This window comes from Clavelina lepadiformis, chromosome 3 (genome assembly GCF_947623445.1).
Source record: "Clavelina lepadiformis chromosome 3, kaClaLepa1.1, whole genome shotgun sequence".
NCBI classification, from domain to species: Eukaryota; Metazoa; Chordata; class Ascidiacea; order Aplousobranchia; family Clavelinidae; genus Clavelina; species Clavelina lepadiformis.
Window position 1 is genome coordinate 18008621 of NC_135242.1, and position 139698 is coordinate 18148318.

At 36.3% G+C, this 139698-nt stretch overlaps 17 protein-coding genes across 30 annotated transcripts; 10 read left to right on the top strand and 7 right to left on the bottom strand.

Annotated features, from left to right (window-relative positions):
• Positions 1 to 358: 358 nt before the first annotated feature.
• LOC143449714 (sodium- and chloride-dependent neutral and basic amino acid transporter B(0+)-like) lies at positions 359 to 4244 on the top strand. Its single transcript, XM_076950024.1, has 13 exons — positions 359 to 521; positions 672 to 804; positions 1021 to 1152; positions 1272 to 1436; positions 1545 to 1655; positions 1766 to 1880; positions 1972 to 2110; positions 2190 to 2330; positions 2413 to 2641; positions 2709 to 2953; positions 3024 to 3233; positions 3367 to 3537; positions 3667 to 4244. The coding sequence occupies exons 1-13, from the start codon at positions 507 to 509 to the stop codon at positions 3850 to 3852; spliced, it is 1992 nt and encodes a 663-aa protein (XP_076806139.1). The 5' UTR covers positions 359 to 506; the 3' UTR covers positions 3853 to 4244.
• A 609-nt stretch (positions 4245 to 4853) lies between these two features.
• Positions 4854 to 11998, top strand: LOC143449242 (claudin-1-like). 4 transcript variants are annotated; one of them, XM_076949359.1, is made up of 4 exons: positions 4854 to 5183; positions 9469 to 9633; positions 9922 to 10176; positions 10845 to 11997. In XM_076949359.1, exons 1-4 carry the CDS (start codon positions 4922 to 4924, stop codon positions 11096 to 11098), a joined length of 936 nt encoding a protein of 311 aa, XP_076805474.1. In that variant the 5' UTR covers positions 4854 to 4921; the 3' UTR covers positions 11099 to 11997. The 4 variants fall into 4 exon arrangements, with proteins under 4 accessions (XP_076805474.1, XP_076805473.1, XP_076805472.1 ...); XM_076949358.1 differs by lacking the exon at positions 4854 to 5183 and adding an exon at positions 5708 to 6169 and having other exon boundaries at positions 10845 to 11998; XM_076949357.1 differs by lacking the exon at positions 4854 to 5183 and adding an exon at positions 6278 to 7225 and having other exon boundaries at positions 10845 to 11998.
• Positions 11999 to 12288: 290 nt separating this feature from the next.
• LOC143449241 (uncharacterized) lies at positions 12289 to 16808 on the bottom strand. 2 transcript variants are annotated; one of them, XM_076949356.1, is made up of 2 exons: positions 15002 to 16808; positions 14755 to 14919 (listed from the first exon to the last, which is right to left on the bottom strand). In XM_076949356.1, exons 1-2 carry the CDS (start codon positions 16338 to 16340, stop codon positions 14900 to 14902), a joined length of 1359 nt encoding a protein of 452 aa, XP_076805471.1. In that variant the 5' UTR covers positions 16341 to 16808; the 3' UTR covers positions 14755 to 14899. The 2 variants fall into 2 exon arrangements, with proteins under 2 accessions (XP_076805470.1, XP_076805471.1); XM_076949355.1 differs by having other exon boundaries at positions 12289 to 16804.
• A 4150-nt stretch (positions 16809 to 20958) lies between these two features.
• On the bottom strand, positions 20959 to 26463 carry LOC143450225 (lys-63-specific deubiquitinase BRCC36-like). Its single transcript, XM_076950678.1, has 8 exons — positions 26284 to 26463; positions 23203 to 23319; positions 23010 to 23097; positions 22751 to 22839; positions 22567 to 22625; positions 22025 to 22156; positions 21664 to 21896; positions 20959 to 21396 (listed from the first exon to the last, which is right to left on the bottom strand). The coding sequence occupies exons 1-7, from the start codon at positions 26401 to 26403 to the stop codon at positions 21674 to 21676; spliced, it is 828 nt and encodes a 275-aa protein (XP_076806793.1). The 5' UTR covers positions 26404 to 26463; the 3' UTR covers positions 20959 to 21396; positions 21664 to 21673.
• A 1019-nt stretch (positions 26464 to 27482) lies between these two features.
• Positions 27483 to 28981, top strand: LOC143449582 (uncharacterized). Of its 2 annotated transcripts, XM_076949844.1 has the most exons (4): positions 27483 to 27612; positions 27763 to 27842; positions 27955 to 28206; positions 28343 to 28981. In XM_076949844.1, the coding sequence occupies exons 1-4, from the start codon at positions 27497 to 27499 to the stop codon at positions 28468 to 28470; spliced, it is 576 nt and encodes a 191-aa protein (XP_076805959.1). In that variant the 5' UTR covers positions 27483 to 27496; the 3' UTR covers positions 28471 to 28981. The 2 variants fall into 2 exon arrangements, 1 of the variants encoding a protein (XP_076805959.1); XR_013114591.1 differs by lacking the exon at positions 27483 to 27612 and having other exon boundaries at positions 27625 to 27862.
• Positions 28982 to 31932: 2951 nt separating this feature from the next.
• LOC143448859 (uncharacterized) lies at positions 31933 to 41870 on the top strand. The gene is made up of 13 exons (XM_076948775.1): positions 31933 to 32056; positions 32166 to 32297; positions 35537 to 35656; positions 37898 to 37960; positions 38167 to 38248; positions 39477 to 39651; positions 39922 to 39996; positions 40112 to 40314; positions 40518 to 40599; positions 40716 to 40891; positions 41022 to 41102; positions 41235 to 41278; positions 41418 to 41870. Exons 1-13 carry the CDS (start codon positions 31976 to 31978, stop codon positions 41457 to 41459), a joined length of 1356 nt encoding a protein of 451 aa, XP_076804890.1. The 5' UTR covers positions 31933 to 31975; the 3' UTR covers positions 41460 to 41870.
• Positions 41871 to 42414: 544 nt separating this feature from the next.
• On the bottom strand, positions 42415 to 47864 carry LOC143448857 (alkaline phosphatase-like). Its single transcript, XM_076948774.1, has 12 exons — positions 47596 to 47864; positions 47345 to 47521; positions 47108 to 47221; positions 46538 to 46659; positions 45534 to 45708; positions 45206 to 45393; positions 44737 to 44944; positions 43825 to 43977; positions 43541 to 43720; positions 43171 to 43326; positions 42765 to 42909; positions 42415 to 42693 (listed from the first exon to the last, which is right to left on the bottom strand). Exons 2-12 carry the CDS (start codon positions 47412 to 47414, stop codon positions 42432 to 42434), a joined length of 1773 nt encoding a protein of 590 aa, XP_076804889.1. The 5' UTR covers positions 47415 to 47521; positions 47596 to 47864; the 3' UTR covers positions 42415 to 42431.
• Positions 47865 to 51173: 3309 nt separating this feature from the next.
• On the bottom strand, positions 51174 to 57389 carry LOC143450192 (alkaline phosphatase-like). The gene is made up of 11 exons (XM_076950639.1): positions 57244 to 57389; positions 54661 to 54774; positions 54403 to 54524; positions 53958 to 54132; positions 53512 to 53687; positions 52990 to 53194; positions 52752 to 52904; positions 52399 to 52578; positions 52071 to 52220; positions 51738 to 51882; positions 51174 to 51663 (listed from the first exon to the last, which is right to left on the bottom strand). The coding sequence occupies exons 1-11, from the start codon at positions 57314 to 57316 to the stop codon at positions 51396 to 51398; spliced, it is 1761 nt and encodes a 586-aa protein (XP_076806754.1). The 5' UTR covers positions 57317 to 57389; the 3' UTR covers positions 51174 to 51395.
• Positions 57390 to 59515: 2126 nt separating this feature from the next.
• On the bottom strand, positions 59516 to 64571 carry LOC143450191 (alkaline phosphatase-like). The gene is made up of 11 exons (XM_076950638.1): positions 63377 to 64571; positions 63088 to 63201; positions 62873 to 62994; positions 62610 to 62784; positions 62348 to 62523; positions 61589 to 61793; positions 61332 to 61484; positions 61010 to 61189; positions 60773 to 60922; positions 60446 to 60590; positions 59516 to 60026 (listed from the first exon to the last, which is right to left on the bottom strand). Exons 1-11 carry the CDS (start codon positions 63447 to 63449, stop codon positions 59750 to 59752), a joined length of 1770 nt encoding a protein of 589 aa, XP_076806753.1. The 5' UTR covers positions 63450 to 64571; the 3' UTR covers positions 59516 to 59749.
• A 2869-nt stretch (positions 64572 to 67440) lies between these two features.
• LOC143450529 (4-galactosyl-N-acetylglucosaminide 3-alpha-L-fucosyltransferase FUT6-like) lies at positions 67441 to 74394 on the top strand. Of its 2 annotated transcripts, none has more exons than XM_076951115.1 (5): positions 67441 to 72254; positions 72427 to 72531; positions 72615 to 72688; positions 72819 to 72935; positions 73148 to 74394. In XM_076951115.1, the coding sequence occupies exons 1-5, from the start codon at positions 71940 to 71942 to the stop codon at positions 73911 to 73913; spliced, it is 1377 nt and encodes a 458-aa protein (XP_076807230.1). In that variant the 5' UTR covers positions 67441 to 71939; the 3' UTR covers positions 73914 to 74394. The 2 variants fall into 2 exon arrangements, with proteins under 2 accessions (XP_076807230.1, XP_076807231.1); XM_076951116.1 differs by having other exon boundaries at positions 67444 to 72254; positions 72430 to 72531; positions 73148 to 74392.
• A 3489-nt stretch (positions 74395 to 77883) lies between these two features.
• Positions 77884 to 80717, top strand: LOC143449569 (4-galactosyl-N-acetylglucosaminide 3-alpha-L-fucosyltransferase FUT6-like). Its single transcript, XM_076949821.1, has 5 exons — positions 77884 to 78618; positions 78745 to 78849; positions 78926 to 78999; positions 79130 to 79246; positions 79459 to 80717. Exons 1-5 carry the CDS (start codon positions 78304 to 78306, stop codon positions 80222 to 80224), a joined length of 1377 nt encoding a protein of 458 aa, XP_076805936.1. The 5' UTR covers positions 77884 to 78303; the 3' UTR covers positions 80225 to 80717.
• A 1414-nt stretch (positions 80718 to 82131) lies between these two features.
• On the bottom strand, positions 82132 to 86289 carry LOC143449348 (4-galactosyl-N-acetylglucosaminide 3-alpha-L-fucosyltransferase FUT6-like). 2 transcript variants are annotated; one of them, XM_076949504.1, is made up of 5 exons: positions 85894 to 86289; positions 85541 to 85642; positions 85392 to 85465; positions 85163 to 85279; positions 82132 to 83797 (listed from the first exon to the last, which is right to left on the bottom strand). In XM_076949504.1, the coding sequence occupies exons 1-5, from the start codon at positions 86197 to 86199 to the stop codon at positions 83032 to 83034; spliced, it is 1365 nt and encodes a 454-aa protein (XP_076805619.1). In that variant the 5' UTR covers positions 86200 to 86289; the 3' UTR covers positions 82132 to 83031. The 2 variants fall into 2 exon arrangements, with proteins under 2 accessions (XP_076805619.1, XP_076805618.1); XM_076949503.1 differs by having other exon boundaries at positions 82132 to 83809.
• A 9274-nt stretch (positions 86290 to 95563) lies between these two features.
• Positions 95564 to 101592, top strand: LOC143448999 (4-galactosyl-N-acetylglucosaminide 3-alpha-L-fucosyltransferase FUT6-like). 2 transcript variants are annotated; one of them, XM_076949007.1, is made up of 5 exons: positions 95564 to 96385; positions 97601 to 97702; positions 97779 to 97843; positions 97974 to 98090; positions 99903 to 101592. In XM_076949007.1, the coding sequence occupies exons 1-5, from the start codon at positions 96071 to 96073 to the stop codon at positions 100678 to 100680; spliced, it is 1377 nt and encodes a 458-aa protein (XP_076805122.1). In that variant the 5' UTR covers positions 95564 to 96070; the 3' UTR covers positions 100681 to 101592. The 2 variants fall into 2 exon arrangements, with proteins under 2 accessions (XP_076805122.1, XP_076805123.1); XM_076949008.1 differs by having other exon boundaries at positions 95574 to 96385; positions 99915 to 101418.
• A 1054-nt stretch (positions 101593 to 102646) lies between these two features.
• LOC143449001 (tubulin alpha chain) lies at positions 102647 to 105540 on the top strand. The gene is made up of 7 exons (XM_076949009.1): positions 102647 to 102803; positions 103519 to 103741; positions 103816 to 103920; positions 104178 to 104374; positions 104442 to 104939; positions 105008 to 105201; positions 105269 to 105540. Exons 1-7 carry the CDS (start codon positions 102801 to 102803, stop codon positions 105402 to 105404), a joined length of 1356 nt encoding a protein of 451 aa, XP_076805124.1. The 5' UTR covers positions 102647 to 102800; the 3' UTR covers positions 105405 to 105540.
• Positions 105541 to 111824: 6284 nt separating this feature from the next.
• LOC143449592 (tubulin alpha chain-like) lies at positions 111825 to 114737 on the top strand. The gene is made up of 7 exons (XM_076949856.1): positions 111825 to 111983; positions 112700 to 112922; positions 112994 to 113098; positions 113375 to 113571; positions 113639 to 114136; positions 114205 to 114398; positions 114466 to 114737. Exons 1-7 carry the CDS (start codon positions 111981 to 111983, stop codon positions 114599 to 114601), a joined length of 1356 nt encoding a protein of 451 aa, XP_076805971.1. The 5' UTR covers positions 111825 to 111980; the 3' UTR covers positions 114602 to 114737.
• A 3518-nt stretch (positions 114738 to 118255) lies between these two features.
• LOC143449840 (uncharacterized) lies at positions 118256 to 118981 on the bottom strand. The gene has a single exon (XM_076950168.1). It carries the CDS (start codon positions 118979 to 118981, stop codon positions 118256 to 118258), a length of 726 nt encoding a protein of 241 aa, XP_076806283.1.
• Positions 118982 to 123902: 4921 nt separating this feature from the next.
• On the top strand, positions 123903 to 133504 carry LOC143450260 (fibroblast growth factor 13-like). Of its 6 annotated transcripts, XM_076950725.1 has the most exons (5): positions 123903 to 124292; positions 124354 to 124520; positions 131388 to 131629; positions 131836 to 132034; positions 132933 to 133504. In XM_076950725.1, the coding sequence occupies exons 2-5, from the start codon at positions 124421 to 124423 to the stop codon at positions 133019 to 133021; spliced, it is 630 nt and encodes a 209-aa protein (XP_076806840.1). In that variant the 5' UTR covers positions 123903 to 124292; positions 124354 to 124420; the 3' UTR covers positions 133022 to 133504. The 6 variants fall into 6 exon arrangements, with proteins under 6 accessions (XP_076806840.1, XP_076806841.1, XP_076806843.1 ...); XM_076950726.1 differs by having other exon boundaries at positions 124003 to 124520; positions 131415 to 131629; XM_076950728.1 differs by lacking the exons at positions 123903 to 124292; positions 124354 to 124520 and adding an exon at positions 125052 to 128423.
• Positions 133505 to 139698: the final 6194 nt, after the last annotated feature.

A 139698-nucleotide genomic window follows, 5' to 3' on the forward strand; every position in this document is an offset into this window, starting at 1 on the left:
ACACTTTTTAGTTCAAGAAAATATCAGAAAGGTTAGCTGCGCAGGTAAATGTTTTTGCCAAAGCCCTGTATAAACTTGGTGTGATAGCGCGTATTTTGTGCATTGAATAGAAGGGAAAAGGTCCCATTTTAACTAATCTTTTTGTACAAAGCGGTAAATTTTGGTGTAAGAACTCATAAAGACTCTCAAGAAGTTGAACACGTGTACAGTATTTTTGTTTAAGTGTTTTGTTACTGTTACGCGCACTTTGGCCTGACATAAAGCATAGAACGTTTGGCAGGTAGTTTTTTAATTAGACCTTTTTGGAAAAGACTTTTTGCTTAACAATGGGTTCGCAGTGGAATTTGTACATCGCACACACAGTAGTCGCAGAAAGTCTAAAAAGTCTGTTGTCAGACGATATGTAGAATAGTTGCCTATGTGCAGTTCTTCGTATTGCTTTAAACAGTGAAATTTTACTACATGTTTCAGTAATTGTTAGGGAAGTTTTGCATTCTTTCGGCAAAATGACAAGTGACGTTGTAAGTATTACGAGTCCTAATGCTGTTAAAACTTAAACTAAAGCATCAGCAAAACTTACCTAATTGTAAAATAGCCTACTTAGCTCAGTTTGTAGACATCATGTTGTACGTTTTCTTGTTCTTCAAAGTAGCTTTGTAATTCTAAACCAGGCTGAAAAGGACGAGAATCAAGATCGCGGCAACTGGGACAACAAAGCTGATTACCTTCTCTCGTGCATTGGCTATGCTGTCGGCTTAGGAAACGTTTGGAGGTTTCCATACCTCGCTTATAAAAATGGTGGAGGTATTAATAATGATTCAATAACCGAACTAAAGACAGATTTTTTATTTTTTGCCATTCTGCTAAATTCTGAAAACTGAGGTTTGTAGCTGAAAATCATTTGATCAAATAGATCACCTACTTTCGATGAAATAGTCACGTTCGGTAGTATTATCTGTGGTATAGTGCACGAAATCAAATGTGTTTCTCATGCGACTGCACCTAACTTTCTCTTTATAGGGGCCTTTCTCATTCCTTACATTATTATGTTAGTCTTTGCCGGGCTTCCTATTTTTTTTATGGAAGTATCCCTTGGCCAGTTTTCAAGCTTGGGGCCAACTGCTGTTTGGAAATTCAATCCAATACTTAAAGGTGGGATTTACCGGAAATAAAACTTAGTTAATTTGATCATTTTACAACTTTAATATGCATTGTTTAATTAGTATATAATACACAGCGTAATATTTCATGCGGATTGCTATTTGCTGCAGGTGTCGGAATCTGTATGGTAGCACTGAGTGCAATGGTGGGCATCTATTACAATGTTATCATAGCTTATACGGTGTTCTACTTTTTCTCTTCTCTCACTGCTAATTTGCCTTGGGAGAAATGTGACAATTACTGGAATAACCCGTTAAGTTGTAGTACCAGCTTCAGTAAGTACGCCTAACTCAATTTTGAGCATATTTTTACCATTCTAAAGCAAAGCAACTTGGCTTTAAATTTTTCGGGCTTCTTTATATTCTTCATTCCCTTTTTGTCAGAAAACTCTTGCGCGGTTATTAACTTGACCGATGTGGTTCTTACCCCAAGTGAGGTGGATTTTGTGAATCTCGTCAACAACACTTTCTCTATTGATGACGTGTCGAAAAATGGTATTGTGCTTCTGATAACTAGACTGACATTACTCACAAATTTGTATCAGCGCACTGTACCGTAAAGTTGTTTTTTTCACAATTTTTTGACCAACTTTGTGGTATTTTAGTCGAACGGGAACAAGTGGAAGCGTTAACAGTCATAGCAGGTAGAGACAAAAGCTACTTTGGTTGTCCCGAATACGTCCCTTTCCGTGGTAGCAGCGCCAGTGAAGAATACTGGAAGTGAGTTAACAATGCTTTATAGCAGATTAAATTCAATTTCTTTGGGTCCCTATCCTTTCCGTCACATGTTTAACCTTCAAACGTTTGTTAGGGATTACGCCCTTAACTTGTCCGATGGAATAGATCCGGAATATACCGGTATCCCCAACACACATCTCGTGTTATCTTTGATCGTCGCTTGGATTGTTGTATTCTACAGTTTGATTCGTGGTATTAAGTCATCTGGAAAGGTAAGTATGGTTCGGCTTAAGACTCTCTGTGACATTTAATGGGTAGATTGCTCCCACTTCAGATGTTATTCTTCACCAGGTTGTGTATTTTACCGCCATTTTTCCCTACGTTGTACTTCTGATTCTGTTGATACGTGGTGCTACCTTGGAGGGTGCTTACGATGGTGTACAATATTACATTGGTTATAAATCCAACTTTAACAAGCTTGCTGATGCCGAAGTATGTAGTGTTGCAGACAACAGTGCCTACAAAGACATTACTCCACTGAAGTTAAATGTTAATTTAAACTTCGCCTTTTTAGGTTTGGAAAGACGCTGCAACGCAGATTTTCTTTTCTCTCAGCGCTGCGTGGGGTGGACTGATCGCTTTATCTTCGTACAACAAATTTGAAAACAACTGTTTCTACGACGCCCTTATAGTATGCTTTGTCAACTGCGCTACCTCTTTGTTTGCCGGATTTGCTATCTTTACTGTATTGGGACATATGGCTTTGAAGTTGGGTCGAAGCGTAGACGAAGTCGTACAATCAAGTAAAATTTGAAATCAAGGTGTTCTTGTCTGCGGTTTTAAGTACTCACTCTTTGTTTTAAAACGCAGGTTTTGGTCTTGCTTTTATCGTTTACCCGGAAGCCATTACTCAACTTCCGGTTTCTCCGCTGTGGGCAATCCTGTTTTTCCTCATGCTGTTTACTCTTGGTTTGGACAGTCAATTTACTATTTTGGAAACTGTAAGCACAGCGATTATCGACAGCTTTCCACGACAGTTGAGAAGCCGCCGATGGCAACTAATGTTGTTCTTGTCTGTGATTCTCTTTTTGCTCGGGCTGACTTGTGTAACCGACGTAAGTGAAAATGAAACGAAAGCAAATTGAATATTTAAACTATTTAAATTAAAACTAAAACTTCTTCCAGTCTGGACTTTACTGGGTGGATTTGATTGACCACTACGCGGCAGGCTGGGGTCTGCTCTTTGTGGCAGTAATGGAGCTCTTTGGTGTTTGCTACATCTATGGCGGTAACCGCTTCATAGAAGACGTGGAAATGATGATAGGGAAGAAACACTGGGCATTCTGGATTTACTGGAGGGCATGCTGGTTTTTCATTTCCCCGCTTTTACTCACGGTAGATATTTTGAACAAAATAGAACTTGGCATGTGATTTGAACCTCGTTAACCGCAAGTTCTAACCAGCATTAGGTTCAGCGAATAATATTTGTATTTATTTTCTAATTTTAAATTTTATTTTCTAACTTTAGGCAATTCTTATTTGGTCACTGGTCACTTTTACCGGAAAGACGTACGACGATGATACAACCTACCCAGTATTCGCCAATGTTCTTGGATGGTTAATGATTGCGTTTGCCATAGCTTTTATTCCTTTGTTTGGTGTGATCACGATCATTAAGAAGGGTGGAAATATTTTCAAGGTATTTTGTGACTTTCGCTCTCGAAAAACTCGGTTGCTTTCTGTTATTTCACTGGTTAAAATATGCTGATTGCAGTTGCATTATTGGAAAAATGTAAGCAGCGGGTGTAATTGCAGAATATTATATTAGGCATCATCACCGGACGGAGACTGGGGCCCTTACCTGAAAAAATTCCGCGGGTACCGCTACGCCGACATGGATGAGCCCCGAGAAGCCCTGGAGATTGCAAAAGAAAAGGAAGACCGAGGCTATGACAAGGCTGCAGCAAATCCAGTTTACGAACATGATGACGACGTTGCGCAGACAAAATTCTAGAAATCTCTTTCTTTCCCACTAACCCGGAAATACGTCAAAATCATAACGTTACCATTTCAATGTACTGACGATTTCAGGGTACACAGTATTTTGAAAATCAATTCAGCTATATCGTTAACTATTACTTTTTCGTAAGTTTTCGTGTTGCCCGCTGCCACTACCGAAATAACATTTATGATTTATGATGGGCCGTGTGGGAGTACAACAAAAAGCTTTTAACAAATGGTGCTATGTTGAGAGACATTATAATCATGCTCTGTTTCCTTTTGTATTTTTCTATTTAGCATCACTTAACGTGTAAAATTAGCAACTTTTGTACATATGATGGTAGGTTATAATGTTAACGTGCGTCATAATAGTCTGAAATACCTGCAATAAACTCTGTTAACAAATTTCTTGAAATACTGTAGTAAGTATATCAGGTAGCAATGAAAGCAACCAGTGCAAAATAGATTTTTATTTTATTACAAGTTATTTGACATGGTTCGAACGTAAACAGTTCTCCTTCTTCAGGGAAAGTACAAGCAAATAAATAGTCGAATTATTTACAATGGATAAGTAAGTAAAATTATCGGTAACTTATACGAAATTATTTAGCTGCACAAAAAAGAACACAAAACTAGACTAAGTATATAGAGGAGGACATATGGAGCGATGTCAAAATTACTGCTAAATGTTGCGAGGTTATTGTTACAAAAAAGTAAAGTCTACTGGCTATGAATACAACGTACGATGGATTGTGCTGATTAACTGTGGCATCAACAACGTTGGATAAAGGCTGTGACTCAATCAGTAAAAACGGATAACTTAAACTTAAGAATTTTAAACTTAAAACTTGACCATAGTTGTGTTACTGAGTGATTATGGTCATTAGTTACAGCCTTCCGCTTTCAGAAACGCACTGAAATAGACTTTTTTCTGTTCCTGACGTACTCCACTCCGCATTTTTACGCACGCGATACGTTGGAAACCGATAACAAACGACATAGCGACTAGTCGAATAGCACAGCTGCACAGTACTCTACAGTCTACACTCATATAGACCAAGATCGCTGCTGGAAGTTTCAGAATGACAGGCAAAGTACTTAGTGTTCGATGGCGTTATATTTATGGAGCTGCTGGAAGTGTTGTGATGTTAATAACTGGTTTTGTTATGGGGGCACCATTCTGGAGACATACCTCACCAGAAGATTCGCTTCAATTGTACGCAACAGTATATGCGTTTGATGGGTTGTGGATGTCGTGCATGTTTCAAGCTAGAAATATAGATTGTGTGCAGATGGGTTTCGGTTCAACTTACTACGGTTCAACTCCAGATTATCAACTTTACAGTGAGTATTTCAAAATGAATGTCGTGAATTACATTACTTACAAATTTGAAGAGATTTTTTGTTTACCAACTTTCATTCTAAAAAGAGGAATATGGGTATGGAAGTAGTATTAACATTGTGTTTCATAATTTCGGGAATGTGATACACAAGTCTATTAACTTTTCCTGGTTGCAGTTTTACAGTATGTGAAATTTCTTATAAGTCTGCACTACCATTATGAATCAACAAGTAAAAATCATGAGTTTACTACATACGTAACGTTTTCGCCATTTCGAATTTCAATTCGATTCTCTTTGAATTGAAAAGTAAATAAAAAGCGTTGCCCAGCAGAAGAAATTCTTTGCAGAGTTAGGTTTTTGGATAACGAATACGCACATCAGTAATGATTTGAGAAAAACCATCATCGTCATTCAAAGTGACGGCCACAAGCTAGAAATGGTGTTCGAACAGACATTACTTTCTATTTAGTTTACACATATAAAAGTATTCAGTGAATTGAATTCAAAATTAGCTGAGAGTACAGATTTTAAGCATCTTTCTTTCACTAATTTAGTATTTTAATAGAACAAATTAAAAACTGCAATTTTAGGAAAAGATGGCAGTGGATCAACTCTTAATCTAAAGTCGATTTGTATAAAGTGCGTGTTGTAGTGTTTTTAGAAATATTTCAAGAAAAATGGCGTATAATACAACGTCATATGGCAAGCCTTCCAAGAGGATACTTTCAACTAAATTGCGAAATACAATATTTGGTCTGAGTTTTTTCTACTTGCTTCTATTGCTGTTTGTGTTGGCCGCACCTTATTGGAAAGTGTCTTCCTCCTGGGCCAGTGCCTCTGTAATGAGGAACATCTGGGGTTTTCAAGGCTTATTTTTGTCCTGCGTTAATACTCTGGGCGCAAGAGGAAATAATCAGTGCTATCAAATGGGTTTCAACAGCGGTTATTACACCAATTCAGCGGTTTACGCCACTAACGGAGTCAACGGTAAGTCCACGGCTTCAATAGAATAAACTTCAGAATGTTAAGCAAAATCAGACGGAAACACATCGATATAGGTACACCGGAAAACTCTCACGATAAACCTGTCGATACTTTTTAGGTTTTCGCATAGTTTTGAAAGTTTGAGTTATAATTTGGACAATAATTTTGCATAACATTGAAAGTTTTATCTGAAAGGTTGGTTAGGATTCTTATTATGGGTGGTTATAGATTATTCTGAAATTGGAGTTATTGTGAAGGGCCCAACCAGGCCATGGATTTAAACCCTAAGAAATTGAAAAGTAGGAATCTTATTATGCAATTTCGATTGCTTGTTTCAATATTTTCGCACGTTTTAATCCCATGTTGTGAATACGTGTAAGCAAACGTGCTCATCATGTCTTCGTTGCTGGGATATGCCAGTTCAGATCCGTTACTGTCTTGAGTGTCGTCGAACAATCGCAGAGAACATATAGTGGAGTTATGTATAGTCAGAGAACATATAGTCAGTTAATATGAGTGGATAGAAACGCCAACAACTTTAAGCTTTGAGATGGTGATTTAAGAACTTTAAGATTTACTTTACAACTTAAGTAATTTAAAATTAGTCAGTAAACATAAAGTTAGAGCTGCATCGAGAAACGGTAAAAAATGATTTAATGTAAAGCTTTTTTGCAGATTTACAAACGAAAAAGATACTCTTGAGATTTAATCATATAGTGGGTGGAATAGATATGAGTAGAGCCAAGTATGGTTATCACGATGAAGCTAGCGAACGTACAAAAGCAGAAGGTCCGGCTTCTGTCAACCTCCGCAGGGCTGCGCTGTTGCTCGGCACTCCCACTATATTTTTGATCGCCTTTGTAGTTGGCGCCCCCTACTGGAAGTCGAGCGCAATATGGGGGAGTATAACTACAATTACAAATATATGGGAATTCCAAGGGATCTTTCTGCAATGTGTGAAAACTGGTGCAGGACAAGGGACTATCCAATGCTATCAAATATATACGACGATTGGAAATAGTGGTGGTCAACAGTCCGGTTATGATGCACTCATATATCGTAAGTGTACACATCCTACCTTATAAGATTTAAAAAAGAAAGAATTGGCTTACCGACACTTCCTTGGTAAGAGTATATGATCAGGACAAACTGCTATCTTGCATGTTTGACCTGAACGCACGCAAAACAAAGAGTATATAGCCTAGCCTACTTCCAAACGAAGTGTAAATTTTGGAACTCACTTTAGGCCTACTCATAAATGACAAAAGACAAAAAACTATCGAATCAAAAGTCAAAAAGGCATGAAGGCTATATGCCTAAAAAGAGAGAGTTATTTTACGATTAAAGAGTGTATATTTACATAAGGTATGTATCATTTATGTTACATTTTTATTGTTCTCTTTCAATAGCCACAATGTTCTCTTTTATTGTTTCGGTTGCAACAAAAAGTCGTCAAATGTTTAAACTGGACACATCATTGAAATAATTGCGATTGTCTTGTTGAAAACATGTTACAAATATTTCCAAAAATAGGAAAATTTCATCCTATGACATTTTCTTTTACAAGATAAGACAAGATTTATAAGTCTTTACAGTCGGTAATGTACGAAGTTGGCATTCCTCAGCTAAGGTACTAAACTCAACGCTAAGTGTAATCTTGATTTTTTGGCAGTATTAGACTATAATAATTTGTGTAATTAATTTATTCAAATACACCTTATTTGAGTGATATTATTATTGAAGAGGATATAATTTGAGCTTTATGTTGATTTCGTTACTATTGTTATTGTACGATTTCAACGCCTATTTAACACTGCGTGGTACTGGAGTATTTTACTGGAGGTTCCTGCAATTTTCTAATGTAAAGAAGGTAACCATAAATATTTGTAAACACGAAAATAAGATTGTTGTGTAGAAAACAGACAAAAATATACAGTTCCAAAGTTAGAAGCGACAGATATGACGACAGCACTAAACAACAATAACATGGTGCTGTGCATAGTCATAGTCAATATACTTTGCCGATAAACGATATAGGAGTATAGTCGTGACCTCTCTACAGTTTGGGCAACCAAGGCACAGAAACACCTTAACTGCTTTACGATTCTTCAGTAAAAGTGAGCAATGATTTAATAAGATGGTAAAGTACTCATACAGTATGCGCAAGGTTTTATACTTTACATAAGTCGCATATAGACAAATTATTGTTTTAGAGCTGAGATAGGCATTTACGTTCGAATAACCACTCCTCTGTAAAGCATTCGCCTTGTTGCAATTTTGAACCAAACGGGTAAATATGTGCTTAAGCCTACGCGTTTAATGGTGAGTTCATACCTACCCACATCATATAGCCTACACAGCTAGAAGAAGTTAAGTTTAACATTAAGAGTTAATGAGTAACCTAAAGTAGAGGATAAATATTGCTTTTATCTTCTATGTATCCTTAGTTTCATCCTGAGCGCAACAGGTAGATATTGCAGTAAACGTAAGCCTACTAGTTGAAGAAATGTATAACAAGTAGATGAAGTTTGGTATGTATTAAAAAAGCAAAGGTATTACCGATTTCATGAACATCAGATGTACCGGTTGTACGCTATTTTATATATATAGCTATACATTATGACAACAAAGCAAAGGATGAAATAACAAATGAGATTAGCAAAAGCTGAAAAGAAGATGGAAAGTATCAACATATTTTGAGATCAACTGATCACATGATTATATTAGTTCAAATATCTAACTTCTTTTTCGTCATACCACCAGAACAGAAACTAAAAAATATTTGAAAGTTAGTGTCGCCTTTGCTTTTTACAATGGCAAGTCAAGGTTTAATCCATGCATCTGTGCTGCTTGGATTTGTTTCTATGATTTTAATCGTCGTTGTGGTTATCATGCCCGAATGGAGAGTAAATTCTGTAGTTGCGTCAGATGCATATATGAGAGGGGTTCGAGCCAAAGAGGGCTTGTGGGTTAGGTGCACAAATTACCAGAACAATTACTTCACGTGTGACATGTACGACACACCTATATTCGGGCTCGCGGGTAAGACAACATTTAACGATGTGTCTGACTTGCATAAGAATTTAACATGATCCGTTTGACTAAAATTATGTAACAAATTATTATTTAACAAATAGAATGTCTTATAAAGCAGAGCAAGGCAGCATCATAAATAAAATAAAGTCTACTTAGACGTAAAGAATTATTAATCAAAGCTCTGCGAAATACTAGCAAATTAAGGCATGGTAGGTGACTTACAGTTTTTTTGTGCCCTGCGTTGTTAAACTTGCAATTTTTTACAGCCTACCTGAACGCTTTTCGTGCGTTGATGATAATCGCGTTACTCGCGTCAGTGGCAGGTGTGATATGTTCCGCACTTGGCATGAGATGCGCGACCATCATTGAGGAAGACTCAAAATCAAAAAGATGGACAATAATGATTGGAGGAGTATGCCACATTGTAGCAGGTTATTAGATACCCATCTTGTTTTGTCTCTTGGTTTCCTGTCAAAATCATCATACTTATGTAAATAGTTAGGAACCACGTTGATCAGTGTATAACTGTTGCGCCATATAGCTATACGTTAATCATTGATATGTTACCTAGTTTCATCTTCTCAAAAGCTTTATTAAGTAATTTATATATCTGTAGAAAAAATGATGTTTAAAATACCAAAGTGTTTTCTTGTTGTGATAATATCTAATCTGTGAAAATAAACTCCATGACAGCTTAAAGTCTGATTTCTGTTACACAGGTTCACTGACGGGAATATGTGTATCTTGGTACGCTGCCGAAGTCGTCCGCGAATTTAACTACCCGTACAACCAACAGCAACTCAGTTATACTTTTGGTGCTTGCCTGTATCTTGGCTGGGTTGTCATGGTGCTTTCTTTGATATGTGGTATTCTGATGACATGCTGTACCTGCTTTAACAAACCAGTGGGGAAAACAACGGCATATGAATATTCGTACAAGCCACCAGTAGCCCAAGAAAAGTATTCTTATCCCCGTAAGTATCACTAATAGTTACGTAATGTCATACAAAAGTTATCCGCTTCGTGTTTGTTACAAGTATGTATTGTTTACAAGTAAAAACTTTCACGACTGAAGGTTCCAAAACCAAAATTGACTTATACAAGCACCTGACTCCAATGCACATCACTACGGTCATAGCCTGTCTTATAGAAGACAAATGAAAGAAAACATGTTTTCGATGACTATCTAACAAAAAGATATAATCGAAGCAACTTTACAACGACCAGAAATTCACGAGGTCAATTCCTGGAGTAGCCTACAGGTTGCGTCACCGATAATAATTAACTAAATACCGGTTGAAGACAACACATTCCAAAACCGACTCAGAGATAAGAAAGTTAAACCATAGGAAAACATCAATACCATAAAACTTGTTTACGTATACAATAAATACGTTATACCAGAAGCTATAAAAGCAGAAAGCTCTAGTTTAAATCACAACCCTACAGGAGATATTATACGAGTCATGAAACAAACCGCTAACAACTCTCCGCACAAAAAAAACCACACTTTAAAAAATTGAAAAAAGTTAAGATCCTAAGCATCCATTAACGATTTGGGAATTAAGACAAATTTTCTGTGTATTTAAACCGATCGCAAAGATATATTTCGATATTCTGTTTATGAACTTCTTTTTTTCAGCTCCCGCCGTTGAAACTTACAAACAAGACCCGATTTACAAGGATCGTAGTGGTTATCGGAAATCCGACTATCGCCAATCCAAGCATAGCAACCATCACTCGCATCATTCTTCCCACTACTCCGGACACAGAGATCATCGAGCTTCATCTTTCACTTCTAGCCACAGTCACCGCAGCAGCCTCCACCGCGACAGTCCCAAATCCAGTCACACTCGACATGACAGTGACATCGCGCGGGCAAGTGGTTTCGTTTGAACGAACAGGTCTTGATAAGACATGCCACGAGTAAAGAAATTCTTTTGCAATGTCCTGAGCACTAGTTTTGATCACAAAATACGAAGTATGTATTGAACGTTACTTTTAACAACATGCTGTACATAAGAACATAAAACTGCTGCCTATCTTTTACAACTGTTTGTTGATCGAACGAGGTGGCCAGTACAAAAGCTATCAGTTCACGTGGTGTTTTCACATAGACATTTTATGGCCGCTTGGTTGTAGAAAATACAGCCATTAAAAGCTTCTAACAAGCAAATATAAGAGTTTATGTTTAAATTGAGAACTGAGTTGTAATCCTTTATTTTATCACGGTTAACACGTTCATATTTTTTGATGTTCTAACATTTGTGGAAGCATATAATAGGGTAATATTTGGAAACGTTGCAATTTGTTAAACGGATATATTGAAAATTATTTTTCCATCACTCTTTCTTATGATTTTTTTTCGATTTACGGTAAATACATGGCCAGAAAATGAAAGAAATTAATGTATAGTATTATCACTTGCAATTTTGTCTTTGCATTCTCTACAATAGAACCTGATCGCATTTGTATACAGACTTACACGTTTGCAACGAATTAACTTTTTATTTTCATTAATGTGAGTAATACTCGCAAATGTTGAAAGAACCTCAAGGTTATTTGATGTCGTATAACCTACATTTGTCTTTCACGAATATTTTATGTCAAACTGTGTGTAAAATGTATATGGAAGCATTAGCATTGTCAGCTTTTCAAACGTTTTGTCATATGTTTCCTATTGCTAAGAAGATTTGTTATGTTAGTTTATTAATCATAGCCAGCAGTAATTTAAAAACCACTTGACAAGTATACAACCGTTTTAATTTGTGCACACCCCCTGTAATAAAATGTTCCTTATTATGTAAGCAAACAAATCGTTTCTATCTCATTCAAGGATCAAGAGCATATCAACGTCAACTGAGAATGGCTACTGTTAGAACAGTTTATCAATCGCTTTCTGGACTTTGCCACTTATGTTAATATCCTACCCTACAGATATTTTTTGTTTACCCAGGTCTTTCAAACGTATTGAATGTGGTCAAGAATAAAGCAAAGAAATACTTTTAAATTTAAGCTTATCCAGTATTTTTTCAATTTCAAATGTATATATATATCTATATATATATATATTCCAGACTGTATTGCAAATAAAAATCAGTCTATTTACATTGGATTATTACAGTATGTCTAAGTTACCTTATGTTGTTTATAATGCAACAATGTTGACGTAATGTATTCTTGGTTTTAACTATATTTCATCTTCGTACAAGAAATAGCATACTGTACAGTATGACATCGATATTGGTGGTGCCTCGTGTCATGAAAATCTTCAAAAAACAACTTAACCCAGGGTAGATGAAGCAACATTTCGTTCACTGTAATAGTTGACCAGGCTTGTAACATGCAACTTACAAGTGACAAAAACTGATAGTTAGGTGTACTATATTAGTAAATGCTTCAAGATACAATTTATCTAAGGTAGATCTTTACAAGTTAGATAGATAGATATAAGTATATGGAAAAAATAAATATCTGGGCAAATATCCTAGCAATACATACCTTGCTACCAACATACGTCATTAAACCAATAAAACATGTTGTCTAGGAATTTGCTAAAGCGTACTAGAAAAATGCCAACAGAACCTGGTAAACCTGTATGTTAAGTTGTCATGAAAAGACCACACACGTAATATGTCTTATACGAACTGTGACCCGCTTCTCCCAACACACACACACACAAACACAAAACACACGGAAATAGCAAACATTGTGTACAGTGAACGTTATTAGTTATTACTTATTAGTAACACGATATGGTATTGCTATTTTCCAAAACGTCGTACGTAATGCCAACAGATTCTTGTTTACTTGTATGTTTGGATGGTCATGCAAAGACTATTCACGTAATTGGTCCTATATACTGCTAATACCCGTGATCGTCTTCTGCCAATACACAAACAAGGGAGAAGCAAAAATTTTGTACAATAAACATTATTACGCAATATGTTATTCTATTTACTAAAAGGTCGTATAAGATGACTTTCCATGCTTAGAAAAACATAAAAACAAAGTCTTGCTTTGTTGTTGTTTTTGCTTAGTATTTCAAGAAGAAATGTCATTTACCTACACCAAAACATAAACGTCAAAAATTAGACCTGAGCAGCTATGCCAGATCTTGTGACTTCAAAACGCGCAAAGAGTAGATATGCTCGACAAAATAGTAAGGATGTATGGTACCAATACTTCCCATAAGAAGATCTTTGAAATGCTCTTTCACATCGAAACCAACTCATAAATTTTAAATGAAATCATAACTCAGTGCTTTTAGAAGATCTAAGTTGATAAAAATTGCATGTTCCATAATACTTCATACCACGAGGTATAGCAATGCCTACGACAACTACAATTAAAACATATGTTGTATGCATTGTTGGTTACATAGCTTCAGACATTCATGAAATATCTTATCAAAGTGTTAAAGTTAAACAAAGTAAATGAGAATAATTAAATGGTTAATACGTCGGAATATAAACTATAGTTAAGTATTTAGACAATAAAACATATCAATCTACCCCTAAACAATCATTCCTTTGAGAAAGGCGTATCCTTTGAGTAATAAAATAAACGTAAAATGGTACAGTTTTAGCGCTGTTCTCATCGCAACTTGGTTAAAGATTGTAAGTTTTGCTGGCTCGTTGCATAACATAATAGTATATCTAATAACAAAATTACAAGGAAACTATGCGTTGGGAATTTTTAAGAGAGTTAAGGGCAGCGGCTGCGCTGTGGATTTCTCCTGACTTATGTTGATCGTAATTGTCTGAAACGAGAACGACCCAGTTTGACCCCCACAAAAACTCAACTCAGTAAATCAGTGACATTGCCCTGTAGATTCAACAATAATTAATAGGGGAGACCGGGGTTAGTTGGAAAAAATTTTAGGAAAATTTAAACCACCAAAATTCAGAATGATCTTCGAAACCTTTATCTAGTCTGGCATAATGACTACGATGATCTACAACTTCTTACAAAAGACTGACCAGAAATTGTTACAGGTTTACGCACAAACTTTAATTATTCAGACATCAGTCACGTCTTCCAACTAACCCCGAAGCCGGGGCTTGTTGGAAAACCACATGGGGTTAGTTGGAAAATACATCGATTTGTTATATACAGTATTCAAAAGTGTCTGTTCTTTGAATGTTAGTTAATCAATCTATTGTGGATTGTAGCCCGACAAGTCAACAGGGAAGACAAATTTCTGTTGACAGCGTTTCGTTCCTTTTCTGTTTAAAGGAACAGGCAATTTGAACACAATGTCTTTTAAATTTTGAGTGAATTCCGATTCGTCAGTGTCCATAGGAAAAATAAACAAGGGGTGTTCACTCACTAATTTAGAGTGACTGGAGCGCTTCAAAAATTTGAAGGTTACGTCCCCATCTTCAAAAACATCACTTACTTGTCCAACGTAGTACTGCACACTTTTTCTTGCAGAAAATTTGACAAGTGCAAATTCACCTACTTTAATGTCACTTGGTTGATTAACCTCTGTCATTTCTTCATCGTCTGTTGTACTCCCGTCTGAGCAGTCCTCCTCATCCGATAAGAGTGGTGGCGGTGCTTTGGCAGAGTCAGACTTTGAAGCATTTATCAAGCGTTTACAAATTTTCTTACTTGTCTTTTTCTTTTTTTCATCCTGTGCCATAAGTTCCTGTTTTTCAGGGGTGTCAGTTAAAATCCTGGTTCTTCCACGATTTATGTTGGATTTCCTCTTTCTGGGAGCAGCTTTTGTAAATGGCCTTATGCTTTCAGGTGTGACATTCACAGGACAATCAATTGTTGATGATAAAGACCTACCTGATATTTGGTGTTGTTGGCTGGTTGCTTGCTGGTCTGTTGGTTGTGTGCTGGCACTGTCAGCAACATTTATCGGGATAGGCCTGTCAGTCACATCAGAAGGCAGAAATTCTACATCCGTGAAAATGTCACTGTCGAATGGATAGATCCCAGCAACCTTGAACCCTGATTGTATGTTTACCGGTGTGAATGCTCTGGGGAAACTTCTCCCTACCATATCAGGGATGTCATAAATAGTCATTGTTGTTCCTCGATTTTCTTTCATCCAGCAGTCACAAGCACTGTTGTAATAACGTTTGAAAGGCCCATAAACAGCCCTATCTAGCGGCTGCAGCTTATGAGAGCAGTGGGGTGGAAATGAGAGTAAGACAATGCCACGGTCTTTGGCATAATCAATGACTTCCAGGCTGATGTGGCTCTGATGATTGTATAGAAGCAATAGCACTTTGTCTTCATGGGTTGGTCTAACATGAGACACAAAGTGTTTCATCCAGACAAGAAAATTCTCTGCGGTCATACAGCCACTTGGATGTGCTCTCCCAATGGAGCCAGTTGGAGCACCATTTTTAATAAAGTGATCCTTGTAGTGTACCCTTGGAAATATGAACATGGGTGGGATTGCATTTCCAGTTGCACTGACAGCACAACAAAGTGTGACAAGTTGCCCTCTCTCTCCAGAAACAATAGCACCAACTTGCTTAGCACCTGTTGCTGCGACAATCTTTCTTGGTTTCTGCACAGTGGTACAGCCAGTTTCATCTACATTCCAGATCTTGTCTGGTGTAAATCCATCCCTTTCCAACACTGAGGCAAATCTATCATAGAAAGTTTTAACATTATGCCTGTTAAAACTGGTAGCACGACTCAGTGATGTGCTTTCTGGTGTTCTCAAGGACAAGCTGGGATGTCGTTTCATGAAAGCGGAAAGCCAGTCGCTCCCAGCCTGCTTTGCTACAGCCCAAGAGCTTGGTATTTTTAGATTAACTTTGGTAGCATATTCATATGCCAATGATTTTACTTCACTAGTGGACAGTCCATAATATAAAGTTGATGATTTAAGTAAATATTCCACCAAAAGAAGCTCTTGGTTACTATCAAATACTGATCTATTATTGAAATATCCATATCTCTTCAAAGATATTTCTTCTATATCATCATTCTGGTTAGAGTGTTCCTTGCGATATTTCAAACAGTACCTTCGCAAAGTCACATGAGGAATGCCATATTCCTTACCAACTTTGTGGCAAGGTCTTTTCTGCATTAACACCTGTTTCACTGCCTTTTCCATTACAAACTTTGGAGTAGATCCACGTTGAGTTTTGCGTTTATACTCGCGCATACTTTTAATTAAAAAGTGTAGCTATTTATCGACCTGTATAAAATAACAAGTTCCAACTTAACTGTACGAGGCTGTAAAAGTAAAAGGTATGAATTCCATCAAGCATTAATGAAAGAAATTTTTACTCATATGATTTTACTCATATAATACTGTTTAAACTTTAAAGCAAGTGTTTAGCAAAAGTTATTCATAATTGGGGTTAGTTGAAACATTTTCCAACTAACCCCATTCAAATTTTTCCAACTAACCCCGTATGCACATGGGAGTGAAAACTTACTTTTTATGTAGCCACCAAAGCAGGTAATTTAATTGCCTCTGCCTTTTCTGGTACCATGGCACCTACGGTCAATATAGACTAATGAACTTTCACTAATCTCTCTAGAGCACTATGTTACACGATATTTACCAACAAGCTCGAATTTTAGTTCAAAGTGTAAAAAACAGAAAAACGTGTACCACTCTTATGTTTTTGCTCTGAGACCAATAAAATTACCATGGCGAATAGATAACATCGTTGTCAATCACTAAGGGACAGTAAAGATTTAAAAAAATGTTCAGGGAGTACTAAAACAGCGATTTTTCAACTAACCCCGTTTTCCAACTAGCCCCGGTCTCCCCTACGTGTTATGCAAGGTCATGATCACCATATGCCACGTTAAACGGAATTTTAATTTTTGGTAATTTATTCCAGATGAATGGGAACAGATATTTAGTGCGTATCGGCTGTTTCTAAAATTTTTAGATAAGTTATAACACGATACGAATAATAAGGATATGTTTACAAAACTTCAGATTAATTACCATTTGCTTAGTTGAATTACCGCCTGAGATTAAAGCTATAGCAAGTAGATACGGCTACACCTACATAATTACGAGAAACAACATCGAAGGACGATTTGAAAAAAACGTTTCCTGGCTATAGCCTACTCTCTTTCCTAAAATGAATCTGGAAAAACCGTTTGTTATCTAGCCTATAACTATATATTTTAAACTTATCAAAACCATTTTGTCAAGTAGGCTGTCGCAAAGCTTAAGTAGCCTACAATTTGTTGTAGGCTATAGTGCCGTTGCAGCAAAAAATAAGTTAGTAACAGTCAAACACGAGAAAGACTCTTCTTTGTTCTTGATAAAATAAATTGGAAGAAAATTGTCCTGACGTGTAAGATGGTAGTTTTGACTTACAGTTATTTGATTAATGACATCGGAGGAATGAGGTAGCTTAAGTCTCTTTTCGTGTCGTTAACTTTTGCTTCGTAATACTCGTCAAAGCAAGCACCGTAAAAATATTTATCGCCTCGATCAGCCCTCAAGATTAACGTGGTGGAAGTAACGAACATTGTTGGAAGCAGTGGCGTAGCAGCCACCTGGCGGTTCTGGCTCTGCGCCAGGGGCGGCAGGCTGCAAGGGGGCGGCAAAATGAGGCTGCACATTGCACACAGCACGAGAATTTAAAAAAAAATGGAGCGGTAAACAAGCTATTTTGTTACAATTTGGTCCCGCTGACCAAGAAAACTGTGGAAGGTGAACCAGTCCTGGGCATTTAAACGTTTAATTGTAACCTTTTAAGTTGTTATTGATTGTAAACGTTTAAATGACAAGTGTTAATTTAGACTCGAAAATGAAACATGTCAAAGAGAGTGGAGCTTTTTTTAAAAAGAAGAGAAAGCAAGAGAAGCAGAATTTAAAAAGCACAAGGGAGCTATGCTAAAATTTGTAATCTCTTCTGGTTCAAATGTTTCTTTAACATTACCAGAGAAAGATTCAAATGAAAACCCAGACAATAACGCTGAGCTCCAGAGAGATACTGAAAATATCAGCTTATCAGCAGAAACGCAAGAAACAGGGTCTATCAAAAGTAATGCCAATGAAATCAATTATGCATTGCCAGTTATAGATGGAGACGAATGTGAAAATAACGACGAAGCAGTTGCAGTAGTCAACAATTTGCCCAATGATGTGGCCTCTTGGCCTGAAGCTATAGATCACCATTTGTATGGATGAAGAGCGAAAAAAGTGGAAAGCAATTTTAGAAAGCGTTGTTGATGTCATATTATTTCTAAGTAAGCAAAACCTTCCTTTTCGAGGACATCGTGAAGCTTTTGAATCCAACAACCAAGGGAATTTTTTACAGACCGTGAAGCTTCTGGAAAAATATAGTCCCGTAATCATCAAATACCTTTCTGATATTCGTATTTCTACGAAGATGACCACTACTTATCTTTCTCCCACTATTCAAAATGAGCTTATTTTGCTTCTCAGTAAAAAAGTCAAAAACATCGTTCTTGAAGAGGTGCGCGAAGCTAAATATTTTGCGATTATGTGCGACAGTACTCCGGACGTATCACATACTGATCAAATGACTCTTATAGTCAGATATGCAATAATCAAAAACAGTATTGCCCAACTGAAGGAATTGTTTTTGAATTTCTTTCCGTTGAGCGGAAAAACGACAGCTGAAATTTCTCAATCTATTCTAGATGAACTTGAACCAAACAACCATGATGTGATGATGTGTAGGGGACAAGGCTACGACAACGCATCTACTATGTCGGGAATTCATACTGGAGTTCAGCAAAAAATCAAAAACATAAATCCAAAATTCATAAATCCAAGACATTACACGTTCAAAAACTTGATTTTGAAGATATTATCGCTGATTTTGCTTCGGCGAAAGCTCGAAAAGTTCAATTTTGAGGCGGCTATTGATCTTTTATTTGCCTAATACATTTGTTCTCCATTTTTTGTCTTTTATTTTAGGTCTTAACGTTGAGACAGTGAGGCTTCTTTCTCAAGCAATATAGAACTTCTGAGACGCGGCACATTATCTATAATTATTTTTATTGAATAGATTGCGTGAACATGAAACTATACTTCAAAATTTGCTGCAGTCTACATAGGGCGGCATTTTCAACGAAAGCCAGGGGCGGCAGCATATGCTCCTACGCCACTGGTTGGAAGGCTGCATATACATGATCAGGGTGCCAAGTAATTTACACCGTTTTTTCTGACTGAAATCAGTTTACGTTTGAACCAAGTCAACTGAACGCCTAACTTTGATTTCACACTACTTGTTGCCAGTTGCGTAGTTACGCGTGGGGCATTGGGCCGTGATCCCAAAGTCATTCTACCCGGCGTTTCGAAAGTGTACACCAAAAATTGGCAGCTATTGTATGTAGGTCTACAAATATGAGTATACAGTGGGACCTCGTTAATCCGGACCCCGAACAACCGGAATCCCCGCTATCCGACACAAAACTGCCGGGAACGGATTTCTTCCTATGCATTTTACCCCTTTAATCCGGAAACCCCGCTGTCCGACTCCGACACAAAAGTTTTGGAACAAATGTGCTAAATCAATAGCAATAAAATCCGATAAACCGGATTATTAACAGTTAAGCGAAAATGATTCACGATTGTCCTAATACACTATGTAGTTAGTTGACGAAACAATAGCCGATTATCTACGCATAATAACGTTGCGGTCTTTATTGATTCAAAAGTACAGTATTGCGCTTTGTAAAAAATTTTAGCCGCACAGCTTTTTAGTCATACTATGAAATACTGTACAGTATTTTAGAAACGAAAAAATAAATTGTTCATCAACAGTAACAAACAACACTTCCGCGGTCGCAAAAAAATACGTACAGTACATCGGTTGAGTGCGGCAATCTATTGAAGACATACTGCTGCAACTCAATCGTGCTATCAGCTTAATATATCGCATTGCGCAAAGATTGGAAACAGGTCAAAGAAAGTTCAAGACTGCTGGTCCCGCCGGAATGCTTCGCCATGCAAGAGCGGTTGTCAAACCGATTTGCGGCCGAATGTTCGTCACTTGGAGAGCATTCGTCTTTAATACAGTGGTTCTGGGGTTCGACACTGGGTCGGATCATACAAAAAATATAATTTTATTTTAGTTGCTGTCCAGCCAGAAAGTCGGTACTTAGAATTGGAGTAAGGTGCATACTGCGTTTTGAACACGGTGCTGCATTTGCAAGATTGATTGATTTTTTACTTTCCGATAATCCGGATACCCCGCTAAACCGACATTTTTTGACGAAACGAAGTGGTCCGGATTAACGAGGTCTCACTGTACTCGTACATTTCTTTCCGAGGCGTTTTAAAGCGGTCTTTCAATCGGAAAGGCCCATAATTTTTGTATTCCGCGCATTTTGGGCGGGTTGCGAAAACAAGGTAATTTTAGACCCAGCTTTGATCCACGATCAACGCAACCCAAAATGCGCCACTGCGTTGAGTTGGTTATCGTAAGGTCATGACGTCTCCAAATTAGTCTGGTTGAAATTTTTTTTTAGAAAATTACCTGTTTTTGTTACTTAAGCTCTATATTTTGCCGTAACAGCTGTCACAATATAACTCGAGTCATTTTGGACTTCACTTTAGTCAAGTCAAGGAAAAATGAGGCACGACTGATTACTGTACTGCATATGACACAACAGCATAAAACTTGGAGCAAGCTAATAAAACTGCCTGATATCATGTTTATACCTGGTGGATTCGAGTATACGCTGCTTGGTGAATATCTGGTTACCAATAGAGATTTTTGAACGAATATCTAACCTTGTGTGCGGAAATTCATTTAAATAAGCAAACTACAGGGTAGAGTAGAATATTATTTACTTGCACATCTGGGGAGATTAATTCACTTGCGTAACATACGGATCACATTTAGTGCACTCAGCACAAAAGTAACAGTAAGGTCGAAACCAAAGAAAACATGTTTGCGGGCTTTTATGCAACAGTACATTTCGTGTAGAAAAGTGTTCTAAATTAGCCAATAAACGCACAAAATGCACTTGCTTTACATAAATATTTTATGTAAAAGCATATTTACTTTCATTAAAGTATTATGAAGGGTGTAAGTAGAACATGTAATTTTACATGAGATAAACGTTTTCGTTGACAAGATGTCATTAAAGGAAAGGGGGAATAACTTCACTTCATCTTTAAGACATTTTCTGGTGTGATTTCTCCTCACTTCATCCTTGACGTTTACTTTCAACGTCTCTTGCTTGCTGCAGTTGGTCACCATCAACATCTGCAACAAGCAATGTTGGCTTTAAACAACAAAGATTTATTAGATTTTTTTTATTTAACGTTTTTGTGATCGGCGACCAACACAGTGAGGTCACTTACACCATGTGTAGATTTCATAACTTTTCAGGTGACCAGGTGAAGTTTTTATTTTTAATGCCAGAAAGGCGTATATGATAAAATTCTATGGAGATTCTGTGAAACCAGTTACCTTTACTGCACAATTGCAGAAGAATGGCAAAAAAAGAGAATTTAAATTGAAATATCATACCAATATGACTTCAATCTGTACATTCAGCTTCTTTTTCTTTTTCCAATAAGAAAATCTCTTTCTTCAACTTCTCATTTTCTTCTCTCACTTGTTCCACCTTTCTTTGATGGGATGAAATGGCAGCCTCAAAGACGTGCAGCAATGGAGATGTTACAGTTTCAGTGATATTGCAAATGGTCTGTGCATGAACTGCTGCGTTGTGGATATTTGTCAAAATATGATCACCACATGAACTACAAAAACATTGAGGTCTGTTAACATCCTAAGGAACATATGCATAAAAGAAGTAAATTTTTAAAAATAAACTTTGGTAGACTTCCGCTTTTAACTAGTAATACCTTTAGTATACTTTCATGCTTACCCTGCCACAGTTTCATATGCTTGGGCCTCCTCTTGTACAAGAATGTTTGGTAAATCAATGAGAGTTTGAAGGTTGACCTCGCTTAAGGTTTTTGTTTTTTCAACATACATTGGAACTTCTATCCTTTCATACCTAAAAAGGTCGGGTCATAAAACAAGTCCAACTGGGAAGTGTTAACTTAGATCAGGCATGTGCAACCTTTTTCACTGGAGGGCCAAATACAAAATTTTGAATGACAACGCGGGCCACATGATTTTTTCAGAAAAAATTAGTATCATAAAACGACTTTCCTATGCAGTTTATATAGTTAAGAAATAGATTTAATGTAGTCCACGACACAAAAATGCGAAAATTTCCATTGCTTTGATGTAAACTGCATCAAATAGTGATGGCTAGTATGAACTTCTAACATTTTGCTGAGCACCACGCGGGCCGCTTGGAACAACCTGGCGGGCCGCACTGCGGCCCGCGGGCTGCTGGTTGCACATGTCTGACTTAGATGGATCTACATATGTTATATTATTGCTTAAATGTTTACATACTGTGGAGGATCCCATTCCTGGTTAGTCCTTGACTGAAAGCATGTCATTTCAACAGAATGCTAATAGGACATAAATAAACAATGACTAACCAGTTGCATACAAATGGATAAACCATTGATGTTAAAAAAAGTCTGCTCTGAAATGTTACGAAAGCACCTTTAACAAATTAACAACAAGTGTTTACCGCATTGGACTTGGTTTGATTAAAACAGGAAAATATCAACCCAACAAATGTTTGATCCATCATTTGATACATGGCTTGTGTCTGCACATCTAAAATAATTTAATGACATACAGAAAACATTAATTATGTTTTTCAAATACTAACTGTGTTCAAAGTTCCTCATATTGAGACAAACTTGCTACAAATTGGCAATGATGTATATTGTATTTATATCTAACAAAACTTTCACAGCTCATTTTATTTTAATGTGACGCCTTACCGACATGTGATGGCCAAACTGTTATATGAGGATGCGAATGATACCAACCAACAATTCTTAGGGGCCTTCCTGTTTTTTTTGCTAGTTCGTGTTGACCAAGTTAATTTAAATAACATTTTTAATGTTTAGTAATGTACATAATTATAAATATCCTATAAAAAAATAAGCGTGCCCATAAAAAAGTTAAGGATATCTCAGCAACAGTGGATGCATTAGACAACTGTTCCACAGAAATTTCCACTCTATCTTTCCTTTTGTCCATGCGCCGAAGCAACATCACAGCACAGATGTTTATTTCACAGCCAAAACGCTGTAAAAATAGAATATAACAAATTTTGTTACAAAATACAGTGGAAGACAATTATTTTGTTTCTGGTCAATTTGAAGTGAGAAAAATTGTGCTTTTTAAGTATAGGTGGTTAGCCTGCCATGAGGAAGCATGACAAGTGTATCTTACCATTATTCCAAGTACAAAGTTGATGTTATCTGAACCGTGTTAACCAAATTTTAAAGCATACTAAATAAAACAGGAAATAGTTTGGCACTCTGAAGGTTAACTTTATATTTTTCTACACGGGCTTTCGCAAGCATAAGCTTGCTTCGTCAGGTGTACTAGGAAATGCAAATACTTTATTCCATGATAACAGGTAGCACATTTTCAGCTTCAAGCAAAAAAATTCTTACATTTTTTGAACTACACCTAACCTATTCAGTGATGAATGATAAATAATATACCTCTCACAAATAGAACAAATAAATAAATTTCACACCAGTGTGACGTCACAATGTATTTTCTTTGCAAATTCATTAAGCACTATAGTATTCCTGGCATTACTACTATATTTCTAGGAAAAACTACTATATTCTTGTCTTTGTGGACAAAATCGATCACAAAAATAACTCTGCAGTGTCTTTACTCTTTAGCACAAACTTTGTGGAAACAAAACGTTTTTGTTTCCCACTTCTGAAACTGTTTATAGTTGTTTAAATCAATGAGTTGAAAAATAAACTAAAACAAGTAATAAAAAGCTTCAAATGCGAAACTGGTAAACAGATAAATAGTTTGCGTTAATAAAGAAACACTTGTGAATCAAACAAGAAACTTTATTAAAATTTAAAGCAAAATAAATTAAACTAAAATAAAATGAATTCATATTATTTCCTCAAATATATACAAAACAGCCTGTAGAATTTAGCAATTACGTTTGAAGATAATGGTCATTTCCAGGAGTTTCTTGATACTTCCATCAAAAAGCTGTTAACAACACCACAGATAATTAAATAATAGCTATTGCATTCTTCCAGGGTAATTAATTCCATCATATTTACTACCTACGCAAAAGATTCCAAAATGTATCATGTACGAAGAAGCCTTTTGATTGATATCAGACTGAGTTGAAAAGTAATGAAAAACTGGTTGAATACTTTGTATGAAAATTTGTCGAATAGATTTACTTCCAGGGTGTTTGGGTGAATTGAGAAAAATTCCTCCAGATTTAGACCTTCGTGTAGTAGGTCATCAATCCGAGATGGTGTTGCCATGATTGAGATCGGGGACTTTGGTTAAGGAACTGGCAGGGCTAAATCTTGGGCGAAAACTTTTCTTTCACTGACTGCTGACCCAGACTACACGTTTCCTTTTATTGAACTGTCAATTCCGTCCGCCAAACCTTTACCATGTGATGTGGAAAAATAATTCCATGTAACGGAAAATTATTGGACCACATCCAGCTGCGGCAATGCCATTGCAACCAACCTGTTCTTAAATTGCAATGGTAGCTATCTGAATGAAACATGTTTCATCAGTATAGGAAATGAATGGAATAACAGTGCCATTTGAATGATCAGGACTATCAGTCACAATTGCTTTTGAGAAATGAGCACCGCTATGTTACAGACTAACGGTAAAAAGCACAACTCGATTTCGGTTCAATATCTGGATTGGATTTCATCCTGGTAGCTACAGATGCAGTTTTTAGCAAAATCCACCGGCAGCACTGCAACATCAGAGTTACTGCTTTGAACCATTTCTCCATTGTAACAAAGTTGGTGTCCCTGGGACATCTTGACGTAGAAAAAACTGTGGAAGCTTTATTGCAATAAAAATGCACAAACCTTAAATATTTCCAGTGTCCACAGTTTTGAAAAACTTCTGTTATAGGGTCTTCCATGCATACCAGGTTGTTTCCTAAAGCTTCAATCTGGAATCGGCCAGGGGGTAGAGAAGCAAAAAACAATTTCACAGGTATTTGACACACTTATTGTTCCAGCAGGTGTGGGTAAGTTGATTGCAAACCACTTTAGATAGGAATTTGCCGAAATACAGCTGTGTGCAAAGTGCGTCAAGATGCCAGTCTAATAATTTCATGATATGTACAAAGGGACACATTACGAGGTGCCAGCTTGTTGCTGAAGAGTACATGGCCAGGTCTCAGAAAGGAAAATTTGCTTTGGTTAACATTCATTGCAATTGGCCATGAAAAGCTGACAAGCTTCCCAAAAGGAAGATAGGAGTTGTTTGGCCTGTGCATGTTACTTAGATCCGACAACATCTTTGACGGTAACAGCATCTTTTTTTCCGGGGGTTTGTCGAGAAACTGTCAGACATGATTTTTTGTTTCCTAATTAATTCCCCCGTGATGAAATGGCCTGTTAAGTCAGCTAAACTAAGTAAGAAAGGCTTGTACAGCTGATTAACAAACAAATGTCAGTGTTTAACTTGAAAACAAATCACTTGTTTAGAAAATTTATACCTTCAGTGGCCAATCACGGAGTTATCAAGTTAAAATTCTTATTGGAGAATATTTTACTGACTATATACACTAAACAATATTATCATTTAAGTAATCACTTTTGAAAAATGTCTGGCTGAACTCTTTGACGTCAAGCTTGTTTTAGACTCACAAGTGACAAAATGAACATCTTAACATCACTCAACTAGCATGACATGCATTTAGAGATCTTTTCCAATTTTAATACAGTAACCACAAACTACTTCACAGTAATTCCATAACATACCGTATGTGACTGCGTGATTCGACATAGCACAACATGCTTTAGACACTACACCATGCTAAATGCCTTACTATTTTGACAAGGGCTCTAGTATACAAAGGCATCCTGTGATTGTGCACTTGTATACTAGACCCTTATTAAGTTGATGACAATGCATTAAGTGTTGTCATCAAACACTGTCGATTAGCTACAAAACGTTAGTATTTAAGCTTAGTTTAGAACTATCAAATGCTACATATAAAGGCTATATATACATTACCAATTCATTCGCTTGACCGATGCAAAGACCCATTACTTCTTCAGTTTCATTGGAAAGAGCATGTGTCAAACATGCTAAATAAGCATCAGCATTAAGTTTGACACGAGCAACAGAACCCATTTTATTACTGATATAACAACCTGAGCAGATGAAAGTTTAACTCTGTAACATAGAAACAGTTGTGGTCATACACAGTGCCAATGGTTCCATGTCAACACGACTCCGGTCAATTTAACCTCGATCGACTCAACTCCGGTCAAATCATTCCCGGTCTGTTCAACCATGAAACACTATAAATAAAACTATGTACTAACTACTAACATAACCGAACTTGCACCAGCTACCACGAAATATAACTATACACGCTGGACATAGGCTATAGCAAGAACGAAGTGACTGTTTCACCGGCGTCCGTTTGCGGAAGTTGTGCACTTAAGATATTCATTGTCATTTTAATCAAACCATATTTATTTCGGCTATTGATATCCGTGTTTTTAATGTTAGGAAACATGTCCTCTACATCAGGGCTTCCCAAACTGGGGGTCGCGACCCCGCAAGGGGTCGCGTAACGAACTTCAGGGGTCGCAGAGCGTATACCAATTTTACACGAAGTACAAAATACAATCAAAACAAAATATACTTCCAGCCTAATAAACATAGAAACCGCCTTGAGACCAGCATTAACAGATATTGAGCCACGGCTGGACTTGCTTTGTAGCAGAAAGCAGTCGGACCAATCACACTGAATAAATGTGTGTGCTTTTTTGTTTGCAGTAGCCTACATATGTGTAAAGTAGTAAGTAGACTTTGAGTACTGGTGGCTTGAATTCAGTCTTTGCATCTCAATAAATGTCACTAATGACTAATGTATATTTCGCACTGCTTATCAATTTAAACGTGAAGGGTCGCGGAAAACTTCAGAAGTTTGAAAGGGGTCGCGAGCAAAAAAGTTTGGGAAGCCCTGCTCTACATCAACGATATAAAGAACATGATGGGAAACTACCTCCTCCTCGTCTGTTTCTTTTTTATGAGAAGAGAAGGTTTTGTTTCGCCCGCGTCACGCATGGTTGCGGACACTTACTCACTCACACTACGCCAGTCGTGGCGAAAAGTTATACGCATTTGCATGGTTCGTTTATCGATTACTGAGAAGTGAGGTTGTTGGTTACGTTGTTTTGACGATTCAAACGTGTGTAGCCTATCAGTTGCCAACATGTCGTCCGCACCAGCACTAACTGCTGAATATTTAATTGAAATCGTTGTCGACGATGAAGAGTGTATAAGCAAGCCTGTGTCATCTTCTGCTTTGCAAGCTAATGATCTCTTTCAGTAAGTTAAGAATTAAGATAGGCTGAGGCTAAGAGACCTTTTAAGTATATGGTGCTTATAGCTTTATATGATTTAGAAACTATCTCTCACACCAGGAAAATAGAAGGTTGGATGCATTTAATGAGTTTACTTTTGCATGTTACTGGTTAGGTGTAAATACTGTGATGAAAAATTTAAAAGTCAGCGAGGTTTTGAAGTTCATCAAAAGGTCAAGCATCGTGGTTATTTAGGTAAGTCCTGCTGCCTTAAGGTTTTGTATATTTTTATAAGTTTACATGTTTAGCAAGATAAATTTGTGTGTATGCCAAATACAGGATTTTTCACAAGCTAACATTTTTTAAGGCTTTTCCTCTGAGACGTGTTCTGGCAAAACAATTAAAAGTATGTGGGTTGAGGTATGTGAATCACCAGATGATTTGACGACAGAAGCCATTGATTCCTTTATGAACATTTTCGCCACTAAACCAAATGGATCTGAGTTGTTGACAACGTTTAGTTTAGATGGCATATCTAGAATTCTTCATATTTTTGGCCCGAATGCAGATCGATGCAAATCACTTGAAGCCACAAGAAAATTTTTGATCTTTTTCTCAGGTATTTAATTTTTATGATTCAGCTTAACATTTAATGTGATAAGATATTAATGTTGTATTATACTTATATTGAATGGTGTGGTAATATGTTCTAACTTTCTGAAATCAATTGCAATAAGTTGGATTGTTTACTCTAGGAAAATACACGCAGAAAATACAACAGAATTGCCATCAAGTAACCTCACTCCAGATGAAATTAGTATTGCGTAAACCGAAACGCAATTTTAATTTGTATGTTACACATTTGTACACGTTTTGTCTTTAATAAAGGTGGTGAGTCCACCCTAGGTGTGAATTCAAATGCAACAAAATGTTTATGATGTAACAAAGGCTTTGTTTGACTTGAATGCTGGATGATGTAATAATGCTTGCTATCTAGTTTTGATGGCAGGAGCTAGACTTGTAAACATTCAATTTATTTTCTTATCGCTGTAGTTAAAAGAAAAGCGATTACACTGTTCGAAAGATGAATGTCCTGCCGTGTCAGAAATGTTATAGTTGTCAAAATTGACTCATAGTTTGTCGAGCAATTGTACAAATTTCAGGCTAATTTTAGAACTGGTTTTGCAAGCGTGCATGTGCATGAACTTGTCCTCTCGGTATGACAAAATTTTTCTTTTTAATACTTCTGCCCATGCTTCTTTTATTTGATACAAAATTAGAATGTAACATGGACAAGTAGATACGTGTCATTGTATGGCTAGTTTGGCACTCGCCCATTGGCCAAAATATGGGAGTATAAAACCTAATGTTTGGTCTAAATCTCTCTCTTGTCTTTTGCCATCTTCCAACAGCGTATTTCATTATTCTTCCATTTTTACATCTTCCAACAGCGTATTTGTTTGTGTTAATTTGGCCTTAAATTCGTTAAACTCACGAATTATTTTGTGGGTTTAGTGGCCATGCTAACCTACCATCTTACAGTACAATTCTATTATATTGCTATCTTGCATGTTTTAAGCTTTTGGGCTTCGCCACTTTTTCCTGCTCGTGAATTGTTCGTGAGCATGTGTTATAATATTGTGCTACAACTACAACGGTTAGCATCCTAACTTTCGCTCTGCACAGTTAATAAAAATAAACAATAAGAGACAAAAAGTTGCTGAATCTTATACAGTGACCGGCAGATTGTTGCTGATGTGTTTATAACTCTCGTTTTAGATGATGATAAGAAAGCAATGTTGCGGCGTAGTGATCAACGATGGGGTTCATGTGGTGAAGGTCCGGGTACCAATCTTGTTATTGTTAACTCCTTTTTTTGTCCAAACTTATTTTTGCTATAATTTAGTCATGAGAGGTGAGAGTTTGGGTCGGAGGGGATAAGTTTTAAATTATTTTAGGCTTTGGAAAAAGATGTGATCTTAAGTTGAAAAATAGCGTTTATTTCAATTCGCAGCCTAGCTTAGTAATTTAATAGTGAGAGGTCACCCACTCACCCCATTCGACAAGGATTAGCCCATAGAAAAGGGAAAAAGGAACGCACAGATTAGCCATTCGTATAAGCTAACGGTAATAATTCCATCTTTTATTAAAAAATCGTTGTAAGGTTAATCATATGTCGAATGAATAATCCCCTTTGTCACGTGATATATTGGCAGGACCTATGTAGAAAACATACGGTAAGGCATACGTGAATTTGTTACCTCGTCATTTTAGGTTGAAAATTAGCATACATTTCAGTTCACTGACTGGCGTAATTGCCGTACTCATATTTTCCTATTTTGGTAAACGGCAGCCGGTAAGATAAGTGTCAACTTCACCGGTCACCGTTTACAGAAGTAAGAAAATACCAATTGTGTAACCGGGTGCCGTTTACCGAAGAAGCTTTTTCCAAATTCGGTAACCGGCAGCCAGTGAAATAGACGCTGCCTAGCAAGAAAGACGACTCAACCCAGGACCATCCAACGCGTTAATCACATCTGAACTGTCCTATTGATCATAATCTTAATCATAAACAATATTCTAGCAATATTCTGTATCTTAGAAAATTCTAAACAACAGAACATAGCATGTATAATATACAATACAAAATAGGACTGTTTTGCAATAAAGTAAAAATCAAATTGTCGTGAGAAGTTTTACTTAAGTCATGTAAGCGAAAGATGGGTATATTTATTCGTTCACCAACAAAATAAACAAGAGAAGTTTAAGCTAGCAAAAAAACATGAGAAGTATTTCTGTCAAATCCGAATCGCTGACTTTTATATTTATTAACAATCGCTTAAGGTTGAACAAATCGAGGCTGAATTGACCGGGGTACAGTTGACTGAGGTTGAGTTAATCGACCGTCTACCACCGTAATTTTGGATTGATGGCTGCACACGCTGCAACAAGTATAAAATGAAGGGATCCATAATTTTGTGCGCTAACGTAACTGCGGTTCTTTTACTATTTCAGGCAGAGTCTGCATCGCAGTGTATTGAACACGTGATGTACTTTTGCACTCACTTTCTGGATCGTCTATTGAAAAATTATCAAACGACGTAACGTCTTTATTATCTCATACTTCTTTTTCATTCAGGCTTTTATGTTGGAAGCAAAAGTAGGCGTAGGCCCTAAGTCAGCAGGCTCACCGGCCGCTGTTTGTGCACTTTCAGGTTGCATTCCGTGCGATGTGTTGGGCTGTAGGTTACGCGCCGAAGGTTTTTTTGGAGTGCATACAAGTATAGGCGTACCGTACGCCAAAGACATGCCAGACCTAGTCTATGCTACATAAAATGTTTATAAGTGCAATCTCCCAAAAGGCACTGTAGGCCTACTCTTTATCGTCTAAACAATAGAAAAACGGAAGAGTAAAGTGAATTTACACTTGCAAATTGCTATGTTTTTTTGCGTCAAGACATAGCCTATATGCACATATATCTCCCTGTCATCATGCCGAGGTAAAACCGAATTTCAGCCGCTTGACTTTCTAACTGTATATACTGATATAGGCCTAGGCCATACAGTCATATATTCGGTGTAACTCACCTGCAAAGAACTCTAGGCGTACTTCCAGACTTTAGGTATGTAATTTTTGCACTTAATGAGTAAGCCTTATGAATATGATACATTGACTTGGACACATAGACCTACAGACCATAGTGAATAGTATGGCAACTGCACCCTCAAAATCTTTCAAGGCTGCTGGGTGCACCTGAATGTCTCCTTTTTTATGGTTTGCACATTTCCTGCCAAAAAAGAGAGCCCACAGGCTTTGTGTTTAGGCTACTATTGGCTTCTGAAGTGTGACAGAACACATGTTTACTTGTTAAAACTACATTGAACTAGATTACGATTAAAAACACAAGGGAAAAAGAGCAGCATAAAATGTTTATTCCATTAATGACTTGCGTCAATTTAGTTTCCCTAGACTCGAGTCAAGTCAATTCAAGCATTGACTCTAGTCAAGTCAACTCATCTAGAAAATTGATTCGAGTCATTTCAACATTGATCATTAGTATTGAGTTTTAGTCATGCAGAAACTCTACAGCCCTCGGATTCTGATATAAAATGTACCACAAAAGAGAATGAAAATGTTTTTTCTTTATTTACACTTTCTCAATATGTTCCGATATCTGAAGAGTTTTATCTAAAAACTTATGTAATAGATTGTACTGGTTTAAGACCCAAGGAGTATTGTATTTTCCATACATACCCCACAGACTATTGATCGTAATTGGAACGAATTTTACGGAACTAGTGGCTTTCATTACGTGTTTAATTTTTATCTTTCAACTTTTCTTTTTAGATTTGTGTGGTAGGTATTGTATATTTTAACAGTTTCAAACATGACTCAGTTTCTACCACCCAACTTGCTTGCACTGTTTGCTCCAAGAGATCATATCCCATTTAAACCACCCATTGGAATGGTATGATATTTGAATAAATTATATCGTTTTTGAATTCCTTGTAAACAATAAACGATATAATTAATGGAATTTTATATATTGTACAATTATATGCATGTTTGATTTTTAGTTAACATGGGAAAAAGACAGAGAAAAATCACCTTATGTTGGAATTGCACCTTATGTGAATTTGTTTGAAGATCCAAAAGATACACCACCTCCTACTCGAGGAGAGATAAAAGTTGAGAAAAAAATGAGGCGGGTTAGTTTTTTAATGCATTATCTTTTTAAATATAATTGCAATTCATAGACTTACAGATAAAAACAAGTACAGTAATTATCAGTATATGTAAACCAGTATTTCAGATAGTTTGGTTTGTTTGTAGACTACCAGTACTTCTGAATTTGTAAAATTTCATTAGATTTTTGTCTTTCAATATCACCAAATTTTTTTTTAAAGATTTCAAAGAATCATGTGTGCAAAGATCGTTGTATTTCTTTGGATGTATTGTAATGTTTTGTTATATGAAATAGGTTTTGATGAGAAATGTGCAAAATCAAATAATTCGCTATTCTGCAATAATTTTTCGAAACCAGATTTTAGTAACCACTAGTAATTACATATTTTCATAAAATTTTTGCTATGAAAAACTGTAACAGATTCCTTCAGGAAATTCTGGTAAATATTATAACTATCTATTTACTTGACTGGAATTGGTTAATCTGGCCAGTTGTAGTGAGATATTATATACAATGATAATTTAATAGTTAATATAATGCAAAATAAAGACTTAAGTTGGGATCCTGCGAACATTTGTCACAAATGGATTTTCGTTTATTTTTAACTTACTAAACTTAGCCAGCTCACTTCCTCATCTGCTTAGTTAAGTTAAACAAATGTGAAAAGCATTTAAGCGAAATCTGTGCTCATTTTTTATCTACCTTTTATGCTCACAATATTTCTTGCTACCCTGTAGAGATTGACTATAATTACTTGGCAACAATCGATGTCAATATTTGATCTCATTTTTCAGTTTTCACTGGTTCTTTTAGAAATAAATGCTATCTTTTACAGCTATATTATAATAGTGATATATACAAGCAAGAAATCGTAAACACAAATACTATAGATATAATCTTCATTTGCTACACTCGGTCAATGTAGTGTCTGTACAATGTTTGTATTAGCGCCACCATATGTTTATTAATGTATTATGTTGAAAACACTGCGAATATGTTGCGAGTTGACATTGGCAAATAAAGTCATTCTTTTTGGAGCGTGTAAACGAGGGAATGTTACAGTCAACACTCAACATCATACGTAAAATCCAAACTTGTTTCCATCTGTCATGTGACATGATTTCATCATCGTCGATCAATTGTAAAATTATCTTAACCTTTGGAGAAACAGGAATCGGCTGTTGTCATTATTCTCTCTGACTCTCAATTTTCTGCTGAAACACAAGTTGACTTTTTAATTGATAAATTGCACATAACAATAGATACTGCCAGCTTTTTTCACAGGTTGCAAGCTTGGATGGGAAACAGTATGGACATTTTTACTGTCAGTCACAGATCCTTCTGATATTTCAAGCTAAACAAAATATGGTTTTCTATTACCAAACGTGTAAAAGTTGCTAGTATGGCAACGTTGCTACATTACCTAACGATTACAACACTTTATCAGAAAGATGCGATTTTGCTGACATAAGACTCAGGTATTGATTGCTGCAAAGGCATTTGTGTCTGAGAATACTTGTACAATAGAACTCACCTAAGTCGCCGTCTATCGCTTGGTCCTAGTGGAAAGCTTATTGTTTTCTGTAGTATAGAAGTTCAGCTAAGTTGTCTTCGCCTAACTCGCCACTGTTCTTGCTACTATGACCAAAATAATTCGCTTAGTAGTCAGGCCTTTAAAACACTTTCGGCGTGATTATATGGCAAACTTAATCTGCTAAAACTACGCTACAGCCGTATCGCCCAACTGTCTGCGATCCTTGTTAACATAATGCAACCTTATTGTACGTCACAATGTACATTTATGGAGAACTCCGAAATCTTATTGTTTTAGACTATTTTTTATCAGTTTTGATTTTCTTTCAGGCAACAATGCTACAGTCAGGTGAAACGGCCTAACCAGAGATTACAGAATGACGATGAGAATGAGACTAGCTATAGTGAATAGAGAATGTTGTTTTTATAGCACAGTTTTGCTTTTGCTATCAAGTGGAGAGTCTTTTTCTGTCCTCATAAAACCAAGCAGATTATGATTGTAGCAGCATTATGATATGGTTGATTCGATTTTATGTTGTTTGCCTAAGTCACCAGTTCGCGTAAGTCACCACTTTTTCTGTTCTTGTTGAGATGGCAACTTAAGCAAATTCTAGGGTAGGTAATAACATATCACAACAATATTCTCCGAGTAAGGTAATATTTTCAACACAATATGCCTTATATTATCGCACTCAGTTTGAACTTGAATTGATTGGTGCATCAGAATAGAGATTGAACAAGATCCGAAGAGTAATTACAAAATTTTTTTAGCTTTGTTATCTAAATTCATTCCGTGATGATGGTTGGCAAATAATCTCACTATAGTAACACAGTACATTGCGCTACAGCTCCAACGACAATACTGCTTTAATGAATTAAGAACTGCATTGAGTATGGGCGTATGGCACGATTGGCCACTTGATGTTGCAGAAGTGCAATCAAGATAGCATTCTACGCTCAATGAATCAGTGCTCGCCAGACTACTTCCTGATTTGCATTGTTTTGTCACTTATAATTTTGCAGTTGATCGTTGTTTAGTTCTACTACCCCAGTAATAATACCCAATTCTACTACCCTAGTAACTCCAAACTTTGCAGTACAATATGTCTAATCATCTTCCGGGTGTTAAGTTTGTGTCTGCTATAGCATTTTAGTTACTCAAAGTCATAAGCGTTTTGCTTTGTTGATAAAAAAATTATAAACAAAAAAGAAGATGGCCAACACTCAGTTAATGGTTTCAGCCATTGTTGGTTTCGAATGCTAATTGAATAGATTAGAACATTATATATTAAAAATACATTAGAATGTATTTGAGCAGAAGTTGACGCTATTTTATAGCAACCGCGCTGTCCATTAATTATTTCAATAGTATTTAATATTATTCCCTCATTTAATGGATTAAAGGTTGGACACAAACAAATTAGGATATCTGCCTGTCACTCCTATTATTGTAATTGTTGTTTTAATGGATATGTTATCTGTGACTCTACTCCATGCAGCACTTAAACCGGTTTTGTCTAGTACGCCTTAAAAAATCAATAAACGTTTGCACAATAAATGCAATAAACATCTTTTAATTTTATCCAATAATTTTTCCTTGTCTGATTGAACCTTCAACTTTATTGACAAGTTTTTATGAAGTGTTCACTGGTCTGAGTGTAAACTGAATTGATATTTTGTTTTAGTGAATCATTACTTGATGTTTGTAAAGTGCAGTGTTTGTTTTAGATAAGAGAAAAAGCTGAGAAGCGTGCTCTGGAGATAAATGATGAGCTCAAGGCATGGGATCCTCACAGCGATCCAAATGCTGTGGGTGATGCATTCAAGACATTGTTCATATCCAGAATAGTGAGTACAATAAAATATTTTAATATCTTATAGACTAGTCCAGTGGTTCTCAACCTTTTTTAGCTTACGGCACCCTGCAAACAACAAAAAGATTTGGCGGCACCCACAGTCAAACCAAATAGTTTCTGCATTAAATAAAAATAATTTTCGCAACCGTTTTCCTGGACTAGTGATTAGTGCGCAATGACTTGTGGCACCCTTGCGAAACGTAAATGGCACCCCGGTTGAGAACCACTGGACTAGTCTATTAAATCTGATTATTGTACATTATGGTGCATACACACACACATACATTTATCATGAAATGAGGCTGGAATTTTTTTTAACACAATGCTAAATGCGTTATCAATGATAAGTGATTGGGACAGTTTAGAATTTATTAGCTACACTAACCTTTAAATATAAGGTCCTGTTTTATATACATACTTTATATTTATTTCCTTTAATTAATATAATTACCTTGTCTTAGTACAATAGACGCAGCTTACTAAACTTATCTTGGTGCTTGCCAATTTTGCATTTAACAAGCGGCAGTTTTATTAACCGGTGCACATAGACCAGCAGTTGAACAACGAACCTTAATGGTAAAAATGCAATCAATAAATTATTGAACACAAAAAAATGTAGCAACATGATGTGTTTGCGTGGATTTGTGTCTCTAAAACTAAACTGTATTTGGGTTTTCACAGCATTAGTCATACCCTTGTTTTTACTATATCATCATTATTATAGCAAGGGTGATATGTGCAAAAACAGTAAGTTAGGTGTGAATAAGTGTAGCTGTTCATTTATAAATACATAGCACTTAAATTTCAAAATGGAATTATGAAGCTCAGTTAGTATTTTTATAGGGGATTTTGTAATGCATTTCAAATGGTAAAATTATGTCCCACACAAATTTTATCTATGGAACAGACCACGAGTAGATCTATTAATTATTCATGGATTTATTAAGCGGCTTCTACTGTTTATACTATTAAACGAAGTCAAAGTTTTTGATTAATTTATTTCATTTACATAGTTCCACAACATCTGTGTTTAAGTAACACAGAGGTCAGTGTTTAATTGCTCACAAAAATTTTGCCGAAGTATCAAACAAGTTCACTACTTCCAAGCCAGCTAAAAAATTTTCTGAACAAATTCAAACAACGACGTCATGCTAACCTTGATTACTCCTTCTCTTTTGATTAGACTATTTCTTATACTTTTCCATAATAACACTAATTTGCCTGCCAACCTTTCAGTGCTACTAGCAGTTTATATCTTTTTTATTTCAAGTTTAATTATGTAACTTTTGATTCGTAATTCCCTAGTGAGATTTTATTGCCCACCTCAATTTGTATAATTTGTTCAAATTCCTATTAACTTTCAATTTTTCGATGTTGATTGCTTACTTAAAATGCATGCTGTATCATATTTTAAATGGCATATTAGTCATTTTGCTAGATTTTCCCGTTTTTTGCACATGTATATATGTAATATATATATTTATGTCTCTGCATTTTAACCTGTTTTTAGGGTTTTGTAAAATAGCAGTAGAAATTTCACATTCATAAAATGTATATATTTTACTAAGCAAATTTGTGAAATTATGTGCATTCCTACACGATCCGCCTATGTCAGGCCTGGCCAACCCACGGTTCGCGTGCCACATGCAGCTCTTTCGTTCATATTGAACCTCCGAAAAAGAGCACATTTTACCCATTTTAGGCAGAGAAATAATACAGAAAAGTAATCTCTACTAATGTTCAATTGATATTTGCTAAATAATGACTGATTACATCAGATTTCGACCCAGAATAAACATGATGAAACAATATCTGATGCAGTATTATGAGTGACGTAATAAGAAAAAGCGTCATAAATCATAATGTGTATGATGTGGCTCTTTGCGGTTAACACAGTAAGAAGTGAGTCTCTTAGTCTCTGACTGGTTGGCCATCCCTGGCCTATGTGTTACAAGATTACTCCACTATCATTGCCAACACAAACAAAATTTATACTGTATTTAATTGCTTGATTTCTGCTGCAAATATAATTTAATCTTTGCCTTTTTGGAATTTTTAGAGAGCTAATAAATTAGGGAGTATATGTAGATAATACTGTTTTTCCATATAACTCTAAATAAGCTCGGATACTTTAATTCTTTCAAGAATATTAATCCTATCCATTCCATAACCTCATTCATATGAGAATTACCCAGTATACATACACTACCATAATTTTCTTTATTTTCCACAGAATTATGACACTTCAGAGTCAAAATTGCGAAGGGAGTTTGAAAGCTATGGAAAAGTAAAAAAGGTGAGCAAAAGCCCTGCTTAGCATTTAGGTTGGTAAATTTTGAACGTGAGTGCAAAAAAGATTGGACAATGAGTGTATAAGATTGCATTATGATAAGTTTAAGAATTTGTTAGTTTTGGTTTTTCAGTTTTACCTTTGCCAAGTCTGATGCATATTTTACCATTAGATTGTTTCTTTGCTTAACTAGAATTAATGTTCCTTTCCAGATTAACATGGTTAAAAATGTTGCCACTGGACGGTCTCGTGGATATGCATTTATTGAGTATGAACGTGAACGCGACATGCATGGTAAGAATATTGTTGCTGCATTTCATAAGGAACTGTGAGCATTCAACAAATTGCTGTTTGTTTCTGGCAAAACATAATGATTAAATTTTCCAAAATTTAAACTCTTCTTGAGTATTGTGGATTATATTCCAAAGTCCTGTTAAATGGTCACAATTTCATGGTATTTAAGGTAAATTGGCAGTTTTTATAAATTTGAGTTGGTTATAAGTAATTCTTAATTAACTGTACTGGTATTTAGATCCTTTCTTCGATTGTTCTTACATTTTTGTTGCTGTTTTATATAGCTCGTTAGTACAAGTGGCTATGACCACAGACGTATTTCCTCAGTACGGCGTGCTAGAAATTTCAATTTACACCAATAAAGCTAGGTTTGTATTGGAAAAAACTTTTGGAATGGGTAAATGGGTTTGTATGACCTGCTCTACCTATTCGTACTTGAGGTTTAGTGAGAAAATAGATAGACTTAAGTATATGTGTCATAATGTCAAACATAAAGGCGTTAGGTAGCATAAAATATTCTTAGATAATATTTATATGCTAAACACGGGTAAGGTACATCTGGTTTTGGCTGCGGTAAGAGCCATTTTGCTACGTCAAAAGCAATGATGTCATTTCAATAAGAACTATGGTAAGATCATTATAGTCAGTCAGTTTGTATGAACTTGAGCGAGGAATGGTCATCCCCATTATGTGGTGCGATGTCATAAGACTTCGTAAGTATAGAAGGGATAAGGCAAGTATACGTGAGAAGTGCAAAACATAGTCTGATAAAATCCCCGTACCACTTTCTAATGTGTGTCTTCTAACGTAAAACGCTGTTTTATAATTAATACATGTTCTGTTACAACCTTACAATCTTGACTTGGTGAGAATCAATTAATAGCAGTCATTTTTTTTAAATGTTTTATGTAAAGAAAAGAACTCACTGTAGGTACTTTTACTTGCTTTTGGCGTTATTCTATGGTAAGCTTATGCTTTTATTTCAGTTGTCATATGTTTTCCGGTTTGATTTGTGTTGTATTTGGTTTGCATCACTCTGGATAGGGAAATGTTAGTTCTGCCAACATATTTTGCAGTGTGTGTGATTCTATTAGCACTTTCAATTGACAACGCACTTAAGAAATTCAAACTTTGCAAACTCAAAGCACAAAATTAAGTTGTCCACCTAAAATCTTCTCTTTAAAAACAGCATCAACTTTATACTTAATTTTTAATTAACTGTTTTTAGCGGCCTACAAGAGTGCCGATGGGAAGAAGATCGATGGTCGCCGAGTGCTGGTTGATGTGGAAAGAGGAAGAACTGTCAAAGGATGGAGACCAAGAAGACTTGGTGGAGGCCTTGGATCTACTCGGGCGTCAGCAGAAGAAGGAGAAAAGCCTCCAGGAAGAGAGAATCGTGATCAGTACGAGTAACTAAACTAATTATTAACTTGTGCCACTTTGACACAAGTTTCTTCTGTTTCTGGTTAAGCAGTGAAAGCTCTTAAAGACAAAGGGTCGCAGTAAATTTCTTTGAGCTATCCGAAGTTAGTATAATTGATATTTCCAAGGGCATTTTCCCAAGGACCAATTATTACTTTTTAGTAATTGGAAAATTTTAAGCCAACAGTTTTAGTGGTTTCAACTAAAAGCGTTTTTACCATGAAATTTATATTCCATCTTTCCAATTACAGGCCCGGTAGGGCGAGAGAAGCTGAAAGAGAAAGACCACAGATACCTCGCGAACGAAGTCGAGATAAAGAGCCAAGGTGAGCCACACGATGTTGTTTTTGTGTAATTTCCTGCATGCTTTTTGTCCAGCAGCCTACAAATTTTCCTTTCGATACGTCTTAACTCTTCACAATGAATGTTATTTCTTTGCAGAGAAAAGCGTGACAAACGTGATAGGGATCGTGATCGTACTCGTGATCGTGATAGAGACAGAGATCGAGATCGTGAAAAGAGAAGACGGGATGATCGTGATGGTAGAGATCGACGCGACCGTGATCGAGATCGCGACCGAAAGCGAGAAAAGGATGAAAAGCCATCCAGAAGCAGAGATGAGAAGAGTGATGCAGCGGATGGAGGTATTTAGCCAGAGTTGTCCTCGTTGTAACAAATTTGTGGAAGCTTTTAACATTAGCAATTTTGTGAACAGTAATTTCCCTCTAACGAATTTTAAATCGGATTTTTTTCTCGTTTAGATGTCCGTGCAGAATGAAAGATTAAGCTATAACCTCGTGATAAAAATAATCCGCGCCATTCTTACTGGTTTTTGTTGATTTTTTAGAATCAAAGAGAGATAAAGATCGTGAGTCGCGACATCGTCACAGCGATAGGTCACGGGACAAAGACAAAGACAGAGAAAGCAGGTGGGTTAATTTTTGTTCTAGATGCAAATGTTGCTGTTGCAGATTTGGAAGTTCATCGTCTCATCTAAACAGCGTAAACAACATTTTAACCAGTAAGTTTTGAAACTTTTATGCAGGCGTGAGCGGCGGCGTGATCGTGATGGCAATCGTGATCGTGAGAAGTCCGGTAAAGACCGTGATACCAAGGAAGCGCCACAAGAAAACAATCGGCAGTCTGGGTATGACAACTCGAACGAAGGCCCTCCACCCATGAAAAACGAAAGCATTACTAGCAGACCTGAGCAAAGTGAAGGTGCGTTAACTCATCAATGAGCATCGCTCATGCATAATTGCTGCTTCGCCACGCTTGTCTTAACTGTAAATACCTTTTCACACTTGTTAAGACGCTGTGAAAATTATTATACGCTGTTATGCCATGTTAGGTGTTCCTGGTGGACCCAGCGGCGATGGCATGTATGATAACCAGGGTTTTGGCAACGGAAATAACAATGGTTATTACAAGGGTAAGTTTCATAGATTCTCTACATACCTTTCGTATAATTTATATTTATGTATCGTTTTCATACAATTTTTCTATCATTATAGTTAAGTTATAATTTTATACATTTACCCTTAATTTTCGTTTTAATTTCAAGAAAATATGGACTATCAACAAGACCAACGTCAATATGATAACAAGGTAAGTTGTGCAAGTACTGTATTGCTAATTTTTTTACATTTGTGTCACTTTCGCTATTACTTTTTTCATAAAGTGTTTTTTTTCAAAAGTAGGATTGCAACAATCGGAATTTGCTAAACTTGTGTCACTGTAATTTAAGGAACACAACGAATTCCAAGCAACAGCTGAAGAAGAATACTAAAGAACGCAACCGCATTTTGGAAACATCTTTCTTAGGCGGCGTGGCTAGATTAACTATTTCAGACAACTCGCACATGCTCAACCAATATTGGTTCAGTCATTGCGACTGCCCAGCACCTGAAAAATCTGCAACTTTTATCACGATACGAAATGTGGCCTTGCAAAATCATGAATACTTTACCGGCGAGCAAGCTAGTTGCTTTTGAAATAAAGGGGCATTTTCTATTCAAAAGGTATTTTATGTTTTGTTTTTACAAAGTCAACAACTCATGATAAGTGATATCTGACAGAGACAACTTACAGCAGCCATCAATTTTTGTAGTTGTAACAAATTCATCTATTTGTTTTTCCCTGCCAATTCTGCTTTCGGTTTTTATCTTTGAAACAGCAAGAATAAAAGTCTGCTCCATTATGTTGTATTGTGTTTTATGCCAATAATTCATTCGTACTAACCGAACAAATTGTACCACAATTTTCTTCTCATCCTCGGACTGACGAAAGTCTTCACACGAAACTCGGTGACGACTCCCCGCCGCTCGAACCCCGGTTACCAAGCTTTCTCCTTGCTGGTTCCGAGTGATACATTTTGTCTTAGTTTTCTGTTGTATTAGTTAAATTTCAAACTGTTCACCTGGATCAATAAACACAAGCAAGCGTCGTTCATATTTTGCTCAATGGCACTAACCGCTCGGCCACAGAGGCGAGTTGTTGCTTCACAACTAACTACTCCTGATTCAGTTTGTCACCTTCCACCCGATAATGCCAAGACTGCTGCTCTATGGTGGCAGGTAGGCCTACACTAACTTGAACTCCACGTTGTTGGCAAATGCCATTAAGCAACTTTATCAGAGTTGTTTCGGGAAATTAACAAACCGTAAGTCAGTGTTGGCAAAAATCGTTGAAGATAGCTATTAAGCAGCAACCTTGGCAATGAGTTACGTTAATCCTCCAGAATATACCATTTAACTATTTATTAGCATTTCGTTCCTTTTTCTCGTGGCTTCGCACCGGGAGCATTACTTTTGCCAAGGACAAACCAAAGCAAGCAGTGTATGACGATAAAAAATAATACGAGCAAAGCGAGTTCAGCGTATAGCGCCGCTTGAATATCATATTCAGTTAGGCTGATTCCAAGGAACTTCAGGTACTGAGTTGTTTCTTGGACGGGGTCGTTTTGTTTGTCCACGTTTATCTCGTCGCAATACCTTCTGTCTGACCCCATACACGCTACATACCTTCATTAAAAACATGAGTGAAAAATGAATTGAGTTCTCAAAGACGTCCGGTGTTTTAAAAACTTTTTTACCTCATGACGTAAGGAATATAGTTTTGTTGATGAACACCGTGGAATAGATGAGACATTGGGCCTCTTGCTAATATGGCAACATCATCACCCCCGTGGGTCTCCGATGGTAGCGGAATTGCACTTTGCTGTAAATAGTTTTCCCTTTCTGAAAAATATTGCAGCGCTCTTATTCGGGAAAAAAATCGTGCTTTAAGCTATGGAAACATGGTTATACGCGCAGTATCGTCGTTAGCCTAAAGCCCTAAACCTTAAACAAATGGAGACCAAATTCTTTAATCTCTACAAAACACAGCAACTAAAGTGGCTGCAGTCTGCATGAAATTCAAGCTTCGGAGAAATATCGATTATAACCTGCAATACAGCCAAATGGATAACAAAGTTAAGCAAAAAATTTCATGCACAGCACCTGTATTTACATCCGATAAATTTCTTCGAGAATGAGGTTCGTTGTTAATATGAATGGTGCCTGGACCTTGATACCCGATACCATTTGCATATGTTAAAGTTGTGAAAGGCTTCTTGTCAAGTCCTTCGTAAGGAACTCCGTTTGCACTTGCTAAACCTGCCAATAATGGTTTAGGTTGAGGTTTTTTACGTTCTTATACTCTCTGCATGTGTAGAAGACGTGTGTTACATGATAAAATGTAGACTACAACAAAGTTTCGCGTCTTATATTATCAGTCAGTATAAAAGAACGCAATTGCCTGTCGTAATAAATCAATTTTCGAATGGAGGTAAATGCTTTATCTACCCGTTAGTTAAAGTAACGCTTTTACCTAATATAGGATTTCCTCTATCAGAATACCCTCCCATACTAAGTGTGTGGCTGTGATCGGCAGTGACGATTATCAGCGTGTCGTGATCTGAAGTCATTGCCACTGCCCTTTCAATTGCGTCATCGAAAGCCACCATCTCGTGCAATGCCCTGAACGCGTTGGTCGCATGATGGGCGTGATCTATAGCAAACGGTAGCAGAAATATGAACAATTAGAATAATTTTCTTTCATATGATAATTGATAATCTTTGAAGTACAGAATTATTTCTTTCAAAATGTCTTGCCAATTCTTCCGCCTTCAACTAAGAGAAAGTAGCCCTTGGAGTTTTTCTGGAGGATACGTATCGCTTTTTCGGTCATTTCAGTAATTGAAGGTTCGCCTGCTCCGTCGGAGTCGCGATTGGATTCATACTTCATATCGGAAGGTTCAAATAAACCTACATAACATTTATGTAATCAGCAAATACAATAATCACATAAAACGAACTTGTCTACAGGACAAGTATATATAGGTTATAGACGTTTAATGCCATTCTGGAATGGCAGATATGTTGGTACATTTTCAAATATGCATTTGGTTGGAGTGCATATGCATTAGTTTATGTTTTTATATATAGTTTAAAACGTGTACAGTAAAAAAATCCAGCAAATTCGTTTTTTGAAAGTTCATTTTTTGGAATTTTCTCGTTGCAGTTAACATTGATATAATAAAACACACACCCTACGATGTTACAGCATGCTATATAATATAATGAAAGGAGGACATTGAACTCCTACTACTAGGCTGCTTGGCTTACTAAAAACGAAACGTGGATGCGCTGAACCAAAGCAACTTGAACAACATCTCCTCTAGGATTTCGTTGGGAAGCAAAGTCCGACTAATAAAGTGCTGGTTACCTCAATTCAGAACTCAACTTTGCTCGTTACGTCATGCATTGACTAAAACCATTTTTACAACTAACCGATGTTTTGCAAAAAATGTGAAAACTTTACTCAACCGCACATGGAAGAGTAGCTGTCATTTATTGCTTAAGGTTTGTATTAGCACATTTACTACATATGCTATATTTCGTTAATATACTGCAATGTCGTTTTCATATTCCGGCAATCTTATTAATTCGACACAAAGCTATTGGACAAAATAATTTAGATTAACAGATTCCACCAAATGTATTTATTTACGATAAATAACCAACCTAACAGCTTGTCAGTCGTTGTTACATCTACATTGTCAAAATCTTCTTTATTCCAAACGTATTGAGCTTCTAATCCCAGATCTACTTGATCATTCAACCACATTTTAATTAAGTCTTGTCCGTCGTTTCTGCTGTTTTTCTGCTGTCGATATTCGGGATCTCGGGTATTATTAGGCATAAAGTATTTCCTTCCACCTCCTAAAGCTACCTGCCCAAGAAAATCACATTTTGTTTTAAAAACTTAGTTACTGTAACAACTTTCTTGTTGTAACTGATATTTTAAATAATAAAAATTCTATATCTATGTAATTAATTATTATATGATTATAATAATTAATATCGTATATTTTTTTACCCAAATTTAATATCATTATATCGATTGCATCGTGTAAGGATATTTATCATTGGAGTAAATATTGTCGAAAGTAAAAACTAAAAAAACTTTTATCAGAACTTCTGTTGGATTTACCGTTATTTTAGCCGAAGAGTCGTAAAACTGCTGAGCAAGGTCCTTGCAACCGTTTTTCACAGCGTCAGCAGACAGGTCATCATCGCCATACCATGTTCGCTCGGCCGAATGGGAATATGTGGCGGCAGGTGTGGCGGCAGGTGTGGCGTGATTTATGCGAGTGGTTGTGACGATACCTGTTGACCTTCCTGTTAGAAAACATTTCGTACCTTATTCATCCAGCAGTATAACCTATACCCGGTTTGACTTCAATTGTATTTTTTATTCAAAGCAACTTGACAACGCACGACAAACCGTACAGTAATTAAGCATAATTAGTTTTAATTACCTTCTTTATCAGCGTCAATTAAAACAGAATCGACGGCGTTTCCTTTTTCTGAAAGGCAATCGCCCCTTCTGGCTTTTGCGGAAACACCCAGTGTGCCATAAGTACTTTTCACGCCACATAAATACGCTGTACCTGTGCTTGCCGAATCTGCCACCTGCTTGTTAACCGCGTAAGTCTGAAATGTAAACATGACTTCTTTGATGACATAAACACGTCGAAAAGCTCTTGTTTTATATTGTAACATATTGTAGTTTAGTTCTTATAGTCTTATGACTAATACGATCGATTATGTTTGTACCAGAGGAACCACAAAAAGGTTCTTTGTCAAAGTAACAAAGAAAAGTTTCAAACAAGTTGGCCAGTTGAAACATAAACTTAAACGACCAGCTCCCCCAAAAATGATTGTTTAGTTTGGCCTATAGGCTTCAAAATCTGTCCTTTGAATGCCTGCAATACACAGATTCACTTTAGCCACTTAAATATGCTCGCAATGAGCGCGAGGTAAACGTTTTAATTTCTTGGAACGCTTAAAGTTTGATTATGAACGCAATTAAACTTGGGGTACTTGGCTTATGCACCTTTCCACGATCCAAACAAACCAAGTGGTAAAGTTAAAACAGTCAGAAGCGAACACGGCGAACTTATTTATTTTCAAAACACCCGTGTCAATGTTTTTTGTATTGTGCAATAATAACGTAATAGGTCTACTGGTCTGTACATGAAGTTTTTTATTAGTCCTAAATGCGGCAGTAAACAAACCAACGGTTTAGTTTGTAAGTTTACCGCTTCAGTTTTCCCTACCCTTAAGCATCATAGCAGTCGTATTCCTGGATGAAGTTTACTTTTCACTGAAATTTGTTTGCCGAAGCATTCGGCCATATTGCCTGCACATGAGCTTATCATACGCCCGGTCATCAACCGCTGCACATATGTAGGCACGCTGCAAGCATGTAATAAAAAAATTAGGTACGATTATCGCAATACAAAGTTAAACAAACGATTACTCTGGATAATCCAGCATGATGGAATCCATCCATCGCCAGCTTGTATTCTTCTCCGCTGTTGTTTCGTAACTGACCTTTCAATATTCTTCCTGCTGTTATGGTGGCCACGCTCATACCATCGCCTGTAGATTATTTATTGCTTACATTAGCCAGTAAAAAGTTGAAGTTTTATTCATTAGAAGCATTAGATTTTGATATAAGGCAACAAATATACTACGATTAAAAAATTACCAACTGCAACAAAATGTGTTTTAAATTCATTAAAGAAATTTAAACCGGTTGTAAAGCCGGAATCCTCATACCGGGTTACTTCTTCAAAACATGAATTTATGTTATGTGTTTTCTTATTCAGTTGCTTTGTCACTGATAAATTTAAAAGCATCGTATGCTACGTTGTTATTTGTTTATTTATAAAAAATGAGCAAGTAACTGAATTCAGTAAATGGACATAGTTCCGATGACCTCCTTAAAGTCGGTTGACAGAGTATTTATTCAAACGTTCAAAGTGTAAACACGATCAAAATAAAAAGGAGAAAAATGTCAAACTATAAATTAATAAGTCATATTTACCTAAAAACAGAATGACGTTTTTGGCGGCGTTCATGTTGTGTGTCTGTTGTTTAAGAGCAACCTGAAGTTCTTCTTTGGCGACATTATACCAATATTCTGGAGTCTCTTCTTCAGCTGCAAAAGATTTACGCAATAATATGACGTAATAGCAATTCATAACAAAACAGTTAACTTTACACCCCGGTGAATTTTCGGTAGGTTGTAACGAGGAAAAATTGATAATGACGTCGACTTTACCTGACCAGGTAGGCTCGTTGCAACTAACTGATGTCAATGCTATTGTTAGAAGTGCAACCAGTATTCTCATTTTATACCAATATACTGTCTCATGCAATGAAGTACAGCAACAAAAGACGTTCACGGATCTGCCAACTTGTGTATGTACTGTAGTAATGTTGCAATAACCAGTAAGAGCTGATAGAAACAATAGTGACTTCTGTTAGAACTATACTATCAGATTAGGGTTTCGTATGCTGCATTAACCACACCTTTTCTGCCAATAATTGCCTTTGGAGTTTCTTTCTACATAGACTTTCAATATGGTTCACGTTTGAGTTAGCCGAAACTATAACCTGAAATTAATTGGGAATATGTAACAGAACGAATACAGCAGCCAAAACAGTCGAAAACATTTTATTAATCAGATGTTCGCTGGATTGGTAGCAATTATTTTCAGAAAATATTTTAAGTTTTATTGATACCCATGAAATTAATAACAAACTTCATCTACTAAAGCTGCTATGAAGACCTTTACAGAATTTCTCTTTAGTTGCTACAAGTTACATGATATCAATTTTTAATATGTTTTGTGCTCGTTGTGATTCGTTAATATTAGCGGTTCGTTTGTTTTCGAGATCAGTTTGATCAAAAAGTAAATATTTGACTCCCACCCAAACCTATGTGCATCAGCGCGAGAGTTCCTCTCTATTGCATACTTTTCTGCTTGATTGTTTGCAAATACCTGTGTCCGCAACCTCTAACGCCATCAAGCAATCATGTTGTAATTCTGCGACTCATTGTTGTTAGAATCTTAAAACGCTTCAATTTTGGAAGAACAGCGAAATTTTATTGAGTGACAGTCAGACGTCTCCGGAGATCACTAATCCGCAACTTTCAACATCCAAAAAAAATTGTTATTAAGAAGCGGATTTTCTTCTATCTATTTAATGCATTTGAATCTATTAATCTGAAAATGCCGCTGCAAGACTCAGATAAATATATTCTTGATGGGAATGGGATTCTCGCAATGGGTTCCCTGAAATTTTGCACGTGTGCTTGGCTTGCCTGAAACTTGCCTCATACTGATGGCAAAATCACATAGCCTATCTCTAGTTCCCGTTACATAGGCCCAAAATTACACCTGCCAAAAACGAAGATTTTTTAGCCTAAAAAAACACATTTCCCACTTTTTCATGCCAAATTCGATCTAAGTTTTATGAGCGACATGGAACTTTGAAAAGCGCCAACTGCTGGGGGAGTTTCTAGGCTAAAAAACAACCCCAACCATGTTACCCTCTGATTGGACTAAACAGGTTTTGTAAAGCCCTATGTGAGCCACCTAACGAAATCACAGAAATGTTGTTTTTCAGGTATACACCTCCTTATAAGTAAGGAGATTTTATTTATTTATTTACTTCAATTATATATACCGCTTAGTTTGTCGAATTGTGTTATGCGTTCGTTGTGTTGTTAACCCATATCGTATCTTCACGGACGCAAATGATTGGGCTACCGGATAATTTATGTTTAAAACAATGGTAATTTATTCAGTTACAAGCTTCAGTTGCTAATTTCTTCACATGACGCTTATTAATTGGACACAGGCTAAACTCCTATGACCTACACTTCTGACTTGAGTTCACTACCGCGCAAGGAAAGCAGCAGAAGCAACATGTTGCCAAGTAACTTGACTAATGTATGACATAAAAAGAGTCTTGATTTACGTCACAATGAAGGCCAAAAACTGAGACTTTTCTGATTTTTTTTGCCGATAACTGCCTAATTAAGAATTATTTTTCAAAAATATAAGGTACCTGTGCCTAATAAGGCCCGGTCCCTAATAAGGCCCATTGCTCATATTTCGCAAAACCGTGCAAATAAATGAAAGATTTTATCCCGATATAAAAACTAATATAAATTCATGATGGTTTACCAGATTTCATCCTCGTCACGTGATCAACCGATTCTCTAGAGCACAACAAAAATTTGATATTTGCAGTTAAGGTGGTTTTGTTAATTTAGAAAAAAAGTAAGTGAGAATTTGGCCGGTTAAATCAACTGTTGTCAGTCGGCTGAAGTTTTCATGTAACAACCAACTTAGTATTGAAAAGGATTATGCACTTTTTTTTGCAAAACTTTTTCTGATAATAAAAATGTGACATTTTTTTCGTGGATGCCACATGCGCCTAATAAGGCCTATGCAAGATGCTTGATGGTTGAAGATGGTTGATCCCCCCAAAAAAAGAAAAAAGGTCTTTGCTACAAACTATGCCAGAAAAAGTACCAAAAATTGCTCAAATAATTTTGAACTGCCCAAAAATTGCCTATTTAATGACGGTTAGGGGGGCCGGTGACCCCCCGCCTGCTGCACCTATGCTGATGGGTCACATTCCTTTAAGTTTTCAACCCACGTTTGTTGGTCGTTGTCTTACACAAATTGGTGGTTGCTGTCTTGTTTTATTTGCTTAATACGATTTTTCAGCTATGTTTTGAATCAAAATACTCACAAAATTGGTGGGCCTTATGAGGAGCCTATGTTCCTAATAAGGCCCATTTTTTGGAATTTTTAATTTCTTTATAAAAATTTTTTGGGGGGTTATTAGGTATTGTGGTTTTGATATGTTGTAGTCATATACCCTCACTAATAGAATACGATTTTTCAGTCTATTCTCATTTGTGGTTCTTGAGTTATTTTCAAAAAAGTGTTAGGTGGGCCTTAATTGGTACAGGTACCTTATTTCCAGAATATTCAGTTTTCTTTCGTATAAAATCAACTTGTTTTTGGACTTGCCCCTCACTTTAAAGGGTAATACTAATAACTAATAAGAAATGTCAATTGTTGCATTTGACGAGCGTTGTGCATAGCTTAGGTTATACACTAAAACATGCAGGCGGTTGTTTTAGCGTGTATACTAGGATTAGGAGAGTTATTGTAGACAACAGCATACAACCTGCCACAGCTGTTAAATGTGGACATGCATTTAACAAAAAGAAAAAATGCAGTTCAACACAAGTTATTTAATATTTAAAACCAAGCCATACGGAAAGCAAAACTGTCGTTTCTTATCTAGAAATGTTAAAGATTTTTACAAATTTGCTTCGTTTTGCAGCTCAAATGCGTTTGTGGACAAGAAAACTCCATTTTAAATTACGTTTTGATTGTTTGGAGGGCAAAACGGAAAATTTGCTTTACCTTAAGACATATGCTGAAGCCTAATCAACAACAAATGACTCGAATGAAGTGAAGTCATAAAATTAATTTCATAGAATGGGACTTCAGTCAAGCCAAGTCTTTGCAAAAAGTGATTAGAGTCCGACTCCGAGCCGCTGATTTCATTCGCTACCACGTTGCCGCTTTGCGCACAAAATTTTGCATTGTTTTACGTAGTTAAAATATCGTATTTAAAGACGGGAATTGTGAAATCACAGGTAAATGTAGCACTAAAAACAAACGTTATTGGTTTGGTGACACTTAATCACGCGACACAAAATCACTTGGACATTTAATCACGCGACACATAATCACTTGGACATTTAATCACGCGACATTTAATCATACATTTACAGTATCGAAAATTGCATGTCTACACACGAAAAACAAATATAAACCTGAAAAGAAATTGTTAAAATGATTAAACATTGTTTGCGCAGATAAGGCTCCCGTACACACTAGCTAACAATGTCATGCATGGGAAATGTGAGCAACTGCACGAAGATAAACTAAAATCTCGCTTGACAGATAACGGTCAACAGCAGAAACCTTTCACGTTGCATTTGAATGTCTTTTTCAATTCCCTGTATGAAAGTCCACAATGTCGGGTGGTGACAAAATATATGAAATGCATTTATTATGTTGTAATCGGCCAGTTTGGATGATTTTTGGCTTTTATTTAAGACCCGTGAATGACAAAATATTTTTTTCGTTTCAACAGTTTATTTATATCAGCAACAAAACTATATTTATAGAGCAAACAATGTAAATCTGGGTTGATCTGGTAAAATCTGGTCGCTTATTTATAGGCCCAAAAAAACAAACTTGAAACCAAAGAGCGAAGTCGACATTTGCTCATCACAGAGAGTAATTTTGGTATGACTTGACTGCATCAACTTCGGCTTTCTTGTTTTGTTTTTTGATCACAATCATAGAAAGGAAAATAATGAAAAACGCGAAGCATATTAGCAAGGCAAATTGTACGTAGAGAGCTACAGCGGTTGCCGTGGTATCAAGATTCATTCCCAAAAAGGCGTTGGAAGTACTAGGTGGTTCTGGTTCCGGAACCTCTGGTTGCGATGTTCCTTCGCAGTGCCCCAAATCTGAACCAACGCATGCAGCATACCTGTAGATATATGAAGACATTTAACAACAGGATCTCTTGGTACATACTGGAACTGTTTCTTGTTCGCTTGTTACCTCATGACGTAAGCGATGTAGTTCTGTTGATGAACTCCGTGGAATAGGTGAGACATTGGGCCTCTTGCTAATATGGCAACATCATCACCACCGTGTGTTTCAGAGCTAAGAGGCACCGCTGTTTGTTGATGATACTCCACAGCATCTGTTGATAAATTCAAAATTTATTGTCTAAATAGACTTCGTTGAAGAAAACCTGTCACTCGACCTGCCCTGTCACTCTAGCGCCTTCGCAAGTGTAGGCATGCAGTAAGCTATTCTGCCGATAGCATATGTTCTAAATACGATCAACCTTTCGTCCATAATTGTTCGTCTTTTGGTATATTAAGTTACCTGTATCGATACCAGTTAAATTTTGGCGTGAATGCGGTTCAATTTCTGTTGAGCTTGGACCTTGATAACCTTGGCCGTTTGCATAATTCAACGTTGTATATGGTTTTGCATCTAAAGCCTTGTAGCTGTTCCCATTGGATGTAGCCAGACCTCCAGAACAAAATAAAACTGGTTAGCAGTTACAGTAGTTAGAGTTATAGTCAGTTAATGGTTAGATAAAAGAGAAAGTTCTCCAGTTCGCCATTACAGGGCTTTAAATGATAAAAAAGGTAATTTGTAAATGTATACAGAGCTTCCTTTCTGAGGGTTTCGAATATAAACTACCTACCAAATATGTCATTTCCACGATCGCTATAACCACCGATGGTAAATGTATGACTGTGATCAGCTGTAACTATGATCAGTGTATCACTGTCTGATGTCATCTCAACAGCTCTTTCAATGGCTTTGTCAAAGGCAACCGTTTCATGCAGAGCTCTATAGGCATTAGTACCATGATGAGCATGATCTGAAAATTTATTTCGTTATGTAACTAAAACTATACTTGACAGACCAGTAACAATTAATCATCGTGTTTCATATCTGATAAAAGAGAAACGCATAGTAACTATGCCATAGTTGGTGGAAATTTAGAAAAGAGCGTTTTTTTAAGAAGTCAGGCCAATTATAACAATTGCACACCTATTCTTCCTCCTTCAACAAGAAGGAAATATCCTTTCGAGTTTTTCTGCAAAATCTGAATTGCCTTTTCCGTCATTTCCATGATCGATGGCTCTTTGCTGCCGTCTGCTACTCTGTCGACCTCGTATTGCATATCGGAAGGTTCAAATAATCCTATATAGTCAAAGTCAGTGCATTGTGTGTACTTATTTTTGTATTGCCCTAATAACATTGTCCTAAAAAAATAACGATCCCAAACCTAACAATTTGTCGGTTGTAACTGGATCAACGCTGTCAAAATCATTTTTGTTCCAAACGTAATGTGCATTCAAGCCTTTGTTTTTTTGATTCATTTCCCACTTGTCGATGAGTTCTTGACCATCATCGCGATCATTGTCAGTGCCATACTCAACGTCTTTAGTAGTTTTTGGTCGAAAATATTGTCTGCCTCCGCCCAAAGTAACCTTTCAAAAATATTGCGTATATTGAACACGTTTATGTATGGTCAATCCATGCATTCGTATATCTTGCACGTTCAGGACTTGGGATTACAGATTTTAGACAACTCAGAATAGGTTTCATTGGAAAGGTTATTATCACTAAAGCTTGTCGATTACTCTGCAGCAGCACGCGACCCCATTACGATAATTATAGCGTCACACAATCGCGTATCACATGCTGCATACGCGACCAGTGATATCATCAATAGAGCATTGTGAAACTTTGCCTGAGACAAAAATTTGAAAGTTTAGTTTCCATAAACTAAACGCTGCTTTCTCACCGTGATCATGTCTGAGCTGTCATAAAACTGTTGAGCAATATCTTTGCAACCATTTTCTTTTGCTTCTTGTGTTAAATCACTGTCAGAGTACCAGCTTCTGTAGGCCGTGTGAGCATAAGCAGCACCAGGAGTGGCATGATTTATCCTGGTTGTCGTGACCACTCCTGTGGATTTTCCTGTTGCATCAAGATTAAGGTAATATAAAAAACAAGATATAGTTTGGCACTGTGAGGGTAAAATTTAAATTGTTCGACACTATATGGCATAGTCATTCGTATACTGTCGATAAATATAAAGTTAACCTTCAGAGTGACAAACTATATCCTTGTTTTTTATTTTGCTTTAAAATTTGGTTTAGACAACAATAAAATTAAGATAATTCTTCTACTGCAAGATGCATATAAAATGATTTTTGTAAAGGCTTTTAATTTTTTGGTGCTGTTTACCGGCTTTAAATGAATCAACTAAAATTGAATCCACGCCATTTCCTTTTTCGCTACTGCAATTTTGTCGACGAGATTTTGCAGATAACCCGAGTGTGTAGTAAGTGCTTTTGACGCCACACAGGTACGCAGTGGCTGTACTTCCTGAATCAGCGACTTGTTTGTTGACTGCATAAGTCTGAAATAGAGCAGCTTGAACTGATTCAATCTCATTACGGAGTAGATCATTAACGCGGACTTCATATTATTCAAACATTCTCAGCATTGCTTAACAAAGGTTAAAGTTGTCAAGTAAATAAACGTCAGGTAAAGAGCGAACAGTTATTGGCGTTAGGACCAGTTAACAAGTTTCTACGCAATCGCAGCACAATGGTTAACGTGTGTTTTCTTACATAGCTTGCTGTTTTGCGTGGGTATTCGTAAAGTTAACAGTTTAATGCAAAAATACCCTTGATAAACCAGCATGATGAAATTGATCTATAGCTAATTTGGTTTCTTCTCCGCTGTTGCCTTGTAGTTGACCTTTCAAGATTCGTCCAGCTGTAATTGTGGCAACACTCATACCATCACCTACAAAATGCAAAAAGTTAACCAAAAGCTTGCGGGCACAATGAAAATTTGCTGAACCTAATTACACGTGTTTGATACAGACGAATTTCAAGTTATGAAATTATGCATTTGTGAAAACATCAGCATGGTAGGCTACCTAGAAAAAGTATAACGTTTTTGGCGACGTTCATATTATGCTTTTGCAAGCCAAGGGCAACTTGTAATTCTTCCTTGGCAACATTATGCCAATATTCCGGCGTTTCCTCCTCATCTGAAACAAAATTTGACGTACAGTGTTAACAAAACAGATAATTATATCGTTGAATTTCCTTCAAATCTTTATCAAGCCGTGTTAGCGTCATCGTAATAACTTTAAAGTAAGGAGCAAGTGGCAAGACAAGTTAATTTTTTATATCAAAAAAGAATTGTTTGTAAAAAAAAAACTGGAGAAAAATAAATTTAACAGTTTTTAAATAGGGTTAATCATTTATTGCAAAACCAGAAATTCCCTGTAACTAAACACCTATCCTATACGAGATCGTGTTCAAATTGAAGCACATTAGCTGTGACCTACACCGGCTATATCTGCAAAAAATGGCAATACCGGTAATAGACGGCGACGTTGAAAATTGCGATGTTGATAAATGACGACGACGGTAAGTGTATCCGCTGGTTTCATTACGAAAACGATGCTTACATAGTTTGTCGTTTTGTTATAACATATTACTGTTAATTTTGGACAAACAAGAATACATAAAGTGCATTGCAAAACAAAAAAATAACAAAAATAATGCAGTTCAATCCATAGAAAAGATAAGTAATCAAAGATTTTCGTTGCTCATTAATTGACTTCAATGATATCGCATAATTTAGTTAGAATTTTAACTAATTTGTGGAATTTGAATTGTTCAGGAATTGGGATCAAGCTTGGAACCCGTGTAGGAAAGAGCAGTTGTTACAACGGAAATGAAAAGATCTGGTTATTGTCCTTGAGTTATCTGCTTGAACAATCGAAATCGCTTAGTTTAATAAAAAGCTGAACTAAAACAGTGGTAAATTTGTTTATTCTATCGTCCAAGCTTTCAAACGTAACCGAAATTTTTTGTTTTTTGTTGCAAATTTTTCACGTTTCCCTGTCAAACCGAAGTAAATAGTAGCCTACTGTGTTACAACAAAACGACAACCTGCAAGCCTTGTTTTTGTAATAGAAACACTGGTTTATGTCATTGTCTGCAACTGTTATGTCTATTACCATCATTGTCCAGTACCTCCATTGTTAGCGTCGCCAGTCTATCCTTACTTGGTTCAAACCCAAACTATCACTGCTGTTGATTTCAAGTTTTGACGTCATAATTAGCTGCAAATTTGCGAAACAATCTTGGCAGTAATTACTTAACTACTAATATAAATACTATTAACACTAGAAAGACCACTGCGGTCGATTTTCACCACGTATCTGTTGGCGGCTATAAACCGACTTTTAAAATGCTTTGCCCGGGTTGCAAATTGATGACTTTTCTTTAATTTAAGGTTAGCATTTTAGCACTTGCCACTCACCTTATGCGATTCCTGTCTATTAAAGCGGACACACTTGTCTGCAACCATTGAAAACTTTAAGTTGGTTAATTATAATTATAACTATTTCATCTATTTAAAAGTATGGATAAAATTTTTAGCTCATAACTTTCGAGAGTTTGTCTTTCATTTAAGCCAGTTTAGATTTTGGTATGAGCCGTAATCAATTGCTTTGTGTCTTGTCTGGCATAAAGTGCTTCCTTTTTTTCTTTTGCTGTGTAAATAACTCTGGTATTCTATTCACATTTTTCGTTTAATATTGTTTTGTAGGCGCTAATTCATCTATAGACCTAAATGTCTAGCTTAGGGGTTCTTAACCTGGGATCCATGAACCCCAAAGGGTTTCGAGGAGATGCTTTAAGGCAGTGGTTCCCAACCTTTTTTGGTGTCGGGGCCGAATTTCAAACTTTAGTACAGTACATATGGAGCCGCATGAAAACACTCAAGTAATTATAAAGAAAATTTTAAAGCATGAAAGCATGTACCAACGAATAGCAACACTAACAAGAAAAATAACACAAATCAAATTAATGTCCAACTTGACTCCAACTCCAACTGACAAGTCGAAAAATAATCGCCCTAATTATTGTAAATAGATTTTTTATATTTTTTGTGGGATTTTCAGGGATCAATGAGAGCTGCAAGAAGGCTAGCTTGAAGCCGCGGTTGGGAATCACTGCTTTAAGGGGTCCGTAAAACGAAATCCAATTATTACGAAAATCCATTTATTTTTATCTGTCCATAACGTGGTTATTCCACTTGATCTGACCACAACTGTTGTCAGACATGCACCTGGACTAGTTTGGACAATTGTAAAACCGCCTTTGTGATGTAATAATACATAATGGCTACACTAGTAAGCGTGAAGTAAACGAGCAGAGAGCATACTGCTTGCTGCTCGCTCCATTACTTCCATTTCTTTTCTGATTCACTTGTGTTTTTATGATGTTGTATAATTTTGTTAGTTGTGCATTGGGTGTATCTTGTCTTGTTTTCATCTTTTCGACTACCACCACGTTGATTAAAACCTAATTTCCACTTTTGCAATGTGTTTCTTGCAAAGTGCTCCATAGCTTTTAAAGAATGTTATATGGGCTCGTGACACAAAAAAGGTTAAGAAACACTGATCTAGTTTAATCTAATTGATATGTCGAAGACGATTTACCTGTCCAGCCTTTTCCTTCACATACAAATGCAACAGCAGCAAAACTGACAAACACTGTCGCTAATCTAATCATAATGATTTTATTGCGATCACAAGTCCTGCAAACCTGCAACGTTTATAAAATGAGAAGAGTATTTCATAATAGGTTAGTTTATTTTGTACTTTATTGAGAATTGAAAATAGTTCTTATTTGTTGAAACTAACTTCGACCTTCACACTAATCATTTGATTCATTAAAATGATTTGAGAAATCTTCAAATATTCTCAATACTTTACATACAGCGTATTACAATTAATGTTTTTAAGTAATTGATGAAGTTAGAAACATCATATTAAAACTAATTTGTGAAAAATGCGCAACAGCTAAAAAACTCCTTTCTCAATCAAGCAGGAAAACACTAAGCGCGGGTTTTAAGCTTCCCTGCAAACAATGGACCTTGAAATACTTTTGGCAAGCACAGTTGGCGATTTCATTATCAGAACAACGTACAAGTAAATCTTGTCATAACGTGCCCCGCGTGGAACACAATGTCTGGTACCTATGTCTGGAACTGCGTGGTTACGCTGTGTTTCCCTGCATGGAGATCTTGCTTGAAGTCAGAGAGTTGAATATTTGTAATGGAGCAATAAATGTGTTCCTGGTACCAGAGCGCACATCAAATATCCTGTTAGCTGACAGAAATCAGTTCAATGCACCGTTTAGTTTTAATGCATAAAGAGATACGTGCTAAAATGTTAACCGTTTGATATCACTTTTGATGATATTGAACTCGTTTTGCGTGGGCTGTCGCCGTAAAAAAGACTGTAGCAAAATATTTTTCTAATTACTGTCGCTAATTTTTTTTTTACTAGCGGATTATTGTGCAAGTTAACCAAATACTGTCTGATAGAAAGCGATATGGGTTAACTTCCTCTATAAAATAAATCCATTCCTGTTTACTGGCTGGTTAGTAGCCGGTTTTAATATGATATGGGCAGACACAAAAACGGAATAATATCTTTTAGTTTTTTCATTTTTAACAAACACCGCTTTTCTTCCAACAATGCTGATTTCGATAACAACTCCATGATCTTACTATTTACAGCAGGTTGGATAAGGCGGTTACCGAATGTTCATTATTGCTGGTGGGCAGAATGCTTCAAAAAGCAAATAGAAAAGCCTGAAAACAATATTCGTCTTCGGACCGATTGCCAGACAAACAATGTTGTAACGTATCTTGCTAATGCTTCTATTGTTATATCTGGCATCCAGGCAGGATAGCGACTGTCAAAACAGCGACTGTCATAATGGCGACTTCATAATAGCGACGTAATCAAGTGAGCGACATTCCAAACAGCGATTGTCTAAATGCCGACCGCATTAAAACAGCGACTGTTATGATAGCGACTTAACTAGGCTTTCCATTTTTCCAAATTTTTTTGTTGTTTATCATTGCTTTTTGAAATAGGCTTCCTTCGAGCCCTTGCTCGCAATTTAGAAATAAACGTGTCTTGATTTTTATTGCATTTTTATTTTATTTTATTGCTTTTTAAATCATGTGACTTCATGTGACTATGGATAGTCCAAATAAAATGTTGTTTTAAAGTCCTTTTTGGTTTCAATCTTTCACTACGCAGTATTTGCCTGTTTCTGCGTGCATACGTGTGTAGAGAGGTGTGGGGGATGGAAGTGCGTGTGCGCGTAAGCCTTGGATTTAATAAAAGAAGTGAGGTCGCTGTTGTGGCAGTCGCTGTTTTAAATGAATCGCTGTCGTGTAGTCGCTCTATTGACAGTCGCTGTTTTAAATGAATCGCTGTTGTGTGGTCGCTCTATTGATAGTCGCTGTTCTGACAGTCGCTATTTGGAACCCGAGCCGTTATATCTACGTTAATCATAAGACACGGTTCATTCGATGCAAAAAAGTTGTCGTTCGAACGATACAAATATTTTTAAGACGTCGAGTTTGTTTTGGCGTAGGATTATTGTTTTTACCTGTTTGTTCTATTAACCTAAACCAGGTAGCACGTAGACCTGTTTTAGTATTTGTGTCAGTTTTTGTTTAATTTGCCAATATAATCGTCTCTGTTTTAAATCCAAGGTTTTAGTTTTCATTTAGACCAGCACATGCAGACGAGAGTCCAGTTTTATGCTATGGCATGGCTGTATTTATCTTTGATATTGACTCACTCCATACCGTAACTTCAATAAAATGATTATGCAACTGCCTCTGTCAACACAAAAAGGAGACGTTTTTGTGTTTAACTACCCCAGTCAGTAAACGAGCTAGCAGTGCCAACCACAGATTGTTTTTCATTTTTTGATTAGGCGAAATCGTATTTCATCGAAACGTGTACGCGAAACATTTAACAGTACTGCAAAACATCATAAAATTAAACCAGTCTAACTAACAGGATTTGCAGCATTTCGTAACAGTACCATATTACATAATAAGAAAAGACATTAAAAGTAGTGTAGTTATGAGAATTACCAAGCAACCGTTTAAGCATGAAAAATTATTAAGCGGTATTATAAGCGCAACGACTGAATGTTATCATATTTTTTTTCCACACTTCCATCAAACCTCTTCATTCCTTTCTTGTACAACATTGTGGAAAGAAGAATTGTGAAAAACGCGAAACATATTAGCAAGGCAAATTGAACGTACAGAGCGACCGCCGTTTCCGTTGTATCAAGATTCATTCCCAAGAAAAGGTTGTATTTCTCGGTTGTTGTAGTCGGTTCCGGTTCAGGCAAAGAACTTCCTTCACAGTGACCCAAGTCTGATCCAACGCACGACACGTATCTGTATTGAAAAGATCATTTTTAATTAAAAAAAATTATCTCCAGTTGCTGCGTATATGCTGGGTTGATTAACCAACTGCGGGGCCTTCGAAAATCTTCATTTTAAATGATTGTTTTAAAGCTTTAGTTTCGAACACCAACTTAGTTATAGTGTTTACATTGTAAAAATTTTCCAAAAAATGTCAAAACTTAATTTATGGCCTGTATAGATAAGGGAACCGCACAAAACGAAAAAGTTCCTCAGCCGAATTAAACATAATATCTACTTGCTCAGGGTCTGTGGCAATTGCCACACTGATACCACCACATCTGGCCCAGTTGATGTACACGACTGGGTGTGTGTAAGTGACTGGACTGTTGGATGATATGTTGAACGCATGTTCTGCTCAGCTAAGATAACCACATAAATCTGTTTCTCACCGCATAACGTATGCGATGTAGTTCTGCTGATGAACACCGTGAAATAGATGAGACATTGGGCCTCTTGCTAATATGGCAACATCATCACCCCCGTGGGTCTCATATGCTAGGGGTATCGCTGTTTGCTGGAGATATTCCTTGTCATCTGCATCCAAAAAAATAAACAAATATCTTAACTGGAAAAACATAGTTCGTAATTCATAAACTTTACAAACAATTAACTAAGTGACCAAAGCTTATTTCGTAATTACTATGTACAAATGATTGCTCCTACGACAACTTATGTTTTGCATCGTTCTTGAAATAAGCATAATGTCAATTATTGACCTGTGTCGACAACCGTAAGATTTTGACGTGAATGAGGTTCGATTTCTCCAGTGTTTGGACCTTGATAACCTTCGCCGTTTGCATAGTTAATTGTTGTAAAAGGCTTTCCATCTAACCCCTTGTATGGCTTGCCATTTTCTGTTGCCAAACCTGATTACAGAAGACGTTGCGTTAATTTTGACATTTTTAATGCAGTAGACTTCTATTTCGCAATGTATGTGGCATCAGTTAAGTTACCAAATATGTCATTTCCACGATCACTATAACCACCGATGGTAAATGTATGACTGTGATCAGCTGTAACTATGATCAGTGTATCACTGTCTGATGTCATCTCGACAGCTCTTTCAATGGCTTTGTCAAAGGCAACCGTTTCATGCAGAGCTCTATGAGCATTAGTGGCGTGGTGAGCATGATCTGAAAAATCTATTACGTTAGCTGTAGAAGAATGATGCTTATGCCTGGTACAAGTTACACCTTGAAGTAAAAGGATTTGGAACAATATCAGCAGTATTATGGCGAGTTATAGTTTTATAGTTGAGTTATATCACAAATCCACCTATTCTTCCTCCTTCAACAAGAAGGAAATATCCTTTCGAGTTTTTCTGCAAAATCTGAATTGCCTTTTCCGTCATTTCCATGATCGAGGGCTCTTTGCTGCCGTCTGCTACTCTGTCGACCTCGTATTGCATATCGGAAGGTTCAAATAATCCTGCAAGATGTAAAGGCTTACGTATCGGTACCGTACATATGAAGATAAATTTTTATAATCGTTTTAGTAAGGTCCTGCTAGATCTGAAAATGCCGATTACAAACCTAACAATTTGTCGGTTGTAACTGGATCAACGCTGTCAAAATCATTTTTGTTCCAAACGTAATGTGCATTCAAGCCTTTGTCTTTTTGATTCATTTCCCACTTTTCGATGAGTTCTTGACCATCATCGCGATCATTGTCAGTGCTATACTCAACGTCTTTCGTAGTTTTTGGTCGAAAATATTGTCTGCCTCCGCCCAAAGTAACCTATTATGATGCGGTAAAGTACATAGTGAATACTTTTCTGACTGTGGATTCTACAGATGAAGTTACATGTGTTTATTCTTTGTAGAAATGCCAATGTTTATATGCATCACTTTGTTATAGCATGATTTGTCTATTCTCTGAAGCAGCTTGTGAAAGCGTATCCTATACCAAAAATCTTTCATTGTCAGTACAGGAAGTACTTCTTTATTCAGAGTATTGCTTTCCCGTTTCTTGGAAACCGTGATTGTTTCCAGATCACAAAAACATCAGCGACAAGTGACCTCCAAATAGTTGAAAGGTTTTGTAAAGTTTACAATTCAATTTTTTGAACAAAAATTGCCACCGTGACTGTTGATTTTATAATGTCTTCAGAGATTTATCTAGTCTATAACCATGGACTTTCATTGGTCTAGATGTGGCTGACACCACGTGAAAAAACAAGTGTTCCCTGATCGAGCCACCCCAAAGACATAACAGTCCCGTCGTACTGCGATTTTTTATTCATAGTCGCTTTTAGTTTTTAGATATTAACAGACTAAATGTTTTTTGCTCACCGTGATCATGTCTGAGCTGTCATAAAACTGTTGAGCAATATCTTTGCAACCATTTTCTTTTGCTTCTTGTGTTAAATCACTGTCAGAGTACCAGCTTCTGTAGGCCGTGTGAGCATAAGAAGCACCAGGAGTGGCATGATTTATCCTGGTTGTCGTGACCACTCCTGTGGATTTTCCTGTTGCATTAAAATTAAGATAATTCTTCTACTGCAAGATGCATATAAAACGATTTTTGAAAAAACTATTATTTTTTTATACTTACCGGCTTTATATGAATCAACTAAAATTGATTCCACGGCATTTCCCTTCTCACTACTGCAAACCTCTGTTCGAGATTTTGCAGATAACCCGAGTGTGTAGTAAGTGCTTTTGACGCCACACAGGTACGCAGTGGCTGTACTTCCTGAATCAGCGACTTGTTTGTTGACTGCGTATGTCTTAAGAACACAAGTAGTTCAGCTTTATTTTCGTTGTACCCAGTTGATGATTAATAGATACGGACAGTGATATTACGCGTGCACATACTCGTGATAAACCAGCATGATGAAATTGGTCCATCGCTAATTTTGTCTCCTCTCCGCTGTTACCTTGTAGTTGACCTTTCAAGATTCTTCCTGCAGTTATGGTACCGATACTCATACCGTCACCTACGCAAAATAACCAGGATATCTCAGTGTTAGCGTATACTTGAAATTTTTTAGTGCGTTTGCGAATAAATATGCATTCTCAACGTCACATACCAAGAAAGAGTATGACATTTTTGGCGACATTCATGTTTTTCTGCTGTAAACCAAGAGCGACTTGCAATTCTTCCCTGGCCACATCATACCAGTATTCTGGGGTTTCTTCTTCATCTAAAACCAACTTTGTTAGTTAATCTCTGGTATATTTATGTCGTTAGACTTTTTGTAATTGTTTGATATGTTTCTGTTCCATTAAGAAACTACTGTCTTGTTACCTTGCTTTTACTGCAAAGCTGAAACGTTAGGTTTATGTTTACAAATATTTGCTGGGTTTAGTTACATTTACCTGTCCAACCTTTTCCTTCACAAAAAATTACAATAGCAGAAAATATTACAAGAAATCTTGTTAAGTTGTTCATGACACTTGTTTCCAAGATAACAGTTGTCCTAAATGTACAGAATTACTGTTGTTTTGCACGCCAATTTGCTTGCAGCCCAACGGGCCTGATGTGACACCTAAAGTGGTCATGTTGCCATTCGGTTCAAACAATACAGGGTTATTAAGCACTGAAAGGAGGACAGTAACCCAAGCAGGACAGGACAGAAGATTATGCAGGTGCGGTGGGCTTATAAGGGTTATATAAAACAATGCCTTATATAACGTACAAATAGTCCGGTGAAAATAACTCGATATCAAGCTTGGTTACGAAACTAATTTTTCTTAAGCAGTTTGCCAACAGACATCGAACAACTTTCAACTATAAAACTACAATGAATGCCGTTTTACGATTTATTAACGTGTTATCTCTGTTCGAGTACCATATAAATACCCTTGTTTCTTATCTGCGTATGGCATTGAAATTGCCGTCACATGTGTTGCAAGGTATGGCCAATATACAGCTTTCTAAAACTGCACTGTATCCAAAAATTACTTTGCATTCTTTAACTGGACATCAGACAACTAGGAATGACATTACATCAAAGCAAATATAAAGAAAGTTTTTACTGCAAACTATAAGTGCCACCAATGGAAAACACAAAGACTTTTTTTGGGCACGCACATACAAGAAATATACTGAAATGTACACTGATGACGCTTATTTAATCTGGTATAATCCTACGCCTTTTGCAGTTACATTTTTGAAAAATTTATTCATGTCTTAGAAACGCGTTTTTCAAAAGTGGCGTATACACACCCTAAACATTGTGTTTCTTGAATCACATTGCGAACTGCTGTCTATTACAGTTTATCTTAGATTGAATCTGCTCATCCTTTCCTCAATACTAACGCCGGAAACATCCAAAAGACGTAATGAGCATCCTAAATACTGCTTTGTGACGATATCCATAACTTTATTCATCAATATTGAACTGATCTAACTTAAGCTCTCAAAAATACCCTAAAATATTAACAGTATTGGCAAATCTTAAATTTTGCGCTGCTACATATTGAGTAGTGGAACTATTTCGGTGTATATACGTATGCAATATAAGCTCTCTGTATAGTTGTTAGTTGCTGATGCTTAGATATAATTAATCTGCAAATCGTTACCCGTCTTACGCTCTCTTCCTATGAGTTGATTGATTGAGCAGATTAAAAATTGCCTTCTTATAGCTCTTATTAACAAGACTTTCGATTTGTTTGCTTTCTGCTCTTCTCCGTATATCAAACTATTAGTATATGCTAATATTTAATTCCTTGCACGGCAAACTTTAAATCATTGTGTTGTCTGCAATGTAATTAGTTCAGACAACAGAGCTAACAGACCTGTAGAATATTTACCTGTATATACTTGGTTTATATCGGTTGGTATGTACCGTATGTCACGTGAAATCACTTTTCAGGGTGTATAAAACGTTTTAATACTGGTTTTTTTGCCCCATGCAGAAATGGTTGGCTCTTCACTTGGGAAAAGATTCTTCTATTTCTTAATTTTTTCATGTTAGTAACATTTTTACGAAAACCCTAAGATTCATCTCTGCAATTTTTTTTAACTATTAGCGAAATTGCCCATTGATGCTTTATATGACTTAAACTACAGTGGAAGTGCTGCTTGAAATTATCTCATATTGAAAATAAATATACAGCTTTTGTTTTTTGCAAGGCAGTAAAAACTGAAAAGAAATGCATTTTCTTACAAAAAGGAACGTATTTTTTGGATAGTTGCAACCTCATAACATTTCAAAAATGGAAAGGTAATGTTTTGGTTATTATAGTATTCAGGTTTGGACAGGGCATTATTTCAAATTACGCTGAATATAATTCCTGGTAATTCAATTAGTTAAGCTAATAAATAATCGCAAGAAGTTCTCCTGTGACTCCCCAAACTCAGAAAAATCGCCAATCATTGTTGACTTAGCATACTTGAACCAATAAATCGCTCTCCATAATTGAACTGTATGGTATGCCATCATAACCTTTATATCCTCAGACTGAGGAAAGACTTTGCCCGACTTAATCGGCGATAATTCCTCACCGCTCCAGCTCCGGATGCACATTTTGTCTTTTGTGCAACTTTTAATGGATACATATTTTTTGCTTTTTTTGACTTTTTGTTTTGTTGCCCAAACTTGAGATTGTTTATCATGATCACACAAGCAAGTGTCGCTTATACCTTGCTCAAGGGTATTTCAACGGTAGCGTAACTGGGAATCGATCCCTGTTTGTATGTTTACAATCCAGGCAGGCTTCTCCACCGAGCTTAATCAGCTGACTAAATGCATCATTATTAAAACGTTTTTATAGCACAATGTAGGTGATTTTATGCTCTTGCGTACTTTGAACATTGTCATGGAAAAGAACAAATCAAATCCATCTAAGTTGAGCTCAACCCGGGGTAGTTTAAATGTTGTCAAATATGTTGTATAACTCTGTCAACTCAACTCGTTTTAAATGACCTCGTCCCGGTTAGTTAAACATCTGCTAACTTGACTTAAATTAGTAAGACGATCGGCAGAAAGGTTTAATTCCACTAGTGATAATATTCCCGATCATTGTCTCCGATGTTATTACGTTGGATCCACTTTTCATTAAAATTTTTGAGAACGAATGGCAGACTGTTCATAGAAATGTTTTTATACATTTTGTCGTAGAAAGTGTGCAGAACATGGAACTTGTCTGACGACTGCCGGTACAGTAACGGTTTAAACTCGTTACAAGTAGTGCAAACATCCGTTCACTGCAACTTATACAGAAGAGCAAATTAGAACTTTAAATGCTAAATAAACTAAAATTTAAACAGAAAGTTTATGTGTGCATTGACTCGTTTATAAAAGTAAGAAATTGTGTTTTTACTTGTTTTTAAAGTATTGCATAAATTATTTATTAACAGAGTTTGTGGTTTTTGTCAGGAAAAAGGCTTGATGCTTTTTACATACGTCATATGTGTGCATCTTAGAAGTTACGTGAAGAACGTAAGCGCTGCAGTTTCCTTTATACTCATACCGCAAAACACCCTATCTCAGGCATAAGGTATGTCCACAAACTTCTCGGTTACCGATTTACCACGGACATCCTTCACAGTAAACTTATTTCTAGAAGGATATTTTCTGATTTTGCATTACTTTTGTTATCTCTAACAGGTCATAAAACAGCTCCGCTTGTGATAGGATAATGCAATGTAGTCGGGCCACTACAACGCTAATTTATATAACAAAGTAACTGAGCTTTTAATGGGAAAAGTTCTGCACTTTAGCTAAGTCTTAGGCCTATGTCAGATCGCCGTCGAATATTTTGAAAAATAGGCAGGCTAACAGTTATTTCCTGTTATGAATTACTCATGTGATGACTAATTTCATGAACCCTTCAAGAACTTCCGCGAAAATATCACTACATTGAATTTGCGAAATGAAAGCAGGGTGCAGGACGAAAGCAGTCGAAAATCATGCGGAATAATTATAATAATTTTTTAATTAACTGTACGCTATATTGTTTAGATTAAAACCCAGAGACTTAAGATAAAGACATCAGATTCTTTCTTTATCAAGTATAGGTACCAATAATTCCTAAAGGTTACCAAATATGGTCAAAGAAATTGTGACTTAAAGACACCATTGCTAATAAATTGAGCTTGATAGTTATGGGGCTATAACAAAGAGTAAATATAGTATAAAATAGTATTTAAATACTGCTCGTATGTATAATGCTCCGCAGCAACTTGCTACGTTGTTTTTTAAGAACTAATTGCTGCAAGTAACAATTAAAAGAAATGCAGAAAGTTCATCACCATTGCTCGAAAATCCGTGGTTATAGTTTCTAGCTAACATTATCATCATGGTAATAGCACAAATGAACGTGAAGCAACAATAAATACAAACGAAACAAAAGGGAAAAAATACGACCTAATCGGATACCATTGGGGAGTAGGCGCGAAATCCTTATAAAGAATTTTGAAAACTTATATAGAAATAGCTTAATGTGCTAGAGACAAAACACATTTTCGAAATTTACTTGTCAAAGAGTTTGTAACATCGAAAAATGTTGAAGCATTTGCCAACACTTGCGGTGCTGGTGCGTGTTGTGTTTACGTATGTATGTGCTATAGTCAAATGTCTTACCTTGACAGGCTTGCTGCGGAAGCAGACAAGTGAGTAACGGTTGTTAACAAGCACGACCCATTTTCAGCCTGATTTCTAGTGAAGCTGTTAACTTTCAGTCAACGGAAGCAAAACCAGGTACACTAAAATAAAAATTGGCTCTATGAAACATGCTATGATTACCTAATTTACAAATATCTCAAAAGATAAGGTAGTTATTGATAGATAATTAATTGGTAGTTGTCGTTATTCTAATATAGATAACAATAAACCATAACCAGATTAACCTGTATAGTTGAGGTAAGGTGTACTGAAAGGCAGGTTGTTAGGGGCGGCGCCCCGGGCTCAAAGCATTTATGGGGGTGACCATAAGCAGAGCGAGACCTTCCTTGGGTATAAGGCAAACAAAATTAAAATTTCATGAAAAATTATTATTATTATTATTATTATTATTAAAATTATTATTGCGATTTCATGAAAGATTAAACAAACTTCAATGTTAGTTATATCTCGTACAAAATTTGCGCCAGGTTTTAGGAATTCTGGCGCATTATTGTCTGTGACTTTCTTGTGTAAAGAAATTATATTCACTCCACGAGTAGGACCACAGTTTATTTTAACAGTTTTCTGAAAATACAACCTCCCTTGGCTCATAAGCTTCGGGGTTTTGCCTGAGTGGGCCTGGCGGCTGTATTTAACATAACATGCTATTACGGTTGGTTAGCGTCGACTTTAATAGTGAACAGTATACATGAGGTGTATAGGTAACAGGCGAGTCGAACCAGTCAGTAGACCGCGAACTAGTCGACCGCGTAAGTTCAGGAATAAGGTAACAGACAAAGATTTTCTGCGTAATTTTTTTGTATTGAGTGCATAGTTGGGGCAGTTACGTTTATCCAGGATTTTTTTGGACTAATGTCACAAAACGGTTGTTTACTTTTCATACACTTCCCAAATTCCAAGGCTTGGCTGATAATGGTTAAATGATAGGTGGCCAAGAGAAAGCAAACGGTTACTCTAAACTCGCCAGCGCCGTTATCTCAGAACTATGATAACGTCTTAACTCTGGTAACTAGGGATCAAATATTCAAATATTCTTTCGGAATATGACCTTTCGGAAAGAATTTTTATCAAAGGGAGAAGATGGGGACCATTTGTTAAAGGTTATTTATCATATAAAGGTTCTAAACGGTGAGTACATTATCAATGAACTTGGGATAAAAGTGTTTTCGTTTGGTGCAGAAATTTTGGAGTTTTGAGCTCAGTTTTATTTGTTTGAGTTTGGCGACTGAGTAAAGTTTGCGACGCAAAAATATAACGAAACCTTAAGAACCACTGGTATAGAAGTTGTGTGACTAAAAAGTGTTGTGATGGTAATTACTCACAGATGATCTAGGACGCAAGTTATGTGGGTTTGCGATATTGGCATCAGATTTGTAGATCTTGGGAGCTTAGTCACAAAGACGATCTTGGGGCAAAAAATATTGATCATCCCTATAGTATAGGGTATATAAACTTCACAATACTGTAGCCTACCCCGCTAAGCTCTGGTTACAACTAAACTATACGATTTTTGTTGTTGAGCGGTTACTGCATCCACGTGTACAGAGCCTGATTAAGACAGTGACGGCTTGGGGCTAAAAGGTACAAGGGGTCTATACGATTTTTTGTCTTCATACCATTTAATATGCATATAGAATATTTACAAACAGTATTACCCCAAATATATTTGTTAAAAATTTTCAATTGTTTAGTATAGGGCACATACTGTACAAGCCATAAAGTAATTATTGCTTTCAGAACTAAAACTGCGACTTCACATTAGAAGAATTTATATCTAACAACGCAATTTTTCATTGGTTCTTTGTTAATTGGAATCAATTAATTACATTATATTATTTGAGAAAATAATATATTTTTAATAAACCAATGTTTATTTGCTAATTTTCTGATATGATGCTCAGCATTCTGCTTTGGGGTGGGCACTTATCTACGAGTTCTTTCTGCGGTTTAATTTTTGTTTTAGCTGTATATGATCAATATATGATGCAATGCAGTCTGACTTCATCGCGCAGCGCGCACTACAGATGAGCTCCACAAGCCAAGTTTGATTTAACAGAAAACAAGTGAATTTAAAGAATTAAGATACAGAGAATGTTTATTTTGCAGGACAAACATGCCGCAAAAAATACATGTCAAATGAAGCCTATAAACATGATGTGTTTTTGATTTTATTAAGTTCATCGCAATATTCATGAAGTTATACGTGATGTATAGGAATGGATCTGCCATACATCGTACATATAGGTCAATATTTGTGTCTATCTTCTGCAGGCTCGACAGCAGTTAGCAATAGGTAGAATAATAACGATTCATGGCTATAATCTTTGTACCATTTTTGATGACAATTTCGAGGAAAACCACAAAATGAAAACGGAAATATCTTATCGATCAGGAAATACAGTTTCTATAGCAAGAACTCGTAAAAGTAAGACAGTTTGCTCTGTATAGCGATCAGTAAATTACCGCCAGGTTTAAGTCGTGTGAAAACTATTTTCAGTCCAAACATGTCAAAGGTAGGCAGGCAGGAATAAATAAATCACAGATATTTCAATACCAGTACAAAATTTACTACTGTAGAGTTTAAATTTTTTTTTTATAAGTACTGGGATCTTCATATTGGTTACAAAATTTATGCCTAAGCTTTAAAGATTGTGGTTTCTTTCATCGTAAGCAAAGTCAAGTCAGAGGTCTACTAAGCTATGTAAGATAAAAAAATTTTGAGCAATCAGTAGATCATTTTTTGCTTGGTACAAGATTTTTGAAAAGTCACTTTAGATATATCAAGACTACGCTTTGAATTTATGTTTGCAATGCTTGTTTAAAAAAAGTTGCTGTTGTTGTAGTAGTTGTTTTCCTTGACTCCCGGAACAGTTTTTGGAAAAGTTCCGAATGAAAAACCTTATATGTCCTATATAATGTAAGTTTTTGTGAAAAATCAAATCACCTCATCTCACACAAGAGTATGATTTAAGTTGTGCAAAAATATGAAACAGCTACATATGTAGTTAGAACTGAAGAAGCAAGATCAAGCTTGCAAAAGTTGATAGAGATAAATTAAAGTTAACCCTTGAGGAGCTACGTTATTTTACTATTGATTTTATACCGTTTTTTCTGCATACTTTAATTTCTTTGTTATCCACTTTCTAGTCCGCTTTTTATGAGCACACTGGATAGTGGATAACCAAGAAATAAGAAACGCGAACCGCAAAATATTTTTGATCCTTAAGCATTTTAACATAACTTACTTAAACTGGAGCAATTAATTGCTATAATGTTTCATCGTCTGTTAGTAACTTATAGTGTATCGGATAAGCCTCTGCCGACAACATTCTGTTATAGGTTCTATTGAGATAATGGCCACCACAATAGACGGATTTGGTTTAATGTAATCAACTGAAATTGACAACTGAGTTTATTAAAGAAATCGAGAAAATCAGAAGTTACGTTCTAAAACACTTCAACGTCCAGCGAATTTGGGATAACTTATTCAAGAAAAGGCTCGATAATTATTAATAAGCTCAAATAGTAAAAACTTTCTTCGCCCAGCTTGCCACGTACAAGCCATAAATATAGGCCTATGTTTAAATTAATGGTAAAATATTTTACCCATCCATTTAGAAGATAAAAAAGAGAAGGTCTGTCAATGGCGTTCGGTCGGAGCCACGGTTTCCAGTCTATGTTGGACTGATCGCGATTCTAACTATGCCGAAGTTGGTGTTCCTTTCGTACATCGGTTTCGCTGAAGCCACCACGACTCTAGCGAAGATAAGGTTCGATCGTAGTTTTCAGGTTGCAATTTCATCCAGCTTTCAGTAATGGCCAAACCACTGGATTTCCGATACAGTTCAGCGGTTGCGACCTCGTGTTTAATTGTGTTCAGTCACATCAGACCAACCAAAAATGTATTCATCATCTAAGGCTGTGAGTTATCTATACAACTGAACAGTCGCTGTTCGATCATCTTCCTCGACCATTTATAAATCGAGATGAAAATCATGCTTAAGATCGGAAAACGAGTAAATTTACATCACAAGTTGACGGTCTCGTAGGCCTGCTTGATATAGAAGCAGGTTCTTCTTTGCTGGAAAAATAATACGGTAATCCTCCAAATGCTTTAAGTCATTTGCAACATTACGGATGAACTCAGTGCTTGACACCACATTCGCGTTGAAGGCATTGAGTCTTTATATACTTGTATAGGCATGTTTCAGCTGTTTCACTAAGAAAGTAGAAAATATTTAAAGTTATTTTACAGATTATGTTAGCTTTTATGTAATCTATTTGTATAAAATTTGCATCATTCCTCAAAAATGTTGGAAAGGGGGATAATGGTCAAGGTATTTGTTCTTCTTATCGTCCTCATGATCTCGTCCATCTATGTTTATTACAATTTTCTTTCCATTGATACCTTCATTGCTTTTACGAAAACACATCAAGTTTTGTTGCCCTGGTTGTCCAAATTGACGTCAAACACAAAGCAACATGATCCGTTCAACAACATTTCCACTTCAACAACAATAAAAACTGCATCGAACCAAGGAACAAGCACTGATGTCAATTTAATAAAGATTCAAGCCAATCTCTCACAGAAACTTGATGAAGTTTTGCAAAATTCTACCCAACAGGTAGTTTATGCAGTTTTAGATTTCTTTTGATTCTAAACGAAACTTCTTTCTTAGCATCAAAATTTAAAAATTTATACACTAATCATTGTCAAAAATAAAGCGAATAACAATATTAGATGTAGGGCATATAAAGGCAGAAAAGGTCTTATCTATTTTTTTTTTTAACATAAAGCAGTATAGCATCATCATTTGGGAACCACCATTCGGAGCTAAATCAACAAATCATCTCGATCAATCCAAATGTGGGGCATGTGACGTTTCATATGATAAAGGAAAAGTAAGTTTATACATTAGTTTGCAGTTTGCACCATAACTGCTTTAAATTTTGTTTCATTTGCTCTTATCTGGCTGTTGTTTTAGGTGAACGATTCAATGACAAAAGCTGTAGTTTTCCACTTCAATGAATTGCGGTTAAATAAAATGCCACAAACAAGGTGTAGATTGAAACCAGCTTTTTATTTTATTTTTTGATCACATATGTGTTGTGGATTTTGCTATTTGCCTAAGACTGCTATTTCATGATGAAAACATGTGGGTGTAGTAATGTATTTGCTTTATTATGAGACGCTTGGACCAGTATTACGTGTGGTGGTCCATGGAAGGTCCCCCGGCACTACGAGAATTGAGAGGAATGAAACTATCAGAATATGACAATGTTTTCAATCTTACTATGACGTACAGGTATGTATGGATGATCAAAACGATTAAATTTAAAGATTTCATAAACTTTATAAATAAATTTTATAAAGCAAACAATTTAGTAGAATTGATGCGTTTAGATAGTTTTTAAATAATTGGCAAACTATGTCTTGTTATTTTTCCGGGGTTTGCTGTTGATTTCGATCAACAAATATTTGTCGAGATTCAGTTTTCGATGTTTTAATCATTTTCAGGCGAGATTCTGATATATACAACCCCTACTCAACTGCAGTTGACGTTTTGCTAAATATACAATCAAGCGGGTCAGGAGATCCGGATAAAGATCTTGATCAACTGATATCAAAAAAGAACGCAATGGTCATTTGGATAGTTTCAAACTGTGGTGCTACCAAAGGGGCCCAAACCAGGATGAAACTGGTTCAGGATTTGATAAATGCTGGGCTGCCAGTTGATCGACGAGGAGGTTGTTTTCCAAAAAACAAACCAGCACCTCGAGGGCAGCAGCTTGAAATTATCAGTGAATTCAAGTTCTACTTGGCCTTTGAAAACAGCTATCACTGTCTTGATTACATCACTGAAAAACTATCTTTTAATGCTTTCGGAGGAGGAGCTGTTCCAGTCGTCTTTGGAGCTAAGAAATCAGATTACCAAGCTGTTGTACCACCAAATTCATGTATTTATGTGGACGATTTTACAAATTTGCAGAATTTAGTAAATTACCTAAAATATTTAGATAAAAATGCGACAGCTTATAAAGAATACATGAAATGGAGAACAATGAAACCCGAAGAAATGCCTAATTATGGTAGAAGCACCAGTTTATGTCAATTATGTCGTGTTTTACACGGAATCAATGTAGACAATTTATTTAATCCGTTCTATTCGGAAAGGTATTCTTCAATACCTTTGTTTGGACATCCATCGACACCACGTGTTGTGACTTCTTTAAGGGAGTGGTTTTACGGACCACTTAGCAAGGATTGTCTTGTGAATTATTAATGAAAGAATTTTATGTATATGCTTTTCACAACAAGGACACTAATTGTTATCATACTAAGGCTGTTGTCTTTTGCCGATTTTAGTTTGAAATATTTTCTCAACAATGTGACTTTTTATTCTTTTATCTAATTTTTCTATTAATTATATTTTTGCATCTTTTGCAGCATTTCCGTAAGTCTTGTCTTCGTTGATAGATATGTTCACATTTTTTGTTTGTGGTACTTGCAAAAATATATTTTCACCGCTTATCTAAAGCTCAACCTTAACCACCTCATGGTATATTTATAGTGTGAACTGATGTTATGAGAAGGGACTCCTGTAACATTTTGTAACATTTTTCTGGAGTAGGTAAGCCTATGTTTCATTTTCATAATATATAAGCTTGTAAGCGTAAAAGGCTGTAAAAATCGGTTGATTACATGTGAACAACGGTATGCAGGAGATACGTAGACTTCACTCAAGATTTTTGATCATATTTCAATAAATGCTCATGTAAAGACGTTTTATCAATACCGTAACGTCTTGTGGCCATATCAAAACAGAGGAGGACTTGCGCAATCTTCTTCTAAGTGAACATAGGTTGTTGATTATATAAAGATAACATGATGTTTTGCGACCAATAGATAAAGTATAGTCTTATATAATCACAAACACAGTGGTTTTTGCGTGCTGCCATCTTCGACTTTTAATGTCCATGAAAAAATGTTCGTGTCCTGTTTTCCAATTAATGGGCGCACAATTTCCAAGTTAAGAATGTTCCAGCGATTTGTTCGTAACGAAAGAGCTGACTCATATCGACTACTACAGCGGAAGAAAATAACACGAACGCTCTTCATAACAGGAGAACTGGCGGGACTTTGTAGGGGAAGTTTGTCGCATCAAGAATTTATAAAGTAAGCGATTTTACGTTTAACGGCTAAGTAAATAAGTGGTAGCCTGATGTTTCTCTATCTCTGCAGATATTCGTCTTTAATTTTTCTTTTAACTCTGATCACAGCGTGTGGTAAGTTAGTTATCTGCGCTCAAGGTAACATCGCAAGGAGTATTGCAATGTTTCACGTTAAAAGTCATCGCGTTCACTTTTAGCAATTCATTGAATTGGTGTGGTAGGATATCGCATCACAATCTTTGTCCTCGACTGAGAAAAGTCTTTGCACGAACGAAATACGGCGATGATTCCAGTCACCGTTCGAGCTTGGGTTACCGAGCTTGTCTTCGTGAAATATCCGATTCACATACACATTTTTTCTTTAGTTTTTTGACTTTGGTATTGCTTGCATTTGGAACTGTTCAACGGGACCACTGAACAGAAACAAGCGTCGTTCATGCCTTGCTCAAGTGGATTACAACGGTAGCACAACTGGGAATCGAACTCGGACCATATTTCTACGAGCCAGGCGCCCCTGAGCCGACAAAAGTTAACTACCATGTTTGCAAATTTTGTTCTGAATATCGGAAGATACATTTTTTATTTCTTAAATATAGGTAGTCTGCAGCTAAGGCAAACATGCGAGGTCATTGTGGGCTATAATACCAAGTTATTGCACATGTCAAAGTCTGAAACTCAATGATGGTTATGGCTTCATATTGTGCTGAGTCCGTCTATTTGCCTGCCGATTATCATGTTTTTTCCCGAGGACGGAGCAAATCTAACAAGCTATCATGTTGCAAGTCGCAAAAGATGTTGCAAAAGATTTTAAATGAAACCCTATAGCGCCAGGAAACGCTAGTTCGGTTGCAGACCACGAAATCACTAAGTATTTAACTGCACAATATTCCACCACAAACCGCAAAATCTGACAATTTTTCTTCAACATTTCCTTTTAAATTCAGATCACAATATCTGACATGACAGCAGATACACACAATTCGATCTATGACACTTTCCACTTCAAAAATAACCCGATCGGATTACTTCGTAAATAGCGGCAGGGCCATTATGCGCGGGTTTTCTTGGAATTCTGTCACAAATCAAGGCTACACAGTCATACAAGCGGCCAACATATCTTTTGTGTTTCTGAGGCGTTTTGCATGTACGGTAGGGCAGCAGAGTGGTTAGTTAGAGCGTTGGACACGCAATATTGTGGCGAGTGTGCGATACTCAGCCTTTGTAATACCTTGGAATAAGGCATTAACGACCTTTCAGGCCGAGTTTAAAAGGTGCAAAAACTTTCCTCAGCCTGAGAATTAAAATTAAGACACCATACTAAACGACCAGGCACATGCACAGCATATGTTCCGCATGCAATGAGTTCACACATACACAAACCTAATCATCAATTACTTTCATATTATTTAAAAACGGAAAACTATCTCTATTAAACAATTTCTAAGATTTTTATAGCTCCAATTGACAGAGGCCTATTTAGGCTATGTGAAGTTTCACGGAAGTAATTACAGCCTCGGCAATGATTACTTGAAACACCTGAAAATGAACGCTTACACGTTAGTTTCGCGCATCATGACCTAACGGTGGTTAGAAGTTATCATTGCAATTACAGTATCTTTTAACCTAAACGAAGTAAATTCCTATTGTGTGAGCATGCATAATTTAAATGAAACTCGCGGGCGATTATCTGCTAAGTGTCGATTATAATTATCTAAAGATAACATGATGTTTCGCGACCAATAGATAAAGTATAGTTTTATATAATCACAAACACGGTGGTTTTTGCCTGCTGTGATCTTTGACTTTTAATGTCCATGAAAAATTCCAAAAGCTGTTACTATGAAAGCCATATATAGACAGTTTTGAATTATTGTTGTAATTTGTCGGAATGCTTAATACAAGGCTTAAAGCTCAAACTGCTCTGCAAATGAATGTAAATTAAGACAATCGTTTGTCACTTTGTTTTATACGTTGTCTTATAAGTTTGTTTTTTGGAATAAGTGACCACCTAAGTATGGAGACGTATCTTAGTTTGCTTTGGAATACGATCAACGGCGTATAAGTGTTATCTCAAATACACGGTTTTGGGAGTTTTTTGTCCACCTCTTTATTGGTATTAAACATAAATGGCTTGTGGTTTGATAAGCGACAATACTCTATCTATGGTATAAAGTAACAAAAAGAACAGCCTGAACATTAACCAGCTTAATATAGATTTTTAAAAGTGGCATCATTTTCAAAGGTGAGCCAGGAAAGTCTGAGGAAACGGAGATTCGTCTCATATATTTATTTATGAGCAGATCTCCTAAGACTTCGTCCTCGTTGTTGTTTGATGTCAGTCACATACAATATGCTCCCAATTCCATCCATCGACATCCATCGACACCACGTGTTGTGAATTCATTAAGGGAGTGGTTTTATGGACCAGTTAACAAGGTTTGTCTTGCGAATTATTAATGTACTGTATATACCCAACTTTTTCCATAGGCTCCCATGTTTCGTGGGCATCTTACCGAAAACGTTAAGGATATTTTCTGTTTACGTAAATTTTATACTTTTGTTGGTTAGCATTGACTTATATACTCAATATGAGAGATATATATGCAGGCCTATAAACAATTTTTTTTATGCATAAAATCTTAAATTATTATAGGTCTACATAACATACTTAGGCTTATTACTGAATAACATGAACATTGGTTGACGATTACTTATATGGAAATGGAAGGCAATAAAGATATTTCTTTGTTATAATAGTCAGCAATTATCTATCCTGCGGAATTCAAAATGTTAACTGTGTATCATATTTCCTTTACACCTTATAAAAAAGAGTGGAGTTACATTTATCACTACACAATTTATTTCGAGCGGAACGGTTATCTTTCTTTGAATTGACCGTTGTGTATAAAGTTGTCCAAATGTTTCTGGTAGATCAACACATGGCATGCTTTGTTTTGTATAGCAGTGGAGTGGTTATATTCTGTAAAATAAAATGGCTGTTTATCAACTCAAATTTAAAAAAGAAATGGCAACTTGTTGCTTAGAATTTTGCTTTTTATAAAAAAAGAAGGTGAAAGAAGCAAGAAACGTCATTTTTATTACCTTCGTGTTATAGCAACCGACACGTATCAAAGTGATCAGCGATTCAACTGTTCTGTTTTTGACTAGACTAGTATCTCACGATGTTATGTTTACTTTGCTCTTTAGCTGCAGATGAATGAGTGCTGAAAACTATAGTTTTGTTAAGCTAAGATCAGTTTGAATCTCAGTTTGGAAAACTGAGCTTGGACTCTGCTATGAAACAAACGTAACAGTAAAAATATACTTTTAGTTCATGAGGCTCATGCTGTATACGATTTTGATGCAGATGCTTTATTTCTTCAGAAGCATCTTTGTGATATTTTATTAAAATTGAAATACTGACAATTAACTGGGTCTCTGCACAGTGTACACCTTCTATGCGAAACCTTCTTGCGTAACTTGAGCACAATTTGCACAAAAATGGTTGACAGAACTGTTCTGAGCAAGATACTGATTGTTCTAATAGTGCTGGTGACGTCATCAACCTATCTTTGTTACAATTTTCTTTCTACCATAACCTTCAATACTTTTTCGAAATCACATCAAGTCTTGCTACGTTGGCCGAAGAGATTAACGTCGTCCACTAACCAATACGAGCCGTTCAATGATATTCAAATTCCAGCAACAACAAAAACTGCATCGAACCAAGGAACAAGCACTGACGTCGATTTAATAAAGATTCGTGCCAATCTCTCACAAAAACTTGATGAAGTTTTGCAAAATTCTACCCAACAGGTAGTTTATGCAGTTTTACATTGCTTTTGATTCTAAACGAAACTTCTTTCTTAGCATCAAAATTTAGAAATTTATACGGCATATAAAGGAAGAAAAGGTCTTATCTATTTTGTTTTTAACATAAAGCGGTTTAGCATCATCATTTGGGAACCACCATTCGGAGCTAAATCAACAATTCATCTTGATCAATCCAAATGTGGGGCATGTGACGTTTCATATGATCAAGGAAAAGTAAGTTTATACATTAGTTTGCACCATAACTGCTTTAAATTTTGTTTCATTTGCTCTTATCTGGCTGTTGTTTTAGGTGCACGATCCAATGACAAAAGCTGTAGTTTTCCACTTCAATGAACTGCGGTTAAATAAAATGCCACATACAAGGTGTAGATTGAAACCAGCCTTTTATTCTATTTTTTGATCACATATGTGTTGTGGATTTTGCTATTTGCCTAAGACTGCTATTTCCTGATGAAAACATGTCGGTGCAGTAATGTATTTGCTTTATGATGAGACGCTTGGACCAGTATTACGTGTGGTGGTCCATGGAAGGTCCCCCGGCACTACGAGAATTGAGAGGAATGAAACTATCAGAATATGACAATGTTTTCAATCTTACTATGACGTACAGGTATGTATGGATGATCAAAACGAGTAAATATAAAGATTTCATAAACTCCATAAATAAATTTTATAAAGCAAACAATTTAGTAGAATTGATGCGTTTAGATAGTTTTTAATTAATTGGCAAACTATGTCTTGTTATTTTTCCGAGGTTTGCTGTTGATTTCGATCAACAAATATTTGTCGAGATTCAGTTTTCGATGTTTTAATCATTTTCAGGCGAGATTCTGACATATACAACCCCTACTCAACTGCAGCTGACGTTTTGCTAAATATACAATCAAGCGGGTCAGGAGATCCGGATAAAGATCTTGATCAACTGATATCAAAAAAGAAGGCAATGGTCATTTGGATGGTTTCAAACTGTGGTGCTACCAAAGGGGCCCAAACCAGGATGAAACTGGTTCAGGATTTGATAAATGCTGGGCTGCCAGTTGATCGACGAGGAGGTTGTTTTCCAAAAAACAAACCAGCACCTCGAGGGCAGCAGCTTGAAATTATCAGCGAATTCAAGTTCTACTTCGCTTTTGAAAACAGCTATCACTGTCTTGATTACATCACTGAAAAACTATCTTTTAATGCTTTCGGAGGAGGAGCTGTTCCAGTCGTCTTTGGAGCTAAGAAATCAGATTACCAAGCTGTTGTACCACCAAATTCATGTATTTATGTGGACGATTTTGCAAATTTGCAGAATTTAGTAAATTACCTAAAATATTTAGATAAAAATGTGACAGCCTATAAAGAATACATGAAATGGAGAACAATGAAACCCGAAGAAATGCCTAATTATGGTAGAAGCACCAGTTTATGTCAATTATGTCGTGTTTTACACGGAATCAATGTAGACAATTTATTTAATCCGTTCTATTCGGAAAGGTATTCTTCCATACCTTTGTTTGGACATCCATCGACACCACGTGTTGTGACTTCTTTAAGGGAGTGGTTTTACGGAACACTTAGCAAGAATTGTCTTGCGAATTATTAATGAAAGAATTTTATGTATATGCTTTTCACAACAAGGACACTAATTGTTATCATACTAAGGCTGTTGTCTTTTGCCGATTTTAGTTTGAAATATTTTCTCAACAATGTGACTTTTTATTCTTTTATCTAATTTTTCTATTAATTATATTTTTGCATCTTTTGCAGCATTTCCGTAAGTCTTGTCTTCGTTGATAGATATGTTCACATTTTTTGTTTGTGGTACTTGCAAAAATATATTTTCACCGCTTATCTAAAGCTCAACCTTAACCACCTCATGGTATATTTATAGTGTGAACTGATGTTATGAGAAGGGACTCCTGTAACATTTTGTAACATTTTTCTGGAGTAGGTAAGCCTATGTTTCATTTTCATAATATATAAGCTTGTAAGCGTAAAAGGCTGTAAAAATCGGTTGATTACATGTGAACAACGGTATGCAGGAGATACGTAGACTTCACTCAAGATTTTTGATCATATTTCAATAAATGCTCATGTAAAGACGTTTTATCAATACCGTAACGTCTTGTGGCCATATCAAAACAGAGGAGGACTTGCGCAATCTTCTTCTAAGTGAACATAGGTTGTTGATTATCTAAAGATAACATGATGTTTCGCGACCAATAGATAAAGTATAGTCTTATATAATCACAAACACAGTGGTTTTTGCCTGCTGTGATCTTTGACTTTTAATGTCCATGAAAAATTCCAAAAGCTGTTACTATGAAAGCCATATATAGACAGCTTTGAATTATTATTGTAATTTGTCGGAATGCTTAATACAAGGCTTAAAGCTCAAACTGCTCTGCAAATGAGTGTAAATTAAGACAATCGTTTGTCACTTTGTTTTATACGTTGTCTTATAAGTTTGTTTTTTGGAATAAGTGACCACCTAAGTATGGAGACGTATCATAGTTTGCTTTGGAATACGATCAACGGCGTATAAGTGTTATCTCAAATACACGGTTTTGGGAGTATTTTGTCCACCTCTTTATTGGTATTAAACATAAATGGCTTGGGGTTTGATAAGCGACAATACTCTATCTATGGTATAAAGTAACAAAAAGAACAGCCTGAACATTAACCAGCTTAATATAGATTTTTAAAAGTGGCATCATTTTCAAAGGTGAGCCAGGAAAGTCTGAGGAAACGGAGGTTCGACTCATATATTTATTTATGAGCAGATCTCCAAAGACTTCGTCCTCGTTGTTGTTTGATGTCAGTCACATACAATATGCTCCCAAATCTATCCATCGACACCACGTGTTGTGAATTCATTAAGGGAGTGGTTTTATGGACCAGTTAGCAAGGTTTGTCTTGCGAATTATTAATGTAGGCTACTGTTTTTAAATACATTTTCAGAAATACTTTTCGGCTTCTATTTTATGAACTTTTTGCATTTGTCCTTTTGTCCATTTGTTTTATTACTTTTCACCTATATGTCATTTTGTTTGTCCAACTATATCGTAGTCGTAATGAATCGAGTCTGTGAAATGACTTAGGTCAGATTCGAGTGACTTTTGCAATGACTTGACTTGATTCCGGTTGGTAAATTTTTGTTGATTAGGCAAATTTTACCATCAAAGTAAAACGAATTTTTCCAAACGCGTTATTATGATGTATAAGTTATTTGTCTATTCTATACGAACGCATACGGCCCAGCAAAATCAAGCAAATTTTAAATTGTACACAAATTGCACCTTGCATAAATAGTTATATATATAAAGAGTGGTTGCCTGTTTTTATTAAACTAACCCGGCGTTCTTCTCTGTCTCACAACTGTTATTGCACTCCATCGTAAAAGAAACCTCAGTATCCACAATTTGGGCAATTGCTTGAAATGTTTTACCATGTTTTTGAGATCTCAAATATATCTTTCTGTAAAGTTTGGATACTTTTTATTATTTTCCGTTAAATTTTATATACGTTGCGAGATTATTTCGAAAGCTCCTTAGATTGAACTTCAAAAAAAACCACCGGTACCTGAAAAAACTTCATGTCATGTGTTACAAAGCACAAAAACTTTGTCGATTTGATTATTTAGCAAACTCATCATAGGGAATGTTCAAAGTGAAAGTGGGGCACAAACTCAATTCTAATTAGGCAAGAGTATCGAATGCTAAAACAAAGGTGAGAACGGCAAACCTAAAAACATAATAAAAATATTGAAATATACAAACAACCACAAACGATTACACAACAGTATCAAAAACACATTAATTTCACATTTCATGTAAACACTTTAGTAGGAGTTTTCGTCCATTACAAATGGGATTTCTACCGCCGGGATTTTGCAGGTAAACATGTGTTTATGTTTGAATTTTCAATACACCGTCTCAAATACGATCAGTGATCGCCCTGCTTCAACGGAGCTGACGTGTTACTGGTTTTACATGACAAGTAACGATCGATATCTTTAAATAGTTTAAAATTGATCAATTTTTAGTGGGTTAAAATCAATTTAATTTTCAGCAAAAAATTAGCTAAATGTAAAAAACAGCTATTTTACTACTGCCATTTAAATCATCGCTATAATGTCAGCTATACCAAGTACCTCATGGTAAAAACAAAATAACGTGATGTGCTTTACTGGACACAGTAATCAGTTTATCAACTTGCATATATAATCTTTTATAATAAATGTAATTTACAAATTTCGATAAGTTCTATGTAGTATAATCGAAGAAGCAACTGCATAAATATTTTAGCTTTTCATTGTCGTAAGTATAAGAAACTAAAACAGTTGTTCTGAGCACTATAAGCTTTCAATCACCCTGCAGTGTAATAAAAAGACTTATAAAGTTTCTTTCATTAATAATTCACAAGACAATCCTTGCTAAGTGGTCCGTAAAACCACTCCCTTAAAGAAGTCACAACACGTGGTGTCGATGGATGTCCAAACAAAGGTATTGAAGAATACCTTTCCGAATAGAACGGATTAAATAAATTGTCTACATTGATTCCGTGTAAAACACGACATAATTGACATAAACTGGTGCTTCTACCATAATTAGGCATTTCTTCAGGTTTCATTGTTCTCCATTTCATGTATTCTTTATAGGCTGTCGCATTTTTATCTAAATATTTTAGGTAATTTACTAAATTTTGCAAATTTTCAAAATCGTCCACATAAATACATGAATTTGGTGGTACAACAGCTTGGTAATCTGATTTATTAGCTCCGAAGACGACTGGAACAGCTCCTCCTTTGAAAGCATTTACAAATAGTTTTTCAGTGACGTAATCAAGACAGTGATAGCTGTTTTCAAAAGCGAAGTAGAACTTGAATTCACTGATAATTTCAAGCTGCTGCCCTCGAGGTGCTGGTTTGTTTTTTGGAAAACAACTTCCTCGTCGATCAACTGGAAGCCCAGCATTTATCAAATCCTGAACCAGTTTCATCCTGGTTTGGGCCCCTTTGGTAGCACCACAATTTGAAACTATCCAAATGACCATGGCGTTCTTTTTTGATATCAGTTGATCAAGATCTTTATTTGGATCTCCTGACCCGCTTGATTGTATATTTTGTAAAACGTCAGCTGCAGTTGAGTAGGGGTTGTATATGTCAGAATCCTGTCTATACAAAGTACTATAAATAAGAACAAAACTCTGAGTTTGAAATTTTATGTAAGATTATTCTTTAAAACAAAATTAAATGTTACCATTTAAGAAAGTTAGAAATACGGCAAAAAACATTGCTGTATGCAAGAATGGTGAATTCGCACTTAACCAACAAATATGTACTGAATAGGCTAATTTGGAATTTGTCGACAATTTTTTACTTCTTGTCATACACAATAAATATTCATTCACGTTTTTAGAAGTACGTAGTGCATGTATATCGAAGACTAAAAAATGTCTGAAAACTTATAACAATATCGAGCTTAGTTAGCAGCATAAGACTGTAGAGATAAGAGCTAGAATAGCATGACAACCGTGCGGCCCTATACTGTATATGTATATACTAAGCACAAGATTATTACGAAAGTTTGGTGACCGATTTTATCGAGAAGTATTGTAAGTGAATTAATCTTTTAACGGGTAATAAATAATTTCAAATATCTTCTTCAACGTTCGCTTTTTGATATTTCTTGGAACAATTATCCGCTTCAAACGAATCCAACTAAATTGGGCGAAGGTGCATTAGTAATAATTCTCATAACATTCGTGATGATACTGTAGTTTTAAAAAAATCAAAAATGTCGAAAGTGACGAAAGGAGCAAACGCGTTTGAAAGTGTCGTTAAAAAAACAGCGCTGTAACTTAACCATTCGAAAGACTTGTAAAACCATGTTGCAATTTCAAATCGCTTCAAATTGTGAACTTATCACTACAAATTATAACGGTTGTTTTACTGAGAATTTGTTGTTCACCATCATCTGTCGAACAAACTATATGCAAACTAAAGCATAAGCAATCAAATCTTTATTTCGTCGAAACCAGAATTTCTGCGAATTTTTGGAATTTTTTTGTTGTCCGGCTACCTCCGTCTTGCAATTGGAATTAAAGTTGTTGGAAATATAGTACAGCTTGTAGAACGCCGATCAAATGTAACATAGCCTATCTTGTATTTTGATAGTTTTCTTACTAAGTAGGCTACGATTTGTTTTCGGATCTGGGAGAACTACGTAAATGTCGGTTTTTGTCAGGAGATGGTGTTTTACAGGAATTGTTTACTAAGTTTTGTGGGAGTTTTAACTACGGCTGGGACCGTGAGACAAGAATTTTCTATTCAAGTGGAACGACGAATAGAACGCAAACATTGTCGGCAATATTTGACCCATGATCCGATATAAAGACCAAAAAGAAGAACAAAGCAGAAGCAAAATGCTGTTCTGTTGATATGCTCTTTGGTTATGTTAGGAAAACAACCTCGGAATGGGGGAGCGAATTTGATTAATCAGCTTGTTGGCTACAATAGCGTCCAATCATACATTTTTACCTGTACGTCATTGTAAGATTGAAAACATTGTCATATTCTGATAGTTTCATTCCTCTCAATTCTCGTAGTGCCGGGGGACCTTCCATGGACCACCACACGTAATACTGGTCCGAGCGTCTCATAATTAATTAAAACAAAAATGATTTTATAAACTCTTGAAGTAACATGATTGTATTTTCTTCAACAATTTCTAACAATTGCTTGAAAACAATAAAGCCTATATATCTACCTGGTTTGTGGCATTTTGTTAAGTCGGAGCTCGTTAAAATGATACACTATGGCCTTTGTCGCCAAATCTTTTACCTAACATAAAAATAAAACTCACTTTAAAAAGAAGAGAAAAAGGTCAACCATATGAAATCATGACTATAAACTTACTTTTGCTTTATCATATGAAACGTCACATGCCCCACATTTGGATTGATCGAGATGATTTGTTGATTTAGCTCCGAATGGTGGTTCCCAAATGATGATATTGTACTGAAATGCAAAAGCATATGTTATAGGTTATAACGCCAATAATGATTAATTGATATAGTAGCATACCATAATAAGATTAATACTGCTATAGCTGAGAGTTTATGAATTGATTCTATACGTTTGTTTTCTTATTTGTTGGCGTTAATATCATTAAACTGTTATTAATATTATTTTATTATCATGTTTACAGTAAAAAACATTTGCCATTTGCCTTCGAAAAATATGAATCAACCACATCGCGTTTCAATTACCTGTTCAGTAACGTTGAACAAAACTTCATGGACCTTTTGTGAGAGACCGACAAGAGTTTGCATTAAATCCAATTTAGCACTTTTGCCTTGTTCTAACTCGGTTCTTGCTGACGTTCGAGTGTCATTGAGTTGGTTTTTCGAGTTGTTAGGCGATGTCAGCTTCTTAGGCCAACCAGACGTCGCGTGTTGTTTTTTGTGAAATTTGGTGAAATTCTCAGTTGAACGATAGTTGTGATAAATGTACAGGAATGTCGTCGCAAGTATGATGAAAACAACCAATGTCTTGCTTGTAACGGGCTTTTCCATCACTTTTATAAACTACAATGTTGGGGCTAAGTGCAGTACATAAGGTCTATTTATTGGACGTTATTGTTTAAATCTTGAACAAAATGTCTGGTAACTAATACATATCTCATCAAATTGAGATTTATGTTGCATAGTAGAAAATTGAACAAAAAACAAATTATTTTGGTATGCTTAAATCCCAGCAAATCAATAAAACTTCAACTTAAAGCTTAATTCTTAAACTCTGCCTCACTGTTTGCAAGTTGATTCATTACCTATAACGCACAGCATATATACATTATGTTTCAGAAGTGTGAAGACGTTCTAGATGCCCTTTTCTGTAGGCGAGCACAAATGCAATCCATATTAATTTAACCTGTCTGAACCTGATATCAAACTGACTTTTGTACTTTGAACCTGTAGTGTAATTTAAAAAGCGGAAAGGCATGATTTGACTAGGTCTAGTTCGTTCACTTATGTACTGTATGCCATTTATATCTTTAGTATTTAGTCACAGACTTTAGTCATAAATGTTGGTAAAAACTTATTTTAAAAACTGCACACAAAATAAACGTCGACTTAAAGTTGAAATTAAGGGCAGGAAGCATTACTATAAAAGCAGAATAGAGAAAACGCCCTGTCACCAACACTCACTAACCGAACTGCTTGATTTTTTTCAAAAACACTCTAGAAGGAAACGACGGTAACTCCATACAAATAGCGGGGGAGGTCGGTGCGTTATTAGTCCAAGCAACAAATGCGACAAAACTAATCACAATAATACAATGATGCAAAACACAAAACTTTGAAATGATAAATGAAATAAACCATTTGAGTACACAAGAAAAAATACAAAAACAAACGAAACGAAACAATGCACTAACGACACAAAATAAATGCGTGAACAGTAAAACAAAATGTGTCGAATTCCAACAAGTGCACACACACAAATTAAATAAAGTAAGCTATAAGAATAAACATAGCAACAATAGAGTCGCATTTGTTTGATACAGCTCCACAATGGCATCCTTCCGCTTAATCAAGCACGGTAGAGGTATAAGTGGTGGGAGTACGTCAGGAAAACAAATAATAATAATCGAATCATCATCGAACACTCCAAAAGGAAATGACAGGAATTCGATACGATTGGTGGGGTAAACCGGTGGCGTCATTAGTCTTGCACAAGGAAAAAAATACAAAAACAAACAAAACCAATCAACAAACGACACAAAATAAATGCGTAAGCACTAAAACACAAAGTTCCAAATTCCAACAAGTGCACACACACACAGATTGGATAAAGTATAAAAATAAACATAGCAACAAAATAGTCACATTTATTACACACCCCGTCCCCAGACTCATTGTCACCGGATAGTGTTTTTTCGACATCAGGGTAGGATCTTGGATGTCGCCAGATTCTTTGTGGCTTGGGCGAACTGCTTGCCCCTTCTTCATTTGCCAACATCGCTTCGTTTTCCACACAAATTTCACGATCGACAGGCACGTCGTTTACAAAATCAAGGTTTGGCGAGTGTTATTTTGTTGGGTCGCTTACTTGACACTCTTTCTCCCGTTCTTGGTGATATGACGGAAAATCCTCTAAGTTGTATATCCTACTCAGCTGATGACTGCTGGCAACCTCAGCTTCTTTCGCGTCAGAGCGAACAGTGACGGAACGCCAGCAGAACGATAACAATCTTCCGCTTCACATGGCAATCCGAAGAAAAACTGCGCCTCCTCCATTCTCATATCATAGGCGTCTTTTGTTCTGTCGTTTCAACCCCAGAGAAGATCAGTCAACAGACGTTAAAACAAATGTTTCCTAGTGTCCTTATTTGCGTTTACACTCGCGCAAAACAATTAAGAAGTTTTAAAACCAAGTTAAAATTTTGGGCTATTTAAAACGGGACCCAGAGAATACAGACAATTAAAAACCATATCGATAAAATACTTGACATTTAAAAGTTCTTACCTCAGTTCGGCTGTGACTGAAACGGTTGAAGCTACCCTGGCGCGCACGCCAATTTGTTACGTGATGCATAAGTGCCTAAGCCAGGTCTGCAGCTACTTTCAAGGCGAACCGTCGCATCAAAGTCACACTTGAGTGTTGGTGAGAACTTACATTCGAAAACTGCACACATAATAGACGTCGACTTAAAGTTGAAATTAAGGGCAGGAAACATTACTATAAAAGTCGAGTACAGAAAACGCCCTATCACCAGCACTCACTAACCGAACTGCTTGATTTTTTTCAAAAACACTCTAGAAGGAAACGACGGTAACTCCATACAAATAGCGGGAGAGGCCGGTGGCGTTATTAGTCCACGTAACAAATGCGGCAAAACTAATCACAATAATACGACGCAAAACACAAAACTTTCAAACGATAAATGAGATAAACCATTTGAGTACACAAGAAAAAATACAAAAACAAACGAAACGAAACAATGCACTAACGACATCAAATAAATGCGTGAACAGTAAAACAAAATGTGTCGAATTCCAACAAGTGCACACACACAAATTAAATAAAGTAAGCTATAAGAATAAACATAGCAACAATAGAGTCGCATTTGTTTGATACAGCTCCACAATGGTATCCATCTGCTTAATCAAGCACGGTAGAGGTATAAGTGGTGGAAGTACTTCAGGAAAACAAATAATAATTAATCGAATCAGCTTTTACGCCTTTTTTACTTTTTTTGCTGTCCAAAAGGCGTAATATTAAATAAATACTGTGCAGTTTAACAAAGGAAATCGACGTTGCATTCGTATTTTACGACATACAATATACACGCATAATCTGCTGTTGCTGCTGAAAACTGGAATGGTAACCAAAAAGTGTTTTCGTTGGCAGAATTTTTTTAAATTAAGTCTAAAACAAAAACACACACACACATATACAGCAAGATAATCACATAGAACACAAATAGAGTTAAATCGAGCATTTCATCGCATTCTTAAGTTGATTTCTAGGGATTGAACGAATGTTACAAATTGAAGTAGATATTATCAGGCTTGTCCATGGGAATGGGATTCCCACGGGAATCCCATGGGAAATGTCCCATGGGATGGGATGGGATGGAACAGCACGAATTGCAATTCCCATGACATTGAAAATTTGCTAAATGAGCACAGTGACTCGGAATATGAGTACCAATGATAATAAATTGTCATAGATAGACAACTTTTCTGAACTTTAAAGTTAACAAAGTCAATAAATTTTGTCGTTTTGTATCTCTCTTTGTACATGTAGTCAATTCTAATAGACATTAGACTTAAATTTCCATAAATTTAATAACATTTATTGAATTGTATTTTGATGGGATGGCATGGGATGGGATGGGATGGGATGGGACAGGCATGAATTGCTATGGGATAGGATGGGATGGGACAGAAAAAAATGTCCCATGGACAAGCCTGGATATTATTCTTCTTGTATAATTGGTACGACTGTAATAAATTATACTGTAGTTATGGCATTTTGAATTACTACTGGCCAAACACCAGAAAATGTTAAATTCAACTGAATCTAAAATGTAATTATACTCTCTTAGTCTAAATAAATATTATACTAATGCTTTAGCTGGTTATAATATGTTATAATGTTGTGTCCGTAATAGTTTTTGTAATTCTTTTAACAAGTCCTATTTTGTTTGGAATTATTTAGGATGGGCTTTCTGGTGTACATTAGGATGTATACAATCTTGGATGCATAACATTACCATGAAGATATACCGAAGCCACGTTGTCGGCTATCCATGTACATGACATGGCAAAGTAAACATATTATCTGACTCCGATGCTTTCCAACGCAATGTAATATAGGTCTGTATGTTATTACAATTTAAAGTAATCGTGTTCAGTATTACTGTGAGATAAGTTTGGATCGTTAACTTGGTTTCAAAATGTTCTCTCTCTTTTGGAGATGTCACCTATTTGTGAAATCACGTTTTAGAAAACCGGACGTATAGGCTATAGTACCGACGAAAAACGAGAATAAAAGTTTGAAGGGGCTGCAAGTAAACGATTTACAACGTGCTTCGAAAATTGCCAACTTGGTTTGAAGGCAGCCTGTAGCCGAGATTTGCTTTAATTTGTTTAAACACACGGGACTTATATTTTTGCGAATAGCAAAATCAACGAATTGCAAAGGTTAAATTTGGGAACGGCAGTCGACTTATATAAATAGTATTAGTCAGGCGTTCTATCTATTCTAGCGCATTGACAGCACAAGGATCCCGAAAAATGGTTCAACTGACGATGAACTTGAACAAGAGACCTTGTGAATCGACCAACAAGCTAGATGCAGAAAGTTGAAGCCCTAACAACGCGGAAATGGAAGCGTCCAAACTAAGGCAGACGCGTAGGGATAAGTGTTTTGACAGACTGGTTTGATCTATGTAGATCTGGCTGGTAGTCTTATTGGTGATTGTCGGGCGTTCCAAATTTCACATGATATGTTGTATCAACACCGTTTTAGGTGACATCAGAGCTGTAAACGGGCCTTATGTTGTTAACCCGAACCCTAACATTTATTTCAAGCTCAAATTAAGTCCGAAAGTTAATGTTACTGAATGAACCAAAGCCATCTTTTGATACCATTCTTTGACTGTCATCCTTTTCTAGTTTGCGCTTTGCGAGAATTTTTTAGCACTATGCGCGCATGCACTTTCGTGTAAAGAAAGTGAAATTACGTGATGAAAATGTCTTGGCTGTGGCAGAATGTGAGTATAAATTCGGGCTCGAATCTAGTCCGATTTTTTTTTCAAGCTTAAACCTGAAACCAAACTCGACCCGAAAAGCGAAAAGATTTACAACTCTGGGTGACATTGAAAATATTTTTAATCTTTTTCAAGTTCGTGGCAAAAAATATAGGTTGCCAAATTCTAAAGCACGTCATAGGCCTATTGATAATTATTTATCGTCCTAAGCAATCAGGTGTAGCAGTAGGCCTATGTATATATTGTTTTGTTGTTACATGTGTAAAGCAATTAAACCTTGAATGTCAGTTTAATTACTACTACAGTAGTAATTAGTAGTATGGATAGATATACAAATTTGTGTAAGATTAAACTTGACAAAATGACAAATTAGTTTGCTTTAGGAAATGCTTATACATTCAAACACACATGCAATAAAAAGAAGCAATGCGCTATTCTCATAAGCTAGTTTGTTAGTTGCTGTGTCGTTTTTCTATTTTATAACTTCAAGAATTTTCGCCTCATAACAGGTGGCGTTGTTATAGTGAAGTTTAGACGTTCGGGTCAGCTTGAACTATTGGATCCCTTCTTTACCATAAATTTATAAATCAGTGAGGTAGGATATTAGCATTGCGTTGACAGGGGGTGGGCAATTTTTTAAACTTCTTGGTATTTAATTCCCTTATAAGGCCACCCAGCCCAAAATGCGCATAGCGCAAAAATTGTGTTTTTAAGCCTTATAAACCGCTTCAAACGCCTGGAAATGAATTATATTTCTATATTTTTGTGTACAGTACAATTGCTGGCACTTTATGGCGTTTAATTTTGAAACGCCGTATAACCTGCTTATTATTTATTTTTAACTTGGTTATATGAAGATCTAAATACAAATGAAGAAGGGATGAAGATGCAAAAACGCCTATTTTTAATGAATATTTCCAAACATTTTTTTCTATTGATGAAATATTTTAGCTCCCCTAAAAATGGGAACGGGGCAACGCACCCTAGCCCTACCCACGTTACGCCACTGCCTCGTAATCTGTTGTATATTTTTTAATATCGTAAAACTATTATTAGTTTTAAATTTTGAAGTTGTGCGTTTTGGGTGTTGGCGCATGTGGTCTTTGGTGGCTTATTTGCCGTATTTACCTAAAGTGAATTTGTATCACTTTGTGTGAATTTACAGTATTAAAATTTACCCAAGCAGGTGCCATGACACCTAAATTTCAGCTAGTGCGCCCGAAATCTAGCAGAATGGATGCAGCCCATTACAGGTTTTGTGATCACGCGAAAAAAGTTCACTTTGTTGGGGGCAATGGTTAATCGCTTTTTCTGGGGTTCTTGACCTGCTGAAAGATAAAGCATATTGTGATGTTTTTACTGAAAATACCTTTTAAACTTTCTAGGCTTCGTTGCTTTGTCTCGTGCTGTAATACATAATTACATATGATATATGTATATAGCAAGCGGTTACAATGAAGATCGCCAAAACATTTAGTATAAACATTTTATTAATTAAAAAGCTGACAAATTTCAAACAACATCTGATCGTAATCAAAGTGAAAATGGATCGCAACCACATGGTATCTAAAGTAAAATAAAGCTAATAAAAGAAAGAGCGAAGAAAGTTGCAAAAAGGTTTTAAAGATCTGCTGCCAATAGGAGTTATGCAGCATGTCAGAATTACTCTGATCACACCCAATTTATCCTAGTTTTAGTTTTCTTATTTATAAGCATTGTCGATTGTTAAAGTTTTGTTGCTTCATGTGCGACCAGTTCAGGCAGTTGTATGTCTTAAATGATGATTAATTCCAGATAATATTTGTTTTAGGCTACCTATTATTATTCGTTTTACTTATAAACTCATAATTCTGTGGAAGTACATTTACACAAATACACACGTACAGTTGCTAGTGGTAAGTTGTTAAATGCATTCATGTGCGTCTTGCGGTCCACATTTGAATATCCAACTATTTTCATAGACACCCAGGTTTCGTGGGCATCTTACCGAAAACTTCAAGGATATTTTCTTTGTACGTAAATTTTATACTTTCGTTGGTTAGCATTGACTTATATACTCAATATGAGAGATATATATGCAGGCTTATAAACAATGTTTTTATGCATCAAATCTTAAATTAAAGGCCTATATATTACAGAGGTGGGAAAACTACGGCCCGCGGGCCAAATCCGGCCCGTTGGGTTATTTAATCCGTCACGTATGATTTTGACGGAAACGAGAGTTCATTTTATGATTTCTTGCTTGCAGAATCTATCTTATTGTTCTAATGCACACACAAGCTATCTTTCTTATTGAAGTTTTATTCTGTAGGAAATATTCTTATGTCACCATTAAGCATTGTTAATTTGGTTCATTGTTCCGTCACTATAAAACAGTTGTTGAAAATTTGTATCCGCTTTTTCAATCACACAATTGATGTTAATCTGTATTACATAGAACAAGCTGCAGGCTTGGCTAGCAAGGTTGCAAATACTTTCATATTTGTATAGAACAGCTTTTTTAGTAATGTTTTTGAGGCTTTGTGAATGTCAAACTTTAACAAGTGATTCTTACGCGTAGGTAGCAGTTTCAGTGTCAAATGCTAAATAAGGTTTCGTGGTTACTAGCTAGCTAAATTATCAGTTTATCACTAAATAGTTTTTATCGAAATGAGTGCTTCAAAGAAACGAAAAATCGATAGCGAGCGCAGAGCGTTCAAAAAAGAGTGGACAACCAAATATTTTGTTACCTAGGTCGGATCAACCGTGGTATGCCTTATATGCCAAAAAAGTGTTGCTGTATTAAAAGAATACAACATTCGCCGCCATTTTAACACCAACCACCCTAACTATTTTAGAAGCCAGTCAACTCAACAACGAGAGGCTGCTGCGCAGAGATTAACAAACAATTTTCGGATTCAACAAAATACTCTTTTTCAGCAAAGTGCCATTCATCACTCAATCACCCAGGCAAGCTTTTTACAGGCTTTTAAAATAGCAAAAGCAAGCAAACCATTTTCCGATGGAGAGTTTATCAAGCAGTGCATGGTAAAGACAGCAGGTCTCTTGAGTCCAGATACAAAAAGTAAATATGAGAAAATTAGTTTATCATGCAGAACAGTAACTCGCCGAGTAGAACAAATTGATGAGCACTTAGCCAGCGAGTTGAAAGGAAAAGCAGATTCATTTGTATTTTATTCGCTGGCGTTGGACGAAAGTAAGGATGTAAAGGACACCGTTCAGCTTCTGATTTTTATCAGAGGGATTAACGACAGTTTTGAGATAACAGAAGAACTTTTGGCGATGGAATCGCTAAAGGGGAAAACACGAGGAGAGGACCTTTTTATCAAAGTGTCTGGTGTGATTGACCGGCTGAAAGTACTTTGGAACAAACTTGCGAATGTCACCACGGATGGATCGCCAAACCCGACGTGAAAAAACGTTGGGCTTCTAAAAAGGCTTCAAGACAAGGTGAAAGAGAAAAACCCTGAGATGGATATAACTTTTTTGCACTGCATCATCCATCAGGAGGTACTCTGTAAGTCTGTATTGCAGCTTAATCATGTAGTGAAGCCAGTGGTAAAACTGATCAACTTCATAAAAGGGAGAGGACTTCACCACCGACAGTTTATAAAGTTTCTTGAGGAAATTGATACTGATCACCAGGACTTACTTTACCATTCTCACGTACGCTGGTTAAGTTTAGGGAAAGCATGTAAACGCGTTTGGGAACTTAAGGAGGCCATTAGCTTATTTTTGAAGGCAATCGATAAAGTTGGTGATTTTCCTGAGCTAGAAGACGAAAATTGGCTTTGTGATTTTGCGTTTGCTGTGGACATACTGACATACTAACGTACATGAATGAGTTAAATGCGAAACTTCAAGGGAAAAATATTTTCGCTCACGAAATGTATACAAATGTAAAAGCTTTCAAATGTAAATTGAATTTATTTTCAGAGCAAATGCTTAACAATTCTTTTGACCATTTTCCCACTCTATTGACGATGAAATAAGCCAGTAAACATGCGAATAAATACAGCAAATTACTAGATGATCTGCATCATGAATTCTGCCGTAGATTTCTTAATTTCGAAAAACTCGAAAAATCGTTTCAAATCGTCTCATCTCCCTTGTCTTAAGTTGATGTGACAGCACCGAAGGAGTTACAATTGGAGTTAATCGATCTTCAGAATGACTACCTTTTAAAAGAGAAATTCGAAGCCTTGAAGCTGAATGACTTCTACACTTCATTATGTAATGCCAGATTTCCGAAAATTCGAAAGGCGGCACAGAGTATGTTGGTGCTGTTTGGCTCCACTTATATTTGTGAACAGACTTTCAGCTTGATGAATTTCAACAAATCGAAGCACAGATCTCAATTGACTGATGCTCACCTAAAATCTGTTCTGACAATCGCCACAACCAAACTAACTCCAAATTTTGTTACTTTGGAAAAATATGTAGCTTAAGGACCTTGTTCAGACTGCAAATAAATTTAAATAATTTTCGTGCAAGTTTTGTTTATCAGTTCATCTTTAACAAGCTTATTATTGTAAATAATTTTGTTAATAAACTGTAGTTGTCTTGTCCATTTCATGCACTCGCATGGCCCGTTTGTATAAGTTTAAATATTTTTTGGCCCCTGATCTAAAAAGCTTGCCCACCGCTGGTATATCATATTTCCTTTACACATCATAAAAAAGAATGGAGTTACATTTATCACTACACAATTTATTTCAAGCGGAACGGTTAACTTTCTTTCAGTTGACCGTTGTGTATAAAGTTTCCAAATGTTTCTGGTAGATCGACACATGGTATGCTTTGTTTTGTATAGCAGTGGAGTGGTTATATTCTGTAAAATAAAATTGCTGTTTATCAACTGAAATTTCAAAGGGAGACGGCAACTTGTTGCTTAGAATTTTGCTTTTTATCAAAGAACGAGAAAGAAGCAAGAAACGTCATTTTTTATGAACTACGCAAACGACACGTATCAAAGTGATCAGCGATTCAACTGTTTTGTTTTTAACTCAGCTAGTTTCTCATGATGTTATTTTTACTTTGCTCTTTAGCTGCAGACGAATGAGTGCTGAAAACTATAATTTTGTTAAGCTAAGATCAGTTTGAATCTCAGTGTTCAACTTCTATGTGAAACCTTCTTGCGTAACTTGAGCACAATTTGCACGAAAATGGTTGACAGAGCTGTTCTGAGCAAGATACTGATTGTTCTAATAGTGCTGGTGACGTCATCAACGTATCTTTGTTACAATTTTCTTTTCACGGATACCTTTAATACTTTTTCCAAAACACATCAAGTCTTGTTACGTTGGCCGAAGAGATTAACGTCGTCCACTAACCAACATGAGCCGTTCAATGATATTCAAATTCCAACAACAACAAAAACTGCATCGAACCAAGCAACAAGCACTGGGGTCGGTTTAACGCAGGTTCGGGCCAATCTCTCACAAAAACTTCATGAAGCGTTGTCAAATTCTACTGAACAGGTAAGCCCATTTATGCAGTTTTATATCGCTAGCTTGTGGTGTTAGTCGCAAACAAAATAGGCAATATTTTCTTCTAAATATCCAAGCTCAATCTAACCTTCGATCTTTTTTGATAAAACAGCCCTTCAACAGCAGATTTGCATTAAAATCGACCATAAGGTTCTTGAATTGTCTGAATGTATTCTTAGATTTTGAAGATATTTATTCGTATATTATATGAGATATAAATACTCATTTTAGTAAACACAAAACAAAACGAACAAGCATAAAAAAATGTAATTACTTTTATTATTCAATTTCATAAAGCGGCGGTTGTGAACAAGATAGTGCGAGCCGTGTACCTGACGTTTACTTGCAAGCTTTTTCGAAGCAGGTTGTAAGCTGCTCATCTTAAGTCGAATGGTATTTTCCATGCTTTTGTTCATGCCAAAACGATTACGGTATTACCTGTATATTTAGTATGTGGCTGAAACCTTGCTCAACCCAGAAACAGAGGCGTATTTGAAATTGCATTGAGAGGAGGGCAAAAGATTTAAAAGCTATAGCTTTAAAATTTGCGCGTGTCATCCACCTCGTTCAAAATGCGCGAGACGAGACAATTTTGGGTTTTTACTCCCCCAAAACCGCTTTAAAACGCCAGGAAATTAAAATGTATTCTCATATTTATACGAACAATAGCTACCAAATTATGAAAAATGTTTTTGAAACGCAATATACAACGATACCCGCTTATTACACGCTTTCCTATGAATCAGGAAACATAAACAAAAGAAGTCGTCAAAGCGCCTGTGGCCCCAAAGAGTTTGGTTTGTAAAGAGGGTCCAATGGTCCAATAACCATTGGCAGGGCCAAAACGACCTCCCCCCCCCCCACCCCAAATACACCCGTGACCAGCATCTACGTACTTGAATGAAACCAAAGTAAATTAAACCGTCAAATATCTTTGTTTCATAAAGGCAAACATATGTTATTTTTGAATTCAATATTCTGCTTAACAACAATTTTTCTGCAAAGATCACTTAAAAAAACTTAAAAACAAAAATTGCCCGTTTCATGCGTAAACTTGATCCTTGGGATGGTGTTGCCCCCATTAATGAAAACGGATCTTATCCATAAAAACTATTTCTTGCCAACGGATTCGTCATTTACAACGTGTGCAAATAACAGTTATAGATAAATGGTTTAACAAAGCAAGACGAACCTTGTCTATTTCAGTACAATATTATCATTTGGGAACCACCATTCGGAGCTAAATCAACAAATCATCTCGATCAATCCAAATGTGGGGCATGTGACGTTTCATATGATCAAGGAAAAGTAAGTTTATACATTAGTTTGCGCCATAACTGCTTTAAATTTTGTTTCATTTGCTCTTATCTGGCTGTTGTTTTAGGTGCACGATCCAATGACAAAGGCTGTAGTTTTCCACTTCAATCAACATAAAATGCCACAAACAAGGTGTAGATTGAAACCAGCTTTTTATTTCATTTTTTGATCACATATGTGTTGTGGATTTTGCTATTTACCAAACAGTGCTCTTTCATGATGAAAACATGTGGGTGTAAAAAGGTATTTGCTTTATTATGAGACGCTCGGACCAGTATTACGTGTGGTGGTCCATGGAAGGTCCCCCAGCACTACGAGAATTGAGAGGAATGAAACTATCAGAATATGACAATGTTTTCAATCTTACAATGACGTACAGGTATGCATGGATAATCAAATTCGTTTAATTTAAATGATATAAATACTGTATATACTTGTATACAAATTGACATACATATAGATATGTACAGTATATACGAATATGCAGAGGTGGGTAGTCGGTACTTTTAAAGTGCCGTCAGTAACGGTACCGGTAGCCTATTTGGTAAAAAATGTACCTTCAGTCCCGATATTCAGTACTGTTTTAACAACGGAACTCGATACTTTGTCGGTACTCGGTACCTGTACTTTTTCTATAACGGATCCTGCAGATAGTGCAATTTTTGCTTTATGGTATGGCCCGGTTACAGGTTACTTCAGGTCAAAACAAAAGTGACCTCACTCCTTGCGACTTTGTTAGACGTTTGTAGATTAAAAAAGGTAAGCCAATGTTAAAAATTGGCGATAAGGTTTAATCAAGACGAAGTTTTGAAAATCATGCTTCTCAAATCCTAAAAAAATGGCTTTAAAATATAGAGCAGGGGTGGGCAACCTTTTTGAACCCGAGAGCCGCTTTAGTTGTTAAATTTTTACTGACGAGCCAAGTCATAAGAACTTATGACGTCATAAATAATTTATGTCGTTTAATTGTTCCAAATCTGCACTCCTCAATCGAAAAATATCATTAAATTTGGATAATTAACAACTTGTCATCAATGCTGGCCTAAATAAGGAAAAGAAAAAGAGAGAAACGTTCATAAACGGTACTCTTGGTAGCCTTTACAATTTTTTTGAAATTTTGCGATTCGACTAGAAGAGCCACAAAAAAACATGCCGGCGAGCCGCAGTTTGCCCACCCCTGATATAGAGTATCGTGACCGACTACAATTTCTTGAATAAAATAATTCGATATTCTTTTCAAATGCACCGACGGAACCGGTGTCGGTAATATATGTAATGCGCAATATGTATACCATTGTACCTGTATACAGAGCCGGCTTTGACAAACGCGGAGCTCAATGCAAAAGTTGATAGCGAGGCTCCTTTCCGATTTTAAATAACTTAATGTAATAATAATACAAATAATAAAAACGTTTACAAACCCAATATCAACTCTTTGCAAAACAGCTTCCGTGAAAGCTTAGTTTTGTGATAGATTTTCAATAAAACATTCTCTTTGGAGAGCGTGATTGGGATAATGATGATTTGTGATTGACGTAAGATAAAAGCTACGTTGTTAGTTTTGGTTATTGCTAAGCAGCGCATAAATTCACGCGGCCCAACGCAGTCCGCATCGCTTGCATTGGCCTAAGGCCAGCCCAATTAGTGTATATTTAAATACACAATACATATAAGTAACGCTATTTGAAAATGTGCGTTTGAGAATTTTTTTGTATACGGCCAATGTTATCGTTGTTTTTGTATAAAAGGTTAATTCACTTTCACTGCTTCTCGCTATAATCGGTCACCAAACTTTCGTAATAATCTTGTGCTTAGTATATCCATATACAGTATAGGGCCGCACGGTTGTCATGTTATTCTAGTTCTTATCTCTACAGCTGTTATGCTGCCAACTCTGCTCGGTATTCCTATAAGTTTTCCGACATGTTTTAGTCTTCGATATACATGCACTACGTACTTCAACAAACGTGAATGAATATTAATTGTATAAGACAAGAAGTGAAGAACGTCGACAAATTCCAATAGTAGCCTATACAGTACATATTTGTTGGTTAAGTGCGAAATCACCATTCTTGCATAGAGCAATGTGTTTTGCCATATTTCTAACTTTCTTAAATGGTAACATTTAATTTTGTTATAAAAAGTATTTTTACATACTATTTCAAGTTCAGACTTTTTTTCTTATTTATAGTACTTTTTATAGACAGGATTCTGACATATACAGCCCCTACTCAATTGCAGCTGACGTGTTGCAAAATATACAATCAAGCGGGTCAGGAGATCCAAATAAAGATCTTGATCAACTGATATCAAAAAAGAACGCAATGGTCATTTGGATGGTTTCAAACTGTGGTGCTACCAAAGGGGCCCAAACCAGGATGAAACTGGTTCAGGATGTGATAAATGCTGGGCTGCCAGTTGATCGACGAGGAGGTTGTTTTCCAAAAAACAAACCAGCACCTCGAGGGCAGCAGCTTGAAATTATCAGTGAATTCAAGTTCTACTTCGCTTTTGAAAACAGCTATCACTGTCTTGATTATATCACTGAAAAACTATCTTTTAATGCTTTCAAAGGAGGAGCTGTTCCTGTCGTTTTTGGAGCTAAGAAATCAGATTACCAAGCTGTTGTACCACCAAATTCTTGTATTTATGTGGACGATTTTGAAAATTTGCAAAATTTAGTAAATTACCTAAAATATTTAGATAAAAATGTGACAGCTTATAAAGAATATTTGAAATGGAGAACAATGAAACCCGAAGAAATGCCTAATTATGGTAGAAGCACCAAATTATGTCAATTATGTCGTGTTTTACACGGAATCAATGTAGACAATTTATTTAATCCGTTCTATTCGGAAAAGTATTCTTCCATACCTTTGTTTGGACATTCATCGGCACCACGTGTTGTGACTTCTTTAAGGGAGTGGTTTTACGGACCACTTAGCAAGGATTGTCTTGCGAATTACTAATGAAAGAATTTTACGTATATACTTTTCATAACAAGGTCACTAATTGTTATTATAATAAGGCTGTTGTCTTTTGCCGATTTTAGTTTGAAATATATTCTCAGCAATGTGACTTTTTATTCTTTTATCTAATTTTTCTATTAATTTTATTTTTGCATCTTTTGCAGCATTTCCATGTAAAGACGTTTTATCAATACCGTAACGTCTTGGCCATATCAAAACATAGGAGGACTTGCGCAATCTTCTTCTAAGTGAATATAGATTGCTGATTATATAAAGATAACATGATGTTTCGCAACCAATAGATAAAGTATACTCTTATATAATCACAAACACAGTGGTTTTTGCCTGCTGTGATCTTTGACTTTTAATGTCTAGTGAAAAAATTCCAAAAGCAGTTATTATGAAAGCCATATATAGACAGCTTTGAAGTATTATTGTAATTTGTCGGAATGCTTAATACAAGGCTTAAAGCTCAAACTGCTCTGCAAATGAATGTAAATTAAGACAATCGTTTGTCACTTTGTTTTATACGTTGTCTTATAAGTTTGTTTTTTGGAATAAGTGACCGCCAAAGTATGGAGACTTATCATAGTTTGCTTTGGAATACGATCAACGGCGTATAAGTGTTTTCTCAAATACACGGTTTTGGGAGTATTTTATCCACCTCTTTATTGGTATTAAACATAAATGGCTTCTTACTCCAACTGCGATACGCCAATGCTAAGTTAAGCATGACGTGAGTTGAAAAACGACAATGTGATAAGCGACAATACTCTATCTATGGTATAAAGTAACAAAAAGAACAGCCTAAACATTAACCAGACTTAATATAGACTTTTTTAAAAGTGGCATCATTTTCAAAGGTGTGCCAGGAAAGTCTGAGGAAACTCGTTGTTGTTTGATGTCAGTCACAAACAAATAAGCCCCCAAAACCACCGTGCGGTTGACCATCGCCACGTATTACGGACTCGGGGGTGCGCGCTTTACACGCTTTCAAACAATTGAAACCAACCGACTGAACACGTTGTTGCATATGGATGAACTGATATCAACAAATCACTTTGTCTGTCCAGCCAAATGGGCCGGCGTATGAGGTGTATGTCTTTCTATTACTTCTGTACATTTACAAAACCGTCCAAGTTCAGTCAGTTCAAGAGCTGGAGTAATTTACGCCGGATTGCCTATAAATCGCCTTTCTGAAACAGTCATCAACAGTCAGCTGCACGATTTTACATTAGTTTTGTTGTCGATAACGACCCCTTTGCTAAACACAATCATACAGATTCAAGAGTAAAAAACTTATGACGAAATCGTTAAACTTTTATTGTGAAAACTTCAACAGTTGAATCAAGTCGTAGAGTCGTAGACTATACCATTATGAGCATCAAATACTTCAGGGAACCAGTAACCGATTTTTTTAATCGTTGCCGTCATGAACTACTTTGGTGATAATCAATTTCCCAAGGGTTTCCTTAGACTTAGAGAACAATCAAAGCTTCAGGTTTGCCAAACGAAAACCGGGTGTGAGTGGTACGAAAACTAATGTATACTATAGAATGTATAGATTAACCGTAATAATGCAGAATTGTATTGCTTTGTAACAAAACCCGCAACTTATGATAAACATTTTCCACTTGGTACTATAATTCCATTGTGTTTAACATATGGCAGATAATTGAGAATAACTATATGGTTGGGAAAACATTAGACTAATTCCATTCTTGCTGATCGTTTGAACTTAAGTATTCTACTGAACTTAACTTGTAGAGATATAATGTTATATATGTAAGAGATAGGGTTTCCTTCGTGTACAGTATGCCAGTGTATCTATACATTTTTGTGTGATTAAGTGTTGTTTCGCTTGGCCCAACCAAGCGTGGTATCCATTTTGCTTTGCTTTGGGCGCGCGCGCAGCGGTTTGAAATCCAAATCTCTACGGATTGTTTTAACCAATGAGAAACGTGCATGGTGACGCAATGCATCCTAGTATATAAACGCCCTGCAGCATTTTACGCGCCATCTTTGAGCTGGTTTGAACGCTTCGTAAGGTTGGTGTTTGTAACCGCTTTGGCAATTTTTGTTTTCTGTATTTTCTGTTATCTGGGATATTTCAAATTACAATGGTAAGTTGTGATTTACGGTATAACGTTTAGGCTAATAAACTGTCTGTAGACATTAAGTCCGATTATGTTTTGTTTTAATTTAAACGTTTTGTGTGTATTTTATATAGCCTTGTTTTATTACCGTATGTTGCATATAGTAGGCCTATGTACAGACATGCATAAGGATGTTAAAAATTCAAAATATTACATTGTTACGTAGTTGACGCGAGTAGTTGTATCATTAGTATCATATTGACCTTGTCGTAGCCTATGTGGTTGTATAACGGACACCGTTACTGTATCAAAATTGCTTTTAACACTTTGACGGTGCTAAATAATTAACATAGGTAACATACGTTGAAAGTAAAATTGAATCATTATAGATGGCTGTTCATTTGAGATAACGCTGCATGTTTCTGTAGTAAAGCTGAGCCAGTGCTCTTAATATTCTTTTAAATGTACAGCATTGTAACGAAATTGTATGAAAGGAAAAGCCCGTATTCGTTTCTAATACTTAATATTACCAACTGCGTAGGAATGTATGTAGAATGCTTTCAAGGAACGTCCCGCCTCGCTTTATGTAGGCAATGCCTTCATGCGTGACATTCACTGCGTCTGCTTGTATATGATTTCCTGTTTCGTCGTTTCAGTATGACCCGAGGCTTACAGCACTAAAACCAGTTCACGAGCTTATTTGTTGTTACAAATCGCTATTTAAGATTCATGTTCGTTACAGCGTGAATGTATTTCTGTCCACGTTGGTCAAGCCGGTGTACAAATCGGTAATGCCTGCTGGGAGTTGTATTGTCTAGAACACGGCATTCAGCCTGACGGACAGATGCCTAGTGATGTGACTGTTGGAAGCTGTGAAGATTCCTTTAACACATTCTTCAGCGAAACTGGCTCTGGCAAGCACGTACCACGGGCTGTTTTCGTTGATTTAGAGCCGACGGTTGTTGGTAGGTGAACTCCTTACTGCGCATCACACCTGGTTGCCCATGACTGATCATATAATCGCTTGCCTCCGTTTCAGACGAAGTCCGTACAGGAACTTACCGACAGTTGTTTCATCCTGAGCAGTTAATAACTGGAAAAGAAGATGCCGCGAACAACTACGCACGCGGTCATTACACCGTCGGTAGGCTTTGTTGTTCTATTACGGGCGTTTGCGCTTATAAAACGTTTTGTAAACGTGTGTTTATTTTCAAATAATTAAATCACCGTTGTTTGAGTAGTTTTATCATTTGTTTGAAATAGGAAAAATAATTTTGCAGTGTAAGTTGCTGGATATTTACTAACTCCACCCACTTGGTTTCAATGCAACTGGTTATAAAATGCAGCTCTTATCAAACCAGCACTACAAAAACCCCGTAACAACACCAATCAACTTTGCAGGAAAAGAAATGGTGGACCAGGTTCTTGACCGTGTTCGAAAGTTGGCGGATCAGTGTACCGGCCTTCAAGGATTTTTGCTTTTTCACTCCTTCGGAGGTGGAACAGGATCTGGTTTTACATCTCTGCTGATGGAAAGATTGTCAGTGGACTATGGCAAGAAGTCAAAGTTGGAATTCGCTATTTATCCTGCTCCCCAGGTATGTGCGTTTATTTTACGTTATCTTTCAGTCAGCTGCTAGTTGCATTTATGTATTGCTTTGGTAGATTTCCACTGCGGTAGTGGAGCCATACAACTCCATTTTGACTACGCACACCACGTTGGAGCACTCTGACTGTGCCTTCATGGTCGATAACGAAGCCATCTACGATATTTGTCGCCGAAATCTTGACATCGCGCGACCAACCTACACTAACCTAAATCGCCTGATGGGACAGATTGTGTCTTCCATCACAGCTTCTCTTCGATTTGATGGAGCGCTCAACGTTGATCTGACAGAGTTCCAGACCAATTTGGTGCCATACCCACGCATACATTTTCCGCTGGTTACTTACGCTCCCGTTATTTCAGCAGAGAAAGCTTACCATGAACAACTTTCTGTCTCTGAAATTACCAATGCTTGCTTCGAGCCAGCCAATCAGATGGTTAAGTGTGATCCACGTCATGGCAAGTATATGGCATGCTGCATGTTGTACCGTGGAGACGTCGTTCCCAAAGATGTGAACGCAGCTATCGCTTCAATCAAAACCAAACGTACCATACAGGTAAAGGAGTTACATTCAGTGGGGATTTTTTACTTAACCAACCAGTTTTAAGTCTCTTCTACTAACAGTTTGTCGATTGGTGTCCTACTGGCTTCAAAGTGGGAATCAACTACCAGCCACCAACTGTCGTTCCTGGAGGTGATCTGGCCAAAGTGCAAAGGGCTGTTTGCATGTTGAGTAACACGACTGCCATTGCTGAGGCCTGGGCTCGTTTGGATCATAAATTCGATCTTATGTACGCCAAGCGCGCTTTCGTCCATTGGTGAGTATTTGTAACTTTCAGGATGCTTGCAACTGCGCATTGTTTTTATTACGTCTTAACCTCTCAGGTACGTCGGCGAGGGCATGGAGGAGGGCGAATTCTCTGAAGCCCGTGAAGATCTGGCCGCACTCGAAAAAGATTACGAAGAAGTCGGATTAGACTCGGCTGGAGCTGACGATGTTGAGGATGATGACGAATATTGATCTTTGATTCTATTTCCTGCAAGCTATCTCATTTTACATGAACGCATCTTTGAAATTATTCGACTTTAACGTTCTGGAGTTTTAACTTCCAACTTAATTCCGCTGTGCTAATAAAAACATTTCTGTGTTAAAGGCACCCAGTTGTGTTTATTACGTACATTTATAAGGTTATGTCAGTATGTGTTGTAAGCTATGTTCTTTAAACCGCGAGTTTCCATCACTTCTTTAATCTTGATTTTTCAATGTTCTATGAGGTAGTTAATAAAGCAAGCGAAGCTTACTGTTTGTCAAACAGAAATAACTTTTAACAACTCACGAAAAATAAAAAATTGAGACAATTGGCAACAGAAAGCTGTGGAAATCAAAGGACAACAAAAGTATAATTGATACAAAAGAATTACGCTAGGTGTTTCATAATTATTTGCTAACATCAACTTCGCAAATACTTTATCTTACAAAACATGTAAATATTAGGACCAAATTCAAAAGTGTCATCAAACTTGCAGTTCGTTAGAATTACTGTTTGAGGGATTTACGTTTTGTTGCAATCGTCCTGCCTGCGTTGTCCCCAGTTTCATACAGACGATTAATTTCTCCCTCCAGTCAGCAAACGACAAAATGATGCAGAAAATGTTTAGGAGAATGTTTCCATCAGAGACTAGACGTGGTACAAGGTTCCTGTTCGTCACAAGCGTTACATTTACAACAACATACAGTACATCGCTGATTATACAAATCAGAGCTATCACAAAAGCCCTGCGAATCAGTCTGACAATGTTGTCGGTTCTTCGGCTGGCACCGTTGACCGCATGCCGTTTTTCTAACATAGAGCGATGGACCATCAAGGGGTGTAGAAATAGCGCCAGCAAAATAATATGAAAGCAAAACGTTACAATTGCAAACATTGACCAATGAGTCGCTTCGGTGACGATGCTCTGTTTAATCTTGCAACCCTTAATACTTTTCTCAAACTACTGCATTGTGTTATATAGTATCGGGTTGATAAAAGCAACAATCAACACAAAACATAGAAAATAGGCACTTAAAAAACGTGTACAACGGTTCGTGAGGTGCTGGGTACTGGGGCTGGTGTAGAAAGTTCTTTGTCGCAACCAAAGGAATGTGTAAACCAAAACAAAAGTTAATTTGGTTAAAGTGTAATCGATTTTCATGACGACATTGCACTAATCAAGGCTTTCAGTAAGGATCAATTGATTCAAAATTACGTGGGACATAAAAGTCAAAAAAGCCAGCAAACAAGCGCATATGGCAGTCAACCTCATCAAGCTATTGAGATGCTCTTCCCCAATCAAGTGTTGATCGTTGTAGTTATTTCTGGCTCGTTTAATTTTGCACTCAAATGTTAGCAGCGCTCCTATCAGGTAAGTGGCTATAATGGTTGAGGTAATTGCAGTCGCGGATAGCGTTTTCAGTCTCTCAACAAACAAAGCAGTTTCTTCTTGTGAAAGCATTGTCCTTTGTGTGACTTTTTCCGTTATAGGCTACTTGTTTCTGTTTGATTAAATTCCAAGGCAACTGCTACGTTACTATCCAGTTGATAAATAGTTATCAACGATATCATAGACTTAAACTTTCTTCAGAGACTTCTATAAATGTGTAAAGTTAATAAGTTATTCAAACAAAAAGTTTGTTTTTCTTTACGACGTGTTTACTTCGTAACACGTTTTTGCATATAAGATAGAAAAGTTCACAATAAGTTATAGGTGTATATGCAAGATGCCGATATGCATGTGAGTATTCACACCCAAAATATCTTTCGTTAGATGTTTAAACAAAACTAATACAAGAGCGACTTCAGAAGAGGAGCTGTTTCAGTCGTTTTTGGAGCTAATAAATCAGATTACCAAGCTGTTGTACCACCAAATTCATGTATTTATGTGGACGATTTCGAAAATTTGCAGAATTTAGTAAATTACCTAAAATATTTAGATAAAAATGTGACAGCTTATAAAGAATACATGAAATGGAGAACAATGAAACCCGTTGAAAATGCCTAATTATGGTAGAAGCACCAAATTATGTCAATTATGTCGTGTTTTACACGGAATCAATGTTGACAATTTATTAATCCGTTCTATTCGGAAAAGTAATCTTCCATACCTTTGTTTGGACATCCATCGACACCACGTGTTGTGACTTCTTTAAGGGAGTGGTTTTACGGACCAGTTAGCAAGGATTGTCTTGCGAATTACTAATGAAAGAATTTTATGTACAGTGGGACCTCGTTAATCCGGACCCCGATGAACCGGAATCCCCGCTATCCGACACAAAACTGCCGGGAACGGATTTCTTCCTATGCATTTTACCCCTTTAATCCGGAAACCCCGCTGTCCGACTCCGACACAAAAGTTTTGGAACAAATGTGCTAAATCAATAGCAATAAAATCCGATAAACCGGATTATTAACAGTTAAGCGAAAATGATTCACGATTGTCCTAATACAGTATGTTACTTTGTTGACGAAACAATAGCCGATTATTATCTACGCATAATTACGTTGCGTTGCATAATGACGTTATAGCAGCGGTGACGGTCCTATTCGTTGTGGCAAGCCACTTTGTCAGTTACAGCTGAGTAAGCCGCACAGCTTTTTAGTCATACTATGAAATACTGTACAGTATTTTAGAAACGAAAAAATAAATTGTTCATCAACACTAACAAACAACGCTTCCGCGGTCGCAAAAAAAACGTACATTACATAGGTTGAGTACGGCAATCTATTGAAGACAAACTGCTGCGACTCAATCGTGCTATCAGTTTTTGATATCGCATTGCGCAAAGATTGGAAACAGGTCAAAGTAAGTTCAAGACTGCTGGTCCCGCCGGAATGCTTCGCCATGCAAGAGCGGTTGTCAAACCGATTTGCGGCCGCATGTTCGTCACTTCTGGCTTAGAGCATTCGTCTTTAATACGGTGGTTCTGGGGTTCGACACTGGGTCGGATCATACAAAAAATATAATTATATTTTAGTTGCTGTCCAGCCAGAAACTTGGTACTTAGAATTGGAGTAAGGTGCACACTGCGTTTTGAACACGGTACTGCATTTGCAAGATTGATTGATTTTTTACTTTCCAATAATCCGGATACCCCGCTAAACCGACATTTTTTGACGAAACGAAGTGGTCCGGATTAACGAGGTCTCACTGTATATGCTTTTCACAACAAGGACACACTAATTGTTATCATACTAAGGCTGTTGTCTTTTGCCGATTTTAGTTTGAAATATTTTCTCAACAACATGTGACTTTTTATTCTTTTATCTAATTTTACTATTAATTATATTTTTGCATCTTTTGCAGCATTTCCGTAAGTCTTGTCTTCGTTGATAGATATGTTCACATTTTTTGTTTGTAGTACTTGCAAAAATATATTTTCACCGCTTATCTAAAGCTCAACCTTAACCTCCTTACGGTATATTTATAGTGTGAACTGGTGTCATGAGAAGGGATTCCTGTAACATTTTGTAACATTTTTCTGGAGTAGGTAAGCCTATGTTTCATTTTCATAATATATAAGCTTGTAAATGTAAAAAGCTGTAAAAATCGGTTGATTACATGTGAACAACGGTATGCAAGAGATACGTAGACTTGACTCAAGATTTTTGGTAATATTTCAATAAATGCTCATGTAAAGACGTTTTATCAATACCGTAACGTCTTGGCCATATCAAAACGTAGGAGGACTTGCGCAATCTTCTTCTAAGTGAATATAGGTTGTTGATTATCTAAAGATAACATGATGTCTCGCAACCAATAGATAAAATATACTCTTATATAATTACAAACACAGTGGTTTTTGCCTGCTGTGATCTTTGACTTTTAATGTCCATGAAAAAATTCCAAAAGCTGTTACTATGAAAGCCATATATAGACAGCTTTGAAGTACTATTGTAATTTGTCGCAATGCTTAATACAAAGCTTAAAGCTCAAACTGCTCTGCAAACGAGTGTAAATTAAAACAATCGTTTGTCACTTTGTTTTATACGTTGTCTTATAAGTTTGTTTTTTGGAATAAGTGACCGCCAAAGTATGGAGACGTATCAAAGTTTGCTTTGGAATACGATTGTTACGTTTTGCTGTTCTCACTCTTAGAATTACAGGCACATGTTTTATTTAAAAGCAGTTAAGTCAAGTTTGTCTTCACACAGCTCATCTCAGGAGCTCCAGTACAAAACTGTCAGTGCAACTACTTGTCGGACACACCTCGATAAAAAGACACATCTGCTTAATTAACCACGGAAACGCGCAATCGGCCGCAAGGGAGAAACGTAACAGATACAGGGCAAAACAAGTGTAACAGGATCAACGGCGTATAAGTGTTATCTCACATAGTTTTGGGAGTATTTTGTGTACCTCTTTATTGGTATTAAACATTAATGGCTTGGGGTACGGCCCTTCCTACCCCAACTGCGCTACGCCTATGCTAAGTTAAGTATGACGTGAGTTGTAAAACGACAATGTGATAACAGACAATACTCTATCTATGGTATAACGTAACAAAAAGAACAGCCTGAACATTAACCAGCTTAATATAGACTTTTTTAAAAGTGGCATCATTTTCAAAGGTGTGCCAGGAAAGTCTGATGAAACTCGTTGTTGTTTGATGTCAGTCACAAACAATAAGCTCCCAAAACCACCGTGCGGTTGACCAACGTCACGTGTAACGACACGGGGTTGCGCGCTTTAAACGCTTTTCATTTGTTTCAAACAACTGTTCAACCAACCGGCTGAACACGTTGTTGCATATGGATGAACTGATATCAACAAATCACTTTGTCTGTCCGGCCAAGTAGGCTGACATATGAGGTGTATGTCTTTCTATTACTTCTGTACATTTACAAAACCGTCCAAGTTCAGTCAGTTCAAGAGGTGGCTAATTTACGCCGGATTGTCTATAAATCGCCTTTGTGAAACAGTCATCAACAGTCAGCTGCACGATTTTGCATTAGTTTTGTTGTCGATAACGACCCTTTGCTAAACACAATCTAACAGATGCAAAAGTCAAAAACTTATGACGAAATCGTTAAACTTTTATTGTGAAAACTTCAGCAGTTGAATCAAGTCGTAGACTATACCAGGGGTGGGCAAACTACGGCCCGCGGGCCGCATGCGGCCCGCCGGCACTTGCAGAAACTCCTACTCATCACTTATTGTTTTAATTTAAACAGGTTACATGACAAAATAATGAAATATTATTCCCTTTACGAGTGTGTTTTTCTCTTAACTTTCAGTGCGTAAACACACACACCAAATTCGCGCATGTATTGCAACATGCTCTCAGCAACTAACCGTACACTTCTCACGCATTGTTTGATTCCATTGTTTGATCATAAAATACAAATACGGTAGCGGCTACCGTAGGCCTACCAGTACTTCTACTTTCCTCCAAATAGCTTTTCATTGTTATTTGAGACGCACAGTTTAATGTTTTCTACTTCGACAGGATTTTTGTTAAAAACTAAAAGATTTATATTTTTACTCTGTTAAAATAATGAGTGCTGTTAAGAAGCGAAAGATTGAAGACGAAAGTCGTGTTTTCAATAAGGAATGGACTGTTAAATACTATTTTATTTACAGAAGATTGTGAAAAACTGTGAACAGTTGCACAAGTCTCATTAACTTTTGTGATGATGAATGCATAGCTTTAAACGTAACTGAGTGTGAAATACAAAAATTGTGTTTAATATGAATATGCGTTTATTTACACACCGGGTAAATTTTCCTACTTTTTAATGAGAGTGTGCGCCCCCCCGGCTCAAACATTTTTTGAAATGTGGCCCTCAGTACAAAAAGTTTGCCCACCCCTGGACTATACCATTATGCGCATCAAATACTTCAGGGAATAAGTAACTGATTTTTCTAATCGTTACCGTCATGAACTACTTTGGTTATAATCAATTTCCTAAGGGTTTCCTTAGACTTAGAGAACAATCAAAGCTTCAGGTTTGCCAAACGAAAACCGGGTGTGAGTGGTACGAAAACTAATGTAATATATAGATTAACCTTAATAATGCAGAATTGTATTGCTTTGTCATAAAATCCGCAATTTATGATAAAAATATACAACTAGGTACTATAATTCCATTGCGTTTAACATATGGCAGATAATTGAGAATAACTATACTATATGGTTGGGAAAACATTAAACTAATTCCATTCTTGCTGATCGATTGAACTTAAGTATTCTAACGAACTTAACTTGTAGAGATATAATGTTATATATGTAACATAGGGTTTCCTTCGTGTACAATATGCCGGTGTATCTCTACATTTTTGTGTGATTCAGTGTTGTTTCGCTTTGCCAAACCAAGCGTGGTATCCATTTTGCTTTGCTTCAGGCGCACGCGCAGCGTTTTGAAATCTAAATCTCTACGGATTGCTTTAACCAATGAGAAACGTGCATGGTGACGCAATGCATCCTAGTATATAAACGCCCTGCAGCATTTTACGCGCCATCTTTGAGCTGGTTTGAACGCTTCGTAAGGTTGGTGTTTGTAACCGCTTTGGCAATTTTTGTTTTCTGTATTTTCTGTTATCTGGGATATTTCAAATTACAATGGTAAGTTGTGATTTACAGTATAATGTTTAGGCTAATAAACTGTCTGTAGACATTAAGTCCGATTATGTTTTCTTTTAATTTAAACGTTTTGTGTGTATTTTATATAGCCTGTTTTATTACCGTATGTTGCATATAGGCCTGGTATGTACAGACATGCATGAGGATGTTAAAAATTCTAAATATTACATTATTGTTACGTAGTTGACGCGAGTAGTTGTATCATTAGTATCATAGTGACCTTGTCGTAGCCTATGTGGTTGTATAACGGACACCGTTACTGTAGCAAAATTGCTTTTAACACTTTGACGGTGCTAAATAATTAACATAGGTAACATACGTTGAAAGTAAATTAAACCAAGTATGGATTGCTGTTCATTTGAGATTACGCTACATGTTTCTATAGTAAAGCTGAGCCAGTGCTTTTAATATTCTTTTAAATGTACAGCGTTGTAACGAAATTGTATGAAAGCCCGTATTCGTTTCCAACACTTAATATTACCAACTGCGTAGGAATGTATGTAGAATGCTTTCAAGGAACGTCCCGCCTCGCTTTATGTAGGCAATGCCTTCATGCGTGACATTCACTGCGTTTGCTTGTACAGTATATGATTTCCTGTTTCGTCGTTTCAGTATGACCCGAGGCTTACAGCACTAAAACCAGTTCACGAGCTTATTTGTTGTTACAAATCGCTAATTAAGATTCATGTTCGTTACAGCGTGAATGTATTTCTGTCCACGTTGGTCAAGCTGGTGTACAAATCGGTAATGCCTGCTGGGAGTTGTATTGTCTAGAACACGGCATTCAGCCTGATGGACAGATGCCCAGTGATGTGACTGTTGGAAGCTGTGAAGATTCCTTTAACACATTCTTCAGCGAAACTGGTTCTGGCAAGCACGTACCACGGGCTGTTTTCGTTGATTTAGAGCCGACCGTTGTTGGTATGTGAACTCACCACTTTGTATCACACATGGCTGCACATGACTCATATAACCGTTTGCCTCCGTTTCAGACGAAGTCCGTACAGGAACTTACCGACAGTTGTTTCATCCTGAGCAGTTAATAACTGGAAAAGAAGATGCCGCGAACAATTACGCCCGCGGTCATTACACCGTCGGTAGGCTTTGTTGGTCTTTTATGGGCGTTTGCGATTTTAAAACGTTTTGTAAACGTGTGTTTATTTTTAAATAATTAAATCACCGTTTTGGTAGAACCCCCATGTTTGAGTAGTTTTATCATGTGTTTGAAATAGGAAAAATAATTTTGCAGTGTAAATTGCCAGATATTTACTAACTCCACCCATTTGTTTTTCAATGCAACTGGTTATAAATAACGCAGGTCTTTTCAAACCAGCACTACAAAAAGCCCATAACAACACCATTTAACTCTGCAGGAAAAGAAATGGTGGACCAGGTTCTTGACCGTGTTCGAAAGTTGGCGGATCAGTGTACCGGCCTTCAAGGGTTTTTGCTCTTTCACTCCTTCGGAGGTGGAACAGGATCTGGTTTTACATCTCTGCTGATGGAAAGATTGTCAGTGGACTATGGCAAGAAGTCAAAGTTGGAATTCGCTATTTATCCTGCTCCCCAGGTATGTGCGTTTATTTTACGTTATCTTTCAGTCAGCTGCGAGTTGCATTTTTGTATTGCTTTGGTAGATTTCCACTGCGGTAGTGGAGCCATACAACTCCATTTTGACTACGCACACCACCTTGGAACACTCTGATTGTGCTTTCATGGTCGATAACGAAGCCATCTACGATATCTGTCACCGAAATCTTGACATCGCGCGACCAACCTACACTAACCTAAATCGCCTGATGGGACAGATTGTGTCTTCCATCACGGCTTCTCTTCGATTTGATGGAGCGCTCAACGTTGATCTGACAGAGTTCCAGACCAATTTGGTGCCCTACCCACGCATACATTTTCCGCTGGTTACTTACGCTCCCGTTATTTCAGCAGAGAAAGCTTATCATGAACAACTTTCTGTCTCTGAAATTACCCATTCTTGCTTCGAGCCAGCCAATCAGATGGTTAAGTGTGATCCACGTCATGGCAAGTATATGGCATGCTGCATGTTGTACCGTGGAGACGTCGTTCCCAAAGATGTGAATGCAGCTATCGCTTCAATCAAAACCAAACGTACCATACAGGTAAAAGAGTTACATTCAGTGGGAATTTTTTACTTAACCAACCAGTTTTAAGTCTCTTCTACTAACAGTTTGTCGATTGGTGTCCTACTGGCTTCAAAGTGGGAATCAACTACCAGCCACCAACTGTCGTTCCTGGAGGTGATCTGGCCAAAGTGCAAAGGGCTGTTTGCATGTTGAGTAACACGACTGCCATTGCTGAGGCCTGGGCTCGTTTGGATCATAAATTCGATCTTATGTACGCCAAGCGCGCTTTCGTCCATTGGTGAGTATTTGTAACTTTCAGGATGCTTGCAACTGTGCATTGTTTATATTACGTCTTAACCTCTCAGGTACGTCGGCGAGGGCATGGAGGAGGGTGAATTCTCTGAAGCCCGTGAAGATCTGGCCGCACTCGAAAAAGATTACGAAGAAGTCGGATTAGACTCGGCTGGAGCTGACGATGTTGAGGATGATGACGAATATTGATCTTTGATTCTATTTCCTGCAAGCTATCTCAATTTACATAAGCGCATCTTTGAAATTATTCGACTTTAACATTCTGGAGTTTTAACTTCCGACTTAATTCCGCTGTGCTTATAAAAAAAATTCTGTTTTAAAGGCACCCCGTTGTGTTTATTACGTACATTTATAAGGTTAGGGTTTCTATCACTTCTAATCTTGATTTTTCAACGTTCTATGAGGTAGTTAATAAATTAAGCAAGCGAAACTTACTGTTTCTCAAACAGAAATAACTTTTAACAACTCACGAAAACTCAAACATTGAAAAAAGTTGAGGCAATTGGCAACAGAAAAGCATATATGATACAAAAGAATTACGCTAGGTGTTTTATAATTATACTTACATGCTAACATTAACTTCGCAAATACTTTATCTTACAAAACATGTAAATATTGGAACCAAATTCAAAAGTGTCATCAAACTTGCAGTTCGTTAGAATTACTGTTTGAGGGATTTACGTTTTGTTGCAATCGTCCGGCCTGCGTTGTTCCCAGTTTCATGCAGACGATTAATTTCTCCCTCCAGTCAGTAAACAACAAAATGATGCAGAAAATGTTTAGGAGGATGTTTCCATCAGAGACTAGACGTGGTACAAGGTTCCTGTCCGTCACAAGCGTTACATTTACAACAACATACAGTACATCGCTGATTACACAAATCAGAGCTATCACAAAAGCCCTGCGAATCAGTCTGACAATGTTGTCGGTTCTTCGGCTGGCACCGTTGACCGCATGCCGCTTTTCTAACATAGAACGATGGACCATCAAGGGGTGTAGAAATAGCGCCAGCAAAATAATATGAAAGCAAAACGTTACAATTGCAAACATTGTCCAATGAGTCGCTTCGGTGACGATGCTCTGTTTAATCTTGCAACCCTTAATACTCTTCTCAAACCACTGCGTTGTGTTATATAGTATCGGGTTGATAAAAGCAACAATCAACACCAAACATAGAAAATAGGCACTTAAAAATCTTGTACAACGGTTGGTGAGGTGCTGGGTACTGGGGCTTGTGTAGAAAGTTCTTTGTCGCAACCAAAGGAATGTGTAAACCAAAACAAAAGTTAATTTGGTTAAGGTGTAATCGATTTTCATGACGACATTGCAATAATCAAGGCTTTCAGTAAGGATCAATTGATTCAAAATTACGTGGGACATAAAAGTCAAAAAAGCCAGCAAACAAGCGCATATGGCAGTCAACCTCATCAAGCTATTGAGATGCTCTTCCCCAATCAAGTGTTGATCGTTGTAGTTATTTCTGGCTCGTTTAATTTTGCACTCAAATGTTAGCAGCGCTCCTAACAGGTAAGTGGCTATAATGGTTGAGGTAATTGCAGTCGCGGATAGCGTTTTCAGTCTCTCAACAAACAAAGCAGTTTCTTCTTGTGAAAGCATTGTCCTTTGTGTGACTTTTGCCGTTATAGGCTACTTGTTTCTGTTTGATTAAATTTCAAAGCAACTGCTGTGTTACTATGCCTTTGATAAATAATTATCAACGATATCTTAGACTTAAACTTTCTTCAGAGACTTCTATAAATGTATAATGTTAATAAGTTATTCAAACAAAAAGTTTGTTTTTCTTTACGACGTGTTTACTTCGTAACACGTTTTTGCATATAAGATAGAATAGTTTACAATAAGTTATAGGTGTATATGCAACATGCCGATATGCATATGAGTATTCACACCCAAAATGTTTTTCGTTAGATGTTTAAACCAAACTAATACAAGAGCGACTTACCTAAATGTGCAAAACTTGGGAAAATATCTGGCCGTTTAAGTAAGACTATTGGATATTTTTCTCGATTACCTTAATTGTGTGGAGCGAAAAATACGAATCTATTAGTTATAAAACAAAAGAGAGCGACGTGAGACCGACAGAATATTTCTAACCAATAAAAGTTTGAACTTGCATCGTTATTTTATAGCAAGCTTCTGATCTTGAGTATGTAAACTTGTGTACATTGGGCAAGCTCTGACCTATGCTCTCTTAATATTTCATTTATATTTATTTAATGCTATTTGATGCGATAGTCTCCAGGAAGTGATTACGTCATGTTTTTAGCATTGAAAAGGAAGTTTGTTAAAGCATAGAGGGAAGCGGTGCCTCCATAGCCGTGATAATATTTGATTGGGAGCGTAAAAATTGTTAGATAATTAATCTTTACGCTTGTCGTGACCGCACTAAGCCGGATATTCTTACCTCATAACTGCGTTTACTCATTTCAAACTCAAATAGTGTTCTAATATAATTGCTGCTTGCATTTAGTGTAACACACTGGGTAATGATCATCAATTAAAAGCTAATTAAGTAATATCATCAGCAAAACTGAAGTCCCTGCCACGATCTATATCTCTACGTCTTCAATTATTTTTAAAAATGCAAGTGTTGATTAGGCCTATATACCTATGTTTTGTGTTCACCAACTTTTATGGCTACAAAGGCAAGTTTTTTCAAAAGTTTTTGTAAAACTAAAGTTCAAGCTATCATGACAAATGTTGACTCACTTTGAACTCATACGCCACAGACAACGCCATGTTGCAGGACTTTTTAAACAGTGTCTGTGTTTCTTCTTTTAAATCAAGCCGTTTTAGCAAAGTAAACAATATTTCGCGAGACATGGGTGGTATAATGAATGAATTCTAGGGAAAATTTCATTTCCATAACTAAAAGTGCCCGGCAACTTTGTTCATTGCAGAATTGAACTTGTAAAGACCACGACAGTATAAGTAAACCGACTTTAGACGGACGGAAAAGGAGTGAGCCGACTGCCTACTGCCGATAGTTTTCAAGTCGGTGACGTCATCATGACATAAAATATTCATCACCCTCTGGAAAATATTCTGACATCGCTTTTGGGCTCACATATAAGTTATTTAAATAATCTATATATTAATTCTTATGGCATTCGGATGGGTTTCCATCTACTTTACAATGAAGCACTCGTAAAATAGATTTAGACAAAATTTAGTTAGTAATTGCAATTGATTTAGATAAAAATCTTATTAATAAACATCTACAGGTCCCTAGAAAATTTTTGCTAACGTAGGTAGTTCTAAACACTACACGAACGTCATCTCTGCCTCCTACTTAAAGTTTAACTTCAAGTAAGCCTACAAATTTTTGAAGAGGTCATTTTACAAAACTTTAAATTTTCTCCGTGAGAAGAAATGCTGCTATACCTTTGGATACGACTGATAGGATTTAATGAAACAATCTCTCAGATATAGTCTCATTCACGATATAAACTTTCAAAATGGTAAATAAGATCATGGCTATCTTCCTGGCCATAGTGGCTATCTAATAATTATTTTGTCGTTTATCTGGAGGGTATCATGTAATTGCCTCCAACCCACTTAAAAGAAAACTAAAAGAAGGAATGTTTTAACACGTAAATGGCTCCATGTTACATGATTACTACTGCCAATTAGAAATAATTATTGATAGCAAAAAGAATGTAACGTAACACCAACATATCACTGTGTATTTAATATGACGGGAAAGTTTTGTTATACAAACAAAATCTCAGAGAAACAAAAACTTAATGTTTTGTATAAAAGTGTGGTAACATCTTTGGAGCATTTGTGCAACTTGCAACGAGTTCAACTGAAAATTGCATTTCAGCAAGTTTTTCGTTTAAGAAATTCACCAGTCTCAAACATTAGCTTTCCCACATAGGTAAGAACCACGGCTGTCCATTTCACTGCATACTGCACCACTTGCTTCACTCCTTTTAGGCGCAGTTCATAAGATACAGTCATACCAGACTCTCCTGCTGTAGCTGCGTGTAACCGTAAGGTACCAGCTTCGTCTGGACTTTCCCGAAAAACGTCAAGTGTAAGACGGGCCATTTCGCCGTGAGGTGTCGGTACAAAGTAACGGTAATTGTTGTCTATTTTGGACTCGTTTTTACATTTTCTCCTTACCATTATTCTTCCATCGTTTTGTTCGCTTATTGTTGTTGCCTGGTGATTTTCTAAGATCGCGATTGTTTGTTCATTAAATTTCCATTCCTGCCCCGGCAGTAAAAGCATTAAGTCTTCGTCGTCTGCGATGTGTTTAAGATACTCGTCGTCCATTATGGCGGTGCCATCGTTTATTTGTGTTACAAATAGATTTATCGTCTCAACCGTCTTTCCTTGTTTGTATCGATCCGTATTTTCCCAGGCTTTCCGCTTCAAATCTTCCAGTGACTTTGCACAGATGCCGTAGGGTTTTGGTACACCATTACACTTCTCACTTTCCGACAGTATCCAAACCTTGTACGGTCGTAGAGGCTGCTCTCTCGAGAAGCTGTTAACCACGCTCGCAGTAGACCACCCGCCCAGTAAATTAGGGACATGCATTTTTTATTAGCTGGATATAGCGAGATATCTTTGGTCCTAATATCTGGAACAACTTGACAGGTCAAATAAATAAACCGTATCGTCTACATTATCGGCCTTACAAATTTACCACAGCTGCCCACAGCTATACGTGTAAGTCTTACTATCAATATTTCTCTTTCGACTTAAAGTTTTTACAACTTCACAACATAGTTTCTATATAACTCAATATCTAAAGCTGAGCGTTACTCAAGATAAAACTGTAGTCTAACTCTAAACGTCACTAATTTAAAGATTCTACTATCCACTCCGTTCAAGTCAAAGTATATGATACTTTGGCCAACCCAACAACATTCATTTAACATGTGAGACACATGCCTGACGTCATGTCATAAAGCATCTGACTTCTAAGTTTTTATAGCTTCCGGAAATTCCAGCGCGTACAGTATGATAGGCTACGTTAAGAGTCGAAAAAAAATGATCAAAGTCCAGTCAAAGAATAACGTCACGTTACCAGCTTTGTGTGACGTAAGAGGTATATTTAAACAAGGGGCAAGTCTAGTTTTACTGGTTTACAACAATGTGCAACTTCAAACCGATGCCCTTAACTTTAAAGGTTATGCGCGTGTACGACAGTACGTATTTTATGACATCGATTATGGTGCGGACCGTGTGTGCATGTTGGTTATGGCTTTTTGCAAGAACAAAGTCCATCTCGCCAAAAACTTTTGCGGTGGAAAAATAATAACTTTTGTGCGTGATTCAAGCGTGCTTTGCACAGAGATACGTTTCTCGAATTCAAAAAGGCCTATACAAGACGTATTAAACCTAACTTGCTTTAAATTGAGTGGAGAGATTTTGACTCAATGTGAGCTGCTGTATAATTACTACGTGTTTATGGTGTATCTTTACGAACACAAAAGCAATGGCTTAAGTTTCATCAAACCTATGTATCGACCTATTATATGTTTTGTTGTAAAAGTAAACACATACTGTGGCAACCTTAATTCCACAATGATTACTTTAATATGCTAACTATTCAAGCATTTCAGGACATCTGGCAGTGGAAGAGAACAGAATAACAGTATCAGCGAAATAAGTTGAAAATGCCTTGACTAATTCTATCAAAGTTCTTGTATTTTTTCCATCATAACTTTGATACGGTTTTGGTTTTATTCGCTATTTTTGGTAAGCATAATTTGTTACGGCACAGAATTTAACCAAGAATCCTTTTAAATAGAAGTTGGTATGGTTGCCATAAACAAGATATTAAGTAAGTACAGTAAGACTCAGTGCTACAATCGATATTAATTTATCGGGTATTTCAGAATAAACAGTTTTCTTAATTTAAAGCTGTGCAATAATACTATATTGCCGCTTCTGCATATTCTATTTCTATGTCCTATGTTTTTAGATGTTCTAGACACCACAATGTTTTTGAACGATGTGGATGAACAGTAGTGTAGCCTATGGTCTGAAAAAAGATCACTCAAAGCGAACAACGTTTAAAAAGCAAAATTTATTACCAACAAGGTGCAATACTAATCTGCAATATTAATCTGCATGAATGACTCATAAACAACAGCACCTCTTGTTTTTAAAAACTGCTAACTGTTGTCTCTAACTATACCCAAGAACCCTATGAGCAGTTAAGGGAAGTCACAATATAAGCAATGGTGGTAAACAGTCCTATGTATTGGTCATTTGCTGCAGAAACAATTAAATTTTAAAGAGACAAAAATGAATTACCTCAATCTGCCAATGGGTTACTTAGTTCGTATTACTTTGTTCATTTATCTTACACTGAACGAACAGTCCTTAAGGCTTAAGCAACCTTTCAAACAGACATGTTTAATTAGGATTCAAGCAGATATTGTACTTGCCGCGGAATTACTGGCACAAATAACTTTGCACTCACAAAGTAGATTATTTTAAGGTACATTAATTGAACAGGGTATAGGCGTTATCGCGTTTTGCACGAACACCGTATTTTTTCGATTAGAAGCCGCAACGAACGATGCTAAAATATAACTCTATTGAAGGTCACTCACACACATGAGTTTCTGCGATAGGATTAGCAACCCAGTAAAACAGTTCAGTCATCTGTTGATCTGATTAAAAAATAGAAGCCGCCTACGATTAAAAGCCTCGAAAATGATCAAAAATAAAAAATAGTAGCCGCGGCTTCTATTGGAAAAAATGCGGTATGTTTCTTGTACAGTCTTTGTTATAGCATTTGCGTCTCTGACACTGATCAAATCGGCTACTGCGTGGAAAACTAAAGGATGTGTGCACGAGACAATTCAAGGTTTCGCAGCAGTGACAGAAGCAATACCAGGTATTTATACTTACAGTGAGTTAGCGATTGTGTGCAATGTGCTGAATCGTCAGGAACGCTAAATCGATGATAAGGAAACAAGAAAAAGCGTTAATTACTCTTTTTTTACTTTGCCTTAACGCCATGTCAGTATATCCCGTTCCAGTTTATTGTCTTGTCGATACTGCGCTTTATATCGATTCCCTATGGCGCCTGGAAACGGTCGTAACAGGCCTTTGACATCGTAGCTTTGGGTACATTTCCCCGCTTAATTGGCCAGCTTTGTTTTACGGCTTGAAAAGATTAGACGCAGCTAAGATACTACGCGCAGGTGCTAGGTTATTGTAAAATGATAGTCAAGTAAATACGCCGGAAGTTTTAACTAACATATGATACGTTTAAACCAGTAGCTTGACTCCTTTTTATCGTGGGAAGATATATTTTTCACGTGACACCATAGTTGGTTTGTTGTTAACTTATACAAAATTGTTTGAAAGCCAAGATGTGTTTGTGGTGAGTCGTTTTTTTCTGAATGACAAAGAATGTTGTCTAAATGTCTAAGCTATAAAGTATGTACGAAGCTTAAGTTCCATCTTATACTGAATGTAGCTTCAACTTTAGTTAGATACATGTTAATTTATTCGTGCAAGAAGCAGCCTATAAAACGAATATCTTCCCACAGCATGTTTAGATTTGATCAAAAAAATTTGCAAAAAAAGCTAAGTAACCCAAACATTCGTTACCTGGTGAAATAAGTTTGGGTAAAAATAATTTAAAAAATGTACTTTCAATAGCATGCTAGTAAATCGTTCTACACCACACGTAATAAATTTTTCATATTTTGTCTTCCTCTATTGCCTGTCTATCAGTAACTAGTATTCCTAAATATGTAAATTTATCATTTGAGAATGCGTTGGATATACTGTGCTTCGTTATAAATTTCGGGATAATTTTCTTACCTAATATTAAGCCTTACGTAAAAAACAAATTTTACTTGCTGTAACATGGTTTACGCTTATGCAATGGCGGTTAGGTTACGGCTTGGAAATTTTAAAGCTATGGTAATTGTTCACAGTACACAGATATGCTCACCAATACGCAATAATTTTCTCAGTTCATGGTTTGGCAGACGCAGTAGCATCAAACAAGATAACTCAGTGTTAAGAAATAAGTCTCATTTTAGACAATTTTTCTAATACAATCCACGGCGTGTGATTGTCAATAATAAGGAAATAAGCCTCCAAATGTGGCGTCCACAAATGAAAAAAAACTCACCTGTGTTTTTTGTGCATTGCAATCATTAAAAGTTGCCCTAGAATGTAAACAATAGTTTAAAAAATTTAATTGATAAAAAAGTAGCCTAAAGTATGCCGTGTTTGTATTAAACAAGGTTGTGTCAGGCCGATGCCTTCATGGTATTTGCTGTTACTAAGCTTGTTTGCCTTTCTTTTAGGAAGATTTAGTCAATTAGTTTGCGTAAATTATTTATTGTTCTGTATATCTTGGTGCTCACGCAAAATGAAGACTATAGGCACGACGTAAGTGAGCACAAGCCAGCAGGTTAATTTCGGGCCTGATACCTTGAAGTGATTGAAGGTTCGACCTCAGCCAGGAGTATTTTCATTTTGATAAGAGTTTTCTGACAGTAGATAACGTTACTCAAGTCAAGTTGTTTGCCATTTAAATTATTGACATTTCCTACTGCGATGTTTACCTGAATACTGTCTCGGTCATTGGTTTAGGGTAGGTCGCTAAAATAAAGCGTTTACCAGCAACAAAAGCGGTTAGTGAGTGCTCGCAAAGGTGAAGTTTAGCTCCTGTGTCGAATATGAACAAACACTCGACCTCGTTGACATCTCCGCTAGCTATTTCTTGTCTTTGTTGAGTTCTTTTCGTTGACAATAAGATTTGGGTATAGTTTACAGCAATGCCGCTGTAAGTTTATAGGATAGCCCTAAGGGATCGACGTTAAATGTGTATACAAAATAGACCATTTGTCAAAAACGATACATGGTCTGGTTCTCCTCAGTGACCAACGCAAAGTAGAGTAATAGTCTTCATAAAGAACCTGGTCTTCAACCTAGGCTAGGCTCTTGAAAAATGGACGTGGTCTTCATATTCACATTCTTCTGTTGTATAGTTAGCATCTTATACAGTACATATCTCTTTGACATGTTTTTAAGATTTCATTACCAAGGGTAGTTTAGAAGCTTTCATGCATGTTTAAAAATTCAGAAAACCCGGTCTGCTTATATTTTCAGACTTGGAGATATTGCTTGTAGTTAGCTAAGAAAAGAAGTTTTACTTTGATAAAAAATTTTTTTAGATCGACATCAATAAAACATTCATCTGACTCATTCTTTTAATGGATTGAATGAAATGCGACTGGCTACTGTACGTCAAGGATGATGATTCATAAATCTACAGATCCGCAACCCGCAGTGTTTAAAGTAAATCACATTAGGTTTGCGGTAAAAAATCGCAGAAGTGATAGTCAAGACAGTCGTGCGGTTCTCTCAGTTGATTCTTCGCTCTTCCATGATTAGTACTTTTAGTTTGATATCAGCAGATTGCAGATTGTTTGTTGTTGAAACCCCTTACAGAATATTTACAAACATTAATAAATTTCCATTAAGTCGTCAGCGTATACAGTAGTAATTTAAAAATGCTATAAATGGAAATTTACTATAGGTGCGTTACCGTATCGGTTGTACAGTGTGTGTTATATTGATGTAATACTGTTTTATTTTTTCAGTGACTATGACCGTATCAATTACATGTGTTGCATGGTAACGTTTCGTTGCATTGTAAAACAACTTTTAATGAGATTACTGCTATAATGCTTCCATTGTTAAAAGAAGCTGACTTCACTTAATATTTGAAGCTAAAGCCATTCTGTTTTCTTTGACAATATTCCAAACTGAGTCTTCAATACAGGATATCATATATCACGACCACCAGTCGGAAGGTCCAACAAAGCTTTAAAAAAATTGATACAAAGAACTTGAATACAAGGTTTGGTTTTGACTTGAAAAGTAAACCTATACTTCAGTTTTGTGACACTTTTCACGGGCAGGTGTCCACCGATTCTGTGACTACCTACCTGAGCCACCCCATCTACTGACTGGCACGGTAGGCTTGCTATGCCTCATCTTTTCTACCCCCTGCTTCTTACTGTTTCTCCGCATATGCCTATTAAGTGCCCTTGTTGTCGAGGATTGAACTTCAGTGCACCTTTGCAAGGTAAGCAGGTCTGTATAGTTATTACTACATGATGTCTGTGATGGGGCATAGACACATTTGGTGCCCATATGGTTGATGACTGACACATGAATTGGCAATTTAGTGGATATATTGTTTTATTGTAGCTCTTTAGTTATTATATACTTCAGTATTTTGTTGGTATATAACCACAATTTATTGATCCCAAAAGTGTTAGAGTAAGTAATCTACTTTACAAATGTTGCCTTTAAAGTCGTGTCTATTGTCCCATCGCTTAAGTCAACTTTTTGCGATCAATAGCGCTTCAGCTATTTACAAACTTTAAAAAATAATATCAAGAAACTAAATTGTCCCTGCGTTTTCTTTGGCGTTTCTCGTCTGGGCTTAAAATGCGTACACAGCGCATCCAGTTCAACACACGACAACAAAGATTGCATGTTTGGATAAACAGATTTGTCACATAACTATTTAGAATAAACTGTTTATTATCTCCAAGAATCCTTTCAACCTAAATAAACTTCAGTAATTGAACTTCGATATTTTTTTAATACTAATGCTTTAGACTTATTTTTTTACCTTTCAATACTTTAGTATGCTTTAAAGAAACTTTTTAGTTAAGCTTCGTAAGTAGAAAGCTAAAAGTTGCAAAACACAGTATAACTTTAAATTTGTTTCAATGCCCACATGCAATTTAAAAGTTTATCAGCTTATTCATGCAAACAAGGAAAATCTGAGCTAATATTACGTAAACAGAACCGCTCTGTAAGTGGAAATTATTTTTCATTCAAGCGTATCACAATTCACCAAGCTTATGAAGTAGCAGAAATAATGTTCAAGTGGCCATTTGGGTTGAGCGCTTTGAACATTTGACTCAGGAAGATGATATATGGAGGTACTTAATTAAGAATGACAGATAAACCGACAGCATAGGGAGACCGCTAATAAATATTTTAAATGCCTGCCTTGCATTAGCTTCAGGAAATGTAAATAATAATCAGGTACAGACACACAAGACAACTCTCAAAACCAAGACTGTACACAAATTAAGACATAAGGTGTTTTTCCTTGAACGCGCGTATCCACTTATCGATTACTATACAGTAACAGGCTTTGAACCACCCGGCAACGTAATGTCCAACATGGACGGTGCGTGATTTTTCACTGGAACTCTTCAGTTAATTGAAAATCTCAGTAAAGATTTATCTTAGACACCTATATCTGCTTTGATCGGAACTCGTTAGGTTGTTTGCATCATTCTTCTTTTGCAGTTTTGTTTTTTTACTTTACAGCCCATCATGTTATTTATGGTTTTAACTTCTATTTGTTTTTTGTGGCTGTAAGATATAAAATTGTCTGCTGGTTCTATGATGGAGTAAAGCTATTTTTCGGATTTTGTATATTTTGAAAAACTTGCCAGCCATTAATACTATAAGGTGCCTTATGGGGATATAAGCATAGGGTTATGAGCAAAACAGAGAAGTGGATGAGCATAAACTTTGGATGTCTTTGCTGAGTATTGTTTTATTTTCATAAAAGCATTTTCGAATACAGTGCATGGCGTTGGAATTTATAATTCATTTCGTTTGTTATTGTGTCGTTGCAGCAAAAATTGTTCAGCCGAAATATAAATTTTTTATCTAAGCTTAGATTTATATCCATGTAGATTAGTGTATCATATAGAAATAGAGCAACAGGTGTTTGCATTTTCAAAATTTTAACTGTAGGCAGTTTGAAGCTCGACAAGTTTAGCGAGTGCAGCCAAATAATTTTTCGTCATTGCTGTTCCAACTGCACGGTATTTCATTTGCGTTGGGCAACACATGTGGTTGTGTGTGCGTATGCGTGGCTGCCACAGCAAGGGGTCAGCCCTCTGATGACACACAGGGCGTTTTAGCTTTTCGATGTTTCGAACGCTAAGCGGGGAAACGGAGAATTATTTAGAGTGTTCCGTATAATTTGATTGGGGTAGTGATACGCAGTCTACTGCACCGAAGACTGACGCTTTAATTAACTACACCACTAGGCCACCGCTCGGTCTCTGTGGCAATATTTCATTGTCTTCAGTAAAATCATTGTCTGCAACGACATCAAGTGTTTAGTCGCTAAATTTGTTTTCGATCACTTGCTGACCCCAAAATTCCAAGCAGGATTGCTGTAGGCTTGCAAAATATGTTTGTGCTGGCATTATATTGTCGGATACCCCTTTTGAAGTCTGAATTTTTGAAATACAGGAACTATAGATATTTCAAAGCAAAATAAGACGCTATTTGATGCATTTTATACAGTTTACCGATCCCTCCTTAACGTTTTCACAACTTTTGCATGTTTATATAATTTGTAAACGCATTCAGCCTGAAAGGTTCAAAATGTTTTTTGGAATTAAAGCTTTCACACAAGAAAAGATTTTATTAATGGAAGGGAATCGATCCCACTTGAAAACGTGTGAATGTCATCTAGTTCCCAAGCTCAGTGTGTCTATAAAAAAGCCAAAGCGTTGGGTTTATGTTTCGTCGTTCTTAATCGTTTCTCAAATCGTGTGATTTATATTTTTAAAATTAAGCCTACATAGTTACAGATAAATTTGCGGTCTTATTAGCAAACCATTATCTTCCTACTGTTCAATCTTCGATCCTGACTTAATGTTCTTAATGTTTAGGTCTTTGGTTATTACACATTATTTGGCTTTAAAAAGTCATTTCAGGTGTTTAGAATATAGCATTTCAAATCAGAAAGAGAGTTGGGAATTTTTTGCTGATATGTAAGCTTTTGCAATAAAAACGTGGTCGTCAAAGTTTCTGAGTTCAAAATAACTAAACCAGAGTCATAAGTGTTCTTAGGACCAGCATAGAATAAATAGTTTATTGCTTATATTTGTATTAGGTGAATCTTTTTTCTGTCGACTTAGAGGGCCCGGATGTAATCTGTTTGAAAATCGAACTACAGTTCGACGTATGTTCATATACTGAATACTGTATAGGTTGAAATACTCTTTTAACATAGTCAAATACTGTACGTATAATAACATAAGGTCTAAAATTATAATTATAACTTGGTAAGATAGAAAGCGTTCTTGAATTAATCAAACTCTATCAAGCAACAGCAACCACTTGTAGCCGCGGAAGGCTGTACTGTAAATCAACCACATTCTTCTAAAGTTTTGTGCATGTATACATGTAAAGTTTTGCACATTTATCTGTCACTTTTAAACATTTCGAAGCTAAGTTGACTTAAATGCAGCATCAATGTTTCTCCAACGTTTCAAACTTACAATTCCAAAATCGATCAGTGCCTACAAATGACAACGTTTTTCTTACAAATCTTATTAAATCAACTTTGCCAACTTGCTTAAACTGCAGAAAACCCCGTGGGAATTTGATTGGCTACGATCCTTTTTCATTTCTTTTTCACAACAGTAGGGCTATACAGGCTACAAAATGTCTAATCTCTGCGGGTTGACATCGTTTGGAATAGGATTTGTTTGATTCTACACATCAAGCTAACTTTCAGGAACGCCATCAAAATATTGTTGTATGCTAGCTGTAGTAATATTGTCAGCAATTCAAGATAAATATCTGTACCTGCTGTAAAGTAACTATAGTTTGCTGGTGCAGAATTATTAGTGCTCTATATAGGCTGGCCCTTATTTAATTTTCTAGTTGATTTTTTCGTAGTTTGTTGGTAGAGTTGGAAAAGCTGGTATGTAGGTAGTTGGCTGACATACTGTATAGTAACACATTATAATAACATTTATGTAGGTATACGTTATAGTTTTAGGTTTAAGCTTATTATGTGAACATATTTAACTTAACATAACCAGCAAGAAAATCGCTTTGAATTGCCAATTTTGTCAATGAAGTAGATGTACTGTGGGTAACGAATCGTATATAGGCATTTAGTTCATGGCATCTAGGACTCTGCTGAAAGGTAAGAGTAATATAATCCACTCATAAAGTTATTTAGGCAAGCTTTTTACATAAATATTGAATAAAAGCTTTATATTACCCACAACTGAAAGGCTGCCACTATATTTCACTGGAAAACAATCGTGCGTTTGAAGCTATTAAGTTTCTTGTTAAACTAACTTAAATTTTATGGTTTGATAACCTTAATTTAGCCTAAAACTACCTTCTAATCTAAACCTAACTCCAATAAAACCAATAATAGCTACCATCAATTTTTGCATATCCTTTCTCCCAACCTAACCGTCTACTTTTAACAACATGCTGCGTAATCTACATACGGTGAAATAGTCACTTCGTAACTGAAAAGATGGATTTCAATCGAAAAATTGGTTTAAAATGTGAGATGTGCAAATGTAAGTAGTTAACGAAAATGTCTTAAAAATTGTTATTGGCGATTGACTTGTATTTGTTTGTGTCGCTGATATCAGCTTGTACGGTGCGTTGTTTCTTTTTCCCAAGTTCATTTACGCAACCAAAGTCCTTATACCACTTACGCAGCACAACCTTAAGATCTGTTTCCAATTAATCGATCCTGTTTGACCGTAGGTGGCATTCAGTCGGTGGAAGGTCTTTCTTATCGATCTACAAATGCGTGATAGAGTTATTAAGAGCTTTGATGCCTTCTTGCAAATAGGGAATGTCTGTGAAATACTGTACCATTAGGAAAACGAAAATTTGCTTCTGTTGTTGGTAAATAAAATATTTATGAAGTTCCACCTTTCCTCTAAACTTGTTTATGGTGCATTTTAAACCAGCCACAATATCGGCATGATTTTTTCGTTTAACAGTTCTTTTATATAGCCGAACTCAACAAATCTTGGTAATTCGAAGAAGATTTGGTCCTGGTCAAAAGCCAGGCAATAGTCTACAATACAGTATTACGCGTTTTGTCGTCTGTGGGTTTTTGTCCGGCCAATTAGATGCTGCTAGTGGTATAAGTTAAACATGGACAAGCTAAAAGTAACTGTGCCTTCGATAAAAACGATAAAAGGTGAGTGAAGTCTTTGTAAGAATGCCCGTCGTTAATTTTTTATACTTTTGTTCAAGTTTGCTCATTTTGAAACCTACAGGCGGCTTCAGTAGCCAAAACTTGAGACGTAAACGGATGAATTATTCAGTAAAAGATGAAAAATATTCATTATTTCCTTCCCGTCTTCTCCTTGTTTCTTGTTTTGCGTTTTATAATTTAATCGTCTTACCTTGTACCTGCTGTCAACAAAGTGGTCCATTGCTTGGAGATGAAAAGATACAAAAATTGCCCAAGTCTCCGTCAAAGTACTCCTGCCATATCTTATGGTGTTGCGCAGTTCTGCCTGTTTCTGATATGATTGCAGACTTGCATCGTGCAGGCCAGAGAAAACGCTTTTGAATATCATCATTTGTCAAAGAATTTTGCTTGGATTCTTTAACAAATTATAAAAGTCATGGAGGAGTCTTCGTTTCTAAGTCCTACCATCAAGCAGTACGATGATCATGGATTCAGCGGACAACTTCTTCACCATCGAGGTTTGATTTTCCTGATGCCTCAATGTCAAATTGTCCTAATATAACGGGAAATGACTTATTTGCGTTGCAATACGATGCAAGATGTAAAAACTGCAAAAACTCTATTACTGAAGCTTTGTTATGAGGTTTGCAGGCTTCTGGTACAATAGTTAAATGAATGTTTAACGGTGTTGTGTAAGCATTAATAACAATGCTATATTAAAACATTTTAGCGAGAAGGATGAGGTTTGAATTTGGTATATACTTTTAGGGAGTCAAAAACCTTTTATAGTTTGTATTAGAACAGCTTACTTGTTGGCCTATACATATTTTCCTACATCAAGGTAGAATGTAGTTTTAATCAGCAATGTTTAAAACCTCACATAAATACTTTCATTGTGCATGAATTACATAAGGAAATTGGTATTATTGATTACATTTTGTTGTTTTACAGTACATATATTTTCAAACAAAATTGAGTTTTTGTTTTCCCCTATTTTTAATTACTTGTAGAGGTTTATTTGCCTTTGCATTGTTGGAAACTTTGTTGTCATAAATAATTCATAACTGTATTGATCTTAACGTGGTAAAACGTGCGTTTTTTTAAATAACAACCGAAAATCTGACTGTAATAAACGATTTTTTTTCCCTGCGCCATGTGATCGTCACTAACCAACTCCAAATTGCTGCAAAAATAAAAAGTTCGTTGACCTTAAAAGCTTTCGCATATATTGCATTCAAAGCAAAATAGACTTTGGGTATTCTAGCTTAAAAAGGCTTAATGCCTCTCTCTTGTGAGTTTTAGGTTTGTATACACATGACATATCCTGTCTATACATGTATTTCCTGATAACCGTCTGAATCGAGAAAATGAAAATGGTTATGCAGTATCAAAATGGTGGTCAGCAATATGATGTATAGATTATATATACCTTTGTGTTGTGAGCGACCTCAAAGCGAAGTAAAAAAATACAAACGGCCTTTTTTCTATAAAAAAGCTGTTTCCGACAATTATATAATCCAGTTTCTGCACTACAGTTATCGCTTTCTTTCATGATATTGCTGAAGTTAGTGACGTATGACTACTGTTAAGTTGTACATGTATTCATATGCGTATAATAACCATTTTTTTGCAATGTACTGACTATCTATAAAGCATATAAGGTGAATTTTCTCGTTAATATACTGAGAATTTCCTATAATGCCTTGAAGCTTAAAAGAATTAAGAAGTTATTTACTTCAATGATTCCGCGACCACTATCCCGTGATTGTTTTTATCATTGTTATTTTAATTAAAAATCCTGCAGAGAAAATGCTGTATTTGTTGCCATTTTTATCTTTATTCGTATCGAATGAAAGGTCTTTGTAACATTAGTACTTAATTTTAAAAGTGCAAAGAAAGGGATTATGGAGTTGCTTATTGATGCAACTATTTTACTAGGTCTCACAATTTCGTCACCTTTTGTAGAATCCCAGTTGAAGGGAGTAAAAACACAAATCTTTTCGCGGCAAGGCTTTTACTTGTCGATCGATCCCGAGAATGGAAGCGTGAAGGGTGTCCCTGAAGAATCTGACAACACTGTCTTCTATCTCATACCGGTCGGGCTTCGGGTCGTCTCCATTCAACACAGAGATACTCTGCTTTATATTGCTATGAACAGTGAAGGTCGCGTTTACACTTCGGTAAGTTCAAACAAACAAAAATTAACTCTTAAATTGTGCTAGAATCAGTTCTCGCAAACATTCTGAGTTGTTATATTTCCTTTTGATAATTGTTATTGTACATAACCATCATATATTTGTTACAGGCCTACGTCATTTTGGATGCTGTTTATAAAATTGAATGTAAATTTTTTCATAATTCAGAAGCAATGTACGTTTACGTTTAGGATACCTACACGTCAGAGTGCAAGTTCAAAGAATCTGTCTTTGAAAACTATTACGTCGTATATACGTCATCGCTCTACAAACAACTGGAAAGTGGAAGACCGTGGAATATTGGACTCGGTAAAAACGGGATTCCGATTAAAGGCTCACAGGCAAAAAAGCACAAACATCATTCGCATTTCATTCCTCGACCAATCGAAGGTTTGCAATGGGCAGTTTGCTTCTTTTATTAATAGAAATGCCAATACGACAATAACAATTAAACATTTCTAGGAAAAAGTGCTATGTTATAAGACGGTGGTTCCAATTATGGGTATAATTGATGCCTAAAGGTTCAGTAAGACAATTTCTGAGGTTCGGCGGAGACCTATAAAACTGCACATTGTACAGTGCGCTTTGTTATAATTTTTTTCAACTCTGCGCAGATTAACTTTAAAAGTATAGTCTTTTTTAGAAATTGTTACACATCCTTTGTTTTACGAGCTTTGCATAATACATAATGTATTTAAGGAACAAACCATAATCTATGCTGGAGTTAAGAGACCAATTGTTTAAACGTGGCGGGCTACGTAAACAAATTGTAATATCGTTAATGTACGTAGGCTATAAAATTGGCTTTAAAAATTTATGCTGGTTTTAGAAATTTATGATTTATGACAAAGAAAACGAAGATTTACTGTGCTAAATACCTATGTTTTATCAGGGTTACTTAAGTACATCAACAAAAAAGTCAAATTTAAATTTGCATCTCACGACAATGGGATTTAATTGAACCAACAATGGATTTAATTTAAAACCAACATTAACGAACAATGCGACAGTTGTAACGTTGACCTGACGGATTTCATCTCTGTGGATTGATGAGAGTCACATGCACAAAATAGTTTGTTAATACTTGATTATTGTGACAAGAATTATTAACAAATCAACTTAAGGATTTAACAAGTGACGCCCCTAGCTTAGCCGCTTTACTTCGGGTCCGTTCGCTGGAAAATGTGGGAAACCACAGTATATAACCACATTATAAGCACAATCTAGTTGTATTGTACTTACATGACTCTATATATTTGATGTAAATTTTTTGTTTGAATATTTTCAGTTAAAATGTTCAAAGAACCATCAATCTGTGATCTAGCAGTACCGAGTCGGAGTACCTCCACCTCGGACGCTAAGAAGAAGAAAACGTAAATGCAAAATGCAACTTCTCAACACACGAGCATCGCGAAAAGACCTGTAAAGAAATATCTCGTGTATATCGCCTTGTATCAAATTATTCTCAAAATGATTGTTTGTACAGTTTAAGCACCTCATGGTCAGCCTGGGTCTTTAAGACTAGTCTCTTTATTCAAAGCTATATCCAGATAAGGTTTTGTGTTGTAAAGAAAATTTTGCTCTTTTGACTGCCTATACAGAATTTATAGCAGGATTTATTTGGCTATAAACAACATTTGTCTTTCTGATTTTATTATGGTATATTCTCACTCAGTTTATAAGTGGTATTAAGTTATTTAATGTTTGTATATATATCGTGCAATGACATTTTATCGCGAGACTGTTATTTACAGATGTCAGTTTTGGAATTCTATGTATATGTTGGAAATGCATTGTAAAACAAACTATTTTAACGCAAAAATGTCGATACATTACACATCATCTGTATATTTGTTTCAATTCTCGTATACGCCGACTATACATGAAAATGAAGTTTTGTGGATTACTAAAAACTTTGTTAGAAAAGTTGCTTCAACATGATGTTGCAAGTTACCCTTGCAATATACCAACTCCATCTTCAAGTTTTACAAAAATATAACCATAACGTTTAAATGCTTTCTTCCATTCGAAACGTTGTTTACATGGATTCCTTGTTTCATGAAGATTATAAAAGAACCAGACCACATACAGAAGAGCACTTGCGCTGCCTGTATTTGAAATAGGCTGATACATAATTTGAGAAGTTTCGATTTTTGGTGTGGCGAAAGCAATCCTACGTCGAGTTTTATGGATTTTTTGGAAGGTAAAACACACCAAGAAGACAATGCGTTTAATTTTAAAAATTTTTTGTAACGTTTAATCCAATTAAAAAAAATTTTTCATAAAATTTACACTTGAAAAAATGATAACTAAAATTGAATAAAGGTCAAAAAAGGCAAATTTTCTAAAATGAAATTATAACATCGACTAAAAGTATAAATTTCACAGATGCCGAGAATATTTCGAACGTTAACTCTGAAAGCAATTTCTGGTTAGTGAGCATAAAAAGCCCATACATGTGGATGCTTAGCCTAAGATCAGTAAATAATCCATTTTGAAATGTTAAGCGGGACACGATTCGCTGTGTTGTTATTATTTTGGGAACAGGCTTTTACGTGGTGGAAGATTCCAAACGTGAGTTTCTGACCATTTTTGACATATAGTGTAGGAGACTAGTTTTACAAAAAAAATTTGCCTCATGTACAACCTGTATTTGTATTTAACAATTTTTTACCTTTAACGTTCCGCTTCCGATAGCATTTTGCAACGTAAAACATTTGTAACAAATCGGAAACCGGAAAAGATTAAAAAAAAGATTGTGAGAGCAATGTATAACAGGATAGTAATACTAGGAAAGCTTTGAGATATTATTGCGATGCGTTAATTGTCATGTTGTTTTCGTTAGAATAAGGTAAAAAAGCCACCATCTCATAGCCGACGACGTTGGTGCGGCCAGTATCCTGAAATTTCCAGAGTTCTCTACAAACGCTTATAGCGGCTGAGAAAAATCCAAGCATTTGTTCAAGATACTGCACTGATTGTAAACATTAACGTATAAGCTGTTTTTTTCGATGTTTCCTGTTGGAATAATTGCAATAATTTCGTGGAGTAAATTTGATCTAAGCGCAGTTCCCGGCTGCCAAACCAGTTGTTTGTCATATTTTTCATTCTTAAGTTGAACCATGTTTATTTAATTTTAATTTTTTAATTTAGCCTGATTCTCTACAAAGATATAACAAACATTTTGCATCATAGCATACAAATATAACATGAACCTTCTCTTGCAGATATTCCACTAATAGAAACTATATATAAAGAAACCAAGTAGCCTACGTATGATGTGATGCATTCTCACAGTGGTAATACATTTGTTCTCGCCGTTAACAGAGTTAGCCGTATAGAACTCCATTACTATTTGACGTTTCAGACGTAGTTGTTTCCCAGCATCACAGGTGGGTTAACACACATGAATTTATTTCCAAAGAACGCCTTATTCAACACAGCGTAACTTGAATTGCAGTAAAAGAGTGAAGATAAACAAGCAGGCGTGCGCCTGTCACGAAAAGACCAAATACAAAAGCGCTGCATAAAAATGCTGTCGCAAGAAAAAGCAGGAAAATCGCCGTATAGGGATAAATAATATAGATATTACACTTACAACCAAAATGTTAAAAGCCATGCAAATCGATGCTGTCACACGTATAGTTTATATTCCTCCATCCAAAAATAAAGATTGCCAGAAATGCTATTTGATATATGTACAAGATAAAATCAAGTGCTTTGTTCTATATGAAAAAACATAAAGCTGCAGCAGATTAGATGCATACCAACAAAGAAAAAGGAAGATATATACAAATGAACAAACCGAATGCAATTGAAGCCGATAAATCTAAAGTGGTACAAAGTTTTAAGTTGCAACCCATAACTTGGATGTTTGTTTACATTGTCAATTGATCACCTTATAGTTTTAATTTCCATTTTTTGGGAAATTTACAAGTTTGATTTTTTACAGTCTTGCTCTTCTTTCATGTTTATAAACTTTTAAAAAAATATAGATAGGCTGCGCCCTTTGTGTCACGCATGAAAATTTGCATTTTTACATCCACAATTGTGATACAACTTAATATGTTGCAGATGTCTTAATTCTTCTCTTCATCTTGATCTTCTGATTTCTTTGATTTCAGAAGTTGCTTGAACATTTTCGGTGCCTCTCTGATTCCACCTTCGAACTTTACGTTGTCAACCGATCTAAGACTTTGCATGTCGTTTTCGAATTGAATCCAGCTTTCGCCAGTAAATTCCGGTTCTTCTTTCAACAGTTTAGCAACAGTGATGACGTAATCACGACAGTTGTTGTGAAGAAGCTGATAGTCGCCCAATTCCACAGATAAAAAGATCTCAATCAACTGTCTAGCTCTTTGCTTTTCTTCTGGTGTTGCTATACTTATTTTCATTAATTTTCCTTTAATCGTTGATTTTTGAGAATTAAAGAAGTCAATTTCAATTTGAGGATTCAGTGGCAACTTTGACAAACAATTAGCTGCGCTTTGAGCCCAGCTCTCGCAGCCAGGTATTTTTCCAAATAAGGAAACTGATCCCACTGAACAATAAAATGGGATACTTTTTAAGCCTGTTTGCAAATTGGCTCCATAGCCAATCGCCAACACTGCCATCTGGTTGAAATAGAGAACTAAGTCTGTATGCTCTATAATGTCATTGTTGACACTCCAAGCAAATTCCATCGATGTGCTACAGGTTATCCAATTATTGATGTTGAAGGTATCGGGTGTTACATCGGACATTCTGGTCTGTTTTCTGGGTTGTTTTTAATAGCAGATATATTGAAAAACCTTATTTCTGTTTACAATTGCTACACCTGTTATAACGCCTAAGGAAGCTAGCAGGCTTTTAACCCTATCCATACCGGACTCGCGACTTTACGATTTTAACTAGGTGTGGCCGACACTGCACACACATTTTCAATCGTTAAATACTCGAAAACTATACGTCGTAAACTGATCGGATTTTTACAGGTTAGTAGCAAAAACATCTGGCTTCCTGTATACATCATATTTGTAAAACTAAAGAAAGTGAATTTAGTGTAAATTAAGTATTTCTAAAAGTGAAACATTTCTAGAAATTTTCTTGTTACGCCGCGCTCCCGCTGTGCGGTAAACCAGCTGACCGCGAGAAGAGAACGCAAGAGAGTAGTTAGTCGAGTTAGTGGTGCCTAAATGAGTAAACGAAAACGATACGCTTCAATGCGGAGAGAGAGCAAAGTTATGAAAATATGACAATATCTCAAAAATTACAAAATCCAACTTTATAAAACAAACATGGACAGATAGCTGAACATTTTTAAGGAAAAGTCACCAAATTTCAAGTTCCTACAGCAAACAATGCAACTGTACGCCACGTTTTGCTTTTGACTGTGTGCATGAGAAGCCACACCGAGTGAAAATACGGTTAAATAATTCTTGTTGGTTAAGCTTAGAGGTGCTACTTGATTACTGCGATCAACCTTTAATACAGCGATTCTGAACTAGTAATGCTGGTATACTTTGAAGATGCTGAAAAATGTATATGGCAGGTATAAATATCAACTTTTTGCTTGTTTTGCTTTTCTACCCGTTGGCTACTATGACTTGTTATAAAATCATTTTACTGTTTTTTGGGGTTATTGTGTATAGGCTCTGTAATATATTAGGCCAATAGACCAAATACTAAATGATCACACAATACGCTTTACTTGCCTTTCTAGTATACTAGTAAGACGTTAACGATTTTTAAAGGGTTGCTTTACTATCCAGACCCGCTACAGAGCTACAAGAATCGAAAAAGGTTAAAAAACTTTGTTCTGAAAGGTTAACGCCGCTCTGTCATCAATTTAGGGCCATTTTTATTTTGACCTAAAAAAATTTTTTTTTGACTTTATTTTTATCAAATTTTGACTTTATTTTGACCTAACGAAATTGCTTATTTGTAGAGGCCACAGTTCTTCCTCCAGTTACCCAAACATAATATTTTGTCGATTTCAGACCCAAACGTAATATTTTGTCGAAAAGTCAAGGTGTTTTATGGATTATAAAAAGTGCGTCGTGTTTTTTGGCAATAGATTTAGGTAGCTTGTGTTATTTTGTCCTTGTGAAAAGGACACTTTGCCTCGATTTTCTCCGCATGGTAAATTCTAATAAACAGCAAATTAAACAGGGAATGCTTGTTGTTGCTCCAATCCAGCTGGATGGCGTTTACTTTTCCTGTGGCTTTCAACAAAATACTTTTTATCGCACTTCACTATAACCTCGCAAAAATTGCACCTTAAATCACCCCCAGGAGTTGCATTAAATTCATCAGAAAAATCTCGACAAATCTGTCTAACTTTTGCTGAAGACGATTTAGCTTGCTTAGGCATTTTTGTATTACAGAATGTCAGTAGGCTATTCCTAAAATCCAAACTGTTGATCTTCGAAAATACCACGTTTATGAAGAGGAAGTGTTTTATAAGAATTATTTAAATACGTAACAATCAATAAACAATGGACAATTTGCGATAAAAGTTACTGCTGATCCAAGTGGGCATTGTGACGTATTTCCTGCTTTTATGGGTTAATATGGTTTAATTGTGTCGCAGTTCCTGATTTACAATGCTTCCACGAGGATTTTTACAAGAATTACTCTCAAGAAACACAAAAACTTTGTAAAAAGCCATATTTTGACAAATTTTGACTTTATTGAAAATTTTGACTTTATTGTAAATTTTGACTTTATTTTGACCTATAAACTTCTTAGAAACAATCCCCTAGGTGCTGAAAACAACTTTGTTCTTTGATTCGTGGTCAGACGAGGTCCTTAAAAATTTTTGACTTTATTGACTTTTGCGGGCCCTAGTCATCATCCATAACTGAGGTATAAGAAATAACAAGCATATGTATAAATTACCGAACATTACATTATCTCAAATCATTCAATATCGATCGCTGTGCTTTGATTTTTATAAACTTTTCTATTCATTCCGCATAAAGCCATCCTTTCCTTGAGTATACGTACCGAATTTCATGCATCATAAATGCATCTTTATACACAGTATAAGGTCCGAATCGACGAAAATTCAGACTCAAAACTTGTATATAAGCAGTTTAAAATGTATTTGGCTTTTTTAACAAAACTAACGCTAATACAGTTTTCCTATGGCCTTTGAAATATCTTGCTATCGTTTAGTGCAATCTGCAAAATAAAATGAAACCCACATTTTGAATTTGCGTGGGAATGAATGAGTCTGGAATTCTGGTTCTGCAAGCCATTTACTCAAAGTGCTCTTAAAAATAAATGCTTAAACGAGAAGAAAAGGAGAAGAATTGCGCATTTCTCTTTCCGTTAAGTTGCCATTAGCATTCAAATGTATCAACTTTTAACGAACAAGACAAATCGGCTGAACCTGATGCTATTTCCTTCTCGCTCACTATTACGCTTAATCGACTACGCTCTGGGAATCAACCACAATCAGACCACATGTTTGTTGCCATGGATTTCGATGTTCTTTTTAAAATATTACGTCGCTAATATATCTGGAGTGAGATTAGACATTGTATTGAGTAACGAAGTATGTCACGATATCTCGGTTGCCAGGCGACGAAGGAGACCCACAAATATGCTGTTGCTCAATTTCACTTTGTTATCAACCACATTATTAAATACACTTCTATTTAAAAGGGTTGATGCTAAATTGGAACACAGACACCAACTTTTAAGTGTATTATTTTGGAAAGACAAGCTTTCTACACACACCCACATGAAGACTTGAATGGAAAGGAATTAGGACATAATAGTTGTTAAATATTCGAACATGAAGGGGGCGTACATATACATATCATACCTTGCAACTCAAAAGACGCTTTCCGGTAGGGTCGGGTACTAAACAAAATCACCTGTCGGGTATATCTTTTTCGATATCGAATAAGGTACATACGACTAAGGTTATATAAGTCACGGTTTTCATACGTCACAGCGAAGGCCATAATGATTCCCAACCTTTCAAATATACTGCCTCGATAATCTCAATTTTTCACCTCTACAAATCATTTTTTGCTATTTCGTTTTGACAAGTAATTGACTCA

Excerpts from the sequence above, each read along its gene's own strand:
- LOC143448857 (XM_076948774.1), bottom strand. The coding sequence starts at position 47,414 with ATGAGAATACTGGTTGCACTTCTAACAATAGCATTGACATCAGTTAGT. Across the intron at positions 47,222-47,344 it reads CAACGAGCCTACCTGGTCAG|CTGAAGAAGAGACTCCAGAA; the intron begins GTAAAGTCGACG and ends AATCTTTTGCAG. Across the intron at positions 45,394-45,533 it reads AATTGACGCTGATAAAGAAG|GAAGGTCAACAGGTATCGTC; the intron begins GTAATTAAAACT and ends GTTTTCTAACAG.
- LOC143449582 (XM_076949844.1), top strand. The coding sequence starts at position 27,497 with ATGTCGTCCGCACCAGCACTAACTGCTGAATATTTAATTGAAATCGTT. Across the intron at positions 27,613-27,762 it reads CAAGCTAATGATCTCTTTCA|GTGTAAATACTGTGATGAAA; the intron begins GTAAGTTAAGAA and ends GTTACTGGTTAG. Across the intron at positions 28,207-28,342 it reads ATTTTTGATCTTTTTCTCAG|GAAAATACACGCAGAAAATA; the intron begins GTATTTAATTTT and ends TGTTTACTCTAG.
- LOC143449592 (XM_076949856.1), top strand. Across the intron at positions 112,923-112,993 it reads TTTAGAGCCGACCGTTGTTG|ACGAAGTCCGTACAGGAACT; the intron begins GTATGTGAACTC and ends CCTCCGTTTCAG. Across the intron at positions 114,137-114,204 it reads AAACCAAACGTACCATACAG|TTTGTCGATTGGTGTCCTAC; the intron begins GTAAAAGAGTTA and ends TTCTACTAACAG.
- LOC143450260 (XM_076950725.1), top strand. The coding sequence starts at position 124,421 with ATGCCTCATCTTTTCTACCCCCTGCTTCTTACTGTTTCTCCGCATATG. Across the intron at positions 124,521-131,387 it reads CTTCAGTGCACCTTTGCAAG|GTCTCACAATTTCGTCACCT; the intron begins GTAAGCAGGTCT and ends CTATTTTACTAG. Across the intron at positions 132,035-132,932 it reads CATTCCTCGACCAATCGAAG|TTAAAATGTTCAAAGAACCA; the intron begins GTTTGCAATGGG and ends GAATATTTTCAG.
- LOC143449001 (XM_076949009.1), top strand. Across the intron at positions 104,375-104,441 it reads CTATTTATCCTGCTCCCCAG|ATTTCCACTGCGGTAGTGGA; the intron begins GTATGTGCGTTT and ends TTGCTTTGGTAG. Across the intron at positions 105,202-105,268 it reads AAGCGCGCTTTCGTCCATTG|GTACGTCGGCGAGGGCATGG; the intron begins GTGAGTATTTGT and ends TTAACCTCTCAG.
- LOC143449569 (XM_076949821.1), top strand. The coding sequence starts at position 78,304 with ATGGTTGACAGAACTGTTCTGAGCAAGATACTGATTGTTCTAATAGTG. Across the intron at positions 78,619-78,744 it reads TGCAAAATTCTACCCAACAG|CGGTTTAGCATCATCATTTG; the intron begins GTAGTTTATGCA and ends TTTAACATAAAG. Across the intron at positions 79,247-79,458 it reads AATCTTACTATGACGTACAG|GCGAGATTCTGACATATACA; the intron begins GTATGTATGGAT and ends AATCATTTTCAG.
- LOC143449348 (XM_076949503.1), bottom strand. The coding sequence starts at position 86,199 with ATGGAAAAGCCCGTTACAAGCAAGACATTGGTTGTTTTCATCATACTT. Across the intron at positions 85,643-85,893 it reads TGTTCAACGTTACTGAACAG|TACAATATCATCATTTGGGA; the intron begins GTAATTGAAACG and ends TTTGCATTTCAG. Across the intron at positions 85,280-85,391 it reads AACAAAATGCCACAAACCAG|ACGCTCGGACCAGTATTACG; the intron begins GTAGATATATAG and ends ATTAATTATGAG.
- LOC143449840 (XM_076950168.1), bottom strand. The coding sequence starts at position 118,981 with ATGCATGTCCCTAATTTACTGGGCGGGTGGTCTACTGCGAGCGTGGTT.
- LOC143449242 (XM_076949357.1), top strand. The coding sequence starts at position 6,898 with ATGAGTAGAGCCAAGTATGGTTATCACGATGAAGCTAGCGAACGTACA. Across the intron at positions 7,226-9,468 it reads TTATGATGCACTCATATATC|CCTACCTGAACGCTTTTCGT; the intron begins GTAAGTGTACAC and ends AATTTTTTACAG. Across the intron at positions 9,634-9,921 it reads AGTATGCCACATTGTAGCAG|GTTCACTGACGGGAATATGT; the intron begins GTTATTAGATAC and ends TCTGTTACACAG.
- LOC143450192 (XM_076950639.1), bottom strand. The coding sequence starts at position 57,316 with ATGATTAGATTAGCGACAGTGTTTGTCAGTTTTGCTGCTGTTGCATTT. Across the intron at positions 53,688-53,957 it reads AGTTGATTCATTTAAAGCCG|GAAAATCCACAGGAGTGGTC; the intron begins GTAAACAGCACC and ends TTGATGCAACAG. Across the intron at positions 52,905-52,989 it reads TACAACCGACAAATTGTTAG|GATTATTTGAACCTTCCGAT; the intron begins GTTTGGGATCGT and ends TTGACTATATAG.
- LOC143450191 (XM_076950638.1), bottom strand. The coding sequence starts at position 63,449 with ATGAACAACTTAACAAGATTTCTTGTAATATTTTCTGCTATTGTAATT. Across the intron at positions 61,485-61,588 it reads TACAACCGACAAATTGTTAG|GATTATTTGAACCTTCCGAT; the intron begins GTTTGTAATCGG and ends TACATCTTGCAG. Across the intron at positions 61,190-61,331 it reads TGTTGAAGGAGGAAGAATAG|ATCATGCTCACCACGCCACT; the intron begins GTGGATTTGTGA and ends TAGATTTTTCAG.
- LOC143448859 (XM_076948775.1), top strand. The coding sequence starts at position 31,976 with ATGACTCAGTTTCTACCACCCAACTTGCTTGCACTGTTTGCTCCAAGA. Across the intron at positions 40,600-40,715 it reads GACAAAGACAGAGAAAGCAG|GCGTGAGCGGCGGCGTGATC; the intron begins GTGGGTTAATTT and ends ACTTTTATGCAG. Across the intron at positions 40,892-41,021 it reads CAGACCTGAGCAAAGTGAAG|GTGTTCCTGGTGGACCCAGC; the intron begins GTGCGTTAACTC and ends ATGCCATGTTAG.
- LOC143448999 (XM_076949007.1), top strand. The coding sequence starts at position 96,071 with ATGGTTGACAGAGCTGTTCTGAGCAAGATACTGATTGTTCTAATAGTG. Across the intron at positions 96,386-97,600 it reads TGTCAAATTCTACTGAACAG|TACAATATTATCATTTGGGA; the intron begins GTAAGCCCATTT and ends TGTCTATTTCAG. Across the intron at positions 97,703-97,778 it reads TTTCATATGATCAAGGAAAA|GTGCACGATCCAATGACAAA; the intron begins GTAAGTTTATAC and ends CTGTTGTTTTAG.
- LOC143450529 (XM_076951115.1), top strand. The coding sequence starts at position 71,940 with ATGTTGGAAAGGGGGATAATGGTCAAGGTATTTGTTCTTCTTATCGTC. Across the intron at positions 72,532-72,614 it reads TTTCATATGATAAAGGAAAA|GTGAACGATTCAATGACAAA; the intron begins GTAAGTTTATAC and ends CTGTTGTTTTAG. Across the intron at positions 72,689-72,818 it reads AATAAAATGCCACAAACAAG|ACGCTTGGACCAGTATTACG; the intron begins GTGTAGATTGAA and ends CTTTATTATGAG.
- LOC143449241 (XM_076949355.1), bottom strand. The coding sequence starts at position 16,340 with ATGCGCGAGTATAAACGCAAAACTCAACGTGGATCTACTCCAAAGTTT.
- LOC143449714 (XM_076950024.1), top strand. Across the intron at positions 805-1,020 it reads CGCTTATAAAAATGGTGGAG|GGGCCTTTCTCATTCCTTAC; the intron begins GTATTAATAATG and ends TTCTCTTTATAG. Across the intron at positions 2,642-2,708 it reads AGACGAAGTCGTACAATCAA|GTTTTGGTCTTGCTTTTATC; the intron begins GTAAAATTTGAA and ends TTTAAAACGCAG.
- LOC143450225 (XM_076950678.1), bottom strand. The coding sequence starts at position 26,403 with ATGGGTTCTGTTGCTCGTGTCAAACTTAATGCTGATGCTTATTTAGCA. Across the intron at positions 23,098-23,202 it reads ATGCATCCACTGTTGCTGAG|GAACTAGCAAAAAAAACAGG; the intron begins ATATCCTTAACT and ends CTTGGTCAACAC. Across the intron at positions 22,626-22,750 it reads ATCAAACCAAGTCCAATGCG|CATTCTGTTGAAATGACATG; the intron begins GTAAACACTTGT and ends ATGTCCTATTAG.